Genomic DNA, 131,236 nt, shown 5'->3' with positions numbered 1-131,236 from the left:
ATTCTTGGGGTTGACTTTCACTTTGTGTAGGCCATCAACTGCATGTTTGCACAGTGCCCTTCCAAATTTAGAGATCGTTTTCTTTCTCAAAAGGTTGAGACGAACAGGGACCACCCCCCCCCCCCTCCCCCCCCAAACGAACGAATATCTTCTCTAAAAAAATATTGATATTTGTGGACGACCCCTAACATGTGTATTTCTCTGATTGTGAGTTGCACTCGCTTGTAAGCTAAGAATTCAGATGATGAACAAATTGTAACCTGAAAAAATGTGGAAAAATGTTTCGCGCTAGATTGTGCACTTTTGATTGTTCCAAAATCTGTTTTAGTTGGTGAACTCGATCGCATAACTTGTGTCCACATTTGTCTATACTGTATAGTAAATCACCCTTCGCGCTCGATTGTAAGTCGCACCCCCATGTCCAGGTCTAATTAAAATTAAATTTCACGGTTCGCGTGAGACTCGGCTGGAAGCCGAGTTTTCCGCATCCGCCGTGGGAACGCCACCACCCTCTAGGATCAAGGTGCAGATGCAGCGCCTAAACGGTGGGAGGTGAGTAGATCAGACCCACCACCAAGTGATCAAAGACCGAAATCCCACTAGCTGCATCCATGTTACCCTCGTGCCAGCCCACGAGTTCCCAATTAACTGTGGGTCGCAGCACGGCTGGAAAAATTCCTTCCGCTTCCAAGCAGGACTTGAACCTGGTACCCTCTGTTTCTCAATCATGGTCTTAGACCATCCCACTATGTCTGCCTGCACTATGTCCAGGTGTAGCGCTATGTCATATCCTTTCAATGTTCACTTCAGCAGTAATCATGCGCGATTCGCCGCCGTCGCACCCCCTTTGTTGGCCGTGACATGTAGTGTACAATGGTGAGACTTATCTTCAGGGAATTATGGTAGTTTGAGGGAAAGGTGCGAACGGGAAAAGTCTGAAGAAAAAATTGAATGTCGCCACCATGACTCGTCGAACCAGGGACCCTCATTTACGGCCAACAATTCTCTCCCACTAAGCTATGGTGTACATGTAGTCCTCACCTAAGAAGAAATCTAGAATTATTTATTTTTCAACAAGCTATCTTAACGTCTGCCGTGCCTCCTTTGCACCATGGGTGGTACTTAAAGCTCGGAGCTGTACTGATGAGGCTAATATGGCCGAAGCAGCTTGCTGTCTACAGCAGTGGGCAATTTGTTTTTAAAGATTCAAACCACTATTTTACACTCGTGGCCGAAGAGATCCGACCAATCAGACGAAAGCAGTGTCAAGGCGTACGCGGCCCACGCCACCCTCGAATACTCAATCGAATCGTTGAGAGTACCTACTTGCATGCGAAACGTATGTATGTTCTGATTTGGAGAGCGGAGTCCTCCGGTTCGATACAGTGCTTGGTGCCGACAGTAGCAGAGCTGTATTACACGAGTCACAGAGTACCACACGTCTGAGTTTTTGTAACTATTAGTTTCATAAAAGGGGGTTTGTCAACTGACAACCGCTCTATTTAGTTGCTACTCACTCTCGGCGCATGCGCTGGATGACAATTCTTTTATTAGTGATGTCGAAAAAAATTATTGACGTTTCGGGCCAGTCACCCATCGTCAGACCAGTATTAGTTTCACGCCAGAAACAATTCCGGCAATCTTCAGACAACTGATCTTGTTCTCACTTGTGGGCAATTCCTAGTTACGACCAGCGCCCGGTTCCAACCTGCCCGGGTCTGGGGAGTTCCATTAAACAGATTTGTACGACCCGTGGACCCATGGATGCTCGCTATACCGGCGTCTCACTGTAAATGACGTGTTGAGAATATCGTTTGTGTATGGTGCTCGGCCATCACATGAACACATGGACTGTCTTACGTGTGTGGACGGTGCTTGTGCTCACTACTATACAGCTCCTCCCTCGTTAGTAGATAATCTCTGGGCCATCGAAAAAGTTATCTTATAACCGGAGACTTATCTTGTAGCAGGACTTGCAGCTAAAGGTGAAATAGGCACTACTTCGTACTTACCGGGGCTACCCTCGATACAACATAAATTATCGATGCTTCAACTCGTTATGAGATAATTGAAAATCTCCAAGTTACTCCAACATAACTCTTCCTTGGATGCAAAGGATCGTCCATATTCACGAATACATAGACATAATACGTTTCCTCTTTCTGCTTTATCCTACGTGTTTTGGCCTTGGTCCTGCATGGTCAATATTATCTTATACTGAGGGTTTGGCTCTCCAGGGACCTGGTCGTAAGCGGACCTGTAAACAGTTGTGTAGACCACATTTCGCCAGGGGATTTCAGATTTCTATTTACTAACGGGGTTTATGTAGTAACCGTTTTTTTCTTCTCCTCCCCTTCTCCCTTCCTTGCCGTGGTTGGCTAACACCCTCTCTCTTTGTATTGGCCGGTGTTCTCACTGTGCTATGAGATGCTGTAATAAATAAATAAATAAACCGGACTTGTTATAATGAGGGAGGACCTGTATCAGGGTCTACACAGGCATCCGAAGCACTGATTGTATCTGTATTATTTTGTACTCAATGTATGCAACACTATTATCTCCACACCACCATGTTTTTTTATTTTTGTTTATGTTTTTCACTCCATTGTCGTGAGTTCCCCTTGGGAACGGATACGAGAATAATAATATACTAATGGTGCGTCTGTATGGTGCGTGCTCGGAAAACGGAAAAAATGGCGTACATAGCAGTGTAGCTGGGGATTGCAGTCGCCCACGGCTCGTCGTGGGCATTAATGACAAGGTTCACCTTCCCAAACCCATGCAAGAGTCGCACACTGCAACTAGCGTACCCTTTTTCAAAGCAGCATCGCTCCGAATATGCGGGTTAGGTACGAATATTTGCTCAACTTTACATCTCAGGATGCTCATGGATGCAGTCAAGAGTAGATATACAAGAGTGTGCAACTCGCGGATGGGTTGGCCCACGGCGGAATTTTTTGTTGACGTAATCTTTTCGACGACGCACCGCTATGAGTCTTTTGGAAAGTTTTCCCTCGTGCACTTGGCCGCATTTGCACTACAAAGCCGGTGCCCAGCACGTGCTCTCACACTGCTCTGCAGCAAAATGCGCGTTCTTCTGAAAAAAAAGGTGACGTCAACAAAAAGTTCCGCCGTGGGCGGGGGTATCTGCAGATTGTGCAGGAGAGATCCGGAGTTGCACACTCTTGTTTATCTACTCTTGATGCCGTGGATGGGGATCCTAGAGGGTGGTGGCGTTCCTGCGGAAGCGGAAAACTCTCACGCGACGTAGAATTTTTTTAAACCTCAACTTTCCTTTCAGCAGCGGATTGATGATGTGGTGTTCTCTTGCGGTGTTTTGTTGTGTTGTGTAGCTGGTGGGAGTGCTTTAGCGACCAGCCTTGCCACAAGCAGCACTGCAGCTCAGCACACCGCAGCAGGCACCCTCGTCACCACGCACGCACCGACAACGAGGCATCCCAGTCCCACTACCCAGGCCAGCAGTACAAGCACCCGGACCTGGGGTACAAGCACCGGGACCTGGGGTACAAGCACCCGGACCTGGGGTACAAGCACCCCGGGCGTGGGTACGAGTACCCAGGGAAGCAGCCCAAGTAACCGGGGCGGAAGTTCAAACAAAAACAGCAGCAGTGCCGACAGCAGTGTCAGTGAAACGTTCACCCAGCACGTGGCCACAAGCAGCATGCGCCATGTACCCAGCAACCAGACAGTGACCAGCACCGCAGACACTCCAGCAGGCAGCACTGGTGACTCTGGCAACAGTGCCAGCCCGAACGTGACCTGTAAGTCATCCTGTAAATCTGGGAATTTTCAGTGGGGGGAATATGTTCGGTATTTCCCAAAAATCAACGGTTTGGCATCGCGGAAATTTCGTTAAACCAGTTTTCCAGATCCAAAAATGCAATTTGCACACTGTGTGGCATGACATGGTTGAATTTTAGGTCGTGCTTTATTTTAGGTAAAAATTACCTGTACCGAAGTTACCGAAAGAAAAAACTCCACCGAATTGTTCCGGCTTTACGGTAGCTTGTTACATGTCTCATGACGGGAGCGAAGCCACAGCCTGACCTGTCACAGCAGTAAAAGGTCTTGGGAAACGGCTGTCTTCTGCACAGTTCTGTCCCGGGTATTGCTGCTACACGCACTAGCAGCTAAGCGATGCTATCTCATCATCCTACAATCAAGTTGCTGTGTATACCAGTAGTGGGGGTCTGCTCTACGTTACGGGAACGCGACGCGAAGAATCCCGGGAACTCTCGTCGCGTTCCCGTAAGGCCACACCGTTTTTATCTATGTTTCGCCTCCCCCGCGCGCATGTATTTCACACTGTACAGCCGGAGTTCAAAAAAAAAAAAACGGAACAAAATTTTTTTTTTTTGGAAAATGCAATACAAATTTAATGCAAATCCAGAAAACCGGAAAATGCAACTCAGCTCACACACATGTACATTGTACATGTACTACATGTGTGTGCAATAAGCTGGGCCGCAAGTCACACAATCATCATGCCGCCTGTGTTTGGACCACAAGCATGGCAGAGGGGATACACTCATGTAATCTGCTATTCCTGTACATGTCAATGTACATGAACAGTGCCGCGTCGCTTCACTGTACACAATTATGTACAAATGCAATGCACGTCTGTTTTTTTTTGGATGGCTTTTTATTTTTTTCGCCCTCCCTCATTGATTTCATCGGATAAGGTGACGCGAAACATAGAAAAAAACGGCGTGGCCTAACGTAAAGAACATCTGTTCTGCCCTACGTCACGTAGAGAAATGTGTGAGCGAGGTTTTTCTTTCTTTTCTTATCCTCTTTCGCAGGCACGTCGGACATGTGTCTCAACAAGTTGACGTACATTGTCGGTGCAGTGTCCTTGGCGGTTGGGTTGCTAGCAATGGCGATGTTCTGCTCTTGCAAGGCTAATCTGAACAAGCGGCGACAGCACAAGCTCCTCACCAACACCACCAACACCACCGTCCGCAAGCAGCCACTTCTCGACGTGGAGCTGCAGAGCTTGTCGAAACGGCTTGACCAGGATACAGGGCAGTCGTGTGCCGAGAGTGATAACAACATGGCAGAAAGCACGCTGGTAAATCGCGGCGCACAGGATGCGATTGTGTACGAGACGTTGGCAGCAGACAGTTGTCGGCCTGGCGCCAGGAAGGCAAGCAAAACAGGTGATACGAACACTGATAACAAGCTCTCATCGTCCAGCTTCGTTCTGTCCAGCAACGGTGATCGCAGGTCGGGCAGCACGCTCGGCGAGGATCGTTACGTCGAAATGCAACCGCTGCCGCACCCTCACACCCTGCCCAAGAAGAACAAGGTGAGCACGGAGAAGCCGCCGAAACTTCTGCATTTAGCGGTGGCAGCCGGTGAGCCCGACACTTCTCTGCCACCCCCGGACACTAACCTGATGTTGCCGCCGCCTCCGCCACCCCCGCCACCCCCGCCCCCGCTACAACCACCACCACCAGAGCAAATCTATATGAACGTGACTGGGTCCTGCTGAATGAACCAGCTGAGTGGGCCAGCTCAGGAGTTACGAGTTTTAGCGCTGGTAGCAGGTCTCAGCTCGTATCATCTTATGCAATCTCTAGATGCTCTCATAACTTCTGGCGGTGTCTCCAGACTCTCTCTCTCTCTCTCTCTCTCTCTCTCTCTCTCTCTCTCTCTCTCTCTCTCTCTCTCTCTCTCTCTCTCTCTCTCTCTCTCTCTCTCTCTCTCTCTCTCTCTCTCTCTCTCTCTCTCTCTCTCTCTCTCTCTCTCTCTCTCTCTCTCTCTCTCTCTCTCTCTCTCTCTCTCTCTCTCTCTCTCTCTCTCTCTCTCTCTCTCTCTCTCTCTCTCTCTCTCTCTCTCTCTCTCGTGACTTCTTTTTGGTGTCTCATCACTCTTTCATTGCAACATATGGCATCTCATCTCCGCACTGCCGCATGCATGACCCTCTTCTCCTCCCATCCTCCCGGCTTCCTGCTCCTCCCCGAGGCCCCTGCTCAGTTTAGCATGCATGAGATCCTGGATGTAATGATAATATGCTTATGTGTTAGTTCGCACGTATCCACGCAAACACAAGCGATTATTTTGTTTATCTCGGATGGTGAGCCAATTATATTGTGGTGAAAAAGGAGTCTGTCCAATAGTCTTACTAGTTTCGTCATCATCCAATAGTCTTACTAGTTTCGTCATCATCCAGTAACTTTCGGCATTCTTTTTTTTGCCAAGATGCGTAGCTCGTGCTCTTCTTCATTACGCTTTCCTTCCCCTCTTGAACCTTTCCGAACCTGAGCCTTCCAAGTTGGAAGGTTGTTGGTTTGCGCCTTGGAGAAGTGTTAGAGCTAGGTGTCAGGTCACCGAATGTCTCAGCACTCCTTTGTCAGTTTTTGTGCCATTTTGTCGCACTCGCTGACTGTATAAGATCTGGTTACGTTGGTGGACAGTTAGTCATAACTCGTAACATTTCAAGTTGTCCTCCTTTTTCACCATGATTATTTTGTTGTTGAAGACTGCTTGAATCTCAGCGGCACAGATCTGTGCCCGGCCACATGTGTGTGTGTGTGTGTGTGTGTGTGTGTGTGTGTGTGTGTGTGTGTGTGTGTGTGTGTGTGTGTGTGTGTGTGTGCGCCTGTACGCCTATGTATTCGGAAACCGTGCTGTACCGCTCACTGTCCCATTTGTGAACGCTGATGTAAGTCGATCCGGGGCTTTGCTATCCACAACTGCAACCGATCCACCAGGCGCCCAACTGCTGATGAAAGGGACAAGTTCAAATTGCAATGTCAGAATTGCCAGAGGCGTTTCAAAAGGCGAAACGACTTATCCCGTCACCAACGCTCATGTCTCCTCTCGTCTCCGTCTCGCTCAACGAGAAACACGTGGCCTACATGGCAATGTATACCAGGACCAGGACCAGATGCGCGCGCATGTGTGTGTGTGTGTGTGTGTGTGCGCGCGCATGTGTGTGTGTGTGTGTGTATGCGTGTATGAACAGTGCGGAGTGTGTCTGTGTGATCACTGTGGCCGTTGGTTCTTGAGCTGTGGTGGCCTTGCCCGTCACAAGTGTGTGGCTCAGTCCCCAGCCGCAGTGGAGCCGTGTTGTGGCGAGCATTGTGCGTCCTGCGGCCGCTGCTTCCATTCAATCCAGGGCAGGAATAGACACCGCTGCTCAGGTTCTCCCCTGGCCATACGTTAGTCTCGTTGTAACAGTCGTATGTCACCTGAATCCTGGTGACCTCTCGTTGTGTCCTGGATGCCGTGGGACGGCGTTCTCCTCTTCTCTCTCTGTTGCCCCTCCGGTGCCCACATGACCCTTGTGGCAGTGGCTCGACAGGACAGGACAGGTGTGTGTGTGTGTGTGCGCGCGTGTGCGTGCGCGTGCATGCATATGTGTGCGTACATGAATGAGTTGGTGTATTCGTGTGTGTGTGTGTGTGTGTGTGTGTGTGTGTGTGTGTGTGTGCACGGTGGGTGTGTGGATGTTTGCGTGTGTGTGTGTGTGTGTGTGTGTGTGTGTGTGTGTGTGTGTGTGTGTGTAAGCGCATGTGTCACGGTGTGTGTGTGTGTGTGTGTGTGTGTGTGTGTGTGTCCAAAGTTGGGTAAGAGTGGCCGTGAATTGCTCCGGAACTCTAACTCTAAGCCACGCACACACACACATGTACAGTGTACACATACATCATGTCATGTGCCAGCACTGCAGCAGGGAGAACTGTCAAAATATCATACCACCGGTACATGTATTACAATGAGTACTGTACTTGAAGGACTGGGTGAGTACCGCTCCTTGCCACCTTGGTACCGGTTTGTTAGTACTTAAAGGCTTTGTGCTTGCACGTCCTGTGGCACGCAAAGTTTCAAACCGTCCCGTTTGCATTACTCGTTCGGTCTGTGCCATAGCACTGTCCAGCCGTGGTTTATCCATGCGCAGGGACTGGGGACACCGTGACAATGCATGACTGGGTAAATGTATGCATTGGAACTCTGATATTATAAGACTTATAAGAGGTACCCGTGCATGTACCACCGCCGCGCTCTACCGCGGTAGATCCACATGTTGTCACGACTCACAGTGACAGCATGTTGGCGAGAGTTATAACCCCCCCCCCCCCATATACCCTTTGCTGAAGTATGTTACATGTAGCCTTTTGTAGGGCGTATGACCCACTGTAACTAGGGAAACAAAATGTTCCTTACTGCATGCAACTATAAACCGTACCGGTTGGTAGAGTCTAGAGTCTCGGTCTTGCGACCTATTGAACCGTAACGGGCTGTACATTAGGGTCCGGCGGATTCTGCCGGCAGAAAAATTGGCAGAATTCGGTACTTTTTCGGGTACGTTCATGCATGTTTGGTATGTGGATAAAGCAATGGAGCAGAATTCGAGGAATTGCCCGCCATAAGGTTTGTATGTTCTGCTGCTTTTCGAGCAGAATCTGCCACCTTTTCGAGCAGAATCCGCCGGTCCCTACTGTAGATCTACCCCGGTTCAGACCCTCATTATTCTAGGGGCCGCGCCGCACACCACATAACATTTATGTACACGTACCTGTCCCTCCAGGAAATCGCGATTCCATGGATGCAACAAACTTCGCGTTTTTCGCCTACATCCTCGATCATTTTTCTTGAAAAAATCCCCGAATTCCTGGCAAGTTTCTCATCTTTCCGCACTTTTCGCCGCGTTTTTGGCTGTTTTCTGCCGCAATTTCTTGCGCGTACTAGTTGGCAGCAACTTGGCACATAGTAGAGAGGTTTTGCATTCCGAATTTCGGAATGATTTTCGACTGTGCTTTTCCGAAAAAAGCGCGTTCCGAAAAACGGTATTTTCAGTGTTTTGCATTCCGAAAATCTGATTCGACTTCGTTTCCAAGGGTTGCCATGCAAAACAAAATGGAGAGCGTCGAAGGGATTGAGCAGGATTCAAATCCATGTGCGCAGGTCAAACTGAATTATTTGGGTGCGGTTCGAAGACGAGGACGGACTGATGGTGGACCAAGTGATCCAACAGCTGAAGACGAGGTTGGCGAACTACTGTCTTGTACTGTCAGTAGGCTTCATGGCAAAGGAAGATAGAGTGTGATGGAGTGTGAGAAGATTAGTCAACATGGCGAGATCAGCGAGAGCAGCAAAACCAGCAAAAATCAAAACTACATACATGTACGTGGAAAATTTTCAAATAATCGAGATCAGCAGAAAGCAAAAATACAAACATGAAAAATACACTTTTTTGTATTCAAATATGCACTCCCAAACATGAAAGAGCCGAAAATCCATTTTCGGAAAACCATGCACTTTCGCCACCACACTTCCGAAAGTTCGACTACTTTTTCGACTGCTGCCGCCACATTCCGAAAATAATTCCGAAATTCGGAATGCAAAACCTCTCTAGTGTTGTCAGTCACTGCAGGAATCTGCGGAAAATCTGCTCGAAAACTTGCGCAAGAAATTGCGGCAGAAAACAGCCAAAAACGCGGCTTAAAGTGCGGAAAGATGAGAAACTTGCCAGGAATTCGGGGAATTTTTTAACTGCCAAGCTGGTTGCATGCACGTGACCCGCATGGCAGGATTATCTTGTCGTGCACGTGCAGCATGCATAGCATGCGTACATGTCGCGCGCCATGTGCTCATTTTTTGAATGAAAAAAAAAAGAAGGACAAAGAAGAACAAAACTGAAAAGTCTCCTTTCCCGTTTGGACACAACTACTGTGCTGCGGCGTCAGTCATCATGGCAGCAGGAGCAGCACTACTGGAGTGTGTCCCTAACTTCTCCGAGGGCCGCCGGAAGGAAGTAATCGAGGGGATTGCGGCGGCAGTGAAGTCAGTGAACGGCGTGCAGCTGCTTGATGTTGATCCCAGCGTGTCTGCTAATCGGTAAGACGAATGTTTGTGACTACCCTACAAAATGTATTGCTTCTATTCTCCTAAATCTATACTAGTTATCATCTAAATATTGCGACAGAGCTTTCGGCCATATTTTCAATTCATTGCATTCCCAACTCATCACAACCACGCGCTCTTCAGCCGAACCGTACAGACACCAGCAAGGACACTTCCGTTGAGAGATAATAATTATTGCTCCACGCCTCTAGACAGCTGTTTCGCTCCCTGTCGGAGCTCATCAGTAGAGGATGATAATGATGATAATGGAGGAATGATCATTCTTATACACAAGAAATGGCGCAAGTGCGCGCTTTCCACATATATCAATGGCATATGCAAGCTGCTAAAATGGTAAAGTGTGAGAACAGCGATAAATAATCATAGTACGCGCTCATTGGTGGAGAAACACACCACACAGGCGACGAAAATCTTACGTGGAATACTGATGCCAAAGGAAAGTACATGTATGTTGTTTATTATTATGATGTTGCAATGTCCATGTATGCAGGCCAGGCGAGACTCACCGCCGAGATCCCCCAACGCGACAGGCTCGGTTGCCGTTCAGGATTCACACCGACCTGTCCGCCCGTCAACAGGATCGACAGCGGGAGGCCCCACTGATGCCGATGTCGATGCACACCAGGAAACTTGTAGTCGTGAGTGGGATACTAACACGTCCATCGGCAACCACTGACAAACGAGAGGCCAGCTGGGGCATTCACTCCAGTCAGGGATGCTTGGTCGACGCTTCGTATCAGCAGCTCAGCTCATTTTGATCAAACAAAGATGTTGCAGATGTGTCTTGCTTTTCTCCTTCCTTCTTCACCGACTCGTCTTGTCATCTCTCCTTCTTTCTTCACCGACTCTTCGTGTCCACTCTGCTCTGCCACTAACGGCGCATTAAAACTTCAGAACTAAATATTGCGACAGAGCTTTCGGCCATATTTTCAATTCATTGCATTCCCAACTCATCACAACCACGCGCTCTTCAGCCGAACCGTACAGACACCAGCAAGGACACTTCCGTTGAGAGATAATAATTATTGCTCCACGCCTCTAGACAGCTGTTTCGCTCCCTGTCGGAGCTCATCAGTAGAGGATGATAATGATGATAATGGAGGAATGATCATTCTTATACACAAGAAATGGCGCAAGTGCGCGCTTTCCACATATATCAATGGCATATGCAAGCTGCTAAAATGGTAAAGTGTGAGAACAGCGATAAATAATCATAGTACGCGCTCATTGGTGGAGAAACACACCACACAGGCGACGAAAATCTTACGCGGAATACTGATGCCAAAGGAAAGTACATGTATGAGTTGGGAATGCAATGAATTGAAAATATGGCCGAAAGCTCTGTCGCAATATTTAGTTCTGAAGTTTTAATGCGCCGTTAGTGGCAGAGCAGAGTGGACACGAAGAGGCGGTGAAGAAAGAAGGAGAGATGACAAGACGAGTCGGTGAAGAAGGAAGGAGAAAAGCAAGACACATCTGCAACATCTTTGTTTGATCAAAATGAGCTGAGCTGCTGATACGAAGCGTCGACCAAGCATCCCTGACTGGAGTGAATGCCCCAGCTGGCCTCTCGTTTGTCAGTGGTTGCCGATGGACGTGTTAGTATCACACTCACGACTACAAGTTTCCTGGTGTGCATCGACATCGGCATCAGTGGGGCCTCCCGCTGTCGATCCTGTTGACGGGTGGACAGGTCGGTGTGAATCCTGAACGGCAACCGAGCCTGTCGCGTTGGGGGATCTCGGCGGTGAGTCTCGCCTGGACTGCATACATGGACATTGCAACATCATAATAATAAACAACATACATGTACTTTCCTTTGGCATCAGTATTCCGCGTAAGATTTTCGTCGCCTGTGTGGTGTGTTTCTCCACCAATGAGCGCGTACTATGATTATTTATCGCTGTTCTCACACTTTACCATTTTAGCAGCTTGCATATGCCATTGATATATGTGGAAAGCGCGCACTTGCGCCATTTCTTGTGTATAAGAATGATCATTCCTCCATTATCATCATTATCATCCTCTACTGATGAGCTCCGACAGGGAGCGAAACAGCTGTCTAGAGGCGTGGAGCAATAATTATTATCTCTCAACGGAAGTGTCCTTGCTGGTGTCTGTACGGTTCGGCTGAAGAGCGCGTGGTTGTGATGAGTTGGGAATGCAATGAATAGTTATCATCTAGACAATAAAAATGGGTTGTGAGAAACACTGGCTCGCACTCAATCATTACAATGTAGATTCTATCTACTAGTAGATAATTTTTCGACAGACACTTGTTGGCAAGCAAAATAACAGTACGTGTACAGGGTTTGGAGAACGATCATGAGCAGGTGTCACAGACTGCCACCATAGCTGAACGATCATGAGCAGGTGTCACAGACTGCCACCATAGCTGTTGTTGGTGGTGGCGGTGAGTATGGAGCAGCATGTTCCACGACCTCCGCGCACCACAATAGTTTGTCTTCTGCCGTCAGATTTAGAATAGAGAGAGAGATACCCTTGGCTTTGAGATCAAGCGCTGCTGCATCCTTCCGCTTTTCCCCATGGACAGCATGGCGGACGAGTGAGGGGCAGCTAGCCAAATAGAAGTTTCTCGGGAAGCCAGCAGTTGGGCATTCTGGCCAGCTGACCCAACCAATCAGGGTGGCGCTGACACATGTTGACATGAGAATTTCACTTGTTCGGTAAACAGTACAAGCGTGCAAAGAGAGAAACACAAAAGAAAAATAAGCAGGCACAGCAATGGCGAAAGTCAATGGGGTTGGTGTGCCATAAATGTAGTGAGTGTGTCGGCGAAAGTGCTGCAAGAGGGATTGTTTGAATTCGGGGAGACAGGTTATAGTTTTCTTCCCGTAGCACGTGAAACTCCTGTCGGGGAATCTCAAGCACGCACACAGAGTGCACCCGACACAACGAACACCCACTCAGTTCATATGGTTTACAAAGTTGAATGCATGATAGGATTAAAGTAACGGGAAGAGAAATAGAAAGTCGAAACTGTCTTCATGCCATTGCAATAATAATTACAACCACTGAACACCGCGTGGTTGAGAGCTCTATCTGCTCAGGGGGTGCATGCATGCGTGCACAGCACACCCACACGTAATGAGTCTGAAGCACATGCCAGTACGTCATATTAGGACGTGACGTGGCAACGTGATACTAGTACATGCCCCCTAGTGACAATTGTCACTAAAAATGAGGAGAAGAAGATAAAAAACAGTACCAATTATCGCAGAATAGGAGCCAATAAATTGAGAAAACAAAACAAAAGAACCAAATTTATGACACACACTATTAACCCTTTGTGGACGGACTGTACGAGTTTCGATCTAATAAGATCGAAACTTCGTAACTTCGTAACTCCATTGTTTCTTGAGCAAATTCCACAATCGAAGGGTCTACGTGGTAGCGGGAACTCCAAGCTGTCCAATGCAACAATCGCCGAAGAGTTACGATGTCGGACGCCAGAGATATCGCACGCCGTATTCTTACCTCGGCAAATTCAAATTTTTGATCAATCATTTCGCCATTTTGGGGGAAAATCCCTTTTCGTGTGCTCTTTGAGCGACTCAGCACATGATAATGACGTAGCCGGCTGAAGTTTGAATCGTCTCAAACAGATTTGAGCGTTCTGCGATGAAGGAGAGTGGAATGGCGTTGATGGGACAAATTTGCTTGCATATCAGGCTTGGAGACGACTTTGCTGTGTTACCGCGCCTGATTTGTGGCGGCTGGATAATGGAGATTGGTACCCTGGCGTTGCTCTCGTCAAGAGCTTTCCAATGAGCCCTTGATTGTGAAAATCAAGTGAAGGACACCAAAGTTTTGACATGGTAAAGTTGAAAATTGTACTGACATTTTGTAATTCTGGTGCGTACTGTGCTAGTAATCCGTCCATAAAGGGTTAAACGTCAATCGTCAGAGACGGCCAAAACACGAATTAGAGTCACGAGTCAGACCCAAACTCGGACAAAGCAGAGAACATAGTGGTCTCAAGAGCCATACCTACTAGGCTCACGGAGCAGGGCTCTGTCGCGGAGAAGACGACCACCAGCGGTGTCATCAGGTACACCAGCCAAAGGCACATGGTCCAACGGCTCGTCATCGATAATACTAGCTACATCTAGTGGCTCAGGGATACGACTGGAATGACTTCCAGCAGGCTTCAGCAGCTCTGTGTTGACGAGTTTTTCTGCTGTGCCACGGCCAATCACGACAGTTGAGGGACCAACGACTCGCTTGACGATCCAACCTTCTTCGAATTCGGGGAGTCGTTTCTGGTGCCGGTGTGGACGGCGGAAGAGAACAGACTCTCCAGCCGAGAACGCTTGAGTTGGCTCCTCGACAAAATCGCAGGACGACAACTCTGATTCCAGGAGATCGTACATGGCTGAGGCGCGACGCTGTATTTCCTCCGTCCAGCGGGGAAACGACCAATCTGTTGGGGTAGCATCCACCACGAGACTGCGGGGCTGCCAGCCAACCATTGCTTGCATAGGTGAGACACCGGTGACACTGTGGGGCCTGTTGCGGTAGAAGTACAGGAGCATAGCTAGGTCAACCTGCCAATCACTGGACTCGTCGAGGACCTTCCGCACCAAGGTCAACAGCGTTTGGTTGAACCGTTCTGCGGCACCTTGCGATTGGGGGTGGCGAACTGCGCCAAAACACACGTTGACCCCAAATACCTTGTAGAGGGATGACATCAGGGCATTGTGAAGCTCGGTGCCGTTGTCGGAGCGGATAACATGGGGAGGACCCCACCGAGTGCAGACACTAACAAATGCATCGGCGACAGACTCAGCATCATGGCGAACAAGTGGGACGACCTCCACCCACTTGGTGAAGGTGTCAATGCAGACAAGAACGCAGTGATATCGGCCAGACTTGTTGGTACCAAGCTCGAGCGTGTCAATTTGCACAACATGCCAGGGACCATCGGGAGTTACAGGTCGCGTTGGTTGCGGTAGACAAGGTTGAGCAGGATTTGCCGCACGGCAGGTAGTGCACTCTGACACGTAGTCACGGCAGCGCTGTGCCATACCAGGGAAATAGCATTGGCTACGGAGTAGACGCCACATACTTTCCCAACCGGCGTGACCACTCACAGTATGGGCGACTGCAAGTGCATCGGCAGTAAGACTCTGGGGAAGGGCAGGCACAAGCTCAACATCGTTGAGAGGCGATTTCACGCTGCGAAACAGCACATCATCCTCAATCACCAGCTGGGTTCGGACTCTGCTGTAGCTGGAGTTGGGAATCGGTTCACCGGAGAGAAGCTGGGCCTTAACGGACGAGATCGCCTCGTCGGCAACTTGGGCAGTGGCGATGTCACCCATAGCAAGAGGTGGGAGAGCACGAACGGTAACACCGGCTGCTGCAACATCAGGCTGTGGCTTCTTAGGACTGTCCGGCACACGGAACCAGGTAGGGACACGGGTTAGCTGATCCGAAATATTGTCCTCTGAGCGGACCCATTCAACGTCAACTGTAATGCCAGATACAGTGATCAAATCGTCGATGATCTGCAAACGACGCTGAACCAACGTAGCGTGAAGGCCACTCACTTTAACACGACGGATGTTGTTCAGCAACTGCGTCAACCAGCCATGGACTGTACGCGAATCAGTGTGCAAGACCACGTTCTTCACTGGCCAACACAGAGCGAGGTTGAGCGACTTGATGACGGCGTCTAACTCTGCTATGTTGATATGACGCTTATCATCGGAAGGTCTGAGCCAGGACTTGTCTTCGACGATAGCGCCGTTGACTTCCAGAACCGCACCCATGGCCAGGCCAGAAGCATCGCACCAAACGTGCCACACTGTGGTGTCATCACAGGGCACAGACCAGACACCATGCACAGGATCGTCTTGACGGACACGAGACTCGACCTCACGACATGGTTGCACGAGATGAGGCGGTACGAGGTCATCCCATTTCGATGTGTTCTCGCCGACAAGCCGCTTGATGTAGTTGCACAGCGTGCGTAACCAGGAACATACCGGGTAGTGACTAATCACACGGCCACACCAACTGAACACTTGACGACGAGTTGGTGACTCTGGCAACTTGAGGTCAACACCAGCACGACGTTCCCACGTGACTGTATCTTCGACATCAGAAGAGGACAGCTGTAGGCCCAACACACGAGCAGTTGCGAACTGCTCTGGCTCTTTCGTCTCAAGCCCATAGCTGGCGAGTTCATGGCGGACGATGTCGGTCTGGGCAGTAGGGACGTAGAGGTCGTCCACATAGTTGTCAACGTCGGCGTGATCACGGGTAATCCATTGGACAATCATGTCCAAGATCTTTGGCGCGACGTTCAGACCGAATCCCATGCGGGTCATGGTATACAACTCGCCTTTGTACACAACGGTTTGGTACTTGTACAGGGTGGGATGGATCCGAACTTGCAGGTAGGCTTTCCGGATGTCGAGAAGAACGCTGTCGGCACTACGTCTGCGCCAGTCACGGAGTTTCGCGTCACAAGCTGGAGCGGTGACACCGGGGTGGGACACAAGACAGGCATTCAGGGCACGGTAGTCCAAGCACGGCCGAACCGGCGTGGATGCCTTGTGCTGCTGACTAACGGCAAGTATCGGCAAGACAGCGACAGGCTCTCCGAATGCCTCGGAGTCGTACTTGACAAGCCATCCATTGTCCACCCACAACTTCATTTCTGAAGCAAACTGCTCCTCCTCGCTGACGCTTAGAGACTTCCGCGAGTACTCTCCAATGCCGGAACCAATGTGCTGCTCGGGTGCAACGCCACTCTTCCACGACCACTGAGCAATCCAATGACCACGCTCATTCGACCAGTTAGCTAGGCAATCATTCGCCTTCAAGGTGACTGTCGACTCGGACTCGGTAACATCGATGTGACGAGAAAGCTTGTTAGGCTTCTCAGATTCGGGTTGGGGAGATGCACCGGCAGCGACACCTGCCTGCTGACCAAACACAACTGAGGACAGCGTGCCCCCTAGACCGTCGTAACGTAGAGTGAGGCCACCGACCTTGCCAATGGTATCTGTGCCAATCAGGAAGTCCGTGTTCAAGGACGACAAGTTGGGCACAACGAGACAATCAATAGTGATCCGAGGCAAATGGACGGCTCCATCAAGTCGTTGCACACGTAGCGTGACGTTGCCAAGGATAGTAAGTGGTGTTCCGTCGATAGACAACAGCTTGTCCTGACAGGGAGAAACTGCAGCTGATAAGTTCAATCGGTCAACAACAGCCGACTCCACCAGTGTGCGAGTACAGCCAGAATCCACCACAGAGGCAAAACGCGTCCACGTACTAGACTCAGTACTGGGTTCCTGTACGTCCACCGCTACACGAACTAGGTCTCCATCCGATTTTGCCAGAGCAAGGCAAATATCCGTACGTTCAGGCGGCGCGTGACCAGCAGCGACATTTCCAACTCGACTCTTGTTCGGACAGTCCTTGGAAATATGCCCTTTCGCTTTACAGGCATAACAGGTGACACTGGGCTTACGCTTCGGGCACTGTGATCTCACATGGCCCACGGCCTTACACTGGTAACACACGAGCGACTTCTTGGGCTGAGAGCTAGCAGCAGCAACAGCACCATGGGATTCTGGGAGTTTGGATGCCTGCATGACTCTGATTTGATTTGCCATATCAGTGACAGTGAGCTTCTGCGTAGCAGACGCCATACGAACGTGGTGACCAATATCAGCTGGCAACCCACTCAGGAACTGCTCAATCAGCACGGGATCTGAATTATCCGCAATCTTATGGCCAGACAGCGTAAGTAGGCGCTTCAAATCTGCCAGGTACGCGTCCACAGGCTCTCCATTCCGCAAAGCCCTTGACGTAAATGAACGGTAGGCAGCACCAGGCGTGGGGCAAAATGCCTGCTCCAGCGCAGATTTAATTTTTGCCGGCGATTTTTTGTCCTCGTCAGACAATTGAGTGACAACCGTAAAGGCTTGTCCACTCAGGAACAACGGAAGATGCTCAGCCTTGGCAGCGTCATCGGCCCACTTATTGGCCTTGGCTAAGACCAGAAACTTAGCCCAGAACTCATCAAAGTCGTCCTGTTTGCCCCGATACGGGCGAATAAATCCATCCAACTTCGAAGCCATCTTTCAGAACTTCCAACGGGTTTCGGCACCAAAGTTGTCGGGGAATCTCAAGCACGCACACAGAGTGCACCCGACACAACGAACACCCACTCAGTTCATATGGTTTACAAAGTTGAATGCATGATAGGATTAAAGTAACGGGAAGAGAAATAGAAAGTCGAAACTGTCTTCATGCCATTGCAATAATAATTACAACCACTGAACACCGCGTGGTTGAGAGCTCTATCTGCTCAGGGGGTGCATGCATGCGTGCACAGCACACCCACACGTAATGAGTCTGAAGCACATGCCAGTACGTCATATTAGGACGTGACGTGGCAACGTGATACTAGTACACTCCCTTTCCCTTCCGAAACCCAAGTCCTCCTTTCTACTTCACTCTCCCCTTTTCACTGCGTACTCTGCATGGCTGGCACTTCCCCAAGAAGCTAAGGACCTTTCTTCCCTCCGCCTTTTTAAGAGCCTTGTCGCGCCTTGACTTTGATTTTGTGTTTCTCATTTTGTTGCAATCACTACTTATCCATGCCGGTTCTTTTTTTTTCTCCTCCCCTTCTCCCTTCCTTGCCGTGGTTGGCTAACACCCTCTCTCTTTGTATTGGCCGGTGTTTTCACTGTGCTATGAGATGCTGTAATAAATAAATAAATAAAATAGAAGTGAGAGATGGCGGTAAACAATTCCACAGCATGGTGGCTTTGTGGGAAAAATAGAGAGGAAATATGTACGCCGTGATAGTGCAAGACAAGGACGAGGTTGAGGGTTATAAAGTACAGGGGTCGTGGCACAACCCTGTCTCAAACCATCCTGAACCCGAAAGCAGTCAGTGACATCACTACCCACTCCACCCGTCGTCGCCAGCATGTCATTGTCGTGGAAGGACGGGATGAACTGCACCATTGTATCCACTATCCAGTGCAGCAAGGGTCGACAGGGCACGCCACACGGCATCTATCTGAACCGAGTCGCATGCCGTATGCCTGGCTCACACAAGGCCGATTTTTCCGCCGACGCTCCGACACCGACTCTGACAAGAAATCGACCGGCTGTGTCGGACAGACACGGACTACCTCTACGCACACAAATTTGTCGGAAACACGTGCGACAACACGGCCCAGACCAGGCCGATCTTGAGGATGTTTTCTTACGATTCGATATCAGCCGAAGAATCAGGCTAGCGTGGACCACTCATTACGCCGGTCCACACGCATGTGCAGAATACCCACGTGCGATGTTCACACGCCTTCTCGTCAACCTGACGGACCTAAATATCCCATCAGGGCAACCATGTCGAGGCCGAAAGTCACATTGCGATTCAGGCAGCTGTTTTTCTGCTATGGTCCGCAGTCGGTCTTGTGCGATCCTGCCACACTCTCCTCACCACATCGAGTGGTGTGATGCAACGGCAGTTATTGCAGTTTTGCCGGTCACCCTTCGTAGGACTGGGGACAAGATAGGCATTACGCCAGCAGGCTGGAACAGTGGCAAACTCAGACGCACAATTAGGGGAAAGTCTGCAAGGTACTGCAGAAAGGCTAATTTTAGCAGGTACAAATTTCAAAAGTTTTCTGAATCTGGACCAATTCGCGACGAAATTTTTTAGCGATCCGAGTTTCAGAGTTTAGAAAGAAGGACGATCCGTACTGTTCTCTTCACGCAAAATTTCGATTGGCGCAGCAAAACGTTAGCGAAAACACTCCTTTCGCTAAAAATCGCTAACATACAGTCAGACCTCGCTTAACCGCACACATCCGTTTTCCACAAAAAATATCCGGATAGGCGAGGGAACCGGATAATCGAACACACACACTGTGTGTGGGCATAGCATTGCTGTAAATCGGTGACCAACAATTTTCTTCCGGATGGCGAGGGATCCGGATAAACGAGGACCGGATAAGCGAGGTCTGACTGTATCACATATCACCGTCGCTAAAATTACCCGTTTTACAGTCGCATCGCAGGAGCAGAGAACCGTGAATGAGCAATTATGCGGGTGAGGTACCACACAAGCTAGCAAAAGACGAATGTCGAAGGCCACCGTCAACACCAGGCAGCGGTAATAAGTTAGGCTGGCAACAAAGTTGTTTACTTCTTGTTGATGCCAATCAGTGAATACTTCGATCTGAAACACAGTGCAGACACTCAATAGTCAATACTGTCGTAAAGTGCTCAAGCCAGCGCTGTAGCTACTCACCCAATGATGCACAAATCTTTCCATCCAACTTGAATACTGCATTTCCCCAATTATAAGTCGCAACCCATTTTCAGGTCTGAGCCAAATTGTTTCAATACGTTCGCATAAGTAAGAAGTCACACTCGATTGTGAGTCGCACCCCCTTCTTTGTTCTTGAAGTTTAGAGTGTGGAAAGGTGCGGCTCACATTCGGTGACTACTGTACTGCTTGATCAGTCACTGATTTCAGGCCAGTATGGCAGGTTTGTTTATCCCTGATTACACGCCATGCTGGCCTTCCAGTGAAGCGGCAGGTTTGTTTATCCCTGATTACACGCCATGCTGGCCTTCCAGTGAAGCGGCAGGTTTGTTTATCCCTGATTACACGCCATGCTGGCCTTCCAGTGAAGCGGCAGGTTTGTTCATCCCTGATTACACGCCATGCTGGCCTTCCAGTGAAGCGGCGGGTTTGTTCATCCCTGATTACACGCCATGCTGGCCTTCCAGTGAAGCGGCGGGTTTGTTTATCCCTGATTACACGCCATGCTGGCCTTCCAGTGAAGCGGCGGGTTTGTTTATCCCTGATTACACGCCATGCTGGCCTTCCAGTGAAGCGGCAGGTTTGTTCATCCCTGATTACACGCCATGCTGGCCTTCCAGTGAAGCGGCAGGTTTGTTCATCCCTGATTACACGCCATGCTGGCCTTCCAGTGAAGCGGCAGGTTTGTTCATCCCTGATTACACGCCATGCTGGCCTTCCAGTGAAGCGGTCCAGTCTGGACTAGAGTGCTGGCTACTGAAATCCAACCCCTGAGCGGTGCGCCAGTTACATCGCAAACACCCAACACGGGATAGTAAACCTAGGAAATAGAGACCGCTAGAATGTGAACACATGGCTCAATGGTCTGATTTCAACACATGGCTCAATGGTCGGATTTCAGCTGCCAGCGCTGTATGTACGCTGTTTGTTGGATCCAGTTTTCCTTGGCGGTGTGTACAGCATGGCAAGCTGCATCATGAGCCTCTGTGAAAACATGCTTGTGGGCTATGGAGTCAAGACACCATCCATTGATGTTGTTCTCTCTCTCCTCTCCTCCTCCTCTTTCTCCTCCTCCTCCTCCTCCTCCTCCTCCTCCTCCTCCTCCTCCTCCCCTCTCTTTCTCTCTCTCTCTCTCTCTCTCTCTCTCTCTCTCTCTCTCTCTCTCTCTCTCTCTCACACACACACACACACACACACACACATACACACACACTCTCTCTCTCTCTCACTCACCATGTGTCTCCGTGTGTGTCTGTCCTTCAGGACTGTGTACACGTTTGTCGGTGGACCGGAGGATGTTGTAGAAGCAGCACTGCATGCTTGTAGAGTTGCTCACCAGCTGATTGATATGAGCGGGCACAAAGGTTGGTACCGTAGTGACCCACCGTTGAGCCCATTCGCTTTTAAGGCCCTCTACAGTTCTCTTTTTCCACTTAATCCTCCCTACCCGATCCCCCTTTGGTGCGTCCATGAAGCTATAAAGCCGAGACCTCTGGTCGGCTGAGCTTAATGAGGCCCACCACCACACTCCATTATTCACCCCAGTGTCTGGAGATATGTGGACTTTGTAAAAAAAGAAAAAAAAACAGACTACGTACATATAACATCCTGTACAAAATCGTATAAAACCTAAAAGGCAACATTTTTTCAAGCCTGCATGCAGACTACGTTTTACACGCAGCACCCAGGTAACCTCTGACCCTGCGCTATTGCGCAAGGGGTGCGTGAAAGCAGTAAGCAGTCGTAAAAAGTCGTTCAAATGCGTGTCACTACGGTCCGCCCAAGGGCCGAGGGCTGCTGGCAAGGGCAAGATTCAGCCATCACGACAGACAGACAGAGCGTGCTTGATTTGATTTCTTACTGCACGAAGCAACATATTAGGAAAGGTGGTAGGTTGAAAGGTCGACTTATTCCCCCAAAATGACGTAAATCGGTCCTGATGGCCTGATTATGCCCGCGATGGGGAGCTAGCGCCTATTGGCCATGGCACGCATGTACAGCCTGTGGCTGGGGAGCTACCGCCTACTGGAAATGGCAAGCATGTATAGCCATGGCATGCATATACAGCCATGGCATGCATATACAGCCATGGCATGCATATACAGCCCTGTGGCTAGGGAGTTTGGTTTAGCCGGCAATGTCAGTAAGACACGATTTTAACCCTTTATGGACCAATTAAATTAGCGTATAAATGCGGCATTCGATCGGCGTGCATCTCAGCCGTGGATTAAACGAAAAAACCGAAAAGCGATGAAGACCGCCCGATGCAGTAGTACTGTACATCTATATCCACTCATGGTCGTCAAGTCTTTTTGTTCCACTGAACCAACATTTTCTTGAGTGCAGTGACGCCTTAGAACGTGAATAAAGGAGTCGCGATGTTTTCGGCTGTTGTTTCCAGAGTAAGTCACATTATCCAGTTTAGGTACAGTCGAACCTCTTTAGGACGAACACCAAGGGACCGATGGTATTTGTTTGTAATAATGGGAGTTCTCCTTATCCATATTTTATACCCAGTGAATACACAGTGATTTATCCAATAGACCTAAGAACACTAATTCTTCTAAAGCGAAAGTTTGTGTTGTTAGTGTTCTTCTTAACCAGGTTTCACTGTATTAACTCTGAGTAGCTGTGGTGTGTAGCAATCACTGGCTTGCTATCGTGTTGTCATGCTTTTTGACGTCGAGGTGGCTTTAAAGCTGTCGGCTGCTGCTGCTGATGTGTTGCAACAGCTCTGAGTGACCCCGTGTTCGTTGTGCTTCTGTGACTCCGTATCGGCCTTGTCAAGGCGAACACCCACGGCTGGGAGCGCTGGACGTTTGTCCATTCATCCCGGTTGCCAACGCCTGTATGGCGGATGCGGTCAGGTGCGCCAACGAGTTTGCCAGGCGGCTGGCTGCGGACTTGCACGTACCAGTGTACTTGTACCAGGTAAGTGTGTTTGTGAACGCCGCAGCACTACGTGTTACTCCTGCTAGGGCTAAGCAATATATGTACAGTCAGTATCGCCTATAGCGTTGGTGTTTGATTTTGAGCATTTTATCACTATAAGCGATATATTACTATGACCGATACTGCATGCAATGTATGCGAGTGGGGTGTCAAACGACTCAGCGCGCCGTCCACATACGCACTACATACATTGTACATGTACAATGTCATGTAGCTGGCTGTAGCTCCTGACACACAAAATCAGCATTTCCTCATGATGGAGGCATATTTTGGCAACTTGTACGAGCAAAACTCACCAAACAACACTCACTGGACAAGTTCTTCACGAAGAAGTAACACCCTGTTCTCCTCTGACACCGCTTGATTTTACATCAATCACTATAACCGATGCAAAAATAATGTAATAAAGGTCTTTTGAAATATGAATTTTATCACTATAGGCGATATATTACTATAGACGATTATTACTATACGCGATAACTGTGTATGCTTAGTTATGGCAAATGAAAATGAATTTGAGAAATTGATCACTATATCCGGTATATTACTATAGCCGCCAACCTTATAGGCGATACGGACTGTACTTCAGCTAGGGCTGAGCAATACTTCAGCTAGGGCTGAACAATACTTCAGTCAGGGCTGAGCAATACTTCAGTCAGGGCTGAGCAATACTTCAGTCAGGGCTGAGCAATACTTCAGCTAGGGCTGAACAATACTTCAGCTAGGGCTGAGCAATACTTCAGTCAGGGCTGAGCAATACTTCAGTCAGGGCTGAGCAATACTTCAGTCAGGGCTGAGCAATACTTCAGTCAGGGCTGAGCAATACTTCAGTCAGGGCTGAGCAATACTTCAGCCAGGGCTGAACAATACTTCGGTCAGGGCTGAGCAATACTTCAGTCAGGGCTGAGCAATACTTCAGTCAGAGCTGAGCAATACTTCAGTCAGGGCTGAGCAAGACTTCAGCCAGGGCTGAGCAATACTTCAGTCAGGGCTGAGCAATACTTCAGTCAGGGCTGAGCAATACTTCTTCAGCTAGGGCTGAGCAATACTTCAGTCAGGCCTGAGCAATACTTCAGTCAGGACTGAGCAATACTTCAGTCAGGGCTGAGCAATACTTCAGTCAGGGCTGAGCAATACTTCAGCTAGAGCTGAGCAATACTTCAGCTAGGGCTGAGCAATACTTCAGCTAGGGCTGAGTATTGCTCAGGGCTGAGCAATACTTCAGCTAGGGCTGAGCAATGCTTCAGCTAGGGCTGAGCAATACTTCAGTCAGGGCTGAGCAATACTTCAGCTAGGGCTGAACAATACTTCAGCTAGGGCTGAGCAATACTTCAGTCAGGGCTGAGCAATACTTCAGTCAGGGCTGAGCAATACTTCAGTCAGGGCTGAGCAATACTTCAGTCAGGGCTGAGCAATACTTCAGCCAGGGCTGAACAATACTTCGGTCAGGGCTGAGCAATACTTCAGTCAGGGCTGAGCAATACTTCAGTCAGAGCTGAGCAATACTTCAGTCAGGGCTGAGCAAGACTTCAGCCAGGGCTGAGCAAGACTTCAGCCAGGGCTGAGCAATACTTCAGTCAGGGCTGAGCAATACTTCAGTCAGGGCTGAGCAATACTTCTTCAGCTAGGGCTGAGCAATACTTCAGTCAGGCCTGAGCAATACTTCAGTCAGGACTGAGCAATACTTCAGTCAGGGCTGAGCAATACTTCAGTCAGGGCTGAGCAATACTTCAGCTAGAGCTGAGCAATACTTCAGCTAGGGCTGAGTATTGCTCAGGGCTGAGCAATACTTCAGCTAGGGCTGAGCAATGCTTCAGCTAGGGCTGAGCAATACTTCAGCCAGGGCTGAGCAATACTTCAGCCAGGGCTGAGCAATACTTCAGCCAGGGCTGAGCAATGCTTCAGCCAGGGCTGAGCAATACTTCAGCTAGGGCTGAGCAATACTTCAGCCAGGGCTGAGCAATGCTTCAGCTAGGGCTGAGCAATACTTCAGCTAGGGCTGAGCAATACTTCAGCTAGGGCTGCGCCGAACATGAGATTGTCCATAACAAACTTTCTTTAGTAAAATAACGAACGAATTTGCGAACACGGTCTTCGACAATTTGCATTATTTAACCCCAGACACGGAACCGTGTGTAATGAGTCATGAGTAAGATCAAGAGTAAATAACCCCCCAGAGTGTGCAACGCCGATCCAGCTCTGTGTAGGGTCTTGGTCAAGCGGAATCGGATCTTCTGATGTCATGCGTACACTCCACACCAGCCCAAGGCCGGTCTCGAGGCAGGGCACCATTGTTTTGATCCGAGAGTACCCGCGACTCCCCGGGTTCCCCTCAGATGTGTACGGTATTATGACGCAAAGATCCGATTCCGCTCGACCAAGACCCTTTGCACAGCTGGATCAGGCGTTGCACACTCTGGGGGGTTATGTACTCTTGGTAAGATCAACTACCCCCCCCCCCCCCCCCCCCCCCCCCTTTCGCTGACAGGATACTGTTTTCGTGTGTGTGTGTGTGGGGGGGGGGGGGGGGGGGTGCGTGTGTGGGCTCTGTGTGGGCTCACAGGATGCTGTAACTTATTTCACGTATGTGTGTGTGTGTGTGTGTATGTGTGTGTGTGTGTGTGTGTATGTGTGTGTGTGTGTGTGTGTGTGTGCTATGTGTGTGCTATGTGTTGTCTGGCAGGATGCTGCAGTGAAAGGCCCTCACCGTGTCTCGCTGCCATCAATCCGGGCTGGGGAATATGAAGGTCTTGCTGCCAAGGTAAGTTGGAATGCTGCAGTTGCCATCCATTGCCGTACCGTTGCACCTATGAGAGACCTGTTGCTATTCATGTCGCCAAGAGCACAGAACTGGCCAGAGTTGTTGCAGCTGGTGAGTAGCTGCTGCAACTCTTTTTTTTCGGAATGACGTCGTTTTCATGGTGTAGCCAGCTCCTGCATTCATTGATTTGGAGATTGCTTTCACACCCTGCTGTTATGGCGTGGTCCATCATGTCTTATTGTATTTGGCCTTCGGAGTAGGTTTTGCATCTTAGTGTTCAGTTGAGTATTTGTTCCATCTTTTCAACTCCAATCGATCGACAATTTTGTTGCTGATTCCGCAAAAAAACAAGAACCCTGACATGTACATGCATTTGGAGGTGCAAAGTTTAGCTATGCTGCTTGTGTATACGTGTGTGTGTGTGTACATGTGTGTGTGTGTGTGTGTGTGTGTGTGTGTGTGTGTGTGTGTGTGCGTGCGTGTGTGTGTGTGTGTGTGTATGTGTGTGTGTGTGTGTGTGTGTGTGTGTGTGTGTGTGTGTGTGTGTGTGTGTGTGTGTGCTTGTGTGTATACGTGTGTGTGCTTGTGTGTGTGCTTATGTGTGTGTGTGTGTGTGTGTTTGAAAAAGGATTAAACCCGACATAAATTACTGCTCTCATCACTCTCAACATTGCATGTGAACCATGGCAATCCTTCGCATGTTATAACATGCCTCACACGGACGCACACACACATGCACACGCACATACACACACGCGTGCGCGCGCGCGTGCGCACACACACACAAAACACACCCACGCACACACACACACACACACACACACACACGCACTCACACACTTCTATGGAGCGAGTTCCTACACGATAGCATACACATTCTGTCCGCTGAATTGGTACCGTTGAAGCACAGGTCCCGCAGGTCCGAAAATTCTGGAGACAGCGGATTTGAGTTTCTGCTTTCAATTGCGCTGCATTCTTTTACAAAGCAATGAATAAAGCAATTAAAGCCGACATAATACCATGATGAATGAAGCTGAAGACACCACTGCAGCTGTACTTATGGTTGATAAATATGGTGGTAAAGACACACCTGGCAATATGGCGGTAAACACTGTGCCAGAACTTTGCAGCCTAGAGAGCGTGTGTGGGCAGGCGTGTGTTTACCGCCATATTGCCAGGTGTGTCTTTACCACCATATTTATCAACCATAATACCATGATGGACTAATAAAATAATAAAAATATATTATGTGAAGTCGAATTCAGAAATGTTTCTCTTCGATGGTCATCAGTGACCCTACATCGAGTAATGTACATGTATATGAGAAAACAAACCAAAAAAATTGTTTTAGTCATTGCTTTGCTGAAACTCTTTTCTCCGAAACGGCTCTTTGCATTCTTTTATTATTTTGCTTTTCCCAATGCAGATCAAGCTGGCTGACTGGGTTCCAGACTACGGCCCCGCTGAGTTTGTGCCAAGCTGGGGTGCCACAGTGTGCGGTGCTCGGCCATTTCTTATCGCCTACAATGTCAACATGCTCTCGACCAAAGAGCAGGCACACCGCGTGGCCTTGGATATACGCGAGCAGGGGCGTTCAAAGGATGAGGTATGCTGTACGCGCTGCTTAGCAGGGGTGTTCAAGGGATGAGGTATGCTGTATGCGCTGCTTAGCAGGGCATTCAAGGGATGAGGTATGTTGTACGCGCTGCTTAGCAGGGGCGTTCAAGGGATGAGGTATGTTGTATACGCTGCTTAGCAGGGGCGTTCAAGGGATGAGGTATGTTGTACACGCTGCTTTTGTCCCTGCCATCCATTATTATTGCCGGAGGAAGGATTTTTCTTTGTTATCCACACGGTCTGTTTACCGCGGCAGTCTCTAAGGACTTCCCGTACACATCGTCAAGCGTAGATAAGCTCCCAAGAGTGTTTACTAGTAACACCGTGAAAACTTACGTCACCTGTTTCAAGTACGATTTGTACGGCATACAACGAAGGTTAGCGTGCGCTATCCGACTATCTGCCATGATCATGCTGGGGAGTTGGATAAAGCGGAGTAAATTTCTGTCAAGGAGAGCTATTTTGGTATTTTTATTACTCAGCTGCTCGCTCAAATCGGTTTAGAAACATGCAACGGAAACACTATACCACGTGATGTGTGTTTTCACCATCGGCGAACCCCATAGACAGGGTATCAGGAGCTGCACACTTTTGGTAGCTTATACTCTTGACATCGTCCCAAACAACGTAAGAGTTGAAAGTTTTTAGTTGATCGTTGGTAGTTTAACAAGTCTAAGCTCAGAACATATAATGTAACACTTTGCGGGCACAAAGTTCAATGACCCCTGACATTACACCCCCAATGTTTCATTTCTCCAGAACAGAAGAGAGAATGACGGTTTAGGTTACGCTTGAATGGGTTTTTTTCTCTTTAATGAATCGTTAAACTTTGCTCCTCGTGAGAGATTCTACTCGTACGGTAAGGACTCTTTGGCACTGGGCCTCATTCATAATCTAAATACTGTAAAAGCCATTATTCTAACCAGGCGCATATATCACGATTTCCCAGAATTGACTGGTTTACGTGTACCAAAGGTAACGATTCTCACTCATTCTCAACGCTCAATAGGACAGTATATGTATCGATTTCTGTATAACGATTTCTATTTTAACGACAGATTTCTCCTCGTTAGAGTTAGCACTTCGTTATATACATGGCTTTTACAGTAACAGGGATTATCCCCTCAAGAGTCCGATGTGGCTTTCGTCAGTGTGCTATGTAGCCTTGGTCAGTGGAAACCAATTCGTACATGTACATGTAGATGCTTGAGTAGAGAACTGGATACCCAATGCCTGTGTGTGTGTGTGCGCGTGTGCGCGTGCGTGCGTGTGTGTGTATATGTGTGTGTGTGTGTGTGTGTGTGTGTGTGTGTGTGTGTGTGTGTGTGTGTGTGTGTGTGTGTGTGTGTGTGTGTGTGTGTGTGTGTGTGTGTGTGTGTGTGTGTGTGTGTGTGTGTGTGTGTGTGTGTGTGTGTGTGTGTGTGTGTGTGTGTGTGTGTGTGTGTGTGTGTGTGTGTGTGTGTGTGTGTGTGTGTGTGTGTGTGTGTGTGTGTGTGTGTGTGTGTGTGTGTGTGTGTGTGTGTGTGTGTGTGTGTGTATGTACATTCATATGATGTATGCGTGTTTGTGTGCGCGCGTATGTACATGCGTATGATGCGTGTATGTGCGTGTATGTGTGTGTATGTGTATGTTTCTCTCCGCCGGTGTACAGCCGGGCAAGTTCAAGTCCTGCCGGGCTATTGGTTGGTACTTAAGTGATGAGAACATGGCGCAAGTATCTATCAACCTGACTGACTTCACAGTCACCTCCATGCACCAAGTCTATGAGGAGTGCAAGGCCATCTCACAGGTACGACTACTAGAAACCGCACAGTATATATACGCGTCACTAAATTTTCGCGATCTCTCAGAACCTGTTTCACACAGTTATACACCACTACTCGAAAACGGTCTCTTGGCTACAAATTCTTCCAAAAATGATAAAAGCCAAATTTTCGGGCCAGGCCCGTCTTCAGGAATAAACCCTTAGGAAGGGTAGTAGTAATATTTCCACTAAAACTCACCCACATGGTGCCCGGTAGACCGAGGTGCCCGTAACTCGGAGGTCCGGATGAGAGACGTATGAGTGTAGTACCATTTTCAAAGTTAAACCTAAAGAAACGTCTCGGGCAGCTTTGTTTGAACGAATCTCGTTGTTTGTTGTGCTGTGCTCTTGTTCTGTGTGTGTGTGTGTGTGTGTGTGTGTGTGTGTGTGTGTGTGTGTGTGTGTGTGTGTCTGTGTGTGTGTCTGTGTCTGTGTGTATGTCTGTGTGTGGGTGTGGGTGGGTGCGTGTGTGTGCGTGCGTGTGTTTTGTGCTCAGTCGTTGAGTCTGGCGGTGGTTGGCTCACAGCTAGTTGGTCTAGTTCCCCTGCAGGCCATGCTGGACAGTGCCAGGCACTACATGCACAGCGAGAACCTCTTCATCACCGACGAGGCACAGCAGATACGCCTGGTTAGTTTTGCATCTTTATTACTGTAAAAGCCAGATATATAACGAAGTGCTAACTCTAACGAGTTAACGAGGAGAAATCTGACGTTAAAATAGAACTCGTTATACAGAAATCGATACATATACTGTCCTATTGAGCGTTGAGAAAAGGTGAGAATCGTTACCTTTGGTACACGTAAACCAGTCAATTTTGGGAAATCGTTATATATGCACCTCGTTAGAATAATGGCTTTTACAGTATCGCGATAGCCAGTGGCCAATACGAGATACTAGTGTGAGAGAGGAGAAATAGTGAGGAAGAGTTGGGTGAGCAGGGATTAATGACTACTTAAGTGTACGGGCAGGGTTGGTCGTTACATGAGCATACAGAGTTCTGCAACAGCAGGGATATCTGGGATTTGAAGAGAGTACGAGAAGGGATTTCGCGAAGCTGGGTGGGCAAGCAATTAAAGTAATGAAGTGCCTTGTACAGGGGAGAATGGAGACAGCGATCAGTCCGCGGAGTTGGCAAGTGCCAAGTACGAGAGCGACATGAGTTATACGAGGGTTGCACGCTGCGAGGGGTATGCAGCGAGAGTATACGTGGTGTAGTTGTTGTTGTGGTCTTAGAGCCGATCCCCGTCTTGCCTAGTTGACCCCCAACCCTATCGCGTACTGTAGAATAGCTAATTATAGCGGGTAACATTTTTGGTGTTTTCCGAGTCAGGGCCAATTCGCGATGAAATAGTATTTCATAGCGAATGGGCCCTGATTCTTCTTTTTTTTTAACCTCTTTAGCACGACGCTACCTGAGCGCGCCCCACGTCAACACCTGTAAAAGTCGCATTTTCCCATGAAAGTACTAGCTGCTCAAGGATCGATAACTTTACCTTCCCTTGGACGAATTCCACGATCTTGAGCTTCCTGGAAAGGTCGTGAGACGAGGGGCAAACTGGTATCAAACCCAGCTCGGAGCGAAACCAAAACCCCGTGCTACAGTCTGGCAAACTTCATCCACGCGCTCGACAGACTTGAGCACGGCCAAAACTAACCAAGCTCAAATATTCAGCTGCCATTTCGGTCTCCTTGCTCGTATCGAGCTCAAATTTTTTTCTGAGGACTCACGGGATCCACTACCATCATTTGAATCTTGTTTCCATGGCAGCAGGTAGCGCAAAAAGGATCCATGATGGAAAATACGCGTTCTGCAGACTGCGCAAAAAAATCGAGTTGAAATTTGCCGTGTCGAGTCGCATATCTCAACAACCGGTAGTCGCATCGCTTCGGCGATTGTTTCTATCGCCAGCTGAGAGTTTTCTCTTGCAGATACATGTTTCGATTGTGAGAATCGACCAAGTATTGAGTGAGTTGCGATAGTTTGAACAAGTCACTATGGACTCAACACGGACCCCACGACTATGAGATGCAGGTTCACTGTACAGTGTACAGCGCGCGTCGTACTAGTACGACGGCCGTGGGGCATGCAACTCATGTGCGTCGTACTAGTACGACGCTCGCGCTAAAGAGGTTAAACTCTGAAACTCGGATCGCTAAAATATTATTTTAGTGATCCGTGTTTCAGAGTTAAAAAAAGGAGATCAATAGTGCTGCACTGTACATGCAGAATTTCGATTGGCGCGGCAAAACCTTAGCAAAAGCGCTCCTTTCGCTGAAATTGCTAAAAATATCACTGGCGCTAACATTAGCAAGTTTACAGTACCGTCACCTGTCACTTTGAATGTACATGTAGCAGTGAACGAGTTTATTTGATAGAGAGGTCATGCGATTACGTCGTCATTTGAAATGCTTTGTATGGTGTGGCAATGTGCTCACAAAAGCAATGGTTATGTGATTACGTCATCGATGCAATGTTTTGTATGGTGTGGCAAAGCAATGGTTATGCGATTACATCATCATTTGCAATGTTTTGTATGGTGTGGCAATGTACTCACAAAGCATTGAATGGTTATGCGATTACGTCATCATTTGCAATGTTTTGTATGGTGTGGCAAAGCAATGGTTATGCGATTACGTCATCGTTGCAATGTTTTGTATGGTGTGGCAAAGCAATGGCTATGCGATTATGTCATCATTTGCAATGTTTTGTGTGGTGTGGCAAAGCAATGGTTATGCGATTACGTCATCATTTGCAATGTTTTGTATGGTGTGGCAAAGCAATGGTTATGCGATTACGTCATCATTTGCAATGTTTTGTATGGTGTGGCAAAGCAATGGTTATGCGATTACATCATCATTTGCAATGTTTTGTATGGTGTGGCAAAACAATGGTGTGCTAGTGCTGGTTTGCCCTGCTCCGAACTACGGTGAAACCTGTCTAAGACGACCACTCAAGGGACCTTCAAAATATGGTCTCTTATACCAGGCGTGGTTGTGATGAGTTGGGAATGCAATAAATTCTTATACCAGGTGGTCTCCTTATCCAGGGTCATTTGACTGGAAATAGCATCCCTTGGGTCCTGGTTTCAGTGGTCTTCTGGGACAGGTGGTCGCCTTGACAGGTTTTACTGTAGCATCATTTGCCAGGTTTACCACTTCATACAAGTTTGCTGTTCTAACCGCAGTACAAACCAAGCGGTGTTGGCCACTCCTAATAAATTGACTACCGTATTTTCCGCAGCATAAGCCGCACTTTGAACACTCAAAATTCACCCCCAGAAAGGGGGTGCGGCTTACACTCTGAGGATCAAATTAACGGCGATGAACAGGATCGATGTCTGTATTCAGTGGCAAAAATGGGGGGGGGGGGGGGTGAGGCTTATACTCCAGTGTGGCTTATACTCAAAATCTCAGTTCAAACTAACAGTGTTTGCCACCCAGCATGACACTGCTACTGATTCGCACACTGTGCAAAACGCATGCATGCGATGGATAACCTGCAACATTATTTACCTATCCGAATCTAGATTTAATAGTCGCCTGTAGTTTTGTTGTGTCTGCCCTGGGGATTAGCCATGCTGGAAGATCTGGTATTGTGTTCGCCCTGAGGTTGAGCCATGCTGGAAGATCTGGTATTGTGTTTGCCCTGAGGTTGAGCCATGCTGGAAGATCTGGTATTGTGTTTGCCCTGAGGTTGAGCCATGCTGGAAGATCTGGTATTGTGTTCGCCCTGAGGTTGAGCCATGCTGGAAGATCTGGTATTGTGTTCGCCCTCAGGTTGAGCCATGCTGGAAGATCTGGTATTGTGTTCGCCCTGAGGTTGAGCCATGCTGGAAGATCTGGTATTGTGTTCACCCTGAGGTTGAGCCATGCTGGAAGATCTGGTATTGTGTTCGCCCTGAGGTTGAGCCATGCCGGAAGATCTGGTGTTGTGTTCGCCCTCAGGTTGAGCCATGCCGGAAGATCTGGTATTGTGTTCGCCCTCAGGTTGAGCCATGCTGGAAGATCCGGTATTGTGTTCGCCCTCAGGTTGAGCCATGCTGGAAGATCCGGTATTGTGTTCGCCCTGAGGTTGAGCCATGCTGGAAGATCCGGTGCCGTTGCGAGGACGTTGACAGAATACACACCATGTCATGTGACGATCGGAACTGTGGAATGTGTGTGTAAGAGAAAAGGCAGCATGGGAGTGTCTCCATTTTTCCAGAAGAATGAGGGCGACTGCCTTTCCAGGGGCATCGCACACGGTACGGTCACTACGGTATTGCCCGTACCACTATTTGCCCCAAGTACCCCATGAATCAATAATATGCACTGACTTGGGCTCTAGATTTCCAAATTTTTCGGCTCAGCCCCCCCCCCCCCACACACATGAGTAAATTGTACTTCAAATGGCTGACCGTACCTCACTAAATTACATTCTGACACCCCTATTTTCCAAGCTGTTTTTGGGGTATCGGTTTCAGCTGGAGACGCTTTGTCATGTGTTGGTGACTCTGTTTCGTTTGCTTTGTTTCTTAACTGCTTTTCTTGCCACACCAGGCTGTTGAACGCCTTGGCCTGGACTCTGTTGAGAAATTCCGGCCCGAGGAGCGCATCATCGAGTAGGTGTTTAACCAGTAGCACTATGTGTGTGTGTGTGTGTGTGTGTGTGTCTGTCTGTCTCTGTGTGTTTGCGTGTGTGTATTCGTGCCCATCTTGATCTGTTTCAATCAGAATCAGATCTGCTATCGTTGCTATAAAGAGAAAATCTGTGGGTGCACATCCAGTGCATTTGCAGGTTTGCGTGCTTCTCTTGCGACGGGCGTATACATGGTACATGGTACATGGTATCTGTGCCCATCTTACGATGTGGATGTGTTCATGCGTGTTTGTGTGTATGTGCATCTGCATGTGTGTACATGTATGTATGTGTATGTGCATGTGCATGTATGTGTGTGTGTGGGTGTGCCTGTACCTATGCGCGTGTGTGTTCTGTGCCGTAGGTACGTCGTCGGGCTGAACAAACGCGGTCCGCTACTCTCTTCCACTCTGGATGGCTTTGTCAGAGAGCTGGGCTCTCGCTCCAGTGCACCCGGCGGGGGATCAGCAGCAGCTGTAATAGCTGCTATGGTGCGTTACTATGTTTACAGTCCACACTGCTACATAGCATTGCTAGGAAAGTGATAACATTGCACGGTACTGACCAACAGTGCTCGTACTGATGTTCTACGAGTACAACAACCTACCAATCAGCTGTTATAGCTGATATGGCATGCTCACAGTCCACAGTGCTACAGACCTTTAACTGAATACCACAGAACCATCACATGCTGCACAGAGGGGGCGATGGCATATTGGATGGAAGTTGGGCCATTGCTAGAAAAGGACCAAGGGTCTACGAGTTACGCTGTAATGTCCACTAATACCACCGGTTATTTGGCAATCCGCTCATGCGATAGCATTGCACGACACTGACCAACAGTTCTGACTTTCTACTACTAACTGACAATCAGTTGTTATAGCTCCCATTGTATGCTCACAGTCCACAGTGCAACAGACACAGCACTTCCCGGGGGGGGGGGGGGGGTATTAACTGCATCGGGGTCTGAGCCGCAACCCCCCCCCCCCCCCCCATTTCAGGTGCAAAATTCGTTTTTTCGTTGACATTCGGTGTATAGGCCGCACATCAGACTTTGAATTTTTAGCAACCTAACTGCCATATATGGGGATCAGTACATACAAGACGTTACCAATGGTCAAACAAGTTGAGAAGCACGACTTAAGTTCTACAGAAGTTGCTCAGTTTGTCCTTCACTCTGTACGGACAACATGTAGAAGATTGGTGATACTAGTGCAACGATGGATTGCAGCGCATACGAAGTAGCTGAATGACACCACACATGTATTGTATGCATGGAGTGCTGTAGCTCTGGTCGATTCACACCCAGCACTCCGAGTCTAAGCCGCAGGGGCGATTATTGCGATTTTTATACGTGTTTAAAGTGCGGCTAACACCCTGGAAAAAGCGGAACCCGTGCAGCTATTGCGGCTGCAATGGTGCCGTATTGAAACGTGTTCGGAGTCCGGCGTTTAAACATACAGTGTTGTTTCGGGGGCTGAAATCTGTCCTGGCGTGTGAACATGACGCGTTGGCTGTATGTTTGTTGTTTGTGTTGCGGCGGCACAGGGAGCTGGCTTGGGAGCGATGACTGGCTGGATGACGTACGGCAAGAGGAAGTTTGAGAGCTTGGACAAGCAGATGAGAGCGGCCATCGGTCCCCTGGACGCGGCCATGAAGGAGCTTCTTCCTCTCGTCGATGCCGACACGGACGCTTTCAAGGCGTACACGGTAAGGTGATCACTGATCAGTACAATCGTATGTACCGTGTTTTCCCGAGTGCAAGCCGCACTGGGGTACGCTCTGCAAGCAGAAGCATTCGGCGGGGATTTAATTTCGTCGCTTTCCGTCCAAGGAATTGTCGGACTACCTGTAAATTTTATGCAGGACTAAAATTAATGTCGATTTGGCTGGCCTTTCACTACGTTTCAAGATCCGTGGACGAAAATTTCTACTAGACAGACCGTCTTTCTTTGGAGCTGGACGAAATTGTTCACAGACTAGATTTTCCACTTTTACAGTAAGCCACACTGAAGTATAAGCCACACTGGAGTATAAGCCACACTGGAGTATAAGCCACACTAGAGTATAAGCCACACTAGAGTATAAGCCACACTGGTATATAAGCCACACTGGAGTATAAGCCACACTAGAGTATAAGCCGCACTGGAGTATAAGCTACACTGGAGTATAAGCCGCACTGGAGTATAAGCTACACTGGTATATAAGTCTCACTGGAGTACAAGCCACACTGTTTGTCTACCAGACAAACCGTCTTTCTTTGGAGTTTGACGAAATTGTTCACCGACTAGATTTTCCGCTTTTACAGTAAGCCGCACTGGAGTATAAGGTGCGGTTCACACGAGGTACAAACTGCGTATTACTGATTGCAGTACAAAACTGCTTATATCCAGCATGTGTTCACACGGTGTATGTGAAAGGTTGCGTAAAAAACGCGCGGATCCAAAAACCATAGAAACTCGCTGCCATACGCGTGGTCTCATCTCAAAAATATTAGAACAAAGTTTAGTTTGCGTCTGAATAGTGAATAGTGTTGTTCATCGCATATCAGCCCACGACTGATTGGACTATTCTTGAAGCCACAGTTGTCTGCAGAGCTAGCTGCACTTCTTTTGCTGATACAGTAGTTGTAGTTGTTCGTTTGAAGTTGTTGTTTAGTCACTCACGGGCGACGCCGGCGCTGAAGATGAATTTGCGAGAAATCCGCAGAAGAAGAAAGCTGAGAAAAGCGTTTTGCATGGCTATGTCCATGGACATGTTTGGAGGACGTAGTACGGCGGGCCAAACCTCAGTTGTCAGCCCACTCCATGTGGTCAGTCACAGACCGACTGGTATATGGTGGATCCATTTGTTGTTGCTCACCCACATTGCTTTCCCCTGTGAGCAACCTCTGGCAAGAGGCCATCAGATATGGACAGCTCACCCGGAGAACGAATATGACATTTGCAGTGGCTTCTGGGAGAAGGAAGTATGTGGAACCTGGGAAGCTGTCAAGCAATCTTCACGTATGTGGTGGGAAACGTCCTGGCGAATCCAGTTCCGCATGGATCGTGCCACATTTGTTTTCATTCTGCAACGGTACGAACATCTGGCTGGTCAAGCAGGAGACCAACATGCGGCGGACGATCCCACCAGCAAAGCGACTTGCAGTTTTGCTTTACTACATCGGTCATGGTGAAACGTATGCAGAGATCACTGCCCTGTTTCACCTTGGCCAAAGTACTGTGGCTGAGATCGTCCATGAAGGTGTTGCCAACCTTGCGAAGGCAGTGTCAAGGGACAGCATCCTGTTTCCTGTGGGGAAACAGCTCACCAGAACCATGCGACGATTCGAGGAACTGTCTGGCCTTCCATACTGTGGTGGGGCCATTGGTGGTACGTTCACGAAGATCACCAAGCCTGACAGGTTTGGTGATCTCTTTTGGTGCTACAAACAGTTCTCTGCTGTTTTGCTCTTTGTTTGCGTTTGTGGATGTAGGTGCACCAGGCTCTGTTGGAGATGCTGCTGTTTTTAATAACTCTGCTCTTAAAGCCAAATTGCTCAGTGGAGAATGGCTCAATTATCGCTAGGGGTGAACCAATTATACCGAATATTCGAATACTCGAATATTCGATCGGAGAAAATCAGAGTACTCGAACTCGGGATCTCAGTGGCAACTTTCACCCCTAATTGTCGCACATGGACATGTGGGAATGGTGACGTTCGCCCGTATGTTGTTGGAGATAGTGCCTTTGGCCTGAGTTCATGTGTAATGAAAATTTACAGTGACCCCAATCTAGCGCCAGCTCAAGCAAGTTTCAACTATGCTCGAATAAGGACACGGCGTGTAGTGGAGTATGCTATAGGGAAATTGAAAGAGAGGTTTCGTGTCGTTGCTGAGAGCAACAGCAAGGATCCAAAGTTTGTAAACAAGGTCAACATGCTGTGCTGTGCAATGCACAATAGCATTGAGCGCAAGGAAACGGCCTGCCTTCCTCACTATCCCAACTATGCACCGCAGCCTCTAGTTGCAATGAATCCATCTGCTGCCTCAGTATGTAGGGATTCTTTTTTATTTATTTTATTTTATACGAAAGTCCACTATATTCCCGAATATGTGCGAGAAGTGGTGGCGGGGCCAGGCTGCTCTGCCGACCTCAAAGGTCTCGGCGTCTATGCAGATAAAACGCGCCATAGCATAGGGGATGCTTTAGCTCAATTTCATGGTTTGCAGTAGGTCTAGAACAGACGCACTGTGTCAATCTGGATGCGTCAGGATCATAAGTGATCTTTCTGGACTTTTAATCGTACCTTTGGTCAGTTGAGTTATGCTTGGGTTTGATTGTAGACAGGTAGAGGCACACATATGCTTCGTGCAAATTGAGTTGGGAATTTAGCTAGGCTAATTATAATATGTAAGGAGGATCGGCCAGCCGTCAAACATTCATGCATGTTTGCAGTATCAGTTTTAACTTAGCACACTAATCACTCAGTCCCACTAGACATGGGTATACCTGTGCACATGTACAATGTTGCTCAGTGAATCGACTGAAATCCGACCAAGTCACTAGGGTCTACCGTGGCCCCAAAGCAGCGTACAGTAGAGTTTTCACACGTCTGGGACCTTTACCGCGCCTGACGCGACACAGGCTCACTCGAATTTCTGCAAGCTCCAACAATTCTTGAGGTTTGAATATTGCGTACAATGTTCAGTGGTTACTATCAACTGCACTGACCTGAATGGGTTTGTGAAACATGGAATAACAAGTACCCATTGATACTTTGCATACGATACGGAAGAAAGAAAGAATCAGAAACCTATGGCACAATGGCAGGAAGGCACAGAACGATACCCAAACGGCTAATTGATACATGCCTGCACAAACGATACTGCTCAACAGTTCATATCTACTGCATTGATCTACTGAATGAGCTTAGAAAACCCACAAAATGCGCACGTTTTGTTACTTTGGATGCGGCAAAGAAGGAAAACAAACAGAGGGGTATGGAGCAATGGCACAGGGAAAAGGCAAAAATAAGGCACGGAAAATAACCCAAAGGAAACATGCTAAATGTCAAGATGACCTGCATGTTCAGCTCCAGCAGGTATGGATGAGGTCAAGTTGCATAGGCATAAACACACGCACGCATACACACACAAAAGGTCAAAGAATATTCTAACGCACCCTTTAACTCTAGTTACTCTGGCCAAGACTATAATGTCATACAGACACACACATGGCACATCAGCAGGCACGGAATTTCAATACGGTTGTCTCAGGATTCGTCCTTGTCAGAAAGGAGCTCCTTGAACAGTTTTGCCTGAAATTGCATTTGTGACTGAATAAGGTTTTGCGTGACTTGTTGCTGCTGGTTGATCAGTACTGCAAGGAACTGCTGCTGGTTGTTTTGAAGGGTGGTTTGCACACTTATCAGCTTGTCCACAGCTGACTCGGCCACAGTACTGCAAGGAACTGCTGCTGGTTGTTTTGAAGGGTGGTTTGCGCACTTATCAGCTTGTCCGCAGCTGATTCGGCCACAGTACTGCAAGGAACTGCTGCTGGTTGTTTTGAAGGGTGGTTTGCGCACTTATCAGCTTGTCCACAGCTGATTCGGCCACAGTACTGCAAGGAACTGCTGCTGGTTGTTTTGAAGGGTGGTTTGCGCACTTATCAGCTTGTCCACAGCTGATTCGGCCACAGTACTGCAAGGAACTGCTGCTGGTTGTTTTGAAGGGTGGTTTGCGCACTTATCAGCTTGTCCACAGCTGATTCGGCCACAGTACTGCAAGGAACTGCTGCTGGTTGTTTTGAAGGGTGGTTTGCGCACTTATCAGCTTGTCCACAGCTGATTCGGCCACAGTACTGCAAGGAACTGCTGCTGGTTGTTTTGAAGGGTGGTTTGCGCACTTATCAGCTTGTCCACAGCTGATTCAGCCACAGTACTGCTAGGCGGTGCAGCTGCCCTCCTCTTTTTCTTTTTCTCCTTGCAGACCTCTGTGCTGCCTTCATCACCACCTTCAGATGCACCACCTGTCAAATCCACTCCATCATGTGGAGGTGGGCTTCGAAGGCGCTTCCTGGCTTGCTGGCCGGGTACATACCGTGGTGTACTTGGAGGCTCAATAGCAGAAGAGCTTGGGGTACCGAAAAGGGCACCATCCAAGTCCTCTGCGTCGCTGTCATCGCCACCTGTACACATGGCAGGACGAGTCACTGCTACTACTTGAGCTATAGGTGTGGAAGAACGTGATGGAGGGACTCGTGTGACCTCAGCGTTGTCGTCCACGGACGCACCTGGAGACTCAGAGGATGAAGATGTCGTAGAGGGCAGCTCAAGAGGCGACTTGCTACTTCCCATATCACAGGAGTCCAAAGTCTCAAGTGGCCCTAGACCAGGTACGTCACCGAAGTACTTGTGCCAGGCGCGAAAATTACTCCAGGCTCCGAACGCGCTCTCCATGTCAAACTCCGGATCAGCTTGGCTGCCCGTGGCAGTCGATCTCTTGTACTTCTTGTACATTTCCCTGGCTTTTGATTTCACGTTGTCTATTTTGTTGTGCACTATGAGTGCCGTCACCTCCCAGTCAAGGCCATTTTCCTTGGCAAGTTTGTTCAGCTCATCGGCAATTTCTTTCTCACGAACAGTGCGTTTCTTCATCTTGCCACTCTTCGTCTGTTGATATGCAGCCCATAGGTCGATGAGCTTTGCCTCCAAAACTTCTGAAAAAATCTGACGAGGCATCGTATGAAATTGAACTCAATCGAACAACCAAGTGAAAATAAAACAAGCACTTTCAACCCACTTTGTCAGCAAGAAACAGCGTGTATCCTGCTTTCTATACCCTTTCGGGAGTTGCTGAAAACATATACGAGTTTTCCCGCCACAGGTGAAAGTTGTCAAGGTAACCACAGTACAAGAACACGTTGAAAGCATGATATACGGTGTTTCGTACCTCGTGTGAACCGCACCTAAGCCACGCTGGAGTGTAAGCCACACTGGTGTAAAAGCCACACTGGAGTATAAGCCACGCTGGAGTATAAGCCACACTGGTGTATAAGCCACGCTGGTGTATAAGCCACACCGGTGTATAAGCCGCACTGGAGTATAAGCCACATTGGAGTATAAGCCACGCTGGAGTGTAAGCCACACTGGTGTATAAGCCACGCTGGTGTATAAGCCACGCTGGTGTATAAGCCACACCGGTGTATAAGCCGCACTGGAGTATAAGCCACGCTGGAGTGTAAGCCACACTGGAGTATAAGCCATGCTGGAGTATTAGCCACGCTGGAGTATGAGCCACACTGGAGTACAAGCCACGCTGGAGTATTAGCCACACTGGAGTATGAGCCACACTGGAGTATTGCCGTGACAGACAGCCATGCAGAAAAAAGTGACAGGCTGTACACTCTGTGTGTTCCTGTGCTCTTGCCGTACTGAACAGCCGCAGTGCCATCGTCAACTTGGGCTGGAACACTCCACTGGCGTGGTTTTCAGCACCGTTGCAACATGAGTGCATTCATGAGTGCATTCATGAATGCATTCAGTGTGCTGCTCAATCAAATCCGATCGCGTGAGTCCAGCATGCGCCGGGCGCTGTGCAGCCCTCTATGTACGAGACCTGCGAACACCAGTATGTCCACTGGTGCAGAGCGCCAACTTGACTCCCTTGTTCGGATTTTGTGTGAGCAGCACTGTAGCATCGCCAGATGAGCTACTCAGATTCCTCTTCTTCACGGGGTGCTGTGTTCTGATTTTTGCTTTATTTAAAAAACTACATAATTCTTTTAGTCTGACTTCTGTGCATGAATGCTTTGCTACTGTGCATAGAGGATGCCATGAACAACATTCTTATTTCTTGTGCTGTGTTTGTGTGCGCATGTGCGTGTGTGTGTGTGTGTGTGTGTGTGCACGTGTGTGTGTGTGTGTGTGTGTGTTTGTGTGTGTGTGTGTGTGTGTGCATTCGTGTGTGTGTGTGTGTGTGTGCATTCGTGTGTGTGTGTGTGTGTGTGTGTGTGTGTGTGTGTGTGAAAAAAAAAAAAAAAAAATGAAAAAAAGACCAAAAAAAGGGATTCACTGGCCAGAAAATGTCACTCCAAATAGCTGTATGGTGTAGACCAGGCTGAATAGTGACGGTCAATTCTTCAGCCTTGCAAGCTGTTGAATGGTGTAATCCGAGCACAAGTTGCTATGGCTTCTGCCGTAGCATTGCTATCATCGCCTCCGGCGATGGGCGTCAAAGGTCAAGGTCAAGGTGTGTGTGTGTGTGTGTGCATGTATGTGTGTATGTGTGTGCGTGTGTGGGTGTGTGCATGCATGTGTGTGGGTGCGTGGGTGCATGTATGTATGTGTGTGTGTGTCTGTGTGTGTCTGTGTGTCTGTCATGTTGGTGTACCAACTCACTTTTCTCCAGTCTGCACTCGGTCTGGCCAAGTCAACAGAAGAGGAGAAAGCAAGGTGAGTTTGCAATGGGTGCGTCCGTGGTTAGCATAAATGGCTCACACTGGCGGAGAAATCCACGTTCAAAAGTCTTGAGAATCAAAAGTCATGAGAAAAGTCAGTACTATTGTCTATGCACAGTTGAGTCACCGTGTATACATTGGGGGGGGGGGGGGGGGTGGGGTGGCCAACTTTCCGTGTATACATTGGTATGCTCTTCTTAGTGATATTCTAGACTGTTCGTTCTTTGGCACTCCGTTCTTTGGCACTCCGTTCTTCGACACTCCGTTCTTTGGCACTCCGTTCTTTGGCGCTCCGTTCTTTGGCGCTCCGTTCTTTGGCGCTCCGTTCTTTGGCACTCCGTTCTTTGGCACTCCGTTCTTTGGCACTCCGTTCTTTGGCACTCCGTTCTTTGGCACTCCGTTCTTCGGCACTCCGTTCTTTGGCACCCGATAGTACTGTGTCCCTGAATTGGATGGCACATTGTGCATCTCTTGAGGAATTTGCAAATACGTAATACGAATTATGTATATGTATTCACTCGGAGCATGCACAGTACACTCAGTACACTACTGTATAAGACGTTTTTTCGGTGTATTTTTTTCCGGTATTTTCGGTAGAGAAACCGGCACCTCGTTGTGTGATAAATTGAGACTCTACCTGAAGAAACCACAGAGCTGGGTCTTGAATGTAAAAGGGTGGAATCTTCAAATTAACGGTTGATACAGTCTCAGGACGAGGAGCAGGATCCGATTGTGCTGCAGCGGCAGGCTGGGATCTCGTAGCTACATCAGTAGCGGTGCTTGAAGGATCGCTGCCATTACCGGTACTCGCCTGCACTGTTTTGTTGAGATATGGCGAGTGTAGTCAAGAAGAGAGACCTTTGCTAAGGTCACCACGAGCAGGGGTGACAGCTTGGTCCGTTCCTAAGCCTGAGGAGAACATCCGAGTTCGTTTCGAGGGGTCACCAATTGATGCGTCTAGCACATCTCAATTCTAAAATCCACCAGGAATCCACAGGAAAACTACTCACACTACACCGGTATTATTCATTGCCAAAAGAACACCGAAAGGCCAAACCGCATGGTGAAGACTAATGTCTAGACTACTGAAGGATTCTCTGAATCCTTGTGCCATAACAAAGAGAAAATACAGAATGTGTAGTGCGCCAAAGTTAGCGTATGTACAAACATGTAATAATGACAACGCGCAATAAAAGGAGTCCAAATATCCGGCAAAGGACACGAATGGTGTACGGTAAAGGAAGACACGTGCATGCATGAGTACCCTAGCAAAAGTGTACAAACCTAACGTAGATATCCCCGTGGTACTAATCGAGTACCGTACGCTACATATTTATGCAAAGCAATATCAAATAACATACTAGCATAAAAGAATGCAAATAATTTAATTTCAAAACACATGGAAAATCTCCGTAAAACAAATCGTTAAAACCGTAGGCTTATCGCAAATCACTACAAGTCCATTCAGAGAAGGTTGATATCCTAGCTTTTGGTCATAAACGGGTCAAATTTTGAGTTTTCGTCTCCTTTTTTGGCAATCCCCCATGGAATGCTCTTCCAATTGTGTTTTTGAAGTCTATTTCTCCAAAAAAGCAAGCCATAACAAGAATAGGATTTCGGCCAGGTTTTGCCCCCAAAGCACTGAATTGGGTAAAAACCTTGAAAATCCAGGCCGTTCACTCCACTTGCATAACAGTACATTTGCGGTTCGAGCCCCAGTTGAGGTGCCTTTTGGGCCCTTTTTCAAGTTTCTAATCGCGCGGCACTGCACAGTGTACCACAAAATCGCCTAACACGGGAGCTCTCCAGAGCCAGCGCTCAACCTTTTCTGAATGGACTGTAGTGTAGTAGTACTAGTACCGTAAAGTACCGTTGATCCGCCCCCTCTCTAATTCCCGCCCGCTGTCGATTTTCTACATGTGAAGCGACTTCGGCGTATACAGCGAAATACGATGTTGAACCGACGCTTGCACTGCTGTACACAAAACGTGCCAATCCGGGATGAAAATGTGCACAATCCAGCACGTCGAGTCTGATCCTCCACGTGTTTGTACATCGTACTGCACATGACAGTCTTGGTCTAATTCCCGCCCGCTGCCGAAAACCCAGCTGGGAAGCGACATGGCAAGGGGGGGGGGGGGGGGATCAACGGTACTTTACGGTAGTAGTAGCAGTTTTATTATTTTACTAGGGGAGTCCCAACAGGCTACTGCCTTTTTTACTAAATCTAGATTACACCTGAGAGGCACTAGAGCACATTCTGTATGAAGGGTAGGTTGGTCACCTAATTCTACGTTAAACCTGAAACCTGGCTGGTCCCTGACACCGAAATTTCTCTACACCTAAAATTACATGGGGAAGAGTGTGTTGCTCCCTACATGGGAGCTCGCGGTTTTCCTGCCGACTTGAATTCTCACTTGACTGACTCACGACTGCCACCAGAGCACACGAGAAGTCCATCGAACCGTCCACTCGGCAAACCTGCAAGAAAGCACCACTCCCTGCTCAATACACAGTGTCTCGGGGAATTCAACTAAAATTACATGTTTTATATACAATACATAGTCCACCAAGGACGTGACGCGTTTGAGCGACTTATCATGCCAGTTTTGTCCTTTCCGTCTGGCCCTGAGTTGCAACAGACTACTGCTGACTTTGAACACTTGTGCCATCTACCAGGCTGTACGGCAGCCCTTGATGAAACACTCATGAACATTCGAAAACCTATCGTATTTGCCGGTGTGTTTAGCGCACTTTGAAACGCGTAAAAAAACTCGAAAATCGCTCCTGCGGCTTCGACTCCGAATGCTGACTAGCGCTCACTCCATGCATAGAATGCATGTATGGTGTCATTCATCTACTTTTAATGTACAGTAAACACCTGGTTTAAGCGACCACCTCACGGTGCAAGCAAAAGCGGTCGTTAGAGCCAGGTGGTCTTTAGAGCCAGGTCCCACAGTGTCTGTGTAGAACTGTCGGTGCATGGAAAAACGGTCGTGAAGAGCAGGTGGTCGCTAAACACAGAGGTCGCTTACACCAGGTTTTACTGTCCTGCAATCCATCATTGTACTAGTGCAAAGTTTCTACATGTTGTCAGCTCTGAGTGAAGGACAAACTAGGCAAATTTTGTAGAACTTTTAAAGTCGTGCTTCTCAACGTTTTAACCACTGGTAATGTCTTGTGTGTACCGATACCCATTAAGTTCGGTTGCCAACAAATTTCAAAGTCTGATGTGCGGCTTATACACCGAATGTAGCAAAAATACTGCAAGATACGAATATTGGACCCGATAATGGCGGGGGGGGGGGGGGGGGCTCAGACCCTCGTGCGGCTAACACGCCGGAAAACACGGTATCCGCTAGTGTTGAAACGATCTCACCGGATACTCGTTAGCTCGCTCGCCAGAAACTCGGCTCGTTTGTGCGGCCAGCTCGTTTGCACTAACGAACACCGTACACCGTACTCCGTACACATGGCAGTACATGTATTGTATTGTATTTATTTATTTAAAAGGATTCTCCAAAAGCAAATGGATGCTTATCACGGAAGTCTCCCACATAAATATCGCAAGAAAAATGGGGAAATGGGGGAGAGGAGAGTGGAAGATGAAGCATGGGAAGAAGGGAAACAAGTACCTAAATATCGAGGTATAAAAGCAGGAAAGAAATCGACGAGCGACCGGGGAGTCGTAAAATATTTTATGACTCCCTGGTCGATCGAGAGTCCAGTCCCGCGCAAAGTGAAAATCACTCGCAGTTACAGGTGACTGTATGCCTGCACGACACTTGAGTTGTTTCAGTTGTCGTTGCAGCTTTGGTGGACGCTACTGATATCTTGTTCCCGCCGCATCTGCTGACCTGTCGCAGGATATGCTTCGGTCACCTCTCCATTCGAGTGAAAGTTACGCTCAGTCGTTTGGAAGTTTTCTCCCGCGATGCAGCGAAGACCAGGCCTACTTGCAATCTTTGCAAAACGGTCTATTCTTACAAAGGCTAATCGACGACGGCGCTGAAAAGACATCTCGACACCAAACAGCAGTGAAGCAGCAGCAACCCCAAATGCCGGCGGTGATAATTTGAACCAGTTGAAAAAAATCGAACTTAGAAAAAACATTATTCAAAAAAATAATCATATTTGCCACATCAACATGATCAATGAAACTCGTTAGCTCGCTCGATAGCTTGCTCGTTAGTGGAACTGATCGCTCGTTTGTTATTGATACGCTCGTTTCAACACTAGTATCCGCCATGCAGACGCTTTCTATTGTTGCAAGGGTTATCAAGCCATTGTACTGTTGCTGTGTATGGCACGAAGCTTGAATTTCGAAGTCTGAAGATAACGTTGAAACGTCTCTGCTGGTCTCTCTCTCTCTCATTCTCACTCTCTCTCAATCTATCTCACACACTCTCTCTCTCACTCTCTATATATCTCTCTGCTCTTTTTTACAATTGTTTAGGCGCACTGAGGCAGTTCGTGTTGCATCCCTACAAACTGTCAATGTACCATTATCGGTAATGAGGATCTGTGACAAGTGCTGGGAGCACTTGCATGTACTTGCTGCTCATGGCAATATCAATTGCAAGTCGGATTTGCAGGTGCGTACAGTTGTGTGTGTGTGTGTGTGTCCTCTCTCTTTCTCTCTCTTTCTCTTCCTCCCTCTCTCTCTCTCTCTCTCTATCTATCTATCTCTCTTTCTATCTATCTCTCTCTCTCTCTCTCTCTCTCTCTCTCTCTCTCTCTGTTTTCCGCTATGAAGTGATCTGCTCCTTCCTGTGTCACTCTGATTCACTCACTCGCTAAGTATGCTTCTCTTCTTCTGTCGTGCTTCCAGGTTGGAGCGAAGAGCTTAGAGACTGGTGTATTTGGAGCGTACCAGAATGTTCGCATCAACTTGCCATCCATCACTGACACTGACCTAAGAGCAAAGGTAACGGTTTTCTTGGCTACTGTGTGTCCGTTGGTGTCCTCGTTTGGTACACTCGCTTGGTGTCGGTTCGTGTCATCCTTCCATTCAATGACCAGACCGATTTGCATCGAGCCCCGTTGCATTACGCAAATACAGTACTGTCCGTCGCCGAAGAACTGGGGGGGGGGGGTCTGCCTCCTAGCCTCCTAGCCTAGACCGTTCTATTTGTCTAGTAGTACAGTCTATGCGCAGTTGAGCCACTGTGTGCACATTGGTATGCCGTGCTTGGTGAAATTCTAGGCTGGTCGTTCTTCGGCGCCCTACAGTACCAAGGCCGTCACAGCCACTTTTTGGGCTTTTTGGGCTTTTTTTTTTTTTTTGGGACCAAACTGCAAGAAAGCGCTATGATCGCAGCTCAACGTAAACGTGGCAAATCCTTGTCCCCGATCAAAATGCTTGCAGTTGGCTTCAACTTTTGACCCGGGGGAGGGCCCCCGGACCCCCCTTCCATGGCCGCCCCCTCCAAAGTCGGTGCGACGGGCCTGAGTACTGTATGTGCACATTGGTATGCTGTGCGTGGTGAAATTCTAGCCTGGTCGTTCTTCAGCACCCGACACTACTGTACTGTGTGCATCGTGATCATGATTGAACAATGAACATACTATTCAGCACTACATTGTAGTTCGACCTCGGTGTTGTGATGTTGCTCTCAGATGTGAATATTTGTATGCAGCCATCATAGACTGATATGTGTTGCCCGGAGAAATGTTTTCAAATTAGGGTGCAAAATCCTGCATTCTGGGCACTTTTGGCATTGCGTTAAGAAAAGTGGTCCGGCCAAAGTCGGACCGGCTGCTACACCCCTGTAGGTAAATATGGTTACGTCACATCATTTATTTCTGCGTTATGTTGAGTGACATCATGTGCACTGGGTTGACACGATGCCATTCACCGCAACACATGTGCAATGATGCCGTCCTATGATACCATCTCAATGATGTCATCCTATGATATCGTCCTGTGATATCGTTCGTTTATATCATCCTATGATGTCATCCTAAGATGTCACCCACATAAGCTCCATGGAGTACATGATATCTTTGTCAGGTCAATATTAAAACATGGGTCATGTTTCATCTTCATTGCTAGGAGGATACCCTGCAAGCACTAATTCATTACTTGAGGGATACCCTGCAAGCACTAATTCCCTACGAGAAAACCCAGTGTGATCACATTGGCGACCGGTGTTGTGTTTTACAGTTGCGCTCGGCGAAATCCGACCCAAAGTGCAAAGCTGGCGCCCTGGACCAGTTCCGATTACATCATTGTATGTGTACATGTGTACGTCCAGCTGCATTCGTGCCACTTCCAGGGTTTCTTGTATTGTATTGTATTTTATTCTTTCACTTGGGCATTCCACAACAGACCCTAAGGTCTTCTTGCAGGGTGCTAGTTGAGGGTGCCAAACATGCACTCTGGGTCGGATTTCACCGAGCGCAACTGTACTCGTACTTGTAGTGCCAGAAGTTGATCTAATAGGATGTTTCTATTGTGGGATTGTTGGTCTTGTGTAGATTTCCTCCGAAGCCGATGCCGTGTACACCCGTGCAGTGCAGCAATGTAAGCTGCTGCTCGACGCTGTGGACGAGCGATCCACGTAAGAGCCATGCCTGATACTGGAGCATGCCAGCGGGACTCCTCTGTCTTTTGCTGTATATACGGTTAGCCACCGCATGGGTAGTATTACATAGTCATGTTGTGTAATCTTGAGCGTGCCGCTTATTAACTCAGCTTGTTTATTTTTTACCAAATCTTCACGGCTTGGTTCCCTGCTTGGTTCTCTATTGACCGTGACAGTCGTATTGTATTTACTCTCTTTTTCTTGAAACGTTCCGCGATGTGTCCGGTCTTCGATGCTATTCCGAGAATTCGATTTTAATGCTGACAATATCGGTCAGAGCTGGCCAGTATTGTTTCAGCTATAGCTGTGTCTGTCACCCCACCACCGCCACACCCCCAGCTCACACCGTATGAGCATGCTTGCTCCCTGGCCTAGGAAGAAAGCGTTGTCTTGTTGCTCCCTGTTCTGCACATGACCTGAGCAATGTTGTCAAGCGTCTCCAGGTTTTAATTCAGTTCAACCCTGCTGCTGCTGCCTGCAATCGTTTTAATCTTCAAGCCCAGCCCCCCCCCCCCCCTCTTTATGCTAGAATTGTGCTAATGCTGCCAGTCGGATGGTATTGAGTAATTGTCGTACATAATCTATGGATATTGTTAGTGCTTGAGTACCTAAAGATTTATGGTTTCTTTTTAATTCTCTGCTTTTTACCCCCCCCCCCCCCCCCACTCTCGGCAGCCTTGCCAGCTATTTTTTTCTGGCCCTTTCCTAGCAGAGTTTTTTGTTTAAATATAATTTTAAAACATTGTTCGACAAGGCATTGCTTCTGCATGCAGTCACTACAGTCGTACAGTGTGGTATCACAACTGTCACATGACTACACAGGACAGCCACTGTTTGTCCACTGTCCGCGTGACGTGATCACTTTCTGCACATTTAGGGTGTGTTTGGTTGGTAAGATCTAGAACAGGATAGAACAGCTGTTGCGAGCAGCCTCATGCCAACCAAACGGTACTCCAGAAACAGAACACATTTTTTTGTGAACAATGTGCCAAACTTGGTGCATTCTTCAAATGTGTATGGGTCACCATGGTCCCTTTGTGCGGTACAGCAAGTCCAACCCAAAAGCGTATGCACGTGATCATTTGGGACCAAAATCAATGTTCCCCGCAGGTTTCAGTGTAAAAAAGTGAAACTGCTCGGTCTGCTCCGGCCTCGAGGCCAGAAGCAAGCAGAACATGTTCTGGCCGACCCAGAACAGGTGCAGTCCCAACCAAACGCACTGTTCTGGTGAATCCTGTTCTAGGTCGCACCAACCAAACGCGCCCTTAGTCGCATGACAATGATGTGAAACCACTGTCTATTGGTCGGTACTGCCGCGCGCGCGCGCACACACACACACACACACACACACACACATACACACACACACACACACATACACACACACACACACACATACACACACACACACACATACACACACACACACACACACACACACACACACACACACATACACACACACACACACACATACACACACACACACACATACACACACACACACACACACACACACACACACACACACTTAGTAGTAGTAAGTACACGGTGCCCCCCCCCCCCCCCCTCTAACAATTTCGACCTAGGTTCAGCATGCACATAATATGTATGACATGCACCAGCCATCCTACACATATGCGGCCGTGCCCTCCCCCCCCCCCCCCCCCCCCCCCCCCAGCAGCTGCGACCCTGATCATAGTTACAGCTTGCATGTCGCTCATGGAATGATCCGTGGGCTTAACGCGTCTGTCAATAAAATCCAGGCAGAAGAGCCAACAAAAGGCATCTCAATATTGTTAGAACGTATAGCAGTACTAAAGAACAACTGCGCAGGCGCAGCACGTTTTTCCACAAGAGTCAGCCATTTTTTTCTCTTGTTTAGAACAGTCAGAAATATCAACATTGGCGCACTTTATACCGGTATATAATAATGATGAGTCACCACCACTAGCACTACACAAAGGTGGTTGAATTGGCTGCAGTGGAGCCTCCGTGTTCTAAAACGTTAAAAATTAAAATACTTTTAATATTGGCAATCCATCTGAGTTGGGGTTGGCCGCGCCGGCACTGGATGTCCCGGGTATTAATAATTACCATCTAGCTCCAGTGCTTGGTAAGACGCTGAATACACTTCCAAATGCTGCCCATAAATAAATACCATTCATAGTAGAAACTCCTACATGTAGAAGATCAGAATGATGTAGAACACCAATACTCTGTTGAACCGTGTCTATAAAGTATAAACTGCATTCGAAAACAAGCAGAAAAGGGAGCAGAAGGGACACATGGATACATGGATACAACAAGAGTACACAATCAAGAGTATGCATTGTAGTTGTTGGTCTGTGCGCGGCACGCGGCAATCATTACGTAACTTGCCTCCATCACGCCCTGGACACATGTACTCAAACCCACAGTTACGGCTCTCACACCAGCTCAACCGCTTTTGCTCTGACCTCTCAGTAACCATGCGGTTTCTAAATTGGCGCGTGAACTCCAGTTCCGAGCGAAAGCTCACTTCAAGCCAGATGGGAAGTGTGATGTTTGATTTTCCGCAGTACTGCAGCTGAATGATGTACAGTGACGAAGGCAGCACGCCGCGCATCTGGCTCACGGAAAAGAGATAACAGTCGAATACTCTTGTTCAAGGACTCTTGATACAAATCACAAGCAACTGTCCACTACTGTAACCGAATAATGCACGGCCAGAAAATACAACCAGACAAACCCACCAGCAGGCTTTCAACTCGGAACTTTTGGGGAATCAATTATGGAGAGTAGTAGAAGACGACTATAGAGCTCATTGCTCGTTAAGTTTGTCAGTGAAGGCGCCGTGGTGATTTTGCTCTATTACGATTTGGTCGAGGGTAACCTGAAAGAAATGGTCCAGCACCTGCTCCCACACCAAGTGCGTGTGATTCATCACGGTCAAGCGCCCGTAGCCGTTCAGGCCCGGCAGCCACGAGCGGTACGCCGACCAGTCGTAGCCGGAGCGCAGTATCGGGTTCGTGCACAGGTGCAGGAACGTCTCCGAGCAGCCCGTCTGTCCCGTGATGATGTGAACCGGAGCGCGCGGATTCCTGTAATCCGTCTGGTACAGCGTGCGGTTGTACGTCGGGTAGAACCGCTCGTAGGAATGCTCGTGACCTTCCAGGATGAGGTCCACGCCACCATCGAAGAAAATTTTCTCGAATTCCACTCGAACGTTGGGTCTGTGCACGCAATGAGAGGGGAGAGAAAGAACACCGCCTTCGAATCACTTCACCGCATGGGTGTGTGTGGGGAGCATGGGTGGGTGTATATTGGGGGAGGGGGAGCATGTGTGTGTGTGGGGGGGGGGGGGGAGCATGGGTGTGTATTGGGGAGGGGGAGCATGTGTGTGTGTGTGGGGGGGGGGGGGCATGGGTGTGTGTATTGGGGGAGGGGGGGGGGGGAGGTATAAGATATTAATAGTTCCAGTAGTGTAAGTTTAGTGAAACCCAGCTCAGTTTACGAGCACCCAGATTCGTAGTACAGTCCTGCTCAATGAAATACAGTCACTCTAGTTTGCGGTTTGTATCATTTCATAGCTCCGTGTTTGCAGATCTTTGGCTGCGCAACGCGCGGCGCGTACTTGAGCGACGCGACTGGATTTCATTGAGCAGCACCGTACATGCCTTGTAGAGGCGACGGTTTCAAATAGGACACCGGTTGCAAACCGGAACGGATTCAATATTCACTTTCTCTCTTGGTATTGTGATTAGAAAACATAATAGCAGTGAGACTACGATGTGTTATACTCCGAGCCAAAATTTCATGGCTCTGCGATGACCAGAAGCGCCATACCCAAGCAGGTGAGTTTTTGACGTGTTGCTTCGCACTGCGACTTGAGTTTTACGACTTTCGAAAAATCAACTTCTTGTCGCAGGTAAACAGCGGCTCGCCTCTCGCCAATAAAGCACCTTATACCAATCAAAACTAATGGAAGCGCACACAAGGCTTATTGTTACTCTGTACTGGCCGTCATGGAGCGATAGCAGTTACCTAATTTCAGACCCAGAGTGAATTTGACGTGCACTCTAAAACGTGTCCGGTTTGGAGCCACCTCTGATTTGAACTTTTTTGAAGCGAAAAATTGGGCAACTTGGAGGCAATGGGTCAACACAAAGGAGTGGCTCAGTTCGATTGACTCTAGCCCCAAAGCAAACTTCAACATGCCAGTTTCCTTCCACAAACATATTTCGAGTGAAAAGTCAACGCTGATGATCGGTTTGGGTCTATACAAATTTGGCTGTCAAGGCGTTCCGGTATCGAACCGTCTACTCTACAGTACTCAAGATCTCTGGGAAATGTGACGTCAACCAAAACATTCCACTTGGGCCAAACAAAGCAGAGTCTCACCCTCTTGTTTATGAACCCTTGCTTGCAAGTATGTACTCTTGACAGTACAGTAAACCCTGGTTTAAGCAACCACCCCACGGTGCAAGTAAAATCGGTTGTTAAAGCCAGGTGGTCTTTAGAACCAGCTACCATACATTCGTGGCATATGGGATTGTGTACATACATGTGCATGATTGTACTTCCATGTACTCATATTGACAGGTGTGGAGCACGGAATACTTTCGTGCACGCAAAGCACACCTCGCTCAAGTGCATGCAGCGCATCCTGCACTGTCACTGGTCACCTCTGCTGACTGCATGCCTTGCTTCAGAGCGAACTCCAACCCTGTTGCAGTTAAACCTGCCAGCGAAGACTGCAGTTTTGGGTAGTTTTGGTTGCTGTCTGCACTGTATTTCCAATGCACCAAGCATGCATACATTCTGTAAGTGCAATGCACCAAACGTATCTGAAAGACTTCTTTAAAAAAAAGTAACCAAGAAATCTAAACTGATACTCGAGACTGGGACCTACATGTACCGTATTTTTCGGAGTATAGTGCGCACTTTAGATGTGCTATTTTAGGCCCTAAATAGCAGGTGTGCACTATGCTCCGAATATGAAATGCATGTACATGTACTTCAATGAAGATTGAAGTGCGCACCCTCAATGAAGATTGGAGTGCGCACCCCCAATGAAGATTGGGGGTGCGCGTTATACAAAGGTGCGCACTGTACTCCGGAAAATACGGTAGCTACCCCCCCCCCCCCCCCGCCACGTCCCATTGCACCTAACGGTACATTGCACACAAGTCTACACAATCGTCGCTACTACAGCTTTCTTCAGATGAGATTGCACCCGTTATCAGCCAGCTTACTACAGTACATGGACAGTAAAACCTGTCAATGCGACCACTCGGATACGGCGACAACCTGTCCCAGAAGACCACTGCAGCCAGGACCAAGGGACGCTATTTCCAGTCATATGACCCTGGGTGAGGAGACCACCTGGTTACCGAGACCACGTTTTGAAGGTCCATTGAGCGGTCGTCTTAGTCAGGTTTCACTGTACATAAGGCGGTGTCCAAACTGAGACCTTGCTGCCCCCCCCCCCCCCCACCACCACCCTCGTCCCATTGTGCCCTACATGATCTAAAGGTACAGAGCACACATACATGTACATGACTGTACAAGTGTCTACACAATCACGACGGCTTACTTCATATGGTTGCATCCGTTATCGGCCAGGTTGCTGCAGTACATGGGACGGTGTCCGAACGCCACGATCCACGGGACTTGCTTGCGCCGGCGATTGGCCGCGGCCAGGTCACGCTGCAGCCACTGGCGTGTGGTACTGCGCAGGTAGGGACGCATGAACAGACTCTCCGTGTCGTACGCTATCACGTGCACCAGTCCAATGTCCATGGAGTAGAAGAGAGGCTCATACTGCGTCGCCACCTGCGTCATCGGTCTAGGCCAGCTGCTTGCCGCATCCCCGGCGGGGACTTCCCCTTCTGGCACGCCGACAAACTCTACGGCGTCGGGTGCGGGTACTGGCATGCTGAAGCGGTTCATGTACGGGTGGAACTGGTGGAACAGCTCGTGGTTTCCAGGCGCAGTCATGTATGGCAGGTAAGCCGCCGCGCCCTCCATCTCTCGCAGGAATCGGTCGCCACGCCGACCACCCTCGTCGTGCAGATCGTAGGCAATGTCCCCGACGTGAAACATGGCCACGTACTCGCCCGTCTGCGCTGCCTGGTGCAGTCGCGCTATCGTGGCCCTCCCGCTGGCAAGGCCCAGGTCGCCGAAGAACAGGAATTTCAGGGGCGACCCGTCCTGCCCGGATAATAACTTCTGGGTGTTGGTCCAGAAAGTCTTGCTGCACGTGTGGCTGCTGCACACCTGGTAGAAACACTGCTTCTCCACTTCCGGTACGATGCGTGACCTGTGTAACCACTGGCGACCCAACTCATTGCCCTCCGCGTGCCTCCACGTGTGTGCTTCCACCGTTATGTTGAGACCAGCGGCTGGGTCGGTGCCGAACAGGGTAGCTGACTTCACGCACCGCGAGCCGGTGGCCCACTGCACAGTAAGTTCCACGTACGGATCCGTCCTTGCCAGCGCTAGGTGAACTTGTTCAGGCTCACACTCCTCCTGCTGTTCCTGCTGGCCCGGCTCAGCCTGTGGAGGATCCACCGTTTCCACCGTCGCGTCGTCCTCTGGCTCTGCGGCCAGATGGCGAGATAGCTCGTCCGCCAACACGCTATTGAACGCTAATGCGACCAGCACGCCCAGCGAAACTGCACGCCGTCCAGCGGGTAATTCACGACTTCCCGCCATACTTCTACCAGTGCCGCACACGTACGCAATGCCAAATCACCCTGCTCCTGGCCTCTGGTTCTGCTGGCGTCGAAACACAGACTCGTTCACACACCGACACGCACATGAGTCTCTCGCTTGGGCCCCCTCTGTTTTCCTCTTGACGTCTACTTGAACTACTGGAGGCGTGATCAGCGCAGTTCCTTTCTACGTCTCTTCTTCCTCGGAGTCCGCAATCAAGTGTAGTTTTCGTGGCTGCACGGCATTGATGGCAAACAATCAGCAAGCAATCAACATAACCACGGCATGATAGCCAGATAGCTGTATTTGAAGCCTGTCCTACTTCGATGTTTTAGACACTATTGTCGTGTCCACTCACCATTGATCATGGCGACACCTGATCGGAGCTGTGTGCCCATGAGCTCTGTGTAATGGCACGACATGCATGTGTGCTAGATCCTGCACTCAACGGAAGTAAATGAACTGCAAACATTCAAGTGACATGCGCTTCCAGCCGCACTCAACTAACCCGTGTGGGACTGTGGTGTGGCGTTCTTTCTGCAACCCGCCCAGTGCAAAGACAATGCAGCGCGCAGACGGACATACACCGTCGTACACCAAGTAGATGTACGCCAATGACTGTTACAAGTGTTAGCGACACGGGTCAACCATGGTCAACTGTGAGTCTGTGCTTTGCAAGTCGCCGCGGTGAAGCATCGGGCCGCGGGGTTGAATGTGAAAGTAGTGGGTGCAAGACCATGAAGATTGAGTCACCAGGTCACACTGTCTCGCAGAGCAAGGGCAGTTCTCACCTCATCGAATCTACTCGCATGAGTGCGTTTGGCCTTCTCGCCAGATCTGGGTAGCCCAGGACAAGCTACATGTAGCCTTGTAGGTGTAGATCAATGGTAGTATAATAATAGATGTCGTGCACTAGTACTAGTACTTAGTAGTAGTAGAGCATTCTATTCATAATTCGCGGGATTCGCGTTGGCATCATCGCTTCAGAAACACACAAACTAGCCTTCGCTTCCGCAGGCCACCACTATGCCTATGCGGCGTATGCCTATGCCATGGCTACTAGTATGCCTTGTACATGGCTTAGTGGCAAATGCAGGCCTCACAAGTGAGTCAGGGGAGAATACATGTAGGTGAGACGATAGCCCAGTGAAAAGGAACCACGATCTCCGGTGGTCTCGGCGGCGACCATGGTGGACTCTGTCCTCGACTGGGACAGGGGGAGTTCTGGACCGACCGTGGGCCATGGTGGACGCAAGGCCCGTGTCGTCGCGCGTGTAGTACGTGTACCGGGTGGAAAACCATACAAATAACTAGGGCTGAAACGATCATCCATTTAGCCCAATCGATTACTCTTTATCATAACGATCGATTATTCGAGGAGGCCGCACCTGGAATATGTACGTGGAATGGCAAAAAGTGGAAATATGTACAAAATTTTGAACAAAACTGCTATGTGGCCAAAAATAATGGGCAGCGTTACAGACAACAACTACCCAACATTACAATGCATGGCTGAGACTGAGAGTGATGCGGAATGTTCAATAACACTGCCAAGAGATGTGTAGTACTGTGTACTATAATTATACTCTGCGCTGCATGCACTGCGGGTATAAGAAATAAATAATCGTAATCGGTAATCTAAACAGTAATCTAAACTGTAAGTGTAAACGATTGCTCGATCGTTGGAGTTTTTTAAATATTTTTATTATTGTATGTACATGTACTCATGTAAGACTTACATCGACTCAAACCTTGCCAGTTATCATGGTTTTGTTTGCACCTCCGCCTTCGCTTTCGGGCGGAATAGGCAAGTAAGTAATAGTCTTTCTTTACATGTACATGTATTTCGGGATTACCCAAAGGCTGACGCCTATCGGGTATATCGGGGGGATCTCCTATTTGTGTATACTGTGTACAATGAACAGTGGAGTTGGGAAAGGAGAAAGTGTGCAAAATGAGTTCGGAAAAAGAGAAGTTGAAGGCGGTCACCAACCACCACTTCACCAGAGGAGATCATGCAATGATTTTGTCATACCGGTAATGGAAGAACTGGATTACTGGACACGATACACGATCCACCGTAACAGAGTAAAAAAGAAAAACTAAAAATTGCAAACTAGTACATGTAGTAGTCTTCCGACTCTTCACAATCATCATCAATAACTAGTATAAGGACTCCGAAATTCATGAACCAGTTTTCTGGTATTCTCTTCGAATGAAATACATGTACATGATTGTACAAGCAACCAGAACAAAATTTATCACCTACAAGTGTGTGTTGTGATCTGGTGATGGTTACCACCCTTGTGTTGTGATCTGGTGATGGTTACCACCCTTGTGTTGTGATCTGGTGATGGTTACCACCCTTGTGTTGTGATCTGGTGATGGTTACCACCCTTGTGTTGTGATCTGGTGATGGTTACCACCCTTGTGTTGTGATCTGGTGATGGTTACCACCCTTGTGTTGTGATGTTACTTATTCTTATGTTTCATTGCTAGGGCAGTAGTAGGAGGCAAGACGGAGAATCACTGAATGGACCGAAGGTTTTTACGAGAGTAGATCTACTCGAACTAGAGTCGTAGATCTTACGTAGAATCTACATGATTGTACAATCATGACATTGTCATTGTAGAGGCTACATGTAGCGAGTTTCCAAAAAAATAAGCCTGTGAGGCTGTGGCCATGTGGAGCCGAAGAAGGGTTTCGATCTTGGCCTTGGGCGGTGGAAAGCCGGGAGGAGAGTCGGAGACCTCAGCTTCCGCTGTATGAGACGCGTATGCCGCACGTCGGGACCGGTACCAGTCTACCTCAGTACCTGGTCTGCTCGATCGAAGATGCTAGCTAGATCCACAACCACTGAACCAGAACCACGGGGTATCGCGGATAATAATCGCGACATCCAAACATTTTAGTAAAAATGTTGTTCCGCACTAAGTAATACTAGTAAGTCTTATTGTACTTGGCGGGTGGCACGACTGCCATGCGCCATGATCACTACTATCTACCGAGTACGTGTAGATCTACCTGTCCGTGCGTGCCTCCTTCATTTGAGCGGTTGGTCGTTTCATCTGCGTCTTGAAGCCTGAAGCCTTGTGAAGAGATCGGCCGGGAGTGGAAATGGAGGAGTAGTGCTACTAGTGGTGTGTAAGACGTGTAGATCTATTACTATTACTATTAGTACTACTAGCAAAAATTAATGTAGTACTATCTCAGTATCTGGCAATGCCGCCGTGGCCTGAGATTCTGGAGACTCGACACGTGCATCGACTAGGTCAGCAGTAGATCTACTACTAGTACTAGACTACTAGCCACAGGTGACGTCTGGCTCTGCATGCACACCGCTCGAGTGCAAACCCAGCGACAGCGACATGTTCTGGAGACCGTAAAGTCGAAGTGGACTGTTCTGTTCAGGAAAAGACTTGACTGGCGTGTGCCTCACTGCCTTCAACACTATTCCTCTCGAGGAGCACGTCCACAGCAAGCTGAATGACGCAAGGGAGGCTCGGCATGTGATTCTGCACAACTGTGAGTGTGTGACAAGGTTCGTAGTGGGACTTTCAGTGTACTACTACTAGTAATAGATCTACTCTGTATTTCGCAAGTCGAGGTATTTTACAAATTAAAATTATTTTGACTCCCGTTATAAGTACTTCGAAGTAGTTGACTACATACCGTACATGTACACGTTAGGCCTCGGTCACATTACGGCAAAAATGCTGCGTCAGCGTCAGAATCATGAGCTTTTCCATGGCAACTGACGCAAACGCGGGAAGTCTGAGCGTCAGACGCTGCTGCGTCTGACGTGGGGAAATCGGCTGCGTTGCCGCTGATGGGAGTGACGCTTGGCGGAAAAACAGTGTCTTTCAAGTAAAATTAGTTAACTTTCAAGACAGTTGCTTGAGTTGAGCAGTCATTCGACGTTCGTGTCTTCAAGGTTTGTTTTGTTCCCTCTTTTTTTCGAGATGAGTCCGTGGACCTACGAGGCCGAGGCTGCTCTGCTCCGAACCTGGCGGAAGAGCGCGGCGTTTTCTGAGAAGAAAATGATGTCGAGAAAGGACCAGTTTTTTGAGTGGGTCATCAGCCAACTGGAGCCTGTTGACTTGTGAGTGTTGTGTTGTCGTCATGAGCCCCAAAAAGGACAACCAGTATGACGAAGTCAGGAGAAACATAGCTGCGATGCGGACTTTTCTTGCCTGATCCATGACACTACAACTGAAACTGGCTTCAAATTCGGAAAGAACGATCGTGCACGCGTACGCGTGGACCTTTCGTCTTCTTGTAATCAAAAATCAATGAAAAATTTGAAAACTTTGTCCGACAATTTTTTGTATAATAAGCAAAAGGCCGGTTTCCGTGGGAATCTGTGTCGTCATTGAGTTTCCCTGGTGATTTTGTGACGTAGACAAATGCGTCAGGCCGCGGCAGTCATGAGCCGCAAAAAAACAAAACACTGTGTGACCCCGCGTCTGCGTCAAGTGCTGCGGCTTGACGCTGCATCCAGCTTCAAATTTGCCGTAGTGTGACTGAGGCCTAACAGGGTTGTTCCACAGTGCTGGCAACTGAAATCCGACCCCCTAGCGGTGCGTTCACTTTCTAGAGGTCTCTGTTTCGTAGTTTTACCATCCCGTGTTGGGTCTTTGCGATGTGAGCGCACAGCTCAGGGGTCGGATTGTAGTTGCCAGCGCTGTAGTGTACTAGTAGAAAGTTTTGTTGGATACAAGTACTAGAAGTAGAGTAACAATCACATCATGTTGATCGGGTGACAGGAGTTTTCAACGCAGTGCGTCCTTAGGGGTCCGTAAATGTCGATAGTTTTTACAATCCGTGAAATTTTCGTACCTGGGTGGTGGGTGCAGCCGAAATTCAAAGTAAATAAAATATCGATGACACGCGGACCTGGCGCCCAGTACTGCGTGTGCGTGGGTCTGCATGCGTCGAACCACACGTACACGTAGATTGTTGTCTCCAAAAAATGTAGTGGAGATCGAAACTCTTGAAGCAAAAGAAAGAGGGAAGTTTGTCAGATATTATTCACAAGAATAATTATTGCACAATTATTCGAAGTATCACAATACCTGATTAATCCGGGTCAAGTCCAGCTCTTATTTGAACTCCACTTCGAAGAATTGCTACATCGCCAATGGTTGGAACAGTTCCCATGTGGAGCGTGGCCTAACGAAAATGGCACGGCAGACTACTTTGTTTGGTACAGCTGCCTAACGAAAATGGCACGGCAGACTACTTTGTTTGGCACAGCTGCCAAAAAAGATAAGTTTTTCAAAGAGCTTGACAGCCCTGGTGAAGACGACGATGGCTACTACGCCGTCATCGAGGCCTTGTGGACTGTTGATTGATCGATTGCCCATAAAGGGTATGATGTATTTGGAATGAGCTGAAGAGCAAGTGATTCTTGGACAACATTCCTGGCATAAGTCTGCCAAAATACATTGCTGTACTCTAGTTATGAATGACACGGTGAGCGCATGCCTGCGTGTGTATGGACTCCATGGACTCCACCTACATTTATGTAGGTACAGTACATGTGTCATCAATATTTTATTCCGTAAAAAGTAGGGGATGGGTGGTGGGTCCTGGTTACTTTGTAAAATTCACGGATTGAAAAAACTATCGATATTTACGGATGGCCCCTTAGCCTTGTAGCATGCTGTCAACGGATCAACATGACAATCCTGTTGATTGTAACAGGGTTCGGGAGGGGGGGGGAGGGGGGGGGGGGTAAGGGGCGCATGGCCCCCTACCCCCCCCCCCAACTCTGATAGCGCACCACCCTACTCATTTTTCATTTTTTATTAATTTTGTTGTCAGTTCACACAGTGAAAGCGCTGCCACAAATCGATCGTTCCGGGTGCTCGCTGGGCCCGTACGTTGCATGTTCTGTGGCAGTGCAATAGGGAGACATGGGAAATGGGTTTTTTAATAAACTGTTTGTTTCCTGGACCGGCGGAAGCAGTTTTTGATTAGTCCGTCCATATCCTAGCTGCTCATACAGTTTGTGTATGATATGGAGGGTAGTCACATGACTTTCATACAGTTTGTGTATGATATGGAGGGTAGTCACATGACTTTCATACAGTTTGTGTATGATATGGAGGGTAGTCACATGACTTTCATACAGTTTGTGTATGATATGGAGGGTAGTCACATGACTTTCATACAGTTTGTGTATGATATGGAGGGTATACACATGACTTTCATACAGTTTGTGTATGATATGTAGGGTATACACATGACTTTCATACAGTTTGTGTATGATATGGAGGGTATACACATGACTTTCATACAGTTTGTGTATGATATGGAGGGTATACACATGACTTTCATACAGTTTGTGTATGATATGGAGGGTATACACATGACTTTCATACAGTTTGTGTATGATATGGAGGGTATACACATGACCTTCATACAGTTTGTGTATGCTATGGAGGGTATACACATGACTTTCATACAGTTTGTGTATGATATGGAGGGTATACACATGACTTTCATACAGTTTGTGTATGATATGGAGGGTAGTCACATGACTTTCATACAGTTTGTGTATGATATGTAGGGTATACACATGACTTTCGTACAGTTTGTGTATGATATGGAGGGTATACACATGACTTTCATACAGTTTGTGTATGATATGGAGGGTATACACATGACTTTCATACAGTTTGTGTATGATATGGAGGGTTTACACATGACGTTCATACAGTTTGTGTATGATATGGAGGGTAGTCACATGACTTTCATACAGTTTGTGTATGATATGGAGGGTATGCACATGACTTTCATACAGTTTGTGTATGATATGTAGGGTATACACATGACGTTCATACAGTTTGTGTATGATATGGAGGGTATACACATGACGTTCATACAGTTTGTGTATGATATGGAGGGTATACACATGACCTTCATACAGTTTGTGTATGCTATGGAGGGTATACACATGACTTTCATACAGTTTGTGTATGATATGGAGGGTATACACATGACTTTCATACAGTTTGTGTATGATATGGAGGGTAGTCACATGACTTTCATACAGTTTGTGTATGATACACATGACTTTCGTACAGTTTGTGTATGATATGGAGGGTATACACATGACTTTCATACAGTTTGTGTATGATATGGAGGGTATACACATGACTTTCATACAGTTTGTGTATGATATGGAGGGTTTACACATGACGTTCATACAGTTTGTGTATGATATGGAGGGTAGTCACATGACTTTCATACAGTTTGTGTATGATATGGAGGGTAGTCACATAACTTTCATACAGTTTGTGTATGATATGGAGGGTATACACATGACTTTCATACAGTTTGTGTATGATATGTAGGGTATACACATGACTTTCATACAGTTTGTGTATGATATGGAGGGTATACACATGACTTTCATACAGTTTGTGTATGATATGGAGGGTATACACATGACTTTCATACAGTTTGTGTATGATATGTAGGGTATACACATGACTTTCGTACAGTTTGTGTATGATATGGAGGGTATACACATGACTTTCATACAGTTTGTGTATGATATGGAGGGTATACACATGACTTTCATACAGTTTGTGTATGATATGGAGGGTATACACATGACGTTCATACAGTTTGTGTATGATATGGAGGGTATACACATGACGTTCATACAGTTTGTGTATGATATGGAGGGTATACACATGACGTTCATACAGTTTGTGTATGATATGGAGGGTATACACATGACGTTCATACAGTTTGTGTATGATATGGAGGGTAGTCACATGACTTTCATACAGTTTGTGTATGATATGGAGGGTATACACATGACCTTCATACAGTTTGTGTATGATATGGAGGGTATACACATGACGTTCATACAGTTTGTGTATGATATGGAGGGTATACACATGACGTTCATACAGTTTGTGTATGATATGGAGGGTAGTCACATGACTTTCATACAGTTTGTGTATGATATATAGCGGGGTAGTCACATGACCTTCTCAGCAGTAAACCCACGTTGGTGGCTAAAACCTTGGCCTGGCCATGGCCTGACCAACTGGACCGGTTCCGTTGGGCCTGGTTTCCCTGCCCCCCCCCTCCCCTACTATTTTTCCCGGCTACAACCTTGCCACAACGAGGCCCCTAGCCATGGCTCCGAAGTGGTGATGCGACCCTGGGCCGGTTACTAACAGGGCAGATCATCTCCTTATGCCGGCAGTATCATAGCTGCATTTGTAGAAGCACCAACATCACGAAAACAGGGAGAGGGGGGGGGGGGGAAGAATGATGTGCTACTTATGCATGTGGCCTCACCTTGGTATTGGACACACACACACACACTATAAGACCACTTCTATACTTCAATGCAGTACATGCATCTGCACAATCCACACCAGTCCGAATGAACCCTAGGACATTTTAGAACCGAACGTTTTCGTTCCCTTCTCTTCATGGGCTCTTATCTGTACCTGCGGGAGTTTGCGGAAAAAAAGTCTCGAAAACTTGCGCAAGAAATTGCGGCAGAAAACAACGAAAAATGCGGCAAAAAGTGCGGAAAGATGCAGAACTTGCCAGGAATTCGCGGAATTATTTGCAGAAAATTGCAGATTTGGGCCAAAGCACGAAATTTGTTGCATCTGTAGAATCGCTATTTGGCCAGTAGATCTACTCCAGGACGTCGTCAAATATGGTATGTGACGACTCCCTGATCTACTGCACTCTCTCGGGAGTAGTAAGAGTCGATTCTATGCAGAAAACCAACATGATCAGGGAAAGCACTGCGGGAAAAGTACAGAAGAATGTTTGAAAAAGTACAGAAAACAACAAAAAAATGCGGGAAATCTCGGATTATGCAGAAAAACGCGGGTTTGGGCCAAAATCGCGAAATTTGTTGCATCCGTGGAATCGCGATTTCCTGGAGGGACAGTCTTATGGGGAATATAGCAAAACTGACTATAATAGACCAATCCCGAAAAGATTGTCTGGGTTCGTGAAAGGGGGCACGCGTGCATGCATGCAAGCCAGCACGTGTGAAGTGCATCGTTTTGTATTCAGTTTGTGTGTGTCAGCTCATGGCGGAGGAGAGAGAGACTTTTGCTCGCCGAGCTGAAGCTAAAGGATTTGATGGAGTCTTGCCAGCAGCTAGTCAAAGGACCTTCGATACCTTAGGCAGACCCTGACGGAGTTTGGAGGCCAGATAGCTCTCGGTGAGGAGAGAAACATTCGCGTGGCGATCGACTCTCCGTAAAAAATGCAAGCTACATAGCGCCGACATACTGCAACAGCTACGATTTCAGCTAACTTCTCGATCTGCTGCTTCACAAAGTTCAACTATTTACAAGTCCTGAGTGTTGTAGTCTGAAGCTGGAGTCTCATCGCCCACCTACACTACAGGTAGCTTTTGGAGCTGATGGATTTCCCGACTTGGACTCCTTCCGCAAACTCTCGCAACATTACTACAGTGTATGCTGTGTTTCCGCACGCTCGTGTCGACATGTCACCTATACTGTACATGTACCGGGTCGCGGAGGAGCTTGACGACCTCCGCTGACTCCAGGTTTCCGAAATACTGCCGTCGTCTTCGTTGATGTCGCTGGTGACATTCTCCCCTTGCAGCACGTGCACATAGTTGTTGTCCCGGGGGTAAAGACTATGACATTGTTGTCTTTCGAAATAGTTCTTCATCACGCTCGCGCGAATGATGTTTCTCATCATGAACTCGTTCCGACGGTGTGACACGGCGATGGTCTTTAGCGGGGCACTGGCTTGGCGAGAATGATATCTTCTTGTGCAATATAACATTGATCGGCTGCAGATGAGTACAGTCACTTCGTGGTTGGTCCTATAGGAGGGCAGCTGCCAGGAAAGAGGCAGGACTCATCGAAGACGAAGCGCTCGCAACAAACAATAGCACTCGAAATATCTCGTAAGATTTAGGGCCTATCGCTTTGAGCCACAGCGCTCACAGCCTTGCCTACTTCATCAAAGTGAGCTCTACATGTTCGTTGACCTCTTCACACTACACAGAAGAGCGAAACAAAGATTATGTCTTAGCATTTCAACTCCAACAGCAGGCCATTACCAGTGCGAGAGAGAAAACTACAAAGGGCTTCGCTTTCTGTCGCATCGTCTCTCTTGCATGCAACTAACGAGAAAATCGTGTACTTACCCTCGCATTCACACGCGAACTATCGAACACGTCCTGTGCCGCATGCTGATCAGGTAGTGCCATGTATGTGTTGTACAGTGTACTCTCAGTTGACATGCCCCCTTTCGAACCCAGACAATCTTTTCGGGATTGGTCTATTGTAAGACAGCAATTACAAGGGCAAAGATCGCTGATTTATTGCTGTCTTCAAATCATTTTTGCTTTATTCGCTGTTAGTAAGAGGCCATGAAGAGAAGGGAACGAAAACGTTCGGTTCTAAAATATCTTAGTGTTCTTTTGGACTGGTGTGGATTGCGCAGATGCATGTATTACATTGAAGAATTGGAGACGCTTCCCTAGCCCTTTCCATGCCAGCATGTTTTCCTGTGTTGGCCACGCATTGTTCAGGCGCTGAGCTCAACTGTTCAAAGCTGCACACGCACCTCAGAACGAACTTTATTGCTATTTCACTGTACCTTGATGGATTTTCACGATCCATGGCATGTTGGAAAGATCTGGACAACAGGAAGCCATTTCAGGGACTCACAGCGCGGCAGGCATACCAGGGCCACTTCCATCTCCTCTCCAAGTCCCCCTACCATGCCTGAAAATAACAAAACGACTGCCTCTCATGTTTTCTTTCGTCTTCTTGCTCATTAGGGAGGTTTCACTCTACGGAATTACGTATGAAAATAACGTATGAACTGCACGGAATTTTCATACGTAAAAATCAGAGCTGCTGGGTTTCGCTCTACGTGATTTATCCACGACATGCGTTGTTGCTTTGGAGACGCGTTGGCTGCATGCGCCCACCGCATGCACCATGAACCGAAACCGCGTTTTCCATCTTATTTTGCACGTGGTGTACGGTGTGTGTACCTTGTGTTTCGCGCGGCTTGAGCGTTGCCATGGAAAAATGCGGAAAATGCGAAAAAAAATTCAAAAAGTCCTACGGAGGACCCAACGTAGGAAAGAGCTTTCCTACGGAAATCCGTAGAAAGATTTACGTATGAAAGCTGCCCTCGCTCCCCAGCGCGTACGACATGCGGATTTTCATACGTAATTACGTAGAGCGAAACCTCCCTATTGTGAACTGATTTTCACGATTCAAACTATGTTGGAAAGCTGAGATTCAAGCGCGTTTGTTGCAGCTGACTGCGCACGCGCTGTGTCTAGGGGAAATCCTCTAGCCCGCACGAAGTCGCGAACAAAAAATTTGAATCGATCGCCAAAATGTGAAATTTGCGCATTGTGGCCATTCAATTTATCGCCGCTCAGTCATACCTTGTCATATCGCGAAGAACGTTATATCCCTGGAAAACTAAGCTCAAGACCTTCCCAGCGGCGTCTCAACCTTAGCAGTCCAAGATATTTTGACGGAGTTATGACAGTTTGTACACTCGTCTATAGCGCGCGATACACATGTACTGTACAGTGTACATTGTAGTAGTGTAATTTGTTATTATATTATCCGATGATTTTGTTTTGTTTGCTATGATTCCGTGATTTTCTGTTGGTTGCTTTTCTGCTGTGCGAATAAATGCGGTGTCCACACTAAATATAAATAAAAAAAGTAATTTGTACAGTGCAGGCAGAACGCGTAAATTAAACGCGTCCATGGCCAATCGGCTCATGCCAAAAAAACGCGTATACGCGTCCATGGCATGGAAAGGGCTATAAACCACTTCTATTAACGGACATTTGTGAATCAATAATATGGGTAAATCAGTGTGACAAATTAAAAACCTCTTGAACGGCAGAAAGTAACACAACGAAACATGAACCAAGCCGGACAAAGCAATGACGATGACGATGAGGCGCAGACAAAAGGGCAAAAGCATTCTGAGCGTGTACTAGTAAGTCGAATACTGGCTGTTCTTCAAGAGAGAAAAGAAGAAAGTTGACAAGTATATTGAATAATGTTTAGCTTCTATCATGTTTGCTATGAACCAGAAATTGATTTGGTAATAGAGGGGCATAGCCGGGGTTTCATTTTGAAGTTGTTCCCAGTCGACTCTACATGTAACAGTCTGCATTTCGTGACAACACATCTGGCAGCGGCTTGTACTCCGGTGCAACTTATACTCCGGAAGATACAGTACGAACAAGCAAGATCTGTTATTGAGACTCTAGCCGTATGGTTAGAGACGAGAAGGCAGAAATGCCTGTGAATCTGGTGAAGTGAAATAAAAACAAAAAACTCCTGTATCCCTGATGATGCCCTTTTGGACAATAATTCTACTGTTCTTCGTGGTGTAGCCAACGACTGTTTTGTGTGTTGCGAGTTGGGTGTACTGAAAACAAAAACGAAAAAACAAACAAACAAGAAAAGTGGTTCTCCCGCACAGAATACTAGATTCAGCAGAGCTAGAGATGGAGACACAGGCGGGCAACAGAATCATGCCACTGGAGAGACACATCGGGGGAGACCAAAATAATCAAAATACTAGTTTCCGAAAGTCGGCACTGCGCCTTGAACCCATAATTATGTGGATATAAACAACCGTACTTGTCCACATGTCCATGATGTCCTCTGTACACAATCTGATGTCATCGTGTTTCCGTGTCTGTGTGTCTTTGTGTTTTCTTTTTCGCTGACATTCAGCTAGTTGGGAGCAACGGCAGTGAAGGTCACCACTGATTGATAAGCAACAGTGCAGCAGGATGGTGTGAAGATCACCACTGATTGATCAGGGACCGTGTTACGGGATGGCGCGAAAACCACCATCGATTGATCGGGGACCGCGTTGCGGGAAGGTGTGGAGATCACCACTGATTGATCAGGGACAGTGCTGCCGGCTGGTGTGAAGAAACAAACACCGACATCCCCGCTGGTTGTTAGTCCCTGCTCTCCACAATTTTGCATCCAACAACACCACCAATGTCCATCACAGTGTTGGTGAATACAAGCTTGTCAGCAGACACAACAACAGACCGGTATCCGTCATAAACAACCAGAGTTGCAGCACCCAGCATGGAAGCGGCACCACCGGCAGCACTCATAAAACCAACGAAGTCTCCCACGGGTACCGGTATTCACTTCAACTTCCGTACACCGTACATTTGGAATTTCCTTGCTATGGAGTACGGTGTTGTGAATGTGGACCGTGTGGAGTGGTGGAGTGTTTCAAAATTTCAGAATGGTCGAGTTCCTCACAGCTTCTACGTTAACTTCTGTACATGCCTATTAGGTAATACAGCATGATAACTGGGACAAAGATTGAGTGACAGAACAACCAGAGTGCAGCAACGCTGCTCTACATCTGCTCCAGTTGAAGCCCTGACAGACATGAAAAAGGTGTCAATGTCATTCGCACGGAAACATAGATCATGAATTGGGAAAAAGCCCCATCATCATCATCATCATCATCATCATCATCATCATCATCAGCAGCAGCAGCAGCAGAAACCGGCAATAGCAATGTTAGTGACAGTTTCACACCCCTTGTTTTACCACTGTGATTATGCGTGCAGTTCAGTAACCCGCACGTAGTATCACAGATACATCGTATTCTCTCTCTCCCCCCGTTTACCCGCAGTTATTAGTATCCTATTCTCTTACTATGTGCTTCCATAGCTTTTACTATGTTCTTCCATAGCCACTTCTAGGCTAAGCCTTCGCCGTCATTTTATTGGGTCGTCATCCCGTTTGAATGTGCGAAGTGAAATAAAAACCAACCAACCAACCAGTAGTCTTCAGATGCCCGGTGCGTCTTTCTTCTTCTACAGGGAACTGAACTGCTCATGTGTGTGTGCACACGTGTGCGTGCACGAGCGTGTGTTCCTTCAGATTTGATTTCACTTCTTGTGCTCCAACTTTGCTATCTTAGACACTTCTGCTACATTTCCGAGGTTTTCGTTCCGGATATCGGCTGCCTCCATTGTTCTTGGTTGCCAATAGCCATAATTTTGCAAGAAACGCATTGCAAGGGTGAGCCGTTATTCTGTGGTTCCATTGATGCAAAAATACTAGCGGCTGTTGTCAGGACAACCAGGCTTGTGTTTGATGTGCTTGGTAGTTGATTACTTTGTCCGGGTTCGAGTATCTGTCTGCTGCTATGGTTACGGGACGGCTTTCCCCGCCGCCACCATTTGTCCGGGTACAAGTACTTCAAAGTACATTGTTTGTCTGCTGTCAGGACAACGGGGTGGGCCCTTTATCTGCCGTCTTTTCTGTCACTCTATCCACTGGAGTAGGAAATCCTATAAGTCAAAACCAGGTTGTAGGCTGGTAGGGTGGGGATGGTGGACTTCCAGCTTCTGAATGAAACTCTTGGCAAAATTTTCAGAATTCTTTCGAAAAAGTTTGAACTGTTCCCTTTGTTCTCTCTCTCTCCTGTTTTGGCTCCGACCTGCCATTAACCTGACGGTCCACTACATTGGGCACTACACTGTCTCCTCCCCACCCATGAGCAGCCATTGCTTCTTCTTACCATGCTGTGCCCCGAGCCCAAACACAGACACAGTGTGTTATGCTTGCACACTCACATGCACAGCCATCATCATTCCGGCTCTGGACGCGTTTTCGACTGCATGTTGGCTGATCACAGGGCCAGTAGTGCATGTATGTACACCATGTATGTATGCTGCCAGTAGTACATGTATGTACATCATGTATGCTGCCGAGCACTATCATTATCATAGCATGCATATAGTGACAATCCTGCACAATGCTTCTCGGATCTGACTGTGACATCAGAGATGACGTCATCATGACATCACACTCGCTCAGTATACCGGTATCATAATGCATGTTGTAGTGTTGTTGTACTGCATGCACACTCATTTCCTCAGGCATATCAGTATGTGTGTATGGGAGGGGGGGGGGGGGGGCATGCAAGGTCACAGAGCCCAAAAAAAGTTCACAACAGAACATGTAGAATCGAACCAAATCTGGTCGAAACACACAAGAAACAGTTAGGAGACTGCAGACTAACCACTTGGCCAGGAAGACCTGTTGCCAAAACTGGAGCCTATGCACTCTTCATAAATTTGGATGGGAACACTGCGATAACCAGTGGGTAGTACCGTATGTGGTACTGTACTCCCTGGTGACAACAGTTAACAGGAGCAATGGGATGGGATACGAGAATGTGTATTACGGCAATAGAGCCTGTTGTTCAAGTCACAGTGCAGTGTTGTAGAGTGCATACAGCAATACATTAACGTGTCATTCATCACTCAGCGGAGAGCTGAACACGTAACTGAGCAAAGGCAGCGCTTGGAAGAAGACTCAGCTGTGTGTAGATCGGCAGAACTATAACTTGGCGGAATTCTGGAATTGCATGCGAGACTGACGCGCTTACAGCCTGCACGATATTCAACTGCGTTTGGGAAGTACAAAACATCCGTGTCAGTTGTGCAGCCTACCCATGGTTGACACAGCATATGCCAATTTAGCACTTACAACATCAAAATTATACAAAGTATAGCAGTGTGTGCACATGCAGCGGCATGCCAATGCATACACAGACTAATTGTGAGAAAGCAACTATCAATCATAGTGCTGTCGGCCGAGGTCAATGGAGGAAATGAAAAATCCAGGAGCAGAGCAAAGGCTAGAAAAAGAAGTTCATAGGAGAAAGACGGTAGAGTGGAAGGTGGGAATTCAGACAGGGGAAAAACAACGGATGATTGTGTTGAAATAATACAAAAAATGTTACGGTACGAGGTGATTTGGCGGAGGTAGATACGGAGAGAGAGAGAGAGAGAGAGAGAGAGAGAGAGAGAGAGAGAGAGAGAGAGAGAGAGAGAGAGAGAGAGAGAGAGAGAGAGAGAGAGAGAGAGAGAGAGAGAGAGAGAGAAGGAGAGAGAGAGAGAGAGAGAGAGAGAGAGAGAGAGAGAGAGAGAGAGAGAGAGAGAGAGAGAGAGAGAGAGAGAGAGAGAGCTAGGGAGAAAGAGAGGGAGTGTGAGAGAGGGGGGGGGGAGTGAGAGAGAGAGAGAGTGTGTGTGTGTGTGTGTGTGTGTGTGTGTGTGTGTGTGTGTGTGTGTGTGAGAGAGAGAGAGAGAGAGAGAGAGAGAGAGAGAGAGAGAGATAAAGGCATTTGTGACATTTGTAGGAAGAAGACTTGCTAAAAAGCCTCTTGCGAATCTCGCATGTCAGTCACGTGCAGTTGCAGGCTTACGGGGCGCCTGTGCGTGATAGACCAAATGCCACTCATGTCCTTCCTGCAAGGAATCAAACCAGTCGTCCACCGGCAGCAGCCATATAACCCACACGATCCGTCCATCGGAGCTGGCCCGGGCTCCATGAGCTGGATGGGTCTGAGCAAGCCGTGCGAATAGGAGCTGACTAGGCACCTGGTCCATCGGCATCCACACGATATGGCTTAGCCCCTGGAGCAGCCGTTTCCTCAGAACAGTCGACAGTAAGTCTGATTCGCTCCATCACTGGCGGAGATCGGCATTGGCGACATGGTCAAGTTCCTGCTCCCTTCCGCGTGATATGGCCACCTTCTGCAGCTGCTATCTCCACAGAACATCCGACAGCCAGTTTAGATTTCCAAGATCAGCATTGGCGACAGGGTCAGGCTCCTGGTCGTATCGCAGGTACACTCGCATTGGATAGCCCTGTCACACATACTCACAGACATGTATTGGCACACATAAAAAACGCACAAAAACATCAACAACACACACAGACAGACGCACGCACGCACACGCACACACACACACACACACACACACACACACACACACACACACACACATGCATACACACACACACACACACACACACACACACACACACACACACACACACACACACACACATGTACTGGCACACAAACTAAACACACACACACACACAAACTAAACACACACACAAGCTAACATCACCGGCACACACAGTACTTGCAGTATTTGCTATGGGAATAACCACTAAGGGGCCATACGTAAAATTAAAATAGATATTTATTTAGAAACGAAAACTAGTCGTTTAGGGGGGGGGGGGGGGGTTGAGCGCCTGTTCGTTTCTCGAAAAATATCGATGCACAGTTTGTATGTGTGGGCACGGCCAGAAAAGAAAAGAATAAATATCGATACTATGCATCGTTTGTATGTGTTCGTTTCTGAGGGAGGGGGGGTGAAGAGAAACGACTAGTTTTCGTTTCGAAATAAATATCGGTATTATTTTACGGATGGCCCCTAAGGGACAGTTGTGTGTTCAAATATTATATCCTTCAAACAAACTCAAAAACAGATAACAGAGAACATTGGCGGCAATTTTTCTCTGTCTTGCTGTATGTTTTGTTAGCTGGTCCGACTCCGTTTGTTTCCCATACTTTCAACATGCACTTGAACCTGTTCAGCGGCTGCTTGTGCCATTGAACCTTTTGGCTTGAAGAAAGCCATTTTCAAACTGGAGATAAAATACAAGTTTCTCACCCCTGGGTACTAATCACTACATATGTTTCCGTATGTTTCATAGCCTCATCCAAACCAAAACAGCAGTAGCTAGCATCGCGTGTCTTCATCAGCAGTGATCAGCTGCTCCACAGCACCACCAACCATTGGGCTTCAGCAGCTAGAAAAGATCTACCTTTAAGAACGGCTTTGGCTAGGAGGCTGACCCTAGTTCTTCACCAGTCAACACTACTACACTTTCTTTTGAAGTTTCCAGTCACACGAGTCACAGAGTACCATGCATCTGTTTCGGTAACTAATAGTTCCATGCCAGATCGGGCAATCTTCAGACAACAGTTACTGATAACAGTGATGCACAGCTAGTATGGTATTTAGACAGGGGCATAGGTGGGAGTCCGTGACGGCCCAGTTGAAGTCTGGTGGGTGTGAAAAGTCCTGGAGGGAAAACGTGCCAAACTCCCTTAGTCTAGTGTGAGTGAGAAAAGAGAATATGACGGCAGGAAAGCAAGCCGGGCTGGGTGAAAGATGATGTGACTTGCCGGCAATCACATGCCGGTGCAAGATTTCCCCGCACTTTGGTAAACGCCTCAAATCAGTTAGAGATGGGGAGATAATTTCCCTATAATGTACAAACAAACAGGTGCAGCAAGGTGCAAATTTCCACGCGCTCTGATGGCTAGGCTACAGGTGCTTAGAATAGGTGAGGAAAATGAAATGACACGACGGCAAGCAAGGTTACGTGCACGATACTACACGGATGCTTCCATCAGAACCATCAGAGTAGGGGTGGCATCAGAATAGGGGGGGGGGGAGGTGCCATCAGAGTAGGGGTGGCGTCAGAGTAGGGGGGGGGGGGGAGGGTGCCATCAGAGTAGGGGTGGCGTCAGAGTAGGGGGGGGCACCAGAGTAGGGGTGGCGTCAGAGTAGGGGGGGGGGGGAGGGTGCCATCAGAGGAGGGGTGGCGTCAGAATAGGGGGGGGGGGGGAGGGTGCCATCAGACTAGGGGTGGCGTCAGAATAGGGGGGGGGGGTGCCATCAGAGTAGGGGTGGCGTCAGAATAGGGGGGGGGGGAGGGTGCCATCAGAGTAGGGGTGGCGTCAGAATAGGGGGGGGGGGAGGGTGCCACCAGAGTAGGGGTGGCATCAGAATAGGGGGGGGGGGGAAGGGTGCCATCAGAGTAGGGGTGGCGTCAGAATAGGGGGGGGGGGGGGGGAGGATGCCATCAGAGTAGGGGTGGCATTAGAATAGGGGGGGGGGAGCATCAGAGTAGGGATGGCGTCAGAATGGGCGCGGGGAGGGTGCCATCAGAGTAAGGGTGGCAACAGAATAGGGGGGGGGGGGGGATGCCATCAGAGTAGGGGTGGAATCAGAATGGCCGGGGGGGGGGGGGGGGGTAGGGAGGGAGGGTGACATCAGAGTAGGGGTGGTGTCAGAATAGGGGGGGGGGGGGGCTGCGGCCCTACCCCTCTAGGGCTAAAACCCTTGTACATGTATCTGAGCTATCCTGGAGGTACATTATCCGTGCAGTATCAGTATACACGCATGCCTCCGCACCTCAAAGTTACAAGCACCTCCGTTTACCGGGTACGCCTCGGGTGAGTTTCAGTGGAAATATTACAGCAATTGTGCCAATTTTGTGGAAACAGTGGCAGCATGTGCCAGACCAACGGGTCTTCCACTCTGAATCGCGTACACGCACACGTAATTCCTCCGTTAACAAAAACTTCTTGATGGATTTTTGAGGGACTGGGTTGCGCACAAACTGCCGTGAAATCAGTCACGATCACTTTCTCGGCCTTCTCTGGCATGTCATGAAAGAGGTACGATGCAAGGAGAGCAAGCTTTCACAACAAGCCGAGCGAGATTGATTACATACTGGTATTGCACATCCCTTCGGGAACGGACACGATAATTTACTTTATCGCACATCAGATAATTTTTGCCAAACTTACAGCATATTGAATATCCTACGGATATCAGTATTTACCGCCGACCGTGACACGCCGCAAGCAGCTACTGGTAAGCGCTGGTATAAACAATGCCTCCATTGTAGTCTGTGTCCTCCACTGGTTGAATCATTGTCAGTATTCCTGATCAAGAGCGCGCGCTGACTCACTGAGTGCTTGCGTGCAGGAAGTGCAGTACACGCGGACTCTACTCATCCTCCGTCCACGGCGCGTCAGATAACACAGACTTTCGACAGTTTCGTCGTCATACAGTTCACTTTCACGTACGAATGCCGTACACGTACCGTGTCGGAACTTAGCGAGACATTCCGTATCCGCTTCCGCCTCTTGACTTGTTTTGAGCTCGTCCAACTATTATTTTGCCTTTTCTTCATTGTTTTCGCGAAAGGCTACGACAGCGGTCCGGACGATAACAAAATTCCCTTCGCGAGCGCTCCAGTGGCAGTGGCAGTGGCGTGTACAACTGTCCAAAGGACAGCATGAACTGAGTGCAGACAGCGAGCTCGTGAACCAACTAATGGCTTCTTTATCAGAAAAGAGAGTTACGAAGACCACACACACACTATTTTCACGTGTGCTCAGCTAGATCAATGTACATGCATCACTGATTCTAGATTCTTGATTCTACTAAGTCTCTGCTCGCATCCCTGGTCTCACCTGTAATGATTATGTCCCACATCATTCAGAGGATTCGACCTGTTGAGTTTTTATCAATTTTTACAGCGTGCATGCAGGTGAGTATCAAAGAATATCGCATGGAGATGAGGTGACTGGTCGAAACTGTCGAAAGTTCGACACTTGCGAATTGGTAGTGTAGATTCTACGTGGATCTACTGAAACACGTAAGTACACGTAAGTCCTTGTCGTTGTTGTCAGTTCTACCGACTACAATCATGTAGATCTACAGGTCCTGTAACCATGGTAACTGTGTAAGGCTGTATGGTGCTGCTCAATGAAATCCAGTCGAGTCACTCAAGTAAGCGCCGGGCGTTGCGCAGCCGTAGACCTGCGAACACTGGGCTGCGAAATGGTGCAAGGCGCGAATAAACTGGAGTGATGCGACTGGATTTCTATTGAGCAACTACATGCACACATTCGTGGCCAAAGAAATCCGACCCACGTGCCGAAAGCAGTGCTCATGCGGCCGCTGCGGCCCTCAGATTGATATCCCCTACTGCCCTAGGCCAGTATAGGCTAGGATCTAGGACCTGGCGGATAATATTCGAAAAATCGGCAGATTCTGCTCGAAAAACTGGCAGATTCTGCTCGAAAATCAGTGAAATTAGCAGAACCATGCAAACATTATACTTACAGCAGGCATTAACATTTTTGGATTTCTGCTCCATTTCGCTATCCAGAAACAAAACGTTTTTTTCCGTGAAACTTTTAAGAAGTCGGCGGAATAGCGCAAGCTCCAGTGTGCGGTGCGAACTCTTTCCTAACAGTCATCGCGAAGTCGCAACCACTCTTAAGTGAAAAAGTACCGAATTCTGACAATTGGTGTGCCGGCATTATCCTCTAAAGGCTGCTTCTGGCAAGTAGTTCCTTCACTAAGCTGCTTATGTTTCTCAACACATACAGCCGGTGGTAACGCGGATATGCGTACTGTACCGGCAGCAGGGTCCAGCGGATTCTGCCGGCAGAAAAATTGGCAGAATTCGGTACTTTTTCTGGTAAGTTTCATGCATGTTTGGTATGTGGATAAAAAAAAATGGAGCAGAATTCGAGGAATTGCCCGCCATAAGGTTTGTATGGTTCTGCCAATTTCACTGCTTTTCGAGCAGAATCTGCCACCTTTTCGAGCAGAATCCGCCGATCCCTAAGGTCCGGCAGGCTATACAAGTACGTGTGTGTACCATGTACATGTAAGTAAAGTAAAAGTAAATGATCGTGTCTGTTCCCGCATGTATTATAAAAGATCCTGCGACTTCAGCTGTAGAATGACGAAGTTTTCTGCTCTGAACGTATAGGAGATTTCTCCGACTGACTCAGCGAAGTGTCGAGTACGTCACCACTCACCAGGAAGCCCGAGTTCCAATGTTCAGAGTAGCCACCTTCTTCATAGGCTACAGATTTTGAGATTTTGCACACGTTTCACAGGAGTCCATGCTCGCCTTCCATTGAGTGTTGTAGGATGCATTGAGATACTAGTAAGCACGAGACGAATTAAGTTAATACAATCCTGAACCAGCTCATCATACATTCTCATTACAGTCTTTATAACACGGTCTCTGGGCTACACGAATAAATGAAAGAGAAAAAAACGGCATCCGAATGTTCGGCCAAGGCCCGTCTTCAGGAGGAAGATGAAGACGAATGGGTAGAAGGAATGTCTACAAAGGAGTCTGCACCCATTGCGCCTACTGTCATTATTGATGCAGAGCTCACTGACTTTTGTCAGTTTGAGCACTCTGGCAAGGTACGTTTGGGCCAGGTCTTTGGCTCTGGCTTTGGAAATTTTATTTTTCATTGTTATCCGGTTCCGCCTCATTTTCTTTGTGCTGCCCTGATGAGTCCACAAATGACGAAACAGCATTCTGTCCGCAGGTTGAGTGTACATGTATGTAGTATTTTGTACGTAACCAGCTGAGTTCCAGGATTCATAAGGTGAGCGTACAAGTAATAATTAAGTAATAATGTATTTAAAGGATTCCCCAGAGGCCGTTTATGCCTATGGAGGGGTCTCCATTTTGTACAGTTAGGATGAGAATATGAGAATACAAAGTGAGCAGAGAATGAGAAATAACACGACGGATAGGACAACTGGGAGTGAGCAAATCAACGAGGAAAACAAGAAATATCAGTGAATACCTTTGCAGTTAAATTAAAACTTAGCCTTTTTTTAAGAACACAGGGCAACACAATCATGGTGCAGATAATTTACACAACAACGAGAGGCAAAAGAAAAGCTTGTGAATCATCAACATAGCCTGTAAAGTGTACAAGTACAGTCATACAGTGTATAACCCAATACTAGTTCAAAACTAGTATTGGGTAAACCTTGTTATAGTTCACACAAATTGTTTCATGCTGTCAATCTAACAATACGTACAGTCATGTACATGTACATGTCCCAGTTGAATGTGAGTAACTGTCAGGAACACCGAGCTCAATGTCGCCTACTTTAAAGTACATGATTGCACATGTACGTGCATAATGGCATTTCTTTGAGCTCATTAAACGTATTGTTACCTAAATGGGAAATCAGCGAGCTGTGTTCACCTGGGTCACGTTTAGCAAAATATGATAACAGTGAGTGCCATCTGCTCACCCTGAACTCACGCGACTGGGGACCGCTGAGCGTGTGGAGGGCGAACTGAATCGATTTTCTCGGGCAACGGCTGAGGTTGTAGAGTTCGACTGTCCTGAGTTGTAGCTGTCCTAACCAGGATCTAAAATCATAAATGTGTCCCATTCGAGTATCCTGAGTCATAACTGGCCAGCAGCAGCATTTATCCCGTTTTCACACAACGATGTGAATACCACGGCGTGTCAGTGACGTCTGCACGATCATACGAGTCGCTATGTTCCTCCTAGGCGCTTCCGGTAGGTGTACACGATTCGTACCATGTATTTAACATGATGAACGTGGACGTAGCACACGTTATATCGCGTTCAGACGGCGTAACGCGAACGGAAGACGCGCGAACGTAATCGGAAATTCGTGCACAGTGTATAGGCATTTTAGCAACTCAGGTGCAGTGGCAAGCATCTACTTAGTACTGCCGCAAGGAAACGGTACCCCTGCTGCTGGTATGGCACTATATGGGGCAACATGATCACCAGGTTCCTACGACCCGCCGCCGCTTAAGCTGTCCTAACCACAGCGCTGCGATGAATAGGCATTGGTGAGGAGACAGGGCGCGTCATGTATATTGCGTCAGTGTATACAATGTATGTGTCAGTGTATGTCAGTGTGTGTCAGCCCCTGAAAGCAGAAATGCCGTGGAATAGCATCACATAATATGTACACTATACTGGCAGCGGACTGGTAACGTCTAAAATAATAAGGAAACTGCAAACATGCATGCGTGATACGATGTTGATGAGTACTGCTACTAGTACGCCTCTGACTCGCAGATATGAATACCTGACTGCAAAATCCCCCACGACGCAGCTCAACAGATCAATGGGTGTAGGTGTGTATGTGTGTTCTTGTCGCTCAGTAGAGTTGAGTGGAGCGAGCTGTGCTTCCGGTGCAGAGAGGCGGACTCACATCCCTGTATGGCAACTTCCCATGTCTCGCCCAAAGATGACGTTTTTTTGTTTTTGTTCCTTTTACTAGAGCCACGTAAACCCGTCATGTGTGAGCCATGAATAAGGGGAGGGGTGGCGTGGTCTGGGATGCTCTGCCGACCTTGGGTTTCGGCTTCATCACGAGTTTAATCAGTGCAGCCATACTTGCGGTCGTAATGAAATGTTAGAACTGCTGAGGGCCACAAATACTTCATCATCATAATCATGCTTGTTCTCTTCTTTTCTTTCTCTCTTACTTTCTGTCCTTGTGTTTCTTATTATTGAAATCCAACATGGCGTTGCTAGCGCTCGCTAGCGCCCAATGACGTGTCCGCACAGCCTACAGCCTACGGGGCACCGTTGGGTGTAGGGAATGTCATCAGGTACAGGTCTGGGTGCAGGGTTCGTGTGTGGAGAGACTTTAAGCACATACATGTACATTGTACAATGTACTGATGACGTAATGTAGTGTAGTGTAGTGATGTAATGTAGTGTAGTGAACAGTATTCATCTCAATCACGTATTGTAATACGGTTAGAAGTCACGCAGCATTGCACAAAATAGCCATACGTACCTCTACTTGATGTCGTTGTGTAGCAACACAACACATAACATAGACGGACCTACACTACACACGCACACACCCGTGTACTCAAGGCTATAAGCCCCCCCCCCCCCCCCACACACACACATCTTTGACGCCCCATCTCCAGTGGAGATGATAGGCTACTGAGTTGGGCAGTACCTGAGGTGGCGCTTTAAATCACCACACACACACACACATACACACACACACACACTCACACACGCGGGGAGAACCACGTCAACGGGGGGAGGGGGGGGGCTGACACACACTAGCATACACGTGCTCATATCAAGCTATGTTATTGTTTTATGATCCTGCATGGCTGCATATCCTGTTCCAGTGATTTGACATTCGATCATTCGGTACCCCCCCCCCCCCCCGGCTATAAAGCACAAATTTAAGGTTTTGGGGATTTAGAGCATAACTTTTCTCCGTTCAAGTCTCACTTTAACTTTAATAGTGCAGGTAGGCGGGCACACACCTCACTGTATGGCAGCTAACTTCACCCTGTTTTACCCCCCCTGTTTTACCCCCCCCCCCCACCCTGTTTTACCCCCCCCCCCCCAAGACGAAGTGAATATAGTAGTAGTTACACTGGCCGAAGATTTAAAAAAAACCGTAGCCCTTTGGTCTGAACAGTGGTGTTTGTTCCACCACACACTATACAGTGTACATTCCCTCTCTTTAGGAGCTGCATCTGCGGTGTCTTGATCCTAGGCTAGAGGGCGGTGGCGTTCCTGCGGATGCGGAAAACTCAGTCTAGCTGAGAGTCTCACGCGAACCGTGAATGATTTTTTTTGTACATTCTGTGCGACGCCTTCCCTGGACGCACAGGCTCAAGGGCGTACGAAAGAGAGTTCAGGCCACTCCTGTCTTGTCGAGGTCTGATCCTTGTATTGCTATGTAGAAAGACACCTGCATGACAGTACTAGGGTCAGCGTATAAGCAAGTCAGGATCATTTTGTCTAAAATACCCTGACTGACTGTTAGTGAAGGACTCGTGTTGCTGTGGCAGTGGTGTGCTACTGCTGTTGCAGTGCTGGTGTTTGTCTTACCTGACTGATATAATTGCCCGGTGGTTAAAGTACCTTTCAGAACGAAATTGTGTGCGTTCATGTGTTCCGGTGTGCGCTACTCTAGTCTAGATGGCAGTCGTGCGTCAGTCAGGTGTCAAGTCGCGGCGTCAGAACAGCGCGAGCTAGCTCCAGTGCAGTGTGGGGAGCAACCAACTTTCCTATCCGTGTTCTAAACCAATTAAACGCGCAAAACTATGCACATACTGGTACGCACACACTACACTATTAGTATCTGATAGCAGTACACGTCTTACAGTACACGTCTAACATGCACAGTAGACACGAGAACGTTGAGGCTTGTGCAAGGAGAATCATGTGGCCCATGCGATTCCCCTCCCCCCCCCCCCCCCAAACGTTACAAGTACATGATGTATGGTAAGCGGACATTCATCACACTCACAGAGCCGCTGGGACCCGTCTTCCTCGATGGCGATTTGTGCGACAAAGCTTGGGTACAAACACTACGATCACCGCTCACGCTTTGCGCGACATGATTGATGAATTGCATACTCTGGAGCATTCCGCTGCACGCTGGCTCTCTCTAGCAACGGCCGCCGCAAGCTGTCAACAGGCAACATTGCTAAATACGTCAAGAGATCATCCTCTGGCTTGGCATCACAACCGTTCAGCAAAACCGGCTACCTGACAGGAAAGAGCAGTTAGAGCCAGGGGAGACGTGCACGGGCAAAACTAATCAAACGAGAAGTGAGAATGTCCACTAGTGAGATCCAGTCGGAAGGAGGCAAGCTAGACCTGGGAGTGAAAACGACATTATACTTTAGAGGCGGGTAGCCTGCAGACATGCGCTGTACACGCACGAACATTGCTGACGGTCACGGCCGTGCCACGCGTAACAACCCGTCGGCCTGGCCTGAAGAGCAAGACCGACCTGGTGGCAGGCGTACGCCGAACAGCACCCAGCAGCAGACCTACTGCTATTGGGCTGACTCTCCCCGTCTTTCTGGCACAGCTAGTTAGCTAAGCTGTGCAACACCAGGACCTAGAGAGATCAACATCAACGATCTACTGGTCATTCAAAATCAGTACCATAAACGGGAGACTGCAACAGAGGCGCTTGGTGACTGTTGGATGCTGTTGTGCCTTCAAACAGGCTAGAGAAATCACTGGATAGCAGCAGCAGGGAAGAGAAGGACGACAACCTGCTAAACCTGCGTCTATGCGAGGTAAGAGCTGTGATGAAGATATTGTTTGCCCGAGATAATGCCAGTGTCACTGTCAGGGTTTCAAAGCGTGTATTGTATAATCTACTCTTGAACTAGCGATAGAGTGTGTCAAGCGGACACACGCTGTAATCTCCCGTATCGTACCGAAAGATAAGACGTGCTTGCACACTTTCGGTAGATGTACATGTATATCACAACAATAGGGAACTACGACTACGAGTCGTGTTGAGGCTAGAGCTTCACTAGACGCTTCTTTTAGCCATTGGGGTGTGCTCCGGCGGTTTCAGTTTCAATGTGAGAAGTGCCCACCGATGACTACTTCATCACGTTATGTACCTGGGACTTTCTGAGTGTCCTTGAGCGACGTCAAAAGACTGAGAAAGCACACGGTTTGCGTGGTGTTGGACTGGCCGGCATGTCGAAAGCATCGCTCAAGTATCTTTAGAGTGGTGCTGTCCGTAGACACAATCTCAGTGGTCGTAGAAGATCTCGTCCCGTGATACTGACAGCCTAGTGCTGTGTCGTGCCGACGCGTAAACTTGACTTAAGTTAAACTAAAGGAGGAAGCTAGGTTAGAATTGGGTTAGGAACAATACTCCTCATGAGCTCAGTCAATATCGTGCTATAGCGTTAGGCACATGTAGCTGCAATACTTCGCTCGAGACCCACGTCCCTTTCCGCGACACTGTCCAGGGAAGTGCATCCATCGTAAACCTAGTCATGTGCAAGTAGTCTATAGCAAGCCTTTCCAAGTCCAAGCCACTGTACTGCGTGTGAGTGACTGATGGGCAACTGTCAGACGCACTGGGTTCGTGTATGTGAATGCTGGACGGAAGGTTGGAGCCATCACTGACGCCCGTATGATGGCCGTATCATGGACATGGTGGCATGATGGCTGTATCATGGTGGTATGATGGCTGTATGGTGCGTGTACTTGTATCAACAACGGCCTCCAAACGTACATGATGACATTGTACAATAATTATTATAGTCCCAACTTTGAACGGTAGTGGGTTTGGGTTTTCCTTAGAGTTTTGCTATTTGCTGCATCACAGGACTGAGAAGTGAGCATGTCTGTCTACCAGTACCAAAGCTAGAAACATTCGCGTTGTGAGGGTGACACGTCAACAGCGCCGTGCAACTCACGTCACGCAGACAAGCACGGAATTTTCACAAGCCTATCCAGATACGGAATTGGAGCAACGAGCGCGAAAGTGGCGTCTTAGGTCTAAATGAGGCGAAGTGAAATTTATACATGTACGTGTATCTGTGACGTGTGTGCTGTATTGTATTTACGTGAAGCATGCTTGTGAGCCTGAGTATGACTCATAACGGGTATTGAGGATGCTGATCCTTTCCACTGTATAAGTTTCGTTTGTAGTAGAGGAGTGCGCTTATATAGTTGTATCGGAATTGTTTTCTGCCCGTAAACGTAAACTAGAGCAGCTATGTAGTAGATTTGCTGTTAGGCTTTTTCCTACGAACATCTCTATCTTCCAATACTTGCAATGGTGTGCTTTACCTGTCAACTGTTGTGTGTCCATCTCGTTTGCCTTATTAGGATACCGCCAAGGCACAATATGGCGGACGTACGGATACCGCTATTGCTACCGGTTCTAGCGTTGGCAATGCTGGCCAGCGCCCAAGACGCGCCCACGCAGCTGCCCGACATGCGACCGCTGTTCCTGACCATCGCGTCACGTGCCACGCAGACCCTGCACCTGGACACGATGGCCAACGCGGAGGCCAGTGTCGTGCTTTTCCCATGCCAGGGCGAGGTACAGTGGAACGTCACCGACTCCGTCACTGGCGAACTGCTCCACAGTCACGTGACTCCGGTCATCAAGGGAACACCGGCGCAGCGCGTCAGGTTCGCGGAGCGCATGCGCCGGCAGGCTTCGTGGGCGCAGGATCAGCAGCAGCAACAGCAGCAGGATCAGCAGCTCGGTGCCGGATTCTTCGGCCAACCACAGGCAAGCAATGCGCAGCAGTCACCTCCTGAGACTCCGAACTACTTCGCACAGCCAGTTCCTCAGGCTGGAAACCCTGAAGAACGGTTAGGTGAGTTGGTTGGTGAGCCTGCCAACACAATGCTGGCAAACCCATTCGAGGCAATCATGAACGCAATAGTACCGACCAGCGGCAGTACTGTGGCACCCACCACCCAGTCCCAGCTCACTGCTGGCCTGACGTTCACAGCAGGCCTCGGTAAATCACTTGGCACCACCGTTAGCGTATTTAGACAGCGCCAGACTGAAGCCAGACCGCTGACAGTGAACGTGCATAACCCTACTGGCGATGAGGCGACGTTCCAGGTCGTAGGTACGTCCATGTTCGAGCGTCTGCCGTTTCCCGAGCTGCCTGTCGAATCACAAGTCACCGTGGATGGTGTTAGACCCGACCAGATCATGATCAGCTGGGAGCCTGTGCTGCAACACGTCGATCTAGCCGTGGCCGCGGCCGGGGCCGCGCCGTCACAGAAGACGATCGAGTACTGCGCCGAGTATCGTCCGCTAAGCGAGGTGCTACCGGGCGACGTGCTCACGAGTCCGTGCGCCGATCAGCGCCGCAAGCCCGGTACGAAGCGCCTGTGTACGCAGGACACATCACTGACCCTGACCAATCTCACGCCAGGTACGGAGTATGCCGTGGACGTCCTTGCCTCAGACGTGGAGAGTGCTGGAGCGCTCCCGTACACCAGCGTCCAGGTGAAGACATCACGTCAAGGACTTCCGATCGCCAACCACGAGGAGATGAAGGGACTGCACTCGCCACCTCTGGGCAGTGCCATCTACACGTTCAACACGGCCGAGATCCGACAGACACCCGGGCCAATGAGCATGACCGTCTTTCCCTGCCAGGGTCGGGTCACGTGGAGCCTGAAGCGCGATGGGCAGACCGTAGCACAGTTTAGCCCCGAGTATGATATCGACATCGAAGAGGAGAGTAGTGACGACGAGTCGTACGAATATGAGAACAGCGTGAGTGCGCCCGATGACGATTTCGAAGACTTCACCCGGAGGAAGCGGGGAGTCCGCTCCGGAACTCGCGTGCGACGGCAGGTGGTGACGGGCGGCCAGACGGTTTTCAAGTACGAGAATCAGGCCGCTCCGCCAGGCTTCTATGAACTGGAAGTGAACAATACGCAGAACGCCACTTCGCAGTACAGCGTCTTCGGCACGGTGTCACCTGAGACTGCGCCTTTCCCATCGCTACCACCCAACCCTAATGTGCAGATCAAGGAGGTGACCAATAATGAGGTAAAGAACACAGCAACCGGGCAATACACAGAGCTAGAGATCATTGAGTAGAGACCCCATGTTCTACACAGAGCTAGATATCATTGAGTAGAGACCCTGTGTCCTACACAGAGCTAGAGACCATTGAGTAGAGACCCTAAGTTCTACACATCAGATATAGAGATCATTGAGTAGAGACCCTATGTTACACACAGAGGTAGAGATCATTGAGTAGAGACCCTATGTTACACGCAGAGATAGAGATCATTGAGTAGAGACCCTATGTTACACACAGAGGTAGAGATTATTGAGTAGAGACCCTATGTTACACACAGAGGTAGAGATTAGAGACTTTTCCTAGGCTATGTTCTACACTAAGGTAGAGGTGATCCAGTATCGGGTCTATAGAGACCCGATGTCATGCACAGAGCTAGAGATGAGGGACCATACCTATGTTTAACATTTATACACAGTGCTTAGTTGTCTGAGGATTGCCTTAGCTTTGCTATGTGCATGAAACGCAGCGTTACAACAATGACCTAGCCGGCTGTCTCTATTCTCTTCTGTCTTTGTGGTAATGCTCCATCCCGTTGTGGTGTTGAGCACTCTAGGCAATCTGGGAACTCTCGCTATTGTGTACACAGTGCTGAAGATTAGGGGCCCTATGTCATACACATGCAGTGATAAAGAAAACTTCAAAGTAAAAACCATTGTGTTTACCAAGAGCTAGGAATTAGAGCCTCTTTGTATCACACAGAGCTAAGGACCATGTCCCTAGGCGTTTAGGTCGTCAGAGACGCATAGATGGCATGCCTGAGACAGATTTGACCGTCTGAACTGTGCAATTGTCTTGGTTGGGTAATAAGATGCATAAAAGGTTCTCTTCATGCTCACCAAGTTTTGTTTTGTTTGTTTTGTTTGTTTTGTTTGTTTTGTTTGTTTTGTTTGTTTTGTTTGTTTGTTTTTACTTAACAAGTGTTTTGTGCCTGTTTTGACTTTACCCATCTTGTCTTGCTGTACAGGTGACGGTGGACTTCAACCCGAGCCCGAGCGAGAACACCACCTATTGTATAGCTGCCATCCCACGCACTCAACTGCGCATGCAGAGCTTTGTGCGCAACAGCCCTTGCTCGGAAACGGCGCGCAACACCATCAACAACGGCTTGAATCAACCTCAGATTGAGCAGCCGCTCGCTGGCGGCAACGGACTCGGAGGAGGTGCCGGAGGTGCGAATATTCCGGCATATAACGGCGGAGCGAACGCAGTTGATTTCGGTGTTCCCGGTGGCGCGGCAGCAGGCGGTGTTGGCGCTGGCATGGGTGGTGGTGGTGTTGGCGCAGGTACGGCTGGTGGTGGTGCAGGTATTGGTGGTGTTGGTGGTGGTGGCGCTGCCTTAGGTGGTGGTGGCGCGGGTATTGGTGGTGGTGTTGGTGGTGGTGGCGCTGCCATAGGTGGTGGTGGCGCGGGTATTGGTGGTGGTGTTGGCGGTGCTGGTGGTGTTGGCGGTGCTGGTGGTGTTGGCGGCGCTGGTGGTGTTGGCGGCGCTGGTATTGGTGGCGGTGGACAACAGAATGCATTCGCAGCAGGCAACTCACCGACTGGCAATGGCGGTGGTGCTTTCAATGGCTTCTCGGCAGGTGCCGGAAATGCAGCAGCCAGTCCTGGATTCAGCACAGGCAACGTAGCTGATAGCGGTCGCACTGCCGCTATCCCAGCTGCTGGTGAACAGCCCGCGGTTGGTGGCTTCGGGCAGGATCCACAGACCAGCGCTCCGGGGCTAGCTGGGGTCGGTGGCGGTGAGGCTGGCTTCCCTGCCGACGCAATGCCCCAGGGCATTGATGTACCTATCAATGGCGCCGCCCCGGTCGGGGTCAGCCCCGGATCCCCGCAGGCTCAAGCACCCAATAACAACCCACCCCAGGATGCCGGACAGTCTCCCCTGGACCTCATCAACAATGGCAACCAAGCCAGCGTGGCCGGAAGCGACCCAATGCAGTCATCGAACCCTGTGAACGCATTGGCCGGTGGCGGTGGCACATTCAGTAATGGACAAGGCACTGCTGGAGATCCCATGAACGCCCAGGGCCCCGCTGGATCGCAGAATGTGATTGCCTCGGGCACGGCCAACACGGGTGGCACCGGACTGGGAGGTTCTCCAAGCCAGTTAGGCGGCAACGGACAGCAGAACGCCAACGGTGGTACAGCAGCCGGCACGGGTGCTGGTGGCCAGGCGGGCGCAAACGGTGTCAACGCCGATCCGCTTGGTCTAGGCCCTGACGCTGGCTTCACGGCCGCCGGCTTTGGAGGAATGGGCGCGCCGTCGGGTAACCTCGACCCGGGCCAGGGCAACAACAACTTTCAACTCGTTCCCGACCAGAATGCCGGCGGCCAGGGTGGTGTGGGTGCACCGCCCCCGTCCTTCGGCAATGTCCCCGTACCCGTTCCAGGACAGATGGCACCACAGCAGCCGGGCGGCCGTGGAGTGGAGGGAGGCATGGCCGTGCCGAACATGCCCGGAGCGGGCCAGGGCGAGCAGGTGAACTTCAACAATGTGGCTCAGCCGGCCGACGCCGGCACCGGGTTCGGGCAGACGGGGCCCGGAGGCATGGGCGGTGGTAACCTAGGACAACAGCCACCCGCACCACCGCGCGGAGGTAACTCGGCGTTCGGCGATGGCTTCGGTCAGGCACCGCCACCGCCGTTTAGAATCGAGACGCCGGACATCCTCATCGCACCACCCGTCCCGCCGCAGTGCGGACGATCAACGACGCAGGTGATCCGCAACATCACGGCCGGCGTACCGTACGAGATCCAGGTGTTTGCCGTCAACTCGCGAACGCATCAGGCCATGGCCTACACCGGTGCCGTGGTCATACCGCATGCCACCGGCAGCTCCGCACGCGTCACCGCTGGTGTGCTGACGTCACTATGCGTTGCCATGACTGCAGTTGCCATGTCTCTCAATCACTTGATTTGAAGTGTGTGGCAACGGTCTAAGTACTTGTGGTATCAGCATTACCGATGGTAGTGGCTAACCCGACCTGCTGCTGTTGTCATCTGATCTCAACGTTATTACCGCAAACTCAATATCTCTCCCTGTGCTACGCAGCAAAACTCGAGCACTGAATGATCGGTGCATGTCGATATCATCTCTCTCTCGGGTGAGAGCAATTTACTAAGTGAGGTGTAAATGCGATGTACGCTCTTTCCAGACAACACAGCCATTATTGTTACTGGACTGAATAGCCTCAAGTGATCATGCTCGTTTTTCCTTAGCGTTGTGTTGGCCTTACATCAACCAAAGCACACAAACTATTTCTCCCTCACACACGCGCAAAGGCACGACTGCACAAGACTACATAGGTACTGTAACACTTATTTTGAAACTACCAATACACTATGCACAGTGGCGCCTCTTCTGTTATTATAAGGGAAAAATTACTATGGAGAGATGTAGAGGCTTTTCACTTGATGATCTTGCGAGTATTATTGTACTACAGTGGCTGTAGATATTTTTATCTTCGTCGTTTTTCTCCTTTATTTGGTCGTGCGTGGTCATGAGCTGTTGCGGACAGAATCTTTACGCAAACACATCAATAACTATACCCTAATTATTGTTCTATTCTAAACTGTACTATAAAATTCGTTCTTTTTCCGAAGCGATTGTTCCCAATGTTGCTGGTGTGTCTTGGAATACAATAGCGAGTCCTGGTGCTGGCCGAGTCAGTGGGTGTCTGCCCGAGATGTTTCCTGGTTCAACTCCCATAAACTTCTGAATGAATTGTGTGTACCAGTATTTGGGGATTTAGATCAGAAAACATGGAGCTCTAATGCACAAGATGCGCTCTCTATTCGATGAGGCACGGCGTTACCAACGTAGAGGGAGAGGTTAAAGTAGGCCGGGGAGACTTTCCAAATTTAGCGTGAAGGAGTGGTGATGATGGTTGGGCAAATGTGCATAATGCGATATCGACCCCCTCCTCCCCGCGAGTCGATGGCTTCAACCAGGGAGTAGTAAAATTCCGTATTTTTTCTACTCCATGGTTTCAAGCCTTGAAGAGTTGTAAAATCATAACAATTATTATTACATGTATGATGTTCAAGTGCAGTCGGTGCCTGATTGCAGATAGTTCAGTACAAGGAAGGGGCAGAGTCCCTTTCCCTGCTGTTGTGTCGTTTCGTCTGCTTCCCCAGTCCAGACAATCATAGAGATAGCGGTCTTCTCAAATAAGACAAGATTTTTTAAATCCCATGACTTGGAGCACCCACACTGGTTCATTCAGGGACCATGTACATATGCGTTCTAGTGAACATGCCTATGGAATAGTATGGATGTGGTGTACTAGTAGCTGTGCTGTGGTGCTGCCTGCCACCCGTTCTTTGAGACCCTGGAAGTGCCTTGCTTGCTCTAACTTCACTCAGACACTGTTACTTGGTAAGGAAGGCCAGCACGGGTTTTACACAGCAGCTGCATGGATACCCACTTTGTTGATATGCGGAGAACAACATAGCAGTATTGCAATGGGAGACCGGCGCATTGTATGGAAACAATGTTCGCCGCCTTGCGCCATGCTGTCATATTCAAACCTGGTACAAACCATGAAGCAAGACGTACGTACATGCCATTGTATAACACTGGACGAACGCACGGTTTCTCCATGTTATTGTTGACACGCAGCTTCACGCACATTGCACTGCATTTTGTTAGACTACAATGTAATCTTCATTGCTATAGGTTATGCCCAGGGAGTACTAATTGTAATACCATAATAATACAACTACCTTCTCCTCATTGGTCCTACCCGATAACCTTGAACCTTCCCAGCTGGAAGGCTGTTGGTTTGCGCACTGGAGATGTGTTAGAGCTAGGCCTCAGGTTGTTGTACGTCTCAGTAGCATGTCAGTTTTGTGCCCTGTTATCGCACTTTCTGATTGCTTATTGTCTCTTGTTTACAGTCGTGGATAGTTGCTTCATAACTCATTTCCATGCGATTTATTCTGCTTTATTTCAATATTTTCACGTTTTTCACATTTGTCTCTTTCCCTCAAACCAGTTAATATTTCAATATACCATTTTGTTTTACTAATCGCTGTTGTGTACAGTGTGTTAGTAGTACTAGTTTGGGAATTCTCTCATTGAAATTCACCCATGATCGGAATCCACACTTCTTCGCTTGTGTTGGACAACAAAGGTAGAAGGACAATAATCCACAGAAAATAAGGATATGCATGTTTTAAGTAAAAAAAAAGAAAGGTCCTATAAATGGAGTTATGACTAATAGTCCACCAAGGTAACCAAGGTAACGAGATATTATCTGAGTTTCGAAAAAAGCGTTAGGTGGTCTAGACCCAATCTCTGGACAGCTAGCTGTTTCGACCTTCTTATGGTCCCAGCAGCGCAGCTTCGAGTGACTGGCCGAAACGATGTCAATGAGGTCGACAGTGCAGTGCTTCTAGTGAGGTACAAAGCAATCTTTTAAATCAGCCCATATCACCACAGTCATACTCATAGTACTCTACCTGGGAGAAGCGTAGCGAGCTCTCTTAGGGCAGACAGCGTTGACGCTAACTAGAAAGAGTGCTCAGTCACTGTCCAAGGCCAAGCCAAGGCGAGGAAGGGTAATACTCAATCTTTCATAACCGGTATTCATGCACTGCGGTCTACTAGCACTAGTAGTGTAATCATGCACATATTATTCACAAGAGAGAGATTGGAAGCTTTGTTACAACTTTGTACATATTATTCTATAATCAGAATATAAACGTGACCTCACCCATCGATTGTCAGGTCATTTTCTGCATGTGTTGATTCTGTTCACCACATAAAACACATGACATGCGCACATACGTGGACAATCGAGTGGCATTTGTAGTGGCAATGCATTTTATGATCTCATCTGGAACGACAGTGGCAGTTGAATGAGTGGAGAAGGAACGAGGCTTCAAGTACGACAGGCCGAGAGGCGGGCTCACATTCCAGTATGGCAGGTTCCCCATCCCATCTCACCCCCAAGACGACGTGAATACAGAAGTGGTAATACTGGCTGAGGATGAACAAAAAAGAAAGAAGAAGCAGAAGAAACTTCAAGAAAGCATAAGAGTACAGTGGATTCAATGAATCGCCAGAGCGAGCAGTGAGGCACTGCCAAATTCCTCTCGTCGAAGATGGAGCTGCTTTCTAGAAACGCCTTAGAGAGTCGCGGCACGGGCAGGGCGTGATTGTGTTGTTTGTACGTTGTGCTCCTGTCTTGCTGTGCAATTGCCACTTTTGGCAAGTCGAATTCGACGTTGATCAGCCGGAGTGAACAAATCCAAGTCTACACAAGTGTACGGCACCTACAGACGGAGAACATACACCAGTAAAGCTATGCTGCTCCGTGGCTACAGACGGAGAACATACACAAGTAAAGCTATGCTGCTCCGTGGCTACAGACAGGACATGCACGACGTACAGTAAAGCCTGTAACTAAAGACCACCGTGACTAGCGACCAGCCTGGTACTACAGACCACTTCGCCAGGCACGGACAGTCTCACGTTCATAAGTATAATGGTTGTCACAATGTGCGGTGCAAACCTCTAACTAAAGACCACCTGCCACTAAAGACCGGTTTCTCTGGCCCCAAGGGGTAGTGGTCGTTATTCACAGGGTTTACTGTATGTTGCTCGGTGCGGCGTGGCGGCCAGCCTGTACAGTACTAGTCTGTACTAGCCTGTACTAGCCTGTAGGTAATGCTCAATGAAGACAGTATTGGCCGGCGACGTGAATATCCTAGTCTCCGATCTGCGCGAGGCCTAAACTGTCCCTCTATGTAGTACGTATCACGTCTGGTGCCGCATCACGTCAACGTCCAGCACATTCCAGCACATGTACATGCACAAAGTAGATGTACACGAAGCGGATACGGATAGCACAATGAATATACACATGTATGCTATTTGAAGCAAGGAAAACGTTGTTTCACACTCGCCCAGATGACTGGATTAGAATTTGCTCATTGGTTAAGTTGAAACGAGCTACCAGACATCACATCGACTTGCTTTGCACGCAACAAGCGTCTCTAACGCAGACATCTACAAATCTCACGGCCGTCAGTGGTTCCTGGTCACGGCGTGTAAGATAAGCCTCGTCGATAGTTGAATACTGAACATGCCAGAGAGGACAACATACCCGTGGCGCACGCCTTGATTCAACTAGTGCATGTGTTGATGTCAAAGCCTCAGCTCAGTCGTGTGGTAGTATACAGTCATGTATACATTGTTGTCTTGCATGGTCAGAGGCATATCCCCCCGCACTCTCCAATGCAAGCTGGCCGCAAAGCAGGTCCCGACGGACGAAGTTCGGTCACGATGATATTCACAAACTCCAGCACCTCTCCAGCTCTCTCGACTCAAGCAAGCGTCCCGCTCAGCCCAAGCCTGCGCTCGTAAGACCCGCAGCACACGAGCATCAGAAACATGTCACAGTCATGCTATGTATTGATGCGAGAGAAGTCACCAGGAGATTCATTCGCACCAGTGATACAGAATATTTACTTGCGAAGCCAAGCTCTCAACCTGCTGCCTTATCTCTGAATTTCATATGGGAAACAAGGAGCTTACGTCGAGGACTACTAGGAATGATATGTGAAGCTTGTCCACAGTGCGGAAACGCTGTACATTGTTGAATGTGGAGGCGACTGTGAAGCGGAACAACGAGATCACGGTGTGGTTTCGTGTGGTTTCTGGCACCGACTGTGCGTGAGGTGCGCTCATCTCCGTCGCAAAGATCAGGTCAGTGTCAGAATAGTTGAGTCAATGACCACCTTTTATCTGTGTTACATGTCATGGATGTGTGTATTCCGATCTGATACAGTGATACAGTGATACAGTGATAGTTATGAATAATCATGATAACTGTATAGTAGCAGAGTACAGTCATATCTTTGACACAACCTTCATACATCTGCTAGTAGAGTTTCTTCGCAGTAGACTATTTCAAATTTTCATTTTGATTTCATCGCCGAGTTTCATCCCCTGTATCTTTGGTGTTCTTGTTGTCATTTGTAATTGAAATTTTATTTTGTAGCTGACTACACTACCTATAGTTACGATTAAGTTGTTCGTGTTCGACGGGGATGCGAGCACCATATTCAACACCCCCCCCCCCCCCTCCTCTAAATCTTTGCTCAGATGCACTTTGACACTTTTAATACAACGTTCGTAATATGGAAACCCTTCCGTAGGCGAGAAGATTTGGGGATTACTAAAATCGTAAGATTCAAGGCTATGAATATTGTAAGCTTCACGGTTCGCTTGAGACTCAGTTTGATTTGACGTTTTCAGCATCCGTAGAAACACCGCTACCCTGCAAAGATCAAAGGCGCTGATGCAGCTCCTAAAGCGGTGTGGGGGGGGGGGGGGGGTGAGTACAGTGTAGATCATCAGCCAACCAGAAAAGTGGTCAAAGACGGAAAATCCCATTCGCCGCATCCATGTTTCCCTCGTGCCAGGCCACGAGTTCCCAATTTACTGACTCTGGTCGGTTGAGTTGCTCGTTGCTCCCAGCACATCGGCACGTCGTCCCTACATCCCCTATGTTTTGTCCTTTTCCTCGTTTCTTTTTATCCTCCACCTGTTTTCCAGTAGGGCATTGTTAACAGTAAAAAAGGGCAAAATTAAACAAAACAAATCTCACATGCCACATGATCAGAATAGTGGAAACAGTCATCACATTACGTGACAGATGAGTTTGGTGATATGTACAATTTTGGTCTTAGGAAAGTGGGTTGCTCCCCACACCGCTGGGGCCTCGCGCTTTTCCACCGAATTGTCTCACACTGTGGGATGCGGAGCAAACCACTTTCCCATAAATGTATCACCGAAGTCGATACCACTGTCGCGTAATTTTGTTCTCGTTATGACGTCAGAAAGCGACGTAAAGTAAAGTACAGTCATGTATAGTGGGCAAATCCGCATTACCACCGGCTATACAATACTGTATTATTATTAAATTTTCGATAGGACAATCCCCACAGGCCTAAGGCTTTTTTACAGGGTACCCTGGGAAAGGAAATACTGTAGACACAGGAGACGTACATGTATTATGTTTCGGTACAGTAGTTAAATGCTGATGTTCGGGTCTTTTGGTCTGGGCTGAAAGGACAGGCGACAGCAGTAGAGTTTCAATTTTATACTTCATCATCAAAATAGAAAAGAAAAAGGACCAAGGAACTACAAGTTACGCTGTAATGTCCACTAACACCACCAGTTACTAAACAATCACCTCACGCGATAACATTGCACGACACTGACCGACGGTACTGACGTTCTACAACCAACTGGCTAACAGCTCCAGCACTTCTTGGATGCGCACTCCAACAGCCTTCCAACTTGGACGGTTCTAAGTTATAATTATGATAACACTTGATAACGTGGCTCTCCATCCGAGTTTCAATTTCCCACACTTTATATGCATAGTATTATGTAAATCGCCATGCAAAGCTTCGGATTGTTTCGAGAATTGCTGTGCCGGGCATGCTCAAACCTAGAGTGCTACTTTCTACTTCTAAAAACACCCAATTGTGTTCATGGATTCGTGTTCCCAAAGGTAGAGAAGCTTTTGGGTTTGCAGGAAGATCATGCATGAAAGAAACATCCCTGAGACGCGTTAGCTTCGTCCGACCGCATCACAGCAACGGCACACTTGAATGCGTCGCTGCTGCCTCTAGTGACGTAATCCAATATCATCTCACTGGAACTACATGTATGAACTACAGTTGTGCTGGATAAAATCCGGCCCAAACGTGCATACAGTTATGCACTTGGCGCTCCGGACGCACATTTAAATCCCATGACGCCCTGGAAGTGGTAAGAATGCTACTGAACGTTCACAACCATACGCAAAATACAATCAGTGGTGTCATAGGTACTGCCAGGGCGTGCATTCTACTTTGAATTTATGGGTCGGATTTCGCCAAGGCTAACGGTACATAGTCATTTACTTCATTGTACATTTAAACTCAAAATAGCACATACAGTAATACACATTCCCATACTGCCATAGTCCTCGGGTATACATGTATCTCTTCACGCATACTTCACTGTCAAGCCAAGCCAATGGCAAGTTGCGTAGGCGTGGAGTAAGTGAATGTACATGCAGTCCCAGAGCGGTTCCCTAAAACCCTTTTGCGACAGGTACCCGTGGCGAGAGGTTTGCCGGGCTAGACCAAAATAATAATAATGGTGGAATAGCACGTCCTGCTCCGCCTGAGAAACGATGTCGATGAGTATCGTGCAGTAGTACGGCTAGTGCTGAGACTCAGTTAATAAGAGGCTGCTTCCTGCGTCACTGCTGCCACATACCGGCGGGCAACCAGGACGGATGACAGCATAGACATCCGTAGTCATGCACTGTTTGCCCATAGCCGACGAGCACCGGTACATGAAAGCGGAACGCATCATCGGGCACGATCGTACTCGACACGTCTTCTTCATGCAGCAACCACAGTGTGTGTCGTAAGGTTGGGGCAAAGAGAAAAAGAAGGAGTGAGAGAAGAGGAGAAGGGGCCCGGGGGGGGGGGGGGGAGGCAACTGCAGTCGCTGACTGAAACAGGGGCAAGGTCATCACCAACATGGATGAATGATCGATCCAACGTTGCAACTGATATACGCAATGATTGGTACGCGGAGTCGCGCACTCATCCAAACATGCACAAGCGCTGGCAACAAGCTCGCGCGCGCACTTTAAAAAACCGAGGCCGCATTCAGGAGACTCTGGCTGCTGCTCGCGGTGGTCAATGCTAGTTCCTAACTTAGGAGTGGTTGTAAGACTCCTTGCTCATGTATATGTACATATTATTTAGTTAATGGCTGTTCGGCACGACCCCGTCAACCGTCATGACAAGCACGTTATGCATTCATTTATTTACTTATAGTTATACAACATCTCCTGGCGCGCCGTACGACTGGCACTAGAGAGAAGGAGATAACGGGTGGCAACCAACCACGGCTAACTAACAACTACATTTAATTTAAAGCCCGTGCTGTTGGTCTGACAATGATTCTCTTGATGAATGTGGAGCCGTGACAGGAGTGTAGCAAGGGGCTACATACAGACATGTACATGTACAGCGGTGGATGAGATGCACCAGTGGCCTGGCGTGAGCGACAGTAAAAGCAAATGGAAAGCCTGCAGAGCTCGACGGGCGTTCAACACACGGGACAAAGGGCATGCTAAGCTCAATACCTGCTACCACACTCCATATGAGTACTGCCGCTGCAGGGTCACAGTACGATGTACAGGCGTAATAATTATTCGTGGAAACATTTAATAGGTTGCCCGGGAAGACGACGCGCGACTAATTCCTTTAGTCTGGCAGATAAGCAAACTTCAAAAACAGATCACTGCAGCATGATCATCGAAACCGGTGACATGTCAACGACCTAGCCCGCAAGTGAGCACACCGACATGTGAATATACAGACAATGTAGATTGTAGTTGCACAGTGTATCACTGCACAATTGCATTAGATTGGTACAATGCACGCACAGTTCTATCTCTATGTACTCGTATTAATTCTGTATCCAGCGCAGCACTGAATGCCGGCCATTGCATCATCCTAGTCCGTGTCGTGTATACTATTATGGAATACGCCGCACAAGACAAGACAGTACTAGGGTTGAGGGGACCGAACAGCACACGTGACGTACACTGTACATGTACACGTACGAGTGCGTGAATACGAGAAGTGAAATTAGCATAATGACGCCTTCGCTGTATGGTTTGGCGCGATTTCTTGCCTGGGGATCGCACAGTGTGAAACTTGACTCGAAAGAACATCTCGTTTAGCCGTTTTCGGTGAGTAATCACTACGTCACAGTGTGCAATCAGTCCTGAGTTACTTTACATGATGAAGATTGCTCGTGGAAGCTAGAACGACCGTGCATACCATATTCGTACGCTATGACTTTGTTCTGTGTGCATAACATCACGCGCGGGCTCGTCCAGTTAACGTAAGGCATACGAGCTCCATGGCGTTACGACCATACAAAGGCATCGGTAGCACTGTTTTGAAAGCGGATACGCCGGGCCTGGACGATGCCTGTTGGCCGTTGATGACCTGTCAGGACCAGTGTTCGGCCTGTCGACCACCACAGGCACAGGTCACAGCTAGGCTCAGCTCTCCTGTTGGCCAGTGTTGTGACGGGAGCCGATCACTGCATGGCGCGGACCGAGCAGCAGAGCCGCCGCTGCCTCGATGTGGCAACGGCGTGTGCGCGCGAGTGTGTACTAGCCTGTGTGAAGCGGTGTGCATTTGGCCATGGAGTACAGGCAGCGAACAGGCACACGCTACGACAACGCTGCCTCGTTGCTAGCGTGCAGAGGGGCACACGGGAGAGGCAAGCTCGAGGAGGCAACCAGGCACAACGAGAGCGAGAACAGCAGCAAAGCACATTCATTAGCTCTTGGGATAGTCGTGGAGGAGTTGTGAGGAGAGACGCGGAACCAAACAGAGAGTTTAGTTTTCTAGAGCTTGTTCTAGTACTAGGACGAAGCGGGTCTTTATCCAGGTGTCGTGCTGGTGTCCAGTAGTACAGACGTCAACCTGTAGCGGCAACCCATGATATCAAGGCGGATAGGTTCTGCAGTGCTGGACTAGACTGCTGGAGCTGAAGGTGCTGATAAGAGCCCCAATCTGAACGCCGATAACACGGTAAGACACTCACTGCCAACATGGGGGGAGAAAGGTGCCATAATGAAACTGAAACTGAAAGCAACCGTTCCTTAGATATACACGATTGTGTTATTATAGACAAGGTTGACGTTGATGTTCTCGTGTAGTAGTGAGTAGTTTACCCATGGCTGGCACATCATTGAGGTTGTTCTCGTGTACCCCTGGGTTACTTCCAACAACAGCGTGTGCTGGGTTGTATTGGGACCCACGAAATGCTACAACATGTGAAGGGACTCTCATAAACCTTAATAGAGATGAAATATAGGCCAATGTTGGGAAGGTCTATTGTGGACCTACACGGTTGACATCGTTGGTTAGACAGGCCATGCACAGGTCTGGGCGTCTCGTCGGATAACGTGTGCATCTCGGGTGTGGGAGGGGTGTTTCGTGCGGCCATACCCTATGACAGAATGGATGAGAACGAAATAAGGATACGATCAGAGAAACCAGCTTGGAAACCATGGATTGAGTTTTATGCTCAGTGTGGGAACTTTGCCTAGTGTTGCACGATGTAGATGCACTGTGAATGGTGCTGTGAATGGTGCTGTGAATGGTGCTGTGAATGGTGCTGTGAATGGTGCTGTGAATGGTGCTGTGAATGGTGCTGTGAATGGTGCTGTGAATGGTGCTGTGAATGGTGCTGTAGACATCCAAATTGCTGCATGTACTATGATGTAGTATAATGTGGTAACCAGGTGCTGTGCCACTGTGTATAGATGTAATTAGATTTAGAGCCGACAAAGAGACGGGCGATACTGATCTTTGCTGGCAGTTGAACAAAGCGCTGGCAGTGACAGCAGAGTGGGAAACTTGGCCATGTTGCGACCCTAGACGGTTATGGAGACAGTCATAATTCCAAAGCGCTTCGCCATCCTTGCTTGCTGTTCACGTCGTGACAGGCGTTGCAGTTACGCTGCACGGTGTTCCTTGTTTAGGAATCCAGCAGATTAGTGTGCTACACGTACTGCACTTGAAGATTCTACACGAAACGCATGAATCCAACATGATCTATAACGCGTGGATCCACGCCTGGCATAATGCAGTTACGTCGTATGCGTGTGTATGCCAGGGAACAGAGCATGAAATTCGACTCACACGCGTACGCACACGTAGATCTCTACTCGCCTTCGTGATTGAAGTCTGCCTCTTGCCACGTCTTGGACACTCGGCCTCGAAGTGACGTTAGTTACAAGGTACCATTGAGACGGAGTGGAGGTTCTCGGGCGATATGCTGGTTCGTATAAGAGGTTCGAGTCGAACCTAATATCGAAAAAGGCTAGACAGTCATTTCTACTAGCATCGCTGTTGGAGAAATTGTTCACAAAACGTCTTTGTCAAGTACCGAGCACAGTCTTCTAGCTCTAGACGAGGAAGCGCGGTGCGTGCGACGACCGACGAGGAAAGGTATGGGTAGCTTGTATGAGGAATCGGTGGATAAGCGCGATAAGATTGTGAGTGAGAGTAGCTCATTTTAGTGTGGTAGGGGTTCATCCGATTCCACCTGCGCTCGGGGACTTGACCACGCCGAGGGCTTGCAGGCTGCATGGCCTATTCGATACCGCGAAACGTGAACAAATACCATTTTTGATCCTGTTTGCATGTTGGCCTGTACTCTTCCATTGACTTCGGATACAGAGGACATCGGCTATAGAGTACAGATTCTAAGACCTTGGTATTTTGCTGTGTTGCCATCAACCTCGGGGGGGGGGGGGGGGGTGAGTTATATTAAGAGTCCATACTCTTGGTTATAACTTATAATAAGACTATATTATAATTATAAGAGTCACTCTCGCCAATAACAACCTCAGCAATAACAACAATATCTTCTGGTCTAGAAACCCGTTAAGTGCATGGTTTCAACCTCGCGGATAACAATAAATCAGAAAATAGCATTACGTTTCTCAATCTCATGCATGCCTTGTCCAGGGTCGTTATGCGAGGGGGGGGGGGATTGTAGATTTAGAGGGGGAGCGTGATGCTGAGAACAATGATACAGTCCATTATGCTGAAACACTGGAATTGGCTGACCAGACGTGTGGTTTTGTAGAGAAGTGCTGGCTAGAGGGCATCTATAGCAATAGTACTAGTAGTGTCTGGTTACTCGTGTGCGTAACATCCATATCGCAGGACTTGGTGACTCGTAGCAAGACGTAGACAGTCAGTCGTGCAGGCGGTGCATTGTGACTTGATGTACGTAGCAATAGCCACGTCCCACCACGTCCAGTGGAGTAAATTATATCCACCATAAACACCCTTTTTCAGAGCGGAAATTAAAGTGCGAACACTTGGATTTTAATGACTTGATTGTGACTTTGGTGTGCTCCACGCGATCCCTTGACCGTGCTCGGGTTTCAAAGTAAACAAATACTAGTGTACCACAGAATCTTCGCGACGTCGAATATCTCTGCCCAGAGCTGTCTGTGCATGGATATTTGCACAGACAAGGACCCTGGTGCTGATAGGCACATCGGAAGACTGGTGCGATTTGAATGTGGCCAGACGAGATGTCACACAATCATAATCATTGCTTCACTCGCTGCGATTGCCTTATTACGTACTGACGGATGTGCTCGGTCAAAATGGCACTGGCGGCCAGATTGATGAGCGGATGCAAACGATCGCGGGGCCGGAGCCTGAAAGCTTGGCCCGCTTTAGTGACAGCAGGTAGTACACCCTGGCCACGTAATTTCTGGTGTACCTCCTCTGTCATCGCTTTAGATGTTTTTAGAACATTCGCCTCGTAGCTTCGAGATTGAGATGTACATACCCGATTGTCCTTCGACTGCACCACGTAACTACATTGTATCCCATTCTCCGCTGATTGGTACGCGTAGGTCTACGGGCGAAGTGCAGCACGCTTTGACTTGTACACAAAATCGGGTAGAAACCGGCAACGGAGCGGGAGTTGCTCCCTGACTGGCGATCGGTTGTGCCTAGAACGCCAGGAACTGTCCAAGGACCTGTTTCCGCCCGTCAACCTCTCGTTGGTAGGGATCCAGGATGTGACGTCACTGGCCTGGATTCGTAGAAACTGGAATGTTGACCATACTTAGCGCATGCTCCTAACTACTTGCAATGGCCTCTAAAGTTGATTGACTGGTGTAAACCGCAAGAAGAGCTCTTATGGCTGGGAGGACATTACCAAATTCCAGTAATCCCGCGTGATGAAATAGCAGTGAGGCAGTGGGTGCAGTGTGCGTGTATGTGTGTGTGTGGTGTGTGCGCGCGCGTGTGTGTGTGTGTGTGCGTGTGTGTGTGTGTGTGTGTGTGTGTGTGTGCGCGTGTGGGTGTGTGTGTGTGTGTGTGTGTGTGTGTGTGTGTGTGTGAGAGAGAGGAGAGAGAGAGAGAGAGAGAGAGAGAGAGAGAGAGAGAGAGAGAGAGAGAGAGAGAGAGAGAGAGAGAGAGAGAGAGAGAGAGAGAGAGAGAGAGAGAGAGAGAGAGAGAGAGAGAGAGAGAGAGAGAGAGAGAGAGAGAGAGAGAGAGAGAGAGAGAGAGAGAGAGAGAGAGAGAGAGAGAGAGAGAGAGAGAGAGAGAGAGAGAGAGAGAGAGAGAGAGAGAGAGAGAGAGAGAGAGAGAGAGAGAGAGAGAGAGAGAGAGAGAGAGAGAGAGAGAGAGAGAGAGAGAGAGAGAGAGAGAGAGAGAGAGAGAGAGAGAGAGAGAGAGAGAGAGAGAGAGAGAGAGAGAGAGAGAGAGAGAGAGAGAGAGAGAGAGAGAGAGAGAGAGAGAGGGAGAGAGAGAGAGAGAGAGAGAGAGAGAGAGAGAGAGAGAGAGAGAGAGAGAGATAGAGAGAAAGAGAGACAGAAAGATAGAGAGAGACAGCGAGAGAAGAAAATGAAATCGTCTTGAAGACGCACCACTGCGGTGGGCAAAGTCCATCAGTGTTTTGACCAGTGCACCCTCTGTTCTCCACTCTCTTTGTGTCTGCAGGGAGTGAAAGCTACAACGCCTGAAGCAATCCACCAGGAAGCGGTCAGTCCTGTGCGGGCACTGTCCTGGCATAACAGTTGCAAGACCAGCGCAGAAAGATGGCGGCCACAATGAGATTGTCACTAGTTCCCGAGCTATTGGCCGTGTTATTCACCTGTTATGTGGCTCACTCGCAAGCACAGCCACCCCTCCTGGGCGGGGGCAGTCCCAACCCCGGCCCAGGTCCGGGTGGCCCTAATCCCGGGTTTGGCGGACCGAACGGGGCAGCACCGAACATGGGGCCGCCCAACAGAGGTCCACCGCCAGGATTCGGAGGCCCGATGGCGGGCGCAGGTCCAGGACAGGGTCCTGGAATGGGCCCCGGCCCAGGAGCAGCAATGGGCCCCGGCCCAGGAGCAGCAATGGGCCCCGGAGCAGCAATGGGACCCGGAGCAGCAATGGGCCCTGGACCTGCCCTGGGTCCCGCACCGCCCAACGGTGGACTACTGGCGCCGAATCGTGAGGTCAGCATCAACCTGCAATCGGGTGCTGAGCACACGATGCGCATACAAGGCAGACAGCAAAGCATGTTCTTTGTGCGCGTCAGCAGCTGTGGTACGGAGGGCGCCGACTGGAGGCTGGACAACCCGAGCGGCAATGAGGAGTTCAACCACCAGGAGTCGCAGCAAGAACCGCAGATACAGCAGCCAGTCTTCAAGCGCAGGCGTCGTCAGATCGGCGCCGGGCCCCAGGGCTTCCAGCCCGGACTCGGGGCCGGCCCTGCCCCGGGCAACAGTCCATTCCCCAATGGCGGTCCTAACCCAGGCGGGCCGCCGAACGCGCCTTTTGGCGGTGGAATGGGACCGCCGAACAATGTGGGTCCTGGTCCTGGATTCGACCAGGGCATTGGCGGTGCAAACCCAGCCATCGACTTACCGGGATTCGAGGGTCCCGGCGCGCAACCTGGCTTGTTCGGGGGCCCACCCAACAATCAACAGGCCGGCTTCAACACCAACCTACCGGGCAGAGGCCCGGCCGGTTTCGGCCAGCCCGGCAACGGCGGACCGAACCAGGGCCAACCAGGGTTCGACTCGGGACCGGTGAACTTCCCCAATGCCGCCGCACCAGCACAGCCGGACCGCTATCGCATTCCGGCGGCGTTCGTCCGCAAGCCTCCGCCGCGTCCCATCCCGCCGAACTTCGACATTGAGATTGTACAGCCGCATGAGGACACGGGCATGGGCGCGCCGTTGGGCAACACCATGCAGCATCACGTCGAACAGGCCGACGAAGGCATGTACATGCTCACCCTGAAAAACCCGCACAACACGCCGGCCAGCGTACGCGTGTTCCTCAGCAGCCTCAGCAGCTCCGAGCCGCACCAGCCGCGCATCATGCTGCCCGAGAATCCCAACGTTCGCGTCGACGCCGCCCGCTTCAACGAGCTGTCGCTGTCGTGGCAGCCGGTGGTGGACACCAACGGCAACGAGAGGAACAACATTGACTACTGTGTGCAGTTCAGGGCGGCACCACGCAACACCGGCTTCAACCCCAGCGGCAGGCCCAACATCGGCGTGAATGCGGCACAGGCATGCGGAATGCCAGGGCCGGGCGCCGGCAACAGGCAGCAGCAACAGTGCACGCGTGGCACGCAGCTCACCCTGCAGAGCCTGAGTGCCTCCAGCCGCTACTTCGTGGACCTGACGGCGCGCGACCGCGCCACGCGCCAGCAAGTGCCCTACATCAGCTCCAACGTGTCGACACTGGAGCAGGGAATTTCCCTGCCCAACAACCAGGAGATCAGCAACATGACTATGCCACCGCGGTCCATGCGCACGTTCACGTTTGACACACGCAACACGCCCAACAACCAGGTGGAGTTCATCGTCTTCCCCTGCCAGGGACTGGTCACTTGGGCCGTCATGAGAGACGGCATGGTCGTCGAGACGTTCGAGCCGGATTTCATGGACGACGATAGCTTCAGCGACGACGACAACTTGGGTGACGACCGCTGGGGGGCGGGGGACAACGACGATGCGTTTGAGCAGCCCGACTGGAACGACATTGGAGACAACGACAACATGCCCCCGATGGGAATGGCCGGAGGAGCAGGCATGAACGGACGATTTGGAGGACCGCGTGGCCGCAAGAGGAGGCAGCAGGGAATGGGCGGACCAGGTGGTATGATGGGCCCGAATGGACCGGGTGGTATGATGGGCCCGGGTGGTATGATGGGCATGGGCGGACCAGGTGGTGGTATGATGGGTCCAAATGGACCAGGTGGTATGATGGGCCCGAATGGACCAGGTGGCAACGGAATGTGGCCGGATTCACCGCGAGGCGGGCATATGGGAGGTGGACACATGCGAGGACGTCGACCGCGGTTTAATGCCGGACGCGGCGAGAGTCTCGGCCAGTCTGTCTTCCAGTTTGAGGAGGAGATGCCCACTGGACACATCTACCAGATCGTGGTGTTCAACCAGGACCAGAACCAAGGCGGTCGCTTCAACATCTTTGCCAGCAACAACCCGGAACAGTCGCCGTACCCGAGAATGCCGCAAAATCCACAGCTGCAGGTTACCGACTCCAGCGACACACATCTCAACATCCAGTGGGAACGCAGCGCCTCGCCCAACACCCAGTATTGTGTCATTGCTCAGCAGCTCAACGGCGGTCCCGGCGGTATGGGTATGGGCATGCGCGACGATGGATTCCGCGGCAAGAGGCAAGCATTCGGTGGTCCGGGCAACCCGATGATGCCCGGGGGTCGGGGCCCGTTGGGCCCGCAGCAGTTCGGGGCAGGGCACGTGCCCAGCTCGCCGTGCGAGGTGCAGGGCCGTGAGGCGGCGCTGCAGATGATGAGCAGCGGCATGTGCAGTAAAGAGCCGTCTCGTCGCCTCGGCAACCTACAGCCGCAAGCCCAATACTCCATACAGACGTTTGCCGTCAACGAAGACTCCAGCCTGGCCATGTCCTACGTCGGCGTCATGGCCTACGCCAGCAGTGCGTCTACACTCGTGCCCCAGACCCTCGTCGCTCTTCTGGCGATCGCCCTGTACAAGCTGTTCATGGTGTAGGGTGGCAGACACTGAGTGCCAGCTCACCGTTCAATTCCTCGTTGACATCATGACACATGACTGGACTGGATAATCGTTCGTGTACGCAGATACGCATTGTACACCATACCAACGCACGCACACACACACACACACACACACACACACACACACATACGCACGCACACTTTTACGGATCGATCTTCTCATCACGATTCTGTAACCAGTAATTATATAATTCTTATTGCTGCGTCATCCTGCATGCATCGCATACGCATACTTGACTTGAACCTAGCCAGCGCTGCAGACACGACAGCACTCGGCCAACCTCACACATCACACCGGCATCAGTAACTGACAAAGTTGACCTGATGCTTCACACTCATAATCAATCTGGAGGCTAAACAGTTAAAACTCTCTAGCTCCCTGCACTACTTACACAATACGAAATAAACCTTTTTTTTTTACTAAATATTCGCAAAACTAGCACAATCCTATTTTTACTGAAGGCTATATCGCTGGGGAAATCCAGTCTCCTTTATTCAATACGCCAATAGCCCCCAGAACTCTAGAGCCAAACGTTCTATTTTTCAACTGAAGCACAATAATACTAATCTGATAGCAAGACTCTTCCTGATAGGCTAGAATCTCCTGGCATAACACGCGCAGGATTATTCGACTAGCAAGCAATAGTATGCTGCCACATATACAACTAGTAGTAATAGCTTAGAACAGGCTGGCTTACATGCCTGCCTGGCGTCCCTGCCAGAACGTTCTGTCTAATATGGCATAGCAGAATTATCAGCTTTGCGTCATGATTTGTGCTGTTGTTTTTAACAATCCAGTCTGAACATGGTGTTGTTGTGTCTTTATGCGTAATGTAAATACGATTACATTATTCTACTGATCACCTCTGTGTGTGTGTGTGTGTGTGTGTGTGTGTGTGTGTGTGTGCGCGTGGTGTGTGTACATGGGTGGGTTGGAGGGCATGCATGTGGCCATGTACATGTTATTATTATATCCCGAAAAGTTCCCATTTGACAACTAAATTCCGGGCATCATGGGAGTGAACATGACAAAGGCATACAGTCAGACCTCGCTTTACCGCACACATCCGTTTCCCACAAAATATCCAGATAGGCGAGGGAACTGGATAACCGAACACTGGTTATGTTGGATGCATCACGCATGCTGTAAATCTGTAACCAGCTATTTTCCTCCGGATGGCGAGGGATCCGGATAAAAGAGGATCGGATAAGCGAGGTCTGACTGTACACACATTCACAACGACACCAACTGAGAGAGAGAGAGAGAGAGAGAGAGAGAGAGAGAGAGAGAGAGAGAGAGAGAGAGAGAGAGAGAGCGAGAGAGAGAGAGAGAGAGAGAGAGAGAGAGAGAGAGAGAGAGAGAGAGAGCGAGAGAGAGAGAGAGAGAGAGAGAGAGAGAGAGAGAGAGAGAGAGAGAGAGAGAGAGAGAGAGAGAGAGCGAGAGAGCGAGAGCGAGAGAGCGAGAGCGAGAGCGAGAGAGAGAGAGAGAGAGAGAGAGAGAGAGAGAGAGAGAGAGAGAGAGAGAGAGAGAGAGAGAGAGAGAGAGAGAGAGAGAGAGAGAGAGAGAGAGAGAGAGAGAGAGAGAGAGAGAGAGAGAGAGCATCACGTATGCTGTAAATCTGTAACCAGCTATTTTCCTCCGGATGGCGAGGGATCCGGATAAAAGAGGATCGGATAAGCGAGGTCTGACTGTACACACATTCACAACGACACCAACTGAGAGAGAGAGAGAGAGAGAGAGAGAGAGAGAGAGAGAGAGAGAGAGAGAGAGAGAGAGAGAGAGAAAGAGAGAGAGAGGAGAGAGAGAGAGAGAGAGAGAGAGAGAGAGGGAGGGAGGGAGGGAGGAGAGAGAGAGAGAGAGAGAGAGAGAGAGAGAGAGAGAGAGAGAGAGAGAGAGAGAGAGAGAACACACCATATGCTCCGTACAATGTCGTGCCAGATACCCACAACCTCACACAAGACCCTGAACTCAAACCACTTCTCGCATCTCGCACATGAACGAGGGACAAGACAGGAGATTGGCTCGTGGGCCCTATCATTTCATGGACCAAAAAAACATCATAAACAGAATGATCACTTTAGTACGGTAAAAATATGGAAACAATTTGTCAGCCTACGAAAATCGGAAAATTAAACACCCTAAACATGCAAAGGTGATGGGCATTTCCTTGTCATGGTGGTGTTGTGTACGGGGAACTGGTTCATGTGTGAGAGCAGGGGCTGCCTATGCTGATTGCACAGGGTTACACTGGTTGCACTAGAGACCTGCTATGGACTGCGGGCACATAGATAGCTGGTCAGAGTGCACAAAGATAGCCGGTCTGTGTGCAGCATGGAGATGTAGCATCCCCAGCAGGCTGTGCCACTCAGGGCAGTGTGGTGGTTTGCAGAACTTCGCACTACACAGTGGTGCGTATCACAGCGTATCGCAGTATGATCAGGATCAAGAATGGACAGTGCGCCGAGGCACAGATGTAGGCAAACATACCCTCAAGTCACACCAGCCGTGTGTTACAGGGCATACAGCACCACTTGCACACACACACACACGTACACGTACACGGATACCTAGTGCAGGCTGTACACGTCCATGTGTCGGCATGATGCAGTCAAACGTACACAAACACACACGCACACACCTTGGCGCAAAGGAGACAGCTACAAAGCACGGCACGCCAAAAACAGCACCACTTTGGCCAACGCTCGTCTAGACATTCTTGTCCTTGACGGTGGACGGGGAGGGCAGGCGTGCGGGCATAGCGAGCAGCGACTCCTCCGCATTCTCCAACGCCCATTGATGATTGACAATCTGCAGAGCTTCCCATTCACTCTGAATACAAACACAATCCCAACAGAGGACATAAACATATATTAATTTTTAAAGTAAAAAAGCCCGCACGTCCGCCCTACCACCGGCTATATAATCGTGTTGAGAAACTTCCAATTTGAAAACACGGGAAGTTGTGGGCAAAGTACATGCAACTCTCCCACATACAGAAGCCAACTCAAAAGATGCACCAGTTTCTCAATTCACCAAACTTACTTGGGAAAATCCTTCTCAGAATCTCACCAGTGCCTGAATATGTTACGTTCTTTTGTCTGATGATTGGTTTTTTACCATGAAACTCTGAGTTACAGCAAAATTGCTCTGTTCATAAACATGGCTAAACTTCACCTAGGGTTCCCAGTAGAAATGCAGTAGCCTGTTGGTGACTCCCCTAGTAGAATAATAAAAACTACTACTACTACTACTACTACTACTACTACAACAACAACAACAACAAAACGCCCTACTTTCCTTAGTGTAGCTCTTGCGAAAACGTTCTATGGGGTGGGAGACCGGGGAGATAAAGGAAAAAAAGGCAATGCAGAGATGTCTGTGTGTAACAATGAGTAAGAGTGCAGCACAAGAGACACAAGAGTGACAAGACGCATTCTGAAAACTGACCTTGAACGCTTTGGTCGAGTCTGGGGCCATACCCATAGAGCCAGTCATCATTGGATCTTGCATCATTGCTCGACTTTGGTCAGCAGCTGAACAAATAAACGAACACACACACACAGACGCACGCGCGCGCACACACACAGACACACACACACACACACACACACACACACACACACACACACACAGACACACACACACACACACACACACACACACAGTTGATACTCTGCATTGTATTGAGCAGTTGGAATATTTCACACTCCGCTCATCACCCATTTGTACAGCGGTAGTTGGAACGCGCAGTGTCCTGCAGTCTGGCTACTGTACTGAGCAGAGAAAAGGTCCCTTGAGCGGTCGTCGGCTTACACAGGTTTCACTGTATCGTTACAGTCAACTTCGCTTATAACCACACTCGGCGGGGCAGCAGAAAAGTGTCCTTATTCGCCAAGGGTCGTTATACCCGAAGTCGCATTCAATGTATTACAGTTGGATGGGACTTTGCTCTGGGCATGGAAATTCTGTCGTTATTCGCGAATTGTCGTTATATCCGCAGTCGTTGTTAGCCAAGTTGACAGTATTTTAATATCGGCTCAACAGCCGAGTGTTATCAACAATACCCCATTTTTTGGGGCAGGGCACGTACCTGGTCTAGAAAAAGGCTTATGAATATAACTAATACTTACAGTTATCAGCACCAAGCACTAGTGCATACATGCTACGCAGACCAAACACGTTGAGAAAGTACCACGACATCGAGCTGACCCTGTGAAAACAGGAAACCCCAGGACACGTGTGCATTGTACGCGTCAAACATGTTAGTGGATTCACAATACAGCACAGCACAGCACACAGAATCAGGTACACACACACACACACACACACACACACACACACACCTTTGGACCTTTGGAAAGCCCATCGCCGAAGGCGATGATAGCTATTGCACACACACACACACACACACACACACACACACACACACACACACACACACACACACACACACACACACCACACACACACACACACACACACATGCTCGCACACACACACACAAACACACAGACAGACACACAAACAAAAACTACTTGAGCAGCAGACATGTGTGTCACCACTACTACATGTACATTGTACTTCAAAGTACATGATTGTATCAGCTATCTGTGCTCTCTACAGTGCGTTTTTTTAAAACAGACATTTGTCGATTTTGATTTTTTAGTTTGTTCTCATTCCAAATTTGAAATTTTTTCTTCACAGCTGCGTTTGTGTGGGTCTTGGATCGAAGAAAATTAAGTTTGGGAATCGGAATAATAACAATTGTCAAAGTTAGATATTCGGACGGGTTTGGGCTGAAAATCCGGTTTTAAATGGTTTTCAGTGGATTTTGATTTAAAAACGAAAGTTTTAGCCAGGAAAGCTCATCACGTGCATGGTGTCCGCCAGAGTTCGAATCCAGTACAGTTCATCCTGATTCTTTTTTTCTCTTCTTTTTTTTGGTACAGCGCATGCATGTACACGTACATGACTAGACTGTGCAGTTGTGCACTGCTGTCTGCAGTTGTCCCAACCTTTGTAGGAAACCAGTGAGTCGTGGTTTTTCACGACTTACTGTGGCAAACTGTACTGAATAATTCAAATGCTGTATTGCAATTAGCTCAATAAATCAAAACATTCCAGCATGCATGTAGGAAACTTCCCTCGATCACTGAAAGAATGCAGTGAAAATTCAAACACCACAACAAATCACAAGGGCAATTCACACAGCACCCATAAAGAGACTAAAAGGAAGCAATACATGAGCGGTTTTACAAACACACACACACACACACACACACACACACACACACACACACACACACACACACACACACACACACACAAACACAAACACACAATGCAAATAGGTCACAGTTGTGTCTGGTTCAACATCTGCGAATAGTAGAAGACCAGCGAGCGTCGAAACGGCCCCAATAATTCCGTGTTTTGTGTTGCACTTGTGACGACAGTATTACACAGTGAACAGATGTGCTAGGACAGCCGACGACGTATATCATCGTTGGCGTCGGCCTCGTCGGTCTCCAGTCAGGAACACATCGGCGCAGTTTTTCACGAATCCGTCCCGTCCACCAGTATGCAGAACAATAAAGCGCTTGCCTTTACCTGATGGTGCTTCATTTGGTTGCTTGCCTATACACTCCTGTCACCATTGTCGTACCACATCCTAGTAACTGTGTGATGCGCATTGACCCACGTGTCATCCAGGTATGTCTCACAGGTAGCGATGCCGCCATGACACAATCCCGTGCCGTTCCATCATCATGTGTGTGATACCTCTGGTCTTGCCACACTGGAATCCCATGGAACGCAACATTTTCCAAGAGCTAGTTTTGCTCATGTCTGGAAAATCGTCGATGCTTTCTATGCAGCGAGCAGGAACTTTGTCCAGTGTTGGGTGCTCCTTCGCAGCATAGAATCCGTAAATTACTTCTTATACAGTCCAAAGCAAATCCGTCAGGGTTGAGTGGTTTTATGGCACGCGTCTCACATTGGGGATTGTCACTCTCGTTACCTTCATCACTGGAGACAGGCAAGGCCAACGCAGCACGCTGATTTTCGCCGTCAGCATCCCTGGTACATCTGTTCATGGTGGAAATGCTGACGCCACACGCAACAGCAGCATGACGAATGGAATACTTGGGACCAATTCGATGCCCAGCCACTGTTCTCCTCGTCTTCGCAAAAATTGTAAAACAGACACCACCATGTAGATTCTACCATGGCCCGTTCGCGCTTTGTTATATGTGGCATGTCGAGAGAACTTAGTTGCCACGAACGAAAACACACTCGAGAAAAAGCAAAATAGGGCCACAGAGCAGTCAGCAACAAAATGATTCCTCCGGCCGCGAGGAGCTCGAAGGACACTCTGAACAAAATGGCGAAATGCCACGAGTCACACCTGGTTTTCGAATTTCGCGCGCAGATTTTCGTGACGCAACTCGCATGACATTTTCTCAAAAGTGGCCTTGAGTACGTTCTCAAGGATTTCAGAGTCTATTATAAAAAAACGCACTGTAGTGTGGGTTCAGAGGGTAGGGGAGCTGTTGCTAGACCTCCTTCTCAACTCTGAAGTCTGGACACATTTCACAGGCCAGCACAGTACTCAGCAGTATAGTTCACCAGGCTCACAATGTATATAGAGCATACGCATACAGTAGAAACCTTTCTTCCTCCACAGGGTAAGGAGTAGACAAAGTGTTTCTGGAGGTACCGAAGCACTGCCCCAATCCAGTACGGTCAGGGGACGTGAACCGAACCAAGACTGAGTTCAGCTGCGATGCACGCCAATTACGGGAGAGAGAGGGAGAGAGAGAGAGAGAGAGAGAGAGAGAGAGAGAGAGAGAGAGAGAGAGAGAGAGAGAGAGAGAGAGAGAGAGAGAGAGAGAGAGAGAGACACACACACACACACACACACACACACACAGAGACACACACACAGAGACAGAGACAGTAGCCGGCACGATAGTGTGCTAACAACTCGCTAGGCCACATTTCATCAAGCAGCACAGTCACTTACCAGGACGCGTCCAATGTGGTGAGCTCTACACCACGCTGCAGCATTGGCTTGAAACGCAGTGTCAGTGGAAACGGTACCTTGGCTATACACACACACACGCACAAGCACACGCAGACAGACACACAGACAGACAGACACACACACGAGTAAACACCCATGAACAAAGACACACACACACATTTGTATACCTACTTGCTCGCTACCAGAAACCGGTCATGTGGGTTTCCCCGGGGGATGGGAGAGAGATTCAAAACTAATATTGTAAAGATGACTCACTTGCCTACTGAACGGCTCAATGGCTGACACCGCCTGAAAATCCCCAAACTCTAGGTGGACCTGGAAATGATCCTACTCAGTGGCTCACCATAACACAGTGCGTGGGAACACGGCGAATAAAAAGAAAAAGAGTTCACAGCACAAAATGTATCTGTCCTGGGATACAACTGCATATACCCCGCTCCCTATAAAGGTAATACCGTTAAAAGTCGTGTATAAAAGCTGCGGCTTATGACTTTGTGGGGGGAATTCTGCATGCTTCTCAGTATATGAGACAGGCTTCTATACAAGACATGTATTTCTATGTATGTCAACACTAAAACCAGGCGTGTGTGCCACCAGTCCATCTCGAAAAACCAGGCTTGTATTGAAAACAGGCTTCTAAAATAAGACAGGCTGTTATACAAGACACTACGGTACTGGATACATCCTAACATGTACTAGTGACGGTTTGTAAATCAGGGTGGACAGGATTATAGCAAGAGTGCAAAACCAAGAGTGTGCAACTCCTATCTCTAGCTGCGATGGGTTCACCCACGGCGGAATTTTTCAATTGCGTCATTCTTTGGCAGAAGTATGATGAAGTGCATATGCTTTCCCGGCGAATTCCCGCGCTTGTTTTTTACATAGTAGATACGGTGAGAGTTCATCAGGTTCAAGACACATCGATCTGTCGTCCGTTGCTCTCCTTCGACTACCGTAGCTGTAATGTACAAATTCTTTGTATTTTGATCTCTGGCTATGCATGATAGCATCAGTGAGCCAAATCGCCGCCAAAGACGGATGTCATAACAAAATTCCGAAGCGAGCTGGGGATCGTCGAGTTGCACAATCTTGGTTATGTACTCTTGATCATAGGGATAAATAGCACCAAGAGTACATAAAAACCAGAGTGTGCAGCCTGGGGCATTTTCTACTATGGGTGTCTATCACGGCGGAATTCCGTGATGACATCATATTTGGTGCAGATCCGAGGCGGGAAGTGGTATAGTGCGTACAACTGAGCTGCAGTTGTGCAGAAAGAGACCTGCTTGAATCCTGCTTGTACGCACTACATCACTAAAATGATGTAATGACGGAATTTCGCCGTGACAGCAGTACATCAGAGCCGCACACTCTGGTTTTCATGTACTCTTGATAGCACCAAACAAGCACATCTGTACACACGCCCGCACGCACACACAGACACATATCCCCCCCCCCCCCCACACACACACACCACACGGGGCGACAGCACATAGACAGATAGAACCGGCACACGAGTGCACATGCACAGCCTTGTCTCTTACTGGTGACAAACCCGGAGAATGTCCAGTTAATCCAGCTACCGATCACAATCATGGGCAAGATATTGGTTAGGTTTCCCTTCATCATATCCATCATCATAGTCGGGTCTGTAAATACCACAGAAACAGACACGGCAAGAGGAGGGGAGAGAGAGTGGACAGGAGGAAACAATGATGAGAAGTACATGCTAGTCTGAACTACATGTACGACCTACAAGAAGTTGGGTACGCAAAGCAGACGTCGACATGAGTCGTCAGGAAGGAAGTGACAGGCCTACCCTCTTCAGTAGATAGCTTGTCTTATATCGAGTAATATCTACTATCCTCACGTGAATGTGCACGTTTAAGACATCAGGGGATTGTTGATCGTTGTCTACTAATGAGGTTTGTCTTGTGACCAGTGTTGTACCAACCAGGGTAGACCTGTATGGCAAAGGTCTGGTTCACTAGTAGAGCAGCAGTTGAGCAACACAGCTGAGCAAATAGAAAGTGCCTCTTTACCTCCCATGGGGTTCTGCATGCGTGGCTTCCGCTTGGTTGTTTTGAAGAATCCAGTCTGTGAGTTATTCAGGTAGTGCTTGCGTGCCAGGAACCCCTATAACAAGCATTCCAAGGATACACACACACACACACACACACACACACACACACACAAAACACGACCACATGAACACACGCACATGAACACACACCCACACACGAACACGACCACATGTGCATACATACATACACATGCACACCCACGTGCACACTCAGACAGACACACACTCAGACAGACACGCACAGGTACACCCACACACACGCACGCACACACGCACGCACACACACCACACACACACACACACACACACACACACATAAACACACAGACAGATTATCAGCATGTATGTAGCTCGGTTCTTGATGCATGTGGCACAATTGTCACATCTCTCGTACCTTTCTACATCAAAGGCAATGAATGCAGTTTAGGCGAACAGTGCTAAACGAAATCACGTTCCATCGTTGACAACAAGTATGAAATCAGCCACTGACACACACTAGCAGCCCAGGTCGGCTACAGGGCGGCCCCATGATTACCCAATGCCCGATTTAAGTACAATAGGCGGAAACCTCCACACATTATGTCCGGTTATTCACTGGCCACTTATCCCACTGGCAACAGACATCCAGCTAGGCTAGCAAAGTGGTCTCTTCTGCAGAAGAAGAGTAGTTTATGAGCGGTACACTCTAGTGAGAAGTGCATGAGGTTGAATACTGGACATTCCATGAGGTCTGGCACTTGTTCAAAAAACTGGTATGTCACTGGACACTCCTTGAGCTTCGGAGTTAAAAAATAAACAAAAAAAATGGTACGACCATGCCCGAAGCCCACCATACCAGTGGCGCCAGCCATGATCAGACCGGTGTTGGAACGACAACAATTTACAGCGCATGGAAATAAACATCACAGTGGAGTGAACGCTCACACACATATAGGCATACTGTGCAGTCTTGTCTTTCTCTGTCTGTCTGTCTGTCTCTATTTCTCTTTCTCCCTCCCTCCCCCTCCCTCCCTCCTCTGTCTCTGTCTCCCTTTACGGTCTTACCTCCTGGGGGATATGTGAACCATTCTCACGCAATAGACGACTTTTGATCAAGATTTGACTGAGCAAGGACAGGAAAGAAATTGAAAACAGGATTAAAGGCAAAGACAGGAAGTATTGAGAGATATTGTGCTCGTGTGTATGCTGATAGCCACTTCTCTGTTTTTTTGTTCTCGCCCATCTGAAAGTGTTAGAAGCTATTTATATTAGAGAGGTTCCGGGGTACGATTTTCCGCGCCAAAATCCGTATGGGCTCTACGGATTTTTCGAGGCGTGCTCCATACGATTTTCCGGCACGGAGGATCCGTGTGGACTGGCTTTCATACGAACCATGTTTCGTATGGAGATTTTGCGTCATCGGGTGCAGAAAGATTTTTCGCGTACAAATTTGGTACGAGAAACATCGATTTTCGGCGGGTAGTTTTGATTTCGGTACAAATTTTCAAAATAAAAAGGCATAGCGCGGGAATGTGACGTGTTTGCGATCGTAACCTAGGCAATGACGGCAAACACATAAGTTCCGTACTCCGGAACATTTCACTGCTCGAAAACGACGTATAAAAAATCCGTAGCGCCTCTACGGATTTTGGTACGAAAAATCGTACTCCGGAACCTCTCTATTTACACTACCTAGCCACCTTTGTGTAAACAAAAGAAAAATGTAATACCTCTCAAGTTCTCAAGAGTCAAATGTCTTGCCCCCGATCTTAGACCTGTCACCAATGGCAACATCGTATTTACATCCAGTAATTCAAGTGGCAGAGTCTTCAATTCAGGAACAAAGTGAGCAAATGCCTCAAACTCAAACTGCAATAGACTTTCGAGCCGTTGATTGCAGTTGGTTGTTTATGAGATTATCAAGAGATACCCTTGTTCAGGTGGAGAAGGCTTTGTTAGTGGCTTCTAATGCTGCCGTTCGCAAACTGAAGAGGGGTGCAGTAACAGGACAGGCAAGGGCTGCCCTGAAGAGGGGTGTTTGGCCTGATGACGAGATAATCAACGCATTTGTTGAATGCTTGATGAACCCCACCAACAATCTGATGGGCCGACGCACTGTGTTAGCCATTCCAACATTCGCATTCACAGACGACAGGAAAGCGACTCGTATCATCAATGTGTGGACAATATTTAAGGATCAGGTTGAATTCAACTTCATCATAATGTCTTTACATTTCACTGTACACTGGGCACTGATGGTAATGGACACTAAGGCCCACGTTATTTACCATTATGACTCCACTAAAACCAGCAATCCGACTGTACATGCTGCAACAGCCATGGAACTCATTGGCCCATCTGGACAAGTTTGGGAACAGGTTAAGGTGGATGACTTGCCGCAACAAAGAAATGTGTACGACTGCGGAGCCTTTGTTTGCCTGTCTCCAGGGTATCATATGTTCGGGAAGCAGCTCGTGGACGTAAGACAAGATACCGCTGCCATCCGGCACTGGATATGTGCGCATGTACTTCAGCAGCACATGCCCAAGCATGCAGCATCTTAGGTCAAGAAGGCCAGCACACCGATTGGAGTGAGCTCTCAATAGTCAAATGTCTTGCCCCCGGTCTCAGACCTGTCACCAATGGCAACATCGGATTTACATCCAGTAATTCAAGTGGCAGAGTCTTCAATTCAGGAACAAAGTGAGCAAAGGCCCCAAACTCAAACTGCAATAGACTTTCGAGCCGTTGATTGCAGTTGGTCGTTTATGAGATTGTCAAGAGATACCCTTGTTCAGGTGGAGAAGGCTTTGTTAATGGCTTTTAATGCTGCCGTTCGCAAACTGAAGAGGGGTGCAGTAACAGGACAGGCAAGGGCTGCCCTGAAGAGGGGTGTTTGGCCTGATGACGAGATAATCAACGCATTTGTTGAATGCTTGATGAACTCCACCAACAAGCTGATGGGCCGTCGCACTGTGTTAGCCATTCCAACATTTGCATTCACAGACGACGGGAAAGCGACTCGTATCATCAATGTGTGGACAATATTTAAGGATCGGGTTGAATTCAACTTCATCATAATGTCTTTACATTTCACTGTACACTGGGCACTGATGGTAATGGACACTAAGGCCCACTTTATTTACCATTATGACTCCACTAAAACCAGCAATCCGACTGTACATGCTGCAACAGCCATGGAACTCATTGGCCCATCTGGACAAGTTTGGGAACAGGTTAAGGTGGATGACTTGCCGCAACAAAGAAATGTGTACGACTGCGGAGCCTTTGTTTGCCTGTCTGCAGCGTATCATATATTCGGGAAGCAGCTCGTGGACGTGAACGTCAGACAAGATTCCGCTGTCATGCGGCACTGGATATGTGCGCATGTACTTCAGCAGCACATGCCCAAGCATGCAACATCTTAGGTCAAGAAGGCCTGCACACCGATTGGAGTGAGCTCTCAATAGTCAGATGTCTTGCCCCAGGTCTCAGACCTGTCACCAATGGCAACATCGTATTTACATCCAGTAATTCAAGTAGCAGAGTCTACAATTCAGGAACAAAGTGAGCAAAGGCCCCAAACTCAAACTGCAATAGACTTTCGAGCCGTTGATTGCAGTTGGTCGTTTATGAGATTATCAAGAGATACCCTTGTTCAGGTGGAGAAGGCTTTGTTAATGGCTTTTAATGCTGCCGTTCGCAAACTGAAGAGGGGTGCAGTAACAGGACAGGCAAGGGCTGCCCTGAAGAGGGGTGTTTGGCCTGATGACGAGATAATCAACGCATTTGTTGAATACTTGATGAACTCCACCAACAATCTGATGGGCCGTCGCACTGTGTTAGCCATTCCAACATTCGCATTCACAGACGACGGGAAAGCGACTCGTATCATCAATGTGTGGACAATATTTAAGGATCGGATTGAATTCAACTTCATGATAATGCCTTTACATTTCACTGTACACTGGGCACTGATGGTAATGGACACTAAGGCCCACTTTATTTACCATTATGACTCCACTAAAACCAGCAATCCGACTGTACATGCTGCAACAGCCATGGAACTCATTGGCCCATCTGGACAAGTTTGGGAACAGGTTAAGGTGGATGACTTGCCGCAACAAAGAAATGTGTACGACTGCGGAGCCTTTGTTTGCCTGTCTGCAGCGTATCATATATTCGGGAAGCAGCTCGTGGACGTGAACGTCAGACAAGATTCCGCTGCCATGCGGCACTGGATATGTGCGCATGTACTTCAGCAGCACATGCCCAAGCATGCAGCATCTTAGGTCAAGAAGGCCTGCACACCGATTGGAGTGAGCTCTCAATAGTCAGATGTCTTGCCCCAGGTCTCAGACCTGTCACCAATGGCAACATCGTATTTACATCCAGTAATTCAAGTGGCAGAGTCTACAATTCAGGAACAAAGTGAGCAAAGGCCCCAAACTCAAACTGCAATAGACTTTCGAGCCGTTGATTGCAGTTGGTCGTTTATGAGATTATCAAGAGATACCCTTGTTCAGGTGGAGAAGGCTTTGTTAATGGCTTTTAATGCTGCCGTTCGCAAACTGAAGAGGGGTGCAGTAACAGTACAGGCAAGGGCTGCCCTGAAGAGGGGTGTTTGGCCTGATGACGAGATAATCAACGCATTTGTTGAATACTTGATGAACCCCACCAACAATCTGATGGGCCGTCGCACTGTGTTAGCCATTCCAACATTCGCATTCACAGACGACGGGAAAGCGACTCGTATCATCAATGTGTGGACAATATTTAAGGATCGGGTTGAATTCAACTTCATGATAATGCCTTTACATTTCACTGTACACTGGGCACTGATGGTAATGGACACTAAGGCCCACGTTATTTACCATTATGACTCCACTAAAACCAGCAATCCGACTGTACATGCTGCAACAGCCATGGAACTCATTGGCCCATCTGGACAAGTTTGGGAACAGGTTAAGGTGGATGACTTGCCGCAACAAAGAAATGTGTACGACTGCGGAGCCTTTGTTTGCCTGTCTGCAGCGTATCATTATATTCAGGAAGCAGCTTGTGGACGTGGACGTAAGACAAGATTCCGCTGCCATGCGGTACTAGATATGTGCGCATGTACTTCAGCAGCACATGGACCATCTTAGGCCAAGAAGGCCTACACACAAGACAGAAATTCGAGCCGTTCAGAATCCTCAGCTGCCAGAGCTCAGCCGACTAGCGAGGCCATACGGACACGAGCCGCTGCCAGCAAGTTCCAATTCCAACTTGCAGGATTTCATAAACGACGGCCGTGTGTAACTCTCTCTCTCTCTCTCTCTCTCCCTCTCTCTCTCGTTTCGTTCTTTATACTCTGCAGTTACATTTCACATGTTTGGTGTGAAACTTCTTATTGTTACGTTAATTCTGTTCTCCGGCCAATGCCCGTGGACAAGACTAGATAAACAAGAGTGTGCAACTCCGGATCTCTCCTGCACAATCTGCAGATACCCCGGCCCACGGCGGAATTTTTTGTTGACGTCAGAGCAGTGTGAGAGCACGTGCTGGGCACCGACCTTGTAATGTAAAGCCCGGCCAAGTGCACGAGGCGAAACTTTCCAAAAGACGCACAGCGCGTGCGTCGTAGAAAAGATTACGTCAACAAAACAATTCCACCGAGAGCGAACCCATCCAGAGTTGCGCACTCTGGTTTATATACTCTTGCCATGGAGTGCCGTGAATCTGTATCCTAATAAAGATATTATTATCATTATTTTAGAATTGCGATCAACAGAACGAGCTGAACCGACATTTTCACAAAGGCTTTTATTGTATTCAAAAAACGAGTGGATACGAAGGCAGTGAAGAACATGGAAGAAAGAAAAATGTGATATGGAAGAAATGATGAACAAAAAATTGCACTTTGGACAAAGAGTTTGTGAAAATGTCGGTTCAGCTCGTTCTGTTGATCGCAATTCTAAAACTATTGTCGCCTCGACGCCTATTAGTATTTACATATTAGTATTATTATTATTATTATATCACAAATCTGCGCTACACTCGGTATTATGACATTATTTATTCATGTGTATGTCATGCTGAAGTCTTGCTGTTTTCCAGCTCTCAGGCCAGAGCATGCGCAGCGAGCCAGTGGCTCCTTTTTGCTGCCTTTTTTGCTTTTGCTCTCACTTGTCTCAAATAAAGTTTTTTTGGTGACACTGATTTCAAGTCACCTTTCAAGTAAACAAGACAATGCCGTTGCGAGAACCGGAACACTTCCAAATTGAGTCGGCAATACTTAATCGTGCGTGGCTAGAAGCTCTCCCACTCCATAGTCCAAAGTTGCACAGCATGCAGCCATGAGCTATGATTTGTACGTGCAATTTCTGCGTGCAGTTTCATTCACGCAAGAAGGACAGAAATTGAACTTTTGCTGAAAGATACTCGCAGAGAGCATTCAAATTTTTCAATGTATTGACTGCAAGAACAGATTGTACTTTAGATGTGTCTCGCCACAAACAAACAAAAACAAACCAAAAAAAAAACAAGCAAAAAACATGTGAACAAGCTCCAGCATCTGACCTGTCTGTGACCTGCTCTCGGTCTGTCTTTTTCTCCGACTGTAGCAGCAGTACGACGTGATGGCGAATTAGTCCAACGAAGAACGTTATCAGCACAATGGGTAAAATCACCCAGATGCGAATGTCGGGGTCGAGCAATATTTCCGCCATGGTGCGGATTTCAAGCTGCTATCCTGCGGGCTATCGCAACCAACAACTAAACTCACTCCCCAGGTCCTTTACCGCTTACCAAAACTACATGTAGCTACAGTACGCGTCTAAACGATCGCAAGATTCAGTTCTTCTTGCACTTTTGCAAGTTTGGTGCTTTGCATTTGCATGATTTGGTGTCCTGATCCTGTTCAATTTTTTGTTGGCTGCATGCATCGTTTTGTGAAAATGCTTTGTAAAAAACCACAAAAAAGTGTCGAAAACATTTTTTGGAAATTCAGTGTATGACGTCATGAGCTGTACCGTATTTTCTAAAAAGCCCTGGCAATAGCCAATAGACCAACCCCGAAAAGATTGTCTGGGTTCGTGAAAGGGGGCACGCGTGCAAGCCAGCACTTGTGAAGTGCATCGTTTTGTATTCAGTTTGTGTGTGTCAGCTCATGGCGGAGGAGAGAGAGACTTTTGCTCGCCGAGCTGAAGCTAAAGGATTTGATGGAGTCCTGCCAGCAGCTAGTCAAAGGACCTTCGGTACCTTAGGCAGACCCTGACGGAGTTTGGAGGCCAGCAAGCTCTCGGTGAGGAGAGAAACATTCGCGTGGCGATGGACTCTCCGTAAAAAATGCAAGCTACATAGCGCCGACATACTGCAACAGGCTACGATTTCAGCAAACTAACTCGATCTGCCGCTTCACAAAGTTCAACTATTTACAAGTCCTGACTGTTGTAGTCTGAAGCTGGACTCTCATCGCCCACCTACAGGTAGCTTTTGGAGCTGATGGATTTCCCGACTTGGACTCCTTCCGCAAACTCTCGCAATATTACTACAGTGTATGCTGTGTTTCCGCAAGCTCGTGTCGACATGTCACCTATTGTACATGTACCGGGTCGCGGAGGAGCTTGACGACCTCCGCTGACTCCAGGTTTCCGAAATACTGCCGTCGTCTTCGTTGATGTCGCTGGTGACATTCTCCCCTTGCAGGACGTGCGCATAGTTGTCGTCCCGGGGGTAAAGACTATGTTGTCTTTCGAAATAGTTCTTCATCACGCTCGCGCGAATGATGTTTCTCATCATGAACTCGTTCCGACGGTGTGACACGGCGATGGTCTTTGGCGGGGCACTGGCTTGGCGAAAACGATATCTTCTTGTGCAATATAACACTGATCGGCTGCAGATGAGTACAGTCACTTCGTGGTTGGTCCTATAGGAGGGCAGCTGCCAGGAAAGAGGCAGAACTCATCGAAGACGGAGCGCTCGCAACAAACAATAGCACTCGAAATATCTCGTAAGATTTAGGGCCTATCGCTTTGAGCCACAGCGCTCACAGCCTTGCCTACTTCATCAAAGTGAGCTCTACATGTTCGTTGACCTCTTCACACTACACAGAAGAGCGAAACAAGGATTATATGTCTTAGCATTTCAACTCCAACAGCAGACCATTACCAGTGCGAGAGAGAAAACTACAAAGGGCTTTCTGTCGCATCGTCTCTCTTGCATGCAACTAACGAGAAAACCGTGTACTTACCCTCGCATTCACACGCGAACTATCAAACACGTCCTGTGCCGCATGCTGATCAGGTAGTGCCATGTATGTGTTGTACAGTGTACTCTCAGTTGACATGCCCCCTTTCGAACCCAGACAATCTTTTCGGGATTGGTCTATTAATAGCCCATGGCATGGGCCCAGTCTCCAAAACTACAAGTAGGGAGGTTCTGCGTGAAACGTAGAGAAATCACGTAGAGAGCAGGTGTCTGGGTTAGAGTCTACGGCTTCGCGTGTTTTGGCTCCAGATTTCTACGCGGAGATGGGGTTCTCTACACGGTGTGTCCGGGCTTTTGAGCAGATCTTCGATTCAACGATTGGTTTCAGTGCGGTGCGCGTCATATCGCCAAGCGCGCCATGCAGGGTGGCCACCAATTATGTTGTCGGTGCAACCAGGGAGTACAATACAGTACTACTCCCTGGGTGCAACGGCAAAGGCTCCTGTACTGCTGTGTTGGCTGTGCTTGTGTCAAGGGTGGACGGAACTGCCGAAACTGCGGCCCTGCTCAAAATGGAAGGTGCAAGAACCAACCACCCGCGGCGAGCCAACCATCTTCGCAGTGTACGGGTACGGGCGATACGGTAACGGCGGCTGGGCCTCGGGCCAGCGGCAGTGTTGTGAGTACGGGTGTGCAGGGTTTGCAGACCCCGAGGAAGGCAACAACCGCTGAGGAGATTGCCTCAGCTGCGCTCTCCGCGGCGCTGTCGACGACTCCTGTCTCGATATCGAGCTCCCAGCAATTTGCATGGGACACGCTGGAAGGTGACACCGCGAGCAATGCCAATGACTCTGACATCCACGAGGAAGTGGCCTCAGACAGTCAAGCAGCCCAGCTGCTCGCCACATTGGATGCCAGCCAGCGTGAGGATCGAATCGCTGCAGACGCACACGTTTCACTTCCTCCACATGTGGAATTTCCCATTTCACAAGCAATGGAAAATTGTGTAGTGAAGTGGGAATTGTATAAGGAGTTGGAGGTGAGATATAACTATGTCTAGCCCTCGCGATTTACGCGATTTCATGCTCGAACACAGCATTTTTTTAAAGTTCAATATTCTAATGAAGCTGTACTTGATGCAGCTCATCCAAGGCCCTTCAGGCCTATTTTCATGGAGAACAAACCCAAACAGGGTGGGTGGGTGGGACATAGTTATATCTCACCTCCAACTCCTTATACAATTCCCACTTCACTACACAATTTTCCATTGCTTGTGAAATGGGAAATTGCATGTCGGAGTTTCCGGTGAGATATAACTATGTCTTGTTTAAAGTCGGTTCCGCACCCTGAGCGGAAACAAGAAACTATCACACTGTCCACACAAGGACTTAGTGAAAGTTCTAGTAAAAGGTGCGTGGCATGATAAACAAGCATAATCAGCCCACACCATGCCAGGCACAGACCACCGAAAGACCATCACTGAGTACAGATGGAATTATCATAAAACTTACGCACGGAACGGCGAGTGGAGTAGATCATACCAAAATGGAATACAACTTAGCATTGTCAACTATGCAGAATTAACGGACAATGCAAACTCCAGAGTGGGAACACCTGGGAAAACTGGTGCACCAGGTATATACAGGACCTTTGGAAAGGAAAAGGTCTGAGAAAAACCCAAATGTGTAGGAGAAAAGAACACGGCGGACTGAAGCCGTGGACCCTATCGGCCGCAATCATGAGCGGCGGAATAACAGACTGTCAGCCAAGGACAGTCGCACCGAAGGTGGTGCCATCAGAAAAACGATGGTGTCCACACCAGCATCCGACATGGAAGTGAGGAGCCACCTCAGCGGCAACGGTGCTCGGTGAGACCGGCTTGTGAGGCCGTCGGAGCGACAGCAGCAGAGGGTTGGCAGATGCGGCGGCAACGGGCGGGAAACTCTCTCTCTGTGCGAGCAGAATACTGCCTTAGAGCATCCACACACAACGGAGGGTGCTGAGGGCAAGCAGGGAAGACAACCTGCTTGGCTGGATCACCGACGCGCTGATTCTGGGTAAAAGTGGGGATCCCAAATGAAGCAGCGTTGACAATAATGTCCATAAAACGAACATCGAGCTTCTGCAGCTCAGAGCAACGCCGGGCACCCGTCAGAGCCAGCAGCATAGTCAACCTGAGAGTCAGTTCTTTGAGAGACTCATGCGTGAAGGACATGTTCCGGAACCAATCCAGGACTGCCTGTACATTCCACATGCTGCCATAGCACGACTGAGAAGAACGGGAGTGGGATGCACCGGGGAGCATATGAGACACCAGAGGATGCGGGCCAACCACAACGCCATCGATGGGAGGAAGCGTCATTGGCATGGCTGACCGGTACAACCCTAGCGTATGATACAGTCGAGCCAGACGGAATTGGGAGGTCAGAAAATCGAGGACCTCTGAGAGAACACCCAGGGAAGCAATTTGCCGTGTGGCACACCAATCACACCATGTGTTCCATGCCGACTGATACACACGGTCGGTGAGGGAACGCCATGATGCCAAGAGTAGGTTGGCAGTGTCGCCCGAAACTCCGCTGCGGCTGTTGCTAGCCCGGAGAGTTTCCATGCGACCAGGGGGAAGTGAGCTGACTGTACTGACGGGTGAACTTTGTGATCTGGACCAGCGAACAAGACCGGAGAGGCTGACAGCACGCGCGGAATGTCCACCACGAGTGCCAAGAGAGCTGGAACCCAAGCCTGGCCGGGCCAAAGCGGAGTGACCATGACTATGGATGGGATCTCCTGTAGAACAACCCTGGCCGGGCATTTGCCAATCAGATAGATTGGAGGGAAGGCATTGACTTGCAGGCAGGACCAGTGGAGACGGAAGGCATGCGGGCTGTGTGCATATGGGCGCCAACTGACGTATGTGTGCAGTCGAAATTTAGTGCGAGATGCAAACAGGTCGCAGGCACTCGGTCACATGATCTGGTGATCCTGGAAAACTGACCGGTCGAGCATCCAGGCGCTGGTATCCGTGTGATGGCGAGAGTGATAATCGGCAACTGTATTCACTGCATCAGGTAGATATTGGGAAGCAAAGTGATATCTCTGAGCAGACTGACACCACTCCCACAGCGTGGCAGCTATCCTGTCTAATGTCGGTGATGAACGGCTGCCAGTGCGGGGCAAACAGGGAACAGCCACACGTTAGTCGAGCTGCAGGAGAATACTGCCCTGGTATAGAGAAGGCGCTAGCGACTGGACAGCATACTGGGCTGTGAGCGGTTCCGGGACATTCATGTGAAGCTGTTTCGCGGCAGATGTCCATCAGCCGCCTGTGGTGACATTGGCACAATATGCACCGGGCCCCACCCCGAATGACCTGCACGGGATGCATCGGACTGGATGGCGAGGTTCGGTTCGGAAAGGCGTACAGGTCGCCCACTCCACAGCTGGAGATGCCGAATCCACTAATGAATCTCGGCATGGCACTCATGACTGAGAGTAAGCCGGTAAGTGTAAAAGGGACCCTGCCGTAGGAACGTAGTCTTCAAACACTGCAAGCGACGATAGCTAAGTGATGCAGGAACCACGGCAACCATGGTGGACACCATCATGCCCACAATTGACGCAATACCCCGAAGACATACGGTGTGAGCAGCCAGCAGACGCGCACATTGTTGTTGAAGCGTGGATGCTTTCGAGTCTGGCAATGAGAACGCCATGGTGACGGAGTTGACCTGAATACCCAGGTATTGTATCTGCCTGGTGGGAATCAGATACGACTGCGTCCAGTTGATATCGAGCCCAAGACCAATCAGCAGATGAAGAATGGTAGCAACAGGGAGAAACAGGTCGGACGTTGTCCGTGCCATGATAAATACGTCGGCGAGGTAAATCACCAGGTGTAGGCCGAGCGAACGTACCATCTTCACTACAGGGTGCAGGAGCTAGTCTTGGTGAAGACTCTGGCCTCTGGGACCACTGCGCAAGCCAAACGGTAGACAGTTAAACTGGGAAATCTGTTGATACCACTGAAAACTAGAGAAACTGACGATCCAGCCGCTGGACTGGAGAAATAAGCATCTCTTAAGTCTATCCCGATCATCACATCCCCTAGCTGCAGGTGATCCGGCACTGTCTTCAATGACTCCAGCGCGAAGTGGTGATACTACAGATAGTTGTTCAGCGCTCGGAGGTTGATAATTGTGGGGGCCGGGGTTTGCCATTATAAAAATTATTTCTTTTCTTTTTGTTTTGTCTTCTCACATTCGTCACTCTGTGAAATGTCACGAATGATTGCAAATTGCCATGTACCACAAAGAGCCATTGGCAAAATAAACCAATGCATGGCTCGTAATTATTATCGCCTTACTCAGGACCGCCGGATGCAGCGTTTGAGTGGTCCGGTAGTATCATGGCCGTTATACTTTGTGTAGGGTATGACGGGTACACCTGCCCTCCACAGTAGGAAACACGTGTTCGTGGCTGAAAAGTTGGTCCGGTAATAACCTGACCAGCTCCGGCGGCCTGTTAATAATCGCACATCCCGGCAGTATGCTACAAGCACAATTGACAAACATGTCACCCGGCAACAGCAAACGGGTGCGCGTTACAGGATTGGCCTGGCAACTTCAAACAGGCGCAATTGACAAACATGGTGCTCCGCTGGGCAACGTCAGCGGGAATGCACCAAAACAAACACAGCCCCGGCATCAGCAAACGGGAACGCCGTTACAAATATGATGCCCCGGTAAACTCAACGGGAGCGCACTAATACAAGCTGGCCTGGTAACTTCAAACAGGCACAACTGACAAACGTGATGCTCCGCTCGGCAACTTCAGCGTGAGTGCACCAATACAAACACGGCCCCGGCAACAGCGAACGGGAAAGCCGTTATAAACATGGTGCCCGGAAAACTCAACGGGAACGCACCAATGCAAGCTGGCCTGGCAACTGTAAAGCGGCACAACTGACAAATGTGGTGCCCCGCTGGGAAACTTCAACGGGAAAGCACCAATACAAACACGGCCCCGGCAACAGCAGACGGGAACGCCGTTTCAAACATGGTGCCCCGGCAAACTCAACGGGAACGCACCAATACAAGCTGGCCTGGCAACTTCAAACAGGCACAACTGACAAAAGTGGTGCCCGGCTGGGCAACTCAGTCAACGGGAATGCACCAATCATGTGACAAACACGGCCACGGCAACAGCAAACGGAATCGCCGTTACAAATATGGTGCCCCGGCAAACTCCACGGGAACGCACCAAGCTGGCCTAGCAAATGGGTACACTGTTACAACATCAGACCATCACATCAAGATGCCGCTGCGGCAACAATGTATATGTAGCAGCAATACAGCAGACATGTGAGGTGGATGTGATTGGGACCGTTTGGCCCGCGTGCTACGCCCGAGGTGGTGGCAAGTAACACTGTCCTGATGTGAGGACTCCGAGTCGGCACTAGCATCTGAGCTCTGAGTCTGACTAGAACTAGACTAGTCTAGAGACTTAGAGTAGTGCTCACCCTCATCTGAGTCGGAGTATGCCGGTCTTTGACTGAGAACAGTCAGACTCACACTCGGAGGCACTGGCAACAGTGTCCGCCGGACTCGTAGGCACTTTGTCTTAGGCCAAGCAGGTCGTGAGACCGTTCAGGCCGTTTAGGCCGTTAGTGCTCGTCACATTGAAGGACGCACTGGTGCCGACAAGGTGCCGGGCTGGAGCCACCAGCCACTCGTGTCCTGGCTTCGCCAGAAACATCACACGACCCAAAGTCACGGCGTGACTCGCGTGGACGCAAAACACTCAAAGCACCCGGCCCATCTTGGGGTGTCATCACACGCCCGCATCCACGGCTCAGGGGGTTTCGACCGCATCGGCCGGCACGTGGGCAAGGCGGCGAGCCGCCTGATCATCGTCACGCAAAGACTCTAAAAGCTTCTCCATCGCCGAGAGTCTAAGACGGTGAGAGGAAAATATCCAAGGCACTTCTTGTTCGAGCATGAAAAAAGGCCTGAAGGGCCTTGGATGAGCTGCATCAAGTACAGCTTCATTAGAATATTGAACTTTAAAAAAATGCTGTGTTCGAGCATGAAATCGCGTAAATCGCGAGGGCTAGACATAGTTATATCTCACCGGAAACTCCGACATGCAATCAACAACAGGACCGTTCACACTTGGAGCAATGGACAGTCAAGCCACACAAGCTGCCATTCATGCAGCATACGAGGAAGCAGTGCACTTCAGCCTAGTTCAGGCCAAACACCTTTGATGTGCCTCATGGAACTACGGGCAGAGCTTTTATCTCCACACTCAGCAGCTATCTGCAATGCTTTGGAGATGCAGGTCCATATGAGGGTCAGGCCATCAAAATTGCTTTGGTATTCCAGCAACTGCTCCTACAACAACCCCATGCATCCTCGTCACAGTCATTCTCTAAGCGTCTCCAGGCGCGCCTTGACCTCTGGAATCGTGGTGAGCTTGACGAGCTGCTCTATGAATGCCGCACTATCCAGCACCTCCTGCGAGCACACGCGTCATCCCCGAAAAGCAGGGCCGATGAAGCCAGAGACTTTGCAAACCTCGTGACCAATGGGAAACTGAGGTCCGCCACCCACATGTTGGCAGATGGTGGTCGTGGAGGAGTGCTGGACCTGGATGACTCCATCAATGGAAGCACCGTTCGGGATCTCCTCAAGGCCAAGCACCCGGAGGCGCAGCCTCCTCATGCGGAAGCATTGCTTCAGGGCCAGGCACCCGTGCCTCCCCACCCTGTACGCTTTGAGTCACTCAACTGAGACGCACTACGCAAGGCCGCCCTGCACACCCAGGGAGCTGCCGGTCCCTCCGGGGTGGATGCTGCCTCTTGGCGGCACATGTGTACATCCTTTGCCGATACATCGGACCAACTCTGTGACGCTATGGCCAAGTGTGCTCGTCGTCTCGCTACTACGTACGTGGACCCGGCGTCACTAGACGCCTACACTGCATGCAGGCTGATTCCACTCGACAAATGCCCTGGAGTCAGGCCAATAGGCATCGGGGAAGTCTTGCGGCGCATAGTGGGGAAGGCCATCCTCGAGGTGATCCGCCCCGAAATCATGGAAGCTGCTGGCAGTCTCCAGCTATGTGCGGGGCAAGATAGCGGCATAGAGGCGGCAATCCATGCGATGTGCGACGTATTTGATGACCCTTCCACTGAAGCCATTCTTCTGGCTGACGCCACCAACGCGTTTAACTGCCTAAATCGCGAAGTGTGCCTCCGTAACATCCAGCACCTACATGTACAGTCGACCTACCCTTATAACGATATTTGTGTCAGACCAAGAAATATTGTTATAAGGGTAATATTGTTATAGGGGTAACCGGTTCATTTCATACACATACGTCATAATACACGGATTTTGTTCATTTTTTACACTCTTCGTAGCTTAATAAACTGTCCTACATGCACATTATGTACACAGCAAGGTGACCACTGGTGCCCCCATTGTATTTCGTCATGTCCCAGCGACTTATCAAGTGAAGCTTGGCCTACCTGGATAGTGGGCTCTACATATTCCCTGCTAGATATTGTTATAAAATGGAAAATGTCGATTGGTCAGCCCATTTATATCGTTATAGGGGTAATATCGTTATAGCAATATTGTTATAGAGGTAAGGCATTGTACACACAAGTCAATGGAGTGATTTGGTTTGGCAGAAAACTATTGTTATAAGGGTAATATCGTTATAGAGGTTATCGTTATAAGGGTAGGTCGACTGTATGCCCATCACTCGCCAAACTCGTGATCAACACCTACCGAAAGCCCGCTAGCCTCTTCGTCGGCGGCGAGAAGATCTTGTCATGTGAGGGTACCACACAGGGCGACCCCGTCGCCATGGCGATGTATGCCATTGGCATCATCCCACTTATGAAAGCTGTTGCAACAGAAGGAGCCGTACAGGCATGGTATGCAGATGATGCCGGATCCGGTGGCAAGCTGAAGAGCGTCCGAGTGTGGTGGGATCAGCTGATGGAGAAGGGCCCCAAATATGGCTACTTCCCAAATCCAGCTAAGTAGTCCTAGTGGTCAAGCCCCCACTCCTCGACGAGGCCATCCGGATTTTCGCTGGTACTGGTGTTTCCATCCAGGCAGATGGATGCCGCTACCTTGGTGCAGCCATCGGGTCATCCGCGTTCGCCACGCAGTACGTGCAGCAGAAGGTCGAGGAGTGGGTCGCACAGGTCCAACGGCTGAGTGACTATGCCCGCTCTCAGCCTCAAGCTGCGTATGCCGCGTACACCCGTGGCCTACAGAGTAAGTGGACCTTTCTCTGCCGAGGCATGCCAGCCATGGATGAGCACCTGCTTCCACTTGATGATGCTGTGTCCAACATGCTGATCCCTGCCCTTCTGGGACGACCGGTGAATACCCAGGAGCGCAGCCTCCTTGCTCTTCCGTGTCGCTTCGGCGGTCTCGGGCTGCCCCACCCATCGTTGCTGAGGCGGGCATTCGCATTTGATACCATTTGCCTCTGGTTTTGACTGTATTGGCTTCGTCTGTGCTCTTTTCATCCTACTTTTTTTTTTTTTTTTTTTTTTTTTTTTTGCATCTGCAGTTTTTGTTTTTTCGATGTACGTCAAAGGAAAAAGAAGTTAAGAGAAGTGCAAAGCAGAGCTGGAGTGCAGCCGCCCGATAGCGGACTGAAAACTACTAGTAGTAGGA

At 48.8% G+C, this 131,236-nt stretch overlaps 6 protein-coding genes and 1 long non-coding RNA gene across 8 annotated transcripts; 5 read left to right on the top strand and 2 right to left on the bottom strand.

Moving 5' to 3' along the window:
* Window positions 1–3,357: 3,357 nt before the first annotated feature.
* On the top strand, window positions 3,358–6,528 carry LOC135828239 (formin-1-like). The gene is made up of 2 exons (XM_065340691.1): window positions 3,358–3,782; window positions 4,824–6,528. The coding sequence occupies exons 1-2, from the start codon at window positions 3,683–3,685 to the stop codon at window positions 5,513–5,515; spliced, it is 792 nt and encodes a 263-aa protein (XP_065196763.1). The 5' UTR covers window positions 3,358–3,682; the 3' UTR covers window positions 5,516–6,528.
* Window positions 6,529–9,641: 3,113 nt separating this feature from the next.
* Window positions 9,642–49,814, top strand: LOC135828901 (formimidoyltransferase-cyclodeaminase-like). Its single transcript, XM_065341334.1, has 14 exons — window positions 9,642–9,864; window positions 21,482–21,582; window positions 23,007–23,149; window positions 25,854–25,931; window positions 27,358–27,537; window positions 29,200–29,337; window positions 29,849–29,980; window positions 33,893–33,954; window positions 34,336–34,462; window positions 35,520–35,681; window positions 42,365–42,408; window positions 46,870–47,008; window positions 47,245–47,340; window positions 48,894–49,814. The coding sequence occupies exons 1-14, from the start codon at window positions 9,719–9,721 to the stop codon at window positions 48,978–48,980; spliced, it is 1,635 nt and encodes a 544-aa protein (XP_065197406.1). The 5' UTR covers window positions 9,642–9,718; the 3' UTR covers window positions 48,981–49,814.
* Window positions 49,815–50,815: 1,001 nt separating this feature from the next.
* Window positions 50,816–56,211, bottom strand: LOC135828355 (acid phosphatase type 7-like). The gene is made up of 2 exons (XM_065340807.1): window positions 54,579–56,211; window positions 50,816–52,215 (listed from the first exon to the last, which is right to left on the bottom strand). Exons 1-2 carry the CDS (start codon window positions 55,697–55,699, stop codon window positions 51,804–51,806), a joined length of 1,533 nt encoding a protein of 510 aa, XP_065196879.1. The 5' UTR covers window positions 55,700–56,211; the 3' UTR covers window positions 50,816–51,803.
* A 2,954-nt stretch (window positions 56,212–59,165) lies between these two features.
* LOC135828622 (uncharacterized) lies at window positions 59,166–69,534 on the top strand. Its single transcript, XR_010555729.1, has 2 exons — window positions 59,166–59,241; window positions 68,465–69,534. It is a non-coding gene; the product is annotated as an uncharacterized LOC135828622 (long non-coding RNA).
* Window positions 69,535–81,828: 12,294 nt separating this feature from the next.
* On the top strand, window positions 81,829–89,175 carry LOC135828806 (uncharacterized). The gene is made up of 3 exons (XM_065341236.1): window positions 81,829–82,276; window positions 83,838–85,536; window positions 86,538–89,175. Exons 2-3 carry the CDS (start codon window positions 83,857–83,859, stop codon window positions 88,491–88,493), a joined length of 3,636 nt encoding a protein of 1,211 aa, XP_065197308.1. The 5' UTR covers window positions 81,829–82,276; window positions 83,838–83,856; the 3' UTR covers window positions 88,494–89,175.
* Window positions 89,176–92,818: 3,643 nt separating this feature from the next.
* LOC135828651 (collagen, type I, alpha 1b-like) lies at window positions 92,819–106,090 on the top strand. Of its 2 annotated transcripts, none has more exons than XM_065341077.1 (2): window positions 92,819–93,287; window positions 102,158–106,090. In XM_065341077.1, exon 2 carries the CDS (start codon window positions 102,256–102,258, stop codon window positions 105,211–105,213), a length of 2,958 nt encoding a protein of 985 aa, XP_065197149.1. In that variant the 5' UTR covers window positions 92,819–93,287; window positions 102,158–102,255; the 3' UTR covers window positions 105,214–106,090. The 2 variants fall into 2 exon arrangements, with proteins under 2 accessions (XP_065197149.1, XP_065197147.1); XM_065341075.1 differs by lacking the exon at window positions 92,819–93,287 and adding an exon at window positions 97,838–98,209.
* A 1,159-nt stretch (window positions 106,091–107,249) lies between these two features.
* Window positions 107,250–121,237, bottom strand: LOC135828878 (ER membrane protein complex subunit 3-like). Its single transcript, XM_065341310.1, has 8 exons — window positions 120,906–121,237; window positions 115,410–115,467; window positions 114,325–114,418; window positions 113,827–113,931; window positions 112,262–112,343; window positions 109,371–109,450; window positions 108,688–108,773; window positions 107,250–108,069 (listed from the first exon to the last, which is right to left on the bottom strand). The coding sequence occupies exons 1-8, from the start codon at window positions 121,052–121,054 to the stop codon at window positions 107,947–107,949; spliced, it is 777 nt and encodes a 258-aa protein (XP_065197382.1). The 5' UTR covers window positions 121,055–121,237; the 3' UTR covers window positions 107,250–107,946.
* Window positions 121,238–131,236: the final 9,999 nt, after the last annotated feature.

The sequence above is a fragment of the Sycon ciliatum genome, chromosome 12 (genome assembly GCF_964019385.1).
Source record: "Sycon ciliatum chromosome 12, ocSycCili1.1, whole genome shotgun sequence".
Classification (NCBI taxonomy): domain Eukaryota; kingdom Metazoa; phylum Porifera; class Calcarea; order Leucosolenida; family Sycettidae; genus Sycon; species Sycon ciliatum.
This window is presented reverse-complemented; position numbering and strand designations above follow the sequence as displayed.

Excerpts from the sequence above, each read along its gene's own strand:
- LOC135828901 (XM_065341334.1), top strand. The coding sequence starts at position 9,719 with ATGGCAGCAGGAGCAGCACTACTGGAGTGTGTCCCTAACTTCTCCGAG. Across the intron at positions 23,150-25,853 it reads TACCAGTGTACTTGTACCAG|GATGCTGCAGTGAAAGGCCC; the intron begins GTAAGTGTGTTT and ends GTTGTCTGGCAG. Across the intron at positions 27,538-29,199 it reads AGGGGCGTTCAAAGGATGAG|CCGGGCAAGTTCAAGTCCTG; the intron begins GTATGCTGTACG and ends GCCGGTGTACAG.
- LOC135828355 (XM_065340807.1), bottom strand. The coding sequence starts at position 55,699 with ATGGCGGGAAGTCGTGAATTACCCGCTGGACGGCGTGCAGTTTCGCTG. Across the intron at positions 52,216-54,578 it reads AACGGATGCAACCATATGAA|ACCCAACGTTCGAGTGGAAT; the intron begins GTAAGCCGTCGT and ends TTGCGTGCACAG.
- LOC135828878 (XM_065341310.1), bottom strand. The coding sequence starts at position 121,054 with ATGGCGGAAATATTGCTCGACCCCGACATTCGCATCTGGGTGATTTTA. Across the intron at positions 112,344-113,826 it reads ATTCTCCGGGTTTGTCACCA|CCAAGGTACCGTTTCCACTG; the intron begins GTAAGAGACAAG and ends GTGTGTGTATAG. Across the intron at positions 108,774-109,370 it reads AGTGCTTGGTGCTGATAACT|CTGCTGACCAAAGTCGAGCA; the intron begins GTAAGTATTAGT and ends TTATTTGTTCAG.
- LOC135828806 (XM_065341236.1), top strand. The coding sequence starts at position 83,857 with ATGGCGGACGTACGGATACCGCTATTGCTACCGGTTCTAGCGTTGGCA. Across the intron at positions 85,537-86,537 it reads AGGAGGTGACCAATAATGAG|GTGACGGTGGACTTCAACCC; the intron begins GTAAAGAACACA and ends CTTGCTGTACAG.
- LOC135828239 (XM_065340691.1), top strand. The coding sequence starts at position 3,683 with ATGCGCCATGTACCCAGCAACCAGACAGTGACCAGCACCGCAGACACT. Across the intron at positions 3,783-4,823 it reads TGCCAGCCCGAACGTGACCT|GCACGTCGGACATGTGTCTC; the intron begins GTAAGTCATCCT and ends CCTCTTTCGCAG.
- LOC135828651 (XM_065341077.1), top strand. The coding sequence starts at position 102,256 with ATGGCGGCCACAATGAGATTGTCACTAGTTCCCGAGCTATTGGCCGTG.